The sequence below is a fragment of the Trichosurus vulpecula genome, chromosome 1 (assembly GCF_011100635.1).
Source record: "Trichosurus vulpecula isolate mTriVul1 chromosome 1, mTriVul1.pri, whole genome shotgun sequence".
In the NCBI taxonomy this organism is placed as follows: domain Eukaryota; kingdom Metazoa; phylum Chordata; class Mammalia; order Diprotodontia; family Phalangeridae; genus Trichosurus; species Trichosurus vulpecula.
The window spans coordinates 437,036,339-437,180,517 of record NC_050573.1 but is presented as its reverse complement, the minus strand read 5'-3'; the positions used below and the strand labels follow the sequence as shown (position 1 = coordinate 437,180,517).

Here is a 144,179-nt window from a genome sequence, read left to right as displayed (position 1 = left end):
TCGTGGGCTTTTCCTTCCTCAACAATGTAGATTCCAAACTCACTCAATAGCTTACCTAATAAGATCATTTGACCGCATGACTGCAACACTGTCGTCTCTGCCTCACTGAAGGGAGTATAGACTTTCCCTTTCACAAAGCCATGTTTATAAATAAAGTCCAATGTTTATAGAGCAAGACCTACTTTTAAAACACACACACACACACATACACACACACACACACACACACACACACACACACACACACACACACCCCTCTCTCTCTCTCTCTACCTGGCTAGCTGCCAGGCCCATCCCACAAGGACAAGCAGTCCAGATGTCAAGAACATGCCCATCATTGAGTTAGGACTTTTGCAAAGATTTTTTTTTTAAAAAGCTGTGGGATTTAAGTTGTTTCCGTCCCCCTACACTTGGCCTCCTTCCCCTGAAGAGAAGAAACTTCCTCAGCTGCTTTTTTTTTTTTTTTGCCTCAGCAGTGTCTGCCTGGATTCCAGGTAATAAGGCCAGGAGGGAAGGAAAAGGCTAGCCTGCCTCAAGAAAAGCTGCTAACAGAATCAAAGCTGGAGAACAGCTGAGGCTTGTTAACTGTTAAGCCTATTAAAAATATTTCAGACAGAACAGAGGATCATAGAGTTGGAAGGAAATTTAGAGATCTGATCCAACCCTCTTTGTTTTACAAATGAGGAAACTGAGTTGGGAGGGGGGCGGTGAAGTGACTTGCCCAAAGTCACACAGGTAGTAACAGTAGTGGCAGTCAGGATTCAAACCCAGGTTCCCTGACCCCAAATCCAGCGCTCTTTCCATTACATTAGAATTAGTGCCTTCTCTTTGAGACTGTCTCCAATTTTAAGCTGGGGCCATCTCCAGTCGTCCTGATCTGCATCTTGCAACCATACCCAGATGGCTTCGGAGGAGAAAGTGAGGCTGGTGACTTTGCACAGCCCTGCCTCACTTCAATTCACTTGCAAGTTATAGCATCACCTTCCTGATGCCAGGATCCTTTTCGAGAATGAAGGACCAACAACAACCACCACCTCCAATTTATACTGTACATAGCTTGTTTGTACATAATTGTTTGTGTGTTTTCTCCACATTAGAATGTGAGTTCTTTGAGAGCAGGGACTCTCTTTTCACTTTCTATCTACCCCCAGCAATTGAAAGGGGGATACAAAGGGATGAACACTTTTTTTAATGAACCTACTATGGAGCAGATAGGTGGTTCAGTGGGTAGAGTGCCAGCCCTGGAGTCAGACCTGGGTTCAAATCAGAGCTCAGACACTTACTAGCTGTCTGACCCTGGGCAAGTCACTTAACCTCAATTGCTTCCCCCCGCCAAAAAAAAAAAACGACAAACCAGAGCCTACTATGTGCCAGATATTATGTAAGTGCTTTACAAATATTACCTTACTCTATCTTCACAACAATCCTGGGAGGTAAATATTTAACAGAGTGACTGGCACATAGTAGTCACTTAGTAAATACTAGTTGACTGACTAATGTGGATCAGAAAATTTAGAAGTAGAGGAGCCTCAAAGGTCATATAGTGCAACCCTCTCATTTTGCAGATGAGCAAACTGAGATAACACAAGTAGTCATTGGTGGAACCAGGATTCAAATCTAGGTCACCCAAACTCAGATCTAATGCTCTTTCAACAGACCATGATGCCGGATGTTATTGTCTAGTACTGCCACATTATTTTCTAAAACCACACACAAATTTGTCAAATTTTTAAAAAAAAATCCCATCTGTCACTATACATTCTGGTCTGTGTACTTTGTACTCTAAGTTAAAGTTCAAAGGTATGAGTAAGTAAGAGAGTCTTGCTTATTTGCTTGGGAGAGCAGGTTTCTAAGGACCGTGCTTGTGTATTATGTGTATCTAGCATTTGTAAACAGACTTGGTGTCTGGTAAGTTTCCAAAAAAAAAATCTGCCTATATGTTATTTAAAACAAAAACCCTCTTTTAACTCAAATTGATGCGATATTACTAATTTTCTCTTTTAAAATGGTCACTGAAGGAGCATACCTACTCTGCTTCACCTTGAACATATTTGGCTTCAGTGAAATCATCTCAAATTACCTAAAAATATAAACGCATTTCTCTTCAAAATGCTATTTACATGCTAAAATAATAGATTTCTGCAACCCAGTACTGGGATCCAAGGTTCAGAAGTTCTGATTCAAATTTGACTGTGAATCATTCAATTCAACAAGCATTTATTCAGTTACTTTGCTGGGAGCTGTTGGGGGGGCGGTGAAGTGACTTGCCCAAAGTCACACAGGTAGTAACAGTAGTGGCAGTCAGGATTCAAACCCAAGTCCCCTGACCCCAAATCCAGCTCTCTTTCCATCACATTAGAATTAGTGCCTTCTCTTTGAGACTGTCTCCAATTTTACACAAAGATTAAAAACAAAAATTGATTCCTGCCTTCAAGGAGTTTCCTTACTGCTAGGAGGATATAACATGCATATGAAGGTTTTTTTTTAATTTATCCTTTTGTACTGATGCCTTTTGTTTTTATATCATCTTCATTTCCAAATGTATCTCCTCACTCCAACCCTAATCCAGAGAACCATTCCCTGTAACAAAGATTAAAAATAAAGAAGAAAAAAAAAGTTAAGCAAAATTAGTCAATCCTTCAGCAATGTTTATAGTCCTTCACTTTTTCAAGGAAGTGGAAGAGGTACATTTCTCAACTCTTTTCTAAGGTCAAGCTTCTTGGTCATTATAATTACACAGTAATTCATTTGGGTTTTATTGTTTTTTTCTGTTTACATTGTCATAGTCATCGTATATGTTGTTTCCAAGGTCCTGCTTACTTCATTCTTCATTAGTTTGCATAAGTGTCCCTATACTATTTAGAATTCTTCTTGGTCAATGTTTCTTATAGGGTTAATAGTATTCTATTATATTCATGTACCACCCTTTGTTCAGTCATTCTCTAATTGTTGAGCATCTACTTTGCTTCTAGTTCTTTGTTACCCCTCAGAAGTACTACATTGAATATTTTGACATAAAATTTTCTCTCTCTCTCTCTCTCTCTCTTTCTCTCTCTCTTTCTCTCTCCCTCCTTTCTCCCCCCTCTTGAATGATCTCTTTTGAATACAGCCCTAGAAGCAGTACTGCTGAGTCAAAGGGTATGCACATTTTTATAGTCCTTTGGGCATAGTTCCAAATTGCTCACCAGAATGGGTGGATCAGTTCACAACTCTGCCAACAATGTAGCAATGTTCCAATTTTCCCACATCCTCTCCAACATTTCTCATTTCTCTGTTTTGTCATGTTAGCCAATCTGACAGGAGAGATGTAGTACCTGAGAGCTATATTGATTTGCATTTCTCTACTCAATAGTGATTTAGAGCATTTTTTCATATGACTATAGGTATCTTTAATTTCTTCCATTGGAGCAATCTTTCACATGGTTGTTAATATATAATGGGACCACTTCCCCCCAAAACATGCTTAGTCACTAGTCCTTGGAACATGCATGTTCCCTACCTACATGACTTTGTGGGAGCTCTATTCACGTATGATTCATCACTGGTTTGAGCTCCCTTATTAGCTATGATTCAAAATTCTATAGGTATACTAGAGAGTTGACCAGTCCCTTAGCATCTCTCTAAATCTTTAAAAATAAAATAGAAGCTACCCTATGGAACCTATGATGTTTGAATGAAAGGCATACTGAGAAGTCAAGTTCATTTTAGGTCTTATGGATTATTTTTCTAATAAGAAAAGTTGCTTATTCAGTTAAGACACTGGCGATAGTTGCCAATAAAGGTTAAAAAACGTCACTTCAAATTTATTAACTTAAGGATATTTCAGAAGACAAGTATGTTCTTTTAGCTTACTATCAGTGATTGCCTTACATAACTTTAAAAGGTTGTATCCTAAAGGTTGTATCCTAATTTTTACTCCAAAAATCTTCTTTGTATTCCTAACGTCTTTATATCATAAGCTGATTGTCAGTTTGGACCCTGTTGATGATCAATGCCTCTTTCCTTTGGTGATACCGCCCTTTAGCTCCGTTCTAACAGAAGCAATTTCTTGTTGTTCAGTTGTTTCAGTCACATCCAATTCTCCATGACCCCATTTGGGGATTTCTTGACAAACATTCTGGAGCAGTTTGCCATTTCCTTCTCCAGCTCATTTTACAGATGAAGAAACTGAGGCAAACAGGGTTAAGTGACTTGCCCAGGGTCACACAGCTAGTAAGTGTCTGAGGTCAGATTTGAACTCAGGAAGATGAGTCTTCCTAACCCCAAGCCCAGAGCTCTGTGAACTATGACACCACCCTAGCTGCCCATATCACCTATTTTCCATAGTAAAACAAAACAACAACAACAAAACCTCACCAAACATTGATTCAGGAATGTATAAACAAAGAATATGAACATATAAATGAAAAGAACCTGTCAGACTTTAATGCAGTTTCCTATGCCCTTTAAATCATTCCAGTAAACCCTGAGATGAAACTAATGAACTGAGATATAAATTAATAAGAATTGCTCAAGATGTTGTGATAAAGCCAGTATAATTGCCTAGATGGAAAGCCAAAGGGTTTGCAAATCATGATGTCAGGTGGGGCTTTCTGTGACCTGAGCAGAGCTATTACTGCCATTAAGGGAGCAATTCCTTTCCCGGCATGGCAATGGACCAAACTCCTCTAAGTCATTTGTAAACTATGCTGCTTTAGACGGGATATACTACTCTTTCTAACAATCAGCGCTTGACATTTCCATCATTTTTAAGTCCAAATGAGTCATCCAAAGGTCTAAACCATGGCCATTGGCCTATGGAGTCTCTTAAGCAATACTAAATACTACAGACTCCAAAATGGTACTAGCCAAGATTATAATGTGGCTCTGCCCAAGATTTCTGATGAGCACATGACACTGTTTTGTGTGTTTATATGTTGATCTCCTCAGCACCTATTATTACAATGCGAAGGTACTACACCAAATCAAACATTACAACATAATGTACTGTCAAAGGATTACACAAACTGCGAAGACACTCTAGCTGTTGAATGATTCAGATAATAAAAACCAAAACACCAACAGGGAACAGAAACAAAAGTTTAACATCCAGGGAAGTAGTTTGGACTGTGCTCAAAAGACAAGAAATTCCGGTCTAAAATCGGATGACCATCTTAGGAGACAGGGAGCTTAGAAGTAAGACAGTCCAACCCCCCCCCCCCCTCTTCTGCACTCCCATCACTTCTATAGCATTATTTATTGGTGGTCAGCCTCCTTCTGCTTGAACACTTTGGGAACTCACTACCTATGAAGTCATCTCTGTCTCTCTCCTCTCTCTGTCTCTCTCTGTCTCTCTGTCTCTCTCTCTTTCTTTCTCTCCTCTCTCTCTCTCTCTCTCTCTCCTTTACTCTCTCTCTCTATCTCTCACTCTCTCAGTGAGCTGAAATATGCTTCCTTGTAACTTGCCTTCCTTGATTCTAATGCTACTCTCTGGAACTATGTAAATCACTGGAATTTTTCATTTTTCTTTCTTTTTTTTCAATTGGTTCACCACATATTTACTCAGGATTTATGATGCAATTCATTTTGCTAGGTGCGGGACATGCAAACACAAAAAGAAAAATAAGTTTTCTCTCAAATTCATGATCACTCAAGGAAGGACAATGCAGGAATAACTACGGATATCAGGAGAGGCTTCCAGGAGAAAATACCTGAGCAGAGCCTGGAGGAAGCTCAGGATTCAAAGAGGTGGAAGTAAAAAGGGAATATGTACTGGGGGAGCTGGGCAAGGAGGCATTAACTGTCCAAAAGCAGATATATGGCAGACAGAACGCTCACTTTGGGGAATAAGAAGTAGGCCAATTGTCTGGAACCTAGAGTGTGTGCAGTGAAGTGATATGCAATAAACCTTGAAAAGTAGGAGGGCACCAGATCATAATGCGCTTTAAATATCCAGTTGAGGAGCTAGTATTTATCCTAGAGACAAACAGGGAGCCTGAAGGTTTTTGAGTAGGAGAGTAACATGGTGAGATTTGTGCTTTAGAAAAATAATTTTAGGGCAGCTAGGTGGCACGGTGGATAGAGCACTGGCACTGGAGTTAGGAGGACTTGAGTTCAAACTCCAGCCTGAGACAATTTATTAGTTGTGTTACCCTGGGCAAGTCACTTAACCTCAATTAAATATAAAAGACAAAAAAGATAATTTTGGCACCTGACTGATGGTGGACTAGAGAGGGGAGAAACTGAAGTCAGGCATCCAATCAGAGGCTGTCACAATAACTTAGGCAGGGAGGTGCAGAGGGCTTGAACTTGAGTGGTCACCATTAAGTATGAATTTTCACATATCTTATTTCAGTGCCGAAAATGAACTACAATAGTTCACTATGTCAGCATTCGGTTTGGTGGCATGTTAAGGAATTCCTCTTCAGATGATATTCTTCAAGTATTGGTAGTCTGATGTATCATGTTTTCTTCTACGGCTGACTCCCCCCCAAGTTTTTTTTTAGAACAAAAGAACAGGATGTTCCCAGAACCCTAAATCGTCATTACGGCTGCCTTCCTCTATGCCCACCAATCAGATAGCATTCTGGTGTAGATACATCATCAAATTCTGGCTAAAATTCAATTTGAGTTTTCAATCACTTAAAACCTCTAAGACAGGGGTAGTGAACCTTCAGCTTTGAGGTCACATGTGACCTGCTAGGTCCTTGGGTGTGGCCTTTTGACTGAGTCCAGTTCTAGAGAGCAAATTCTTTTATTAAGGGGATTTGTTCTGTAAAGCTTGGATTCAGTCAAAGGGATGCACCTGAGGACCTAGAGGGCCACATATGGCCTCAAGACCACAGGTTCCCCACCCCTGCTCTAGGACTTTTATTGCTACTGCTAAATGATGAATAAATGAATTAGTATTAATTTTTTACTATATTCAGAATGCAGAGACAAAAATAAAAGAGTCTTTGCCTTCAAGGAACTCATATTCTAATAGGGGGAGAGAATATACACAGCAAATGATGAACAGCGAAAGGACTTTTGGTCTGGAGATAAGCCAATGTCTCCCACCCTCTATACAACTGGTTTTTTGAACCTGAACGCAGGTTCTTACATTTATCCCTATTAAATTTCATGTTGTCAGTTTGGCCCACTCTTCTAGTCTGCCGGGATCTTTTTGGGATCGTGATCCTATCACCTACCAAATTTGGTATCTCTCCCAGTTTTGTGTCATCCACGTAGTCAGTGCTTTCCAAGTGAAATGAGTTCCAAAGGATTGAGTAAGTCCTATCATCTGTTCTGAAGGTTGAAGCCCAGCTTCCTCAAGCAATAGGATCCTAGCTATTAAAGTCTAGCAGGAGCTGTAAAGCTCAAAGTTTTTTGTGAGACAACTGAATCCTAGAGGTTCAAAATCCATCATTAATTTCCTGAACTGCTGCTTAAATAAGAGACCACTGCAGAGGTAGACACCCAGATGTCTGTGGGCTCTATGCTGCCCACAATGATAAGCATGTGTATTATGCAAGACTGGAAACCCTTTCCAAATAGTGCAGGGAAAACAGCTCTGTTTAAATTGTTACGCCAGGAATAGAAAAAGACATTTTAATAATGTTGTTTTCCCTACTGAATGAATTTCAAAAGGGAAATTAATTTCCAGAAGTACATAGCAGCAAGAGTGTTTATTCCTTCAGTCTCTTTCTCCTCCAGAATTCTCTTTGACTGCAATAAAGTAGGAAAGGAAGATACTTTAAGTTGATCTTCTGCCACTAAAACAGGCTGGGCAATTTTTCACGATGTCAGTTCACCAGCAAAGTAGCAGAGTTACCTTCAGGAGCCCTCAGGTATGGAAAACTTTTCTTATGGGAAGAAACAGAACAGTAATATTAGCCCATTAGCCAGCAGGCAGAATGTCCAATTCTGCACGTGGAAAGTCTGCCTTGGAGATGAGACAGTGTTTTAGTGATTTGTAGAAGCCAGCCTGCTCAGCCTAGACTTCTTCCATAAGCTTAATTCTTCACTTAGTAAGAGGAGGCAGCTGAGGAGAGGGTGACAGCTACATTTCCATTTGCATCTCCATCCATGCAGCAGCTGTACCACTTCCTCACCAGCTCTATTTTTTCACTTCTCACTCTTTGCAGCTGGCTTTCTTCTGGTCTCCTATTCCTTTTCTAATCATCTAGAGGGTCTCCGGAGCCTAAAGCAGTGAAAATAAAACACAAGTGTTTGTCAAAAAATAGAGATAATCTATTCCAACCCAGACACTCCTCAAACACTTCCTAGTTGTGTGACCCTGGGCAAGTCACTTAACCCTGTTTGCTTCAGTTTCCTCATGTTCCAAACGAGGAAGGAAATGGCGCACCATTCCAGTATCTTTGCCAAGAAAACCCCAAATGGGATCACGGAAAAGTTGGACACGACTGAAAAAGTGCCTGAAAATCCCAACCCAGTTATTTTATTGTTGAGGAAACTGAAGGAAGATCACAGAGGTAAAGAGACAGCCCAGTATACTGGAAAGCAGTTATTGAGTAGATCTGAGCTCAAGTCCCAATAACTAGTCCTGTGATGTTGAGCAAACGACTTCACTTCTCTACACAACGGCTTCTTAATCTATAAAAGAACAAGATTGGACTAGACTGTCTCTACGATCTTTGTTCTCATGCTTACTCAATATTACACTACAACTTGTGGGAAATGACAAAACACTCTCCTTTTAAGAGATGAAAATGAAAGAGACATCTGATAAGGGGAAAAGGAAAAAGAATGAGATACAGACCCAAAACTCCTGCTTGAATTTCATTTCTGTACAAGTTTCACTTTTGCTAGTATACCAACTTTCTATCATGGAGAATTAAAGTTAATTAGGGCCAGGTTTAAAATTCTTTTTCCTTGACCTCCTTTATATGAATCTAGACACCACAGGCATGCATAGAGTATCAGCCAACAAAACCTTCTAATGATCTATGCATACCTATGTTAGACACACAACCCTAGCTCAGTTCTTAACATTTCTCACAGTGTCTTCATTACTATTCCTCCCTCCAGTCTTTGCTTCACACTCTGTCAAAGTGACACCTAAATCTGTGGTCTAACCTTGTTGCCCCCCTACTCAATGAGCTCCAGGGGCTCCCTGCTGCCTCTAGGATTAAATACAAACTCTTCTCTTTGGTTTTTGGAAGGCTCCACCATATTACCTCCGGCCTACCTTCCCAGACATTTTATACTGCTCACCTTCAGACACTGTGGTCTAACCAAAATGACCTATTTCCACTCCTCACAAACATTTATTCCATTCTCCATGTCTTTCCCCCTGCTTAGAATATAGATCCCCCTTCACATCCCCATGGTAGAATCTCTTTTTGCTGTTGTTGTTGTCCAGTTGTTTCAGTCATGTCTGACTCTTCGTAGCCCCATTTGGTTTTTCTTGGCAAAGATGCTGGGGTGGTTTGCCATTTCCTTCTCCAGCTCATTTTACAGATAAGGAAACTGAGGCAAACAGAGTTGGGTGACTTTCCCAGGGTCACATAGTTAGTAAGTGTTTGAGAGCAGATTTGAACTCAGGTCTTCCTGACACTAGGCCCAAAGCTCTGTACCACTTAGCTGCCCTAACCTCTTCAAAATTCAGAGTAAAGCACTACATTCTTTATGCAGTCTTTCCTGATCCTGATTGCTAGTGCCTTTCACTCCAAAGTATCTTGAATTTATTTTCTATACATTTTTAATATGTTTAAATATATACATGTTATATCTATTTGAGAATGTAAACTCCTTGAAGGCAGGCATTGCTTCCCCCCCCCCCGCCCTTGGTATCCTCAGTAACTACCACAGCTCCTGGAATATAGTCTGGCACTCATAAATGCTTGTTGATTGACAGACAAAGAGGAAAGATCTTGCATCACTTTATGATCCCCATGATCCATAAAGAGGAGGTTCTTAGATTGAATCCCAGTAGGAAAGTAGCATCTAGCATTACTTGGTCAGAAAGACAATGGTTCACTAGGAGACATGTTGTTCACAGCCATGTGTATAAACAAAAGCAGGCAGAAGTAAGGGTGGTTGGAGGAATACTGTAGCAGTCATTATGTGGGGCTGGCATACAATTAATTCTGTTTTGTTTTTCCCAAGCTAATCATCCAAGCCTCAGGAACAAAAGCTGAGTGATCAAGCCCTGTTCCAAGAACAGTTTTGATATTATTAATTATGTTGGTAAATAAACTCAGAATGAGTAAATGAAAACAAGTCAAGCCATATTTCAGCACCCTTGGAAAGGTGGTATTTGCCAAATGGAAAAATCCTAAGTGATAGAGAAATATGTGAGTGCGGTGCGCGCATGTGCGCGCGTGTGTGCGCACACACATCTAAAGAAAGCAAAGCATGGAAAATACAGAAGAAAAACCAAACATCTCTACATCTCTAAAAAGTTAAATGTTGTTTTAAGAACATTGGAGAGAGAGAGAGAGAGAGAGAGAGAGAGAGAGAATTCAACAGGAATTTGCATGTCATTCAATTAGTCACCTGCAGAGTCATCCAGAAAAGAATGCCAATACTTTATATAACTTTATGGCTTCAGATGCAAAGACTAGTTGACAAGTTTTCAGACAGGAATTAAAATTAGGCAAAAGCAGCACATGCTGACATTACCTAGCAGGGATAAGGTTCATTAATAAGAGAAGATGCATGATACATACAACAGAATTTTAAGCAATATCTTGCACATTCACAATTAGCAATTATATCTACTACATAGTTCTACAAGTCATATCATTCTGATTCATAACATAACAACATTCTTATCCTTAAGCACTTCCTTTCATGTTAGAATGTCACGCCTTTTAGAGACATTATCTCATCAACCTCATAACACGCATGGTTGGTGGGTCATAGAGCAAAGACTAGGATCATAAGAACTCTTGGTTCTCAATTGCTAGGTCGAACCACTAATTAGGTTGAAGCTGAGGCTCCATTCGTTGGAAGGCTTTTGATGAAAACAAGATGGAAAAGTGCCATTGGTGGAGTCCTGGAGAAGGTGTAGTCTCACTGGTTTTCTCCAGCAGCAATGGCTGGGATGCGGTGAAGGACAACCAAAGGAAGAAGCTGGAGGACACCATGCATCAGGGTCATTGCCACCCTTTCACCCATCACTGCTTAACTGGAATGGCAAAGAATCGGAAGGTGTTGATGTTGCTGGTATCTTTTCCAACCCCTCTTAATCCCAGTGCCTTCCTTGTTATAATGTCCTAGTTACCATATTTCACTGCATAATTGTTGCAAATTTTATGCCAAATTTCTGCAAGAAAAGTGGGGTGCTACCATTATGAGAAGCTTTTAAAAATTGTGCCAGTATTACTTAAAAATAATTTATTACTAAACTGTCTTTGGTGCAAGATTAGGATGCACAGAATACTCCTGAATATACATTAAAACTGGGAAGATGCAAGTCTTGCCATATCATGCGACTTATTCATAGAAGCTTGCTGGGTCACTCCTCTTGTGCCTATGGCACTTCATTGGTTGAGTGACAATACCATTAGTACAGCAGTCTCTAACAAACTTCGCAAGCTGGCTTTCAAAATATACTGACAATGCAAATTGCTGAGATTCTAGGCTTGTGGCTCGCATGCCCAAGAGATAAATGTGTATCCATATGGCACTGCTGAATAAATTGCTGCTCTGTTTACGTTTTAAGCAGCGTCATGAACAGAATTGTACCATGTGACAATTATGCCATGAAAGGGTATTAACCAGTTTTTTGGACTGGAAAAACAAAAGAGGGTGCAAGGATTACACAGTGAAAATCCAGTATCCTGTCTATATCTTGTTTGTACATATTTGCTTGCTTGCTATCTTTTCCACAATTAGATTGTGAGTTCCTTGAGGGTATCCCAAGCGCTTAGCACACTGACAAGCACTGAGTAGGAACTTAAATGCTTATTGGTTGACTGATTGAGTACTGAATTGGACAAATGGTGCAGGGGATAGACCAGCTTCTAGGTTAGGAAAAGCTTAAAAAAAACAAAACAGTTTAGAGCCTCTCAGGTCAATGAGAGGATGAAGAGTATAGATAAAAGAAATGCTTTTTAAAAAAACCATATCCAGGATATTTGGGTTAGGGGAACACTACCCAAATGAGGAAGTTTTGAGATAAATAAAAACTGTGGAAAAAGGCCTAGACTAGGATTTTAGCCCTGGCTCTACCATTAACTAGTCAAATGACCCTACACAAGTCATTTCACTCCTTCGGACATCAATTTCCTTATCCCCTTATAAATAAAGGGATTGCCCTAAATTATTTCTTTTTTCTTTTTAAAGTTGTATTCTTATTTTTGCTCTTAAATCACCTACATTTCTTCATATATGCCTCCACCTGGTCTTAACTATCCCATATAACAAAGTATGAAAAGAGAGAGGGGAAAAAAGAGCTCAGCAAAACTAACCAACACGTGAAACAAGTCTGACATTATCTGCAGACTGGATTATTTCTAGGGGCAATTATAGCTTTAAGATTTATGGTTGTCATTTTAAAAAATTTAATTAATTTTTTTAAACATTTCTTTTGAGTTCCAAATTCTGTCCCTCCAGCCCCTCCCCCACCCACTGAGAAGGGTAGCAATATGATAGCAATTATATAGGTGAAATCATGCAAAATATTTCTTCATTATGGGGCTATCATTTTTGTGGTAAGCAAATTACTGTCTCATCTCTTTCTCTCAGGGCCAATCAATTGTCATGTTCTGCTGATTTTACTTTCCCAACATCCCTCTTATATGTCTCTTCCCTATCCACACTGCCATCACCCTAGTTCATATTCTTATCTCCTCTTGCCTCTTAGAAGAGCCTACTAACTTGTTTCTCTGTTTCCAATCTTTCCTCCACTTCATTTATCCCATAATTTCCCAAATAAACTTTAGAATTCTCTAATCATGCCACTCTCTTGCTCAAAAACTTTCAGTAGTTCCCTATTTCCTTTAGGATAACTTACCAATTCCTTAGCCTACCATTTAAGATCCTCAATAATCTGACTCCAACCAAACTTTCCTGGCTTATTTCATATTTCTCTTCTTCATATACTTTGAATTCTGGGTAAACTAGATTCCCAGATCTCATTCTTCTCCCCTATCTCCATTCATTTTCATGAACCATTCTTCACTCCTAGATAGTATACTTTTCTTTATTCTGCCTTTTGAAATTTTCCGTCAAGTCCTGACTCCAATACTACCTCCTCCATGAAGTCATCCCTGATTCCTCCAGTTGAAATGCTATTTTCTTTCTCAAATTTGTCTAGAGCACTTGGTCAAAATGGAATCTTTACCTTATCCACATCACAATCCCTACCCAGTTAGTAGTCCCAAAAGTCTCTTATGGGCAGGGAGGGTGTCATTGACAATTTCTTATCTTCAGTACAGAGGACAGTACCTAGAATCAATCAATAAGCATTTGTTAAGCATTTACTCTGTTTTATACTCTGTACTGAGTGACTACAAAAATTAAGCAGGAGGTGGCATAGTAGATAGAGCACTATACCCTGGAGTCAGGGTGATTTGAGTTCAACATTGGCCTCAGACACGTACTAGCTGAATAACCCTGGGCAAGTCACTTAACCCTATTTGCCTCAGTTTTCTTTATCTGTAAAATGAGGTGGAGAAGGAAATGGCCAACCACTCCAGTATCTCTGCCAAGCTAAAACCCCAAATGGGATCACAGAGAGATCACAAAATCATTGACCTGTGATTTCATTGGTCAGTTAGTCAGTCAGTTCTTGGTATAGGGAAACTCCCAAATGAGAAGAAACCCTCTACCAACACAGATCAGCACCTTCTTTGGAATTTACATCCTTAGATAGATGCCTAGAGCACTAAGAGCTTAGTGACCTGTCTAGGGAGAGTCACACAGCCAAGTGCCAGAGGTAGGACTTGTACCCACATCTTCTTGTTTCCAAGGACAGCTCTCTATCACAGGCTCTCAGCACACCCAGAGGCCCTTGAGAAATGATTCACAACAAATTACATTCTCTTGATACTTTAGGGAAACATTCATTCCCCCTTCTAGAATATCCTCCTCTTCTCTTTTCAGTCTTTTGTTCTGTCCCTAGTCGAAGCCACAGAGACAGCAACTAAATGAATACTAAACAGACTTTTGAACTCCTAAAAGAATCGAATCTATAGATTTAGACTAATACTTCCACCAAAGTTCAAACACTCCACATATATGTAATTACATTACACGTACAGCTTTTATTATTCATACTAATGAAGGAATCACTATTATCAAAAATAATTTACCCTATCACTTTTGTCACTCACATGCACTGCCATTGGCCCTTCTATGCTTTTGCATCACTTACGCATTGCTTAGGGCACCCCACCTCCATCTGAACAATGGCAAGGGAAGCCAGGGCCAGAAGCATTGCTCATCAGAGGCAGGATCTCCTAGATCCCGACTAGAAGGCAGAAAAATCCACCTCAGGAGCGTAGTGGGGAGGTGGCCCTTATGACCTGTAGCCCATAAGAATGTTCACTGATTGGTGATCAGAAAGAGGTAACCCTAAAGCCCAGCTTGTAAGCAAAGAAGGAATAAAAAGTCCATGGAATATCTGAATGCGCCATAATATAAAATGCTCAACAATTTCCCAATTTGGGCCTTGAATAGGGAAATATTATTGTGTTTTGAAATATCATATTGTGGTATAATGCCTAAATATATTTAACTAGGTTACAATGGTATAGAAATAGAAGGAAAATGTCACTCACTCTCATGGAAAACAATGATGTTAAATTCTATTATGCCACTATTAAGAATGTCTTCAAGACAATTATAAAAGAAAAGGTAACAGAATTTTACCATATCTCTAGCACCAGAATGTCATTTATTGAATTTATCCAGTATATTGTCTGTCTGTGAATTTTCTTTCCAAAGGTGGCATCTAGAGGTACTAGTCTTTTGTTTAATTCTGGGTGTAGTCTCATTTTCTGTAGAACAAATGAACACAAGGCAGGATACATATGTTTGGTAGAAACATATGAATGCCAAGATTTCATGTGTTTCAGTGGTACTTCATAATAATTTCCTGTAGTTTGATGCTTTTTTCTTTTTAATTGCTCCATTTTGTAATCACCTGCCAACTAAAAATAGTCCTGGTCACATTTCAGAAATTACCATTATTATTGTTATCCTGGGGCCATCCTAAACTTAGCAAGCAATGTTTAGAAAATTAAGGGACCACAAGCATCATATTGAAAGGACAGTAGAGAGACGAAAAAGAAGTTGGAAAGACAACATTTTAAAAATAATTTATAACCGGGGGAACATATTACAACCACAGACATACTGATTCTGTGATAACTAAATTTGATAGACTTGCCTCTCCTCAGCAATACATGACTCAAAGACAGCTCCAAAGGATCATGACGATAAAAGCTAGCTACATCCAAAGAAAGAACTATGGAGTCTGAATGCAGATTGAGGCAACTATTTCTCTCCCTTTTTTTCCTCTTTTTTCTTTGTTTGTTTCCTCTCTCTCATGATTCATTCCATTGGTCCTAAATCTTTGCAAACTTGACTATTGTGTAAATCAAGTTTTAATGGAAAGGTTTATGTAGAATCTATATCGAACTGCATGCCTTCTTGGGGGGAGGGGGAGGGGAGGGAAAGGAAGAAAATTAGAAACTCAAGAACATATAAAACTAAGTGTTGTAAACTAAAAATAAAAAATCTAATTTAAAAAAGTAATGATTTATTATTTAAAGATGAATGACTTCATTGTTGCAACACTTGATGAGATTTATATTTTTTTTAGATTTTTTTTTTAAATTTATTTAACATATTTAGTTTTCAGCATTGATTTTCACAAGAGTTTGAATTACAAATTTTCTCCCCATTTCTACCCTCCCCCCCACTCCAAGATGGCGTATATTCTGGTTGCCCTGTTCCCCAGTCAGCCCTCCCTTCTGTCACCCCACTCCCCTCCCATCCCCTTTTCCCTTCCTTTCTTGTAGAGCAAGATAAATTTTTACGCCCCATTGCCTGTTTATCTTATTTTCTTGTTGCATGCAAAAACATTTTTGATTGTTTTTGAACATCTGTTTTTAAAACTTTGAGTTCCAAATTCTCTCCCCTCTTCCCTTCTCACCCACCCTCCCTAAGAAGTCAAGCAATTCAACATAGGCCACATGTGTATCATTATGTATAACCCTTCCACAATACTCATGTTGTGAAAGACTAACTATATTTTGCTCCTTCCCAACCCATCCCCCTTTATTGAATTTTCTCCCTTGACCCTGTCCCCTTTTGAAAGTGTTTGTTTTTGACTACCTCCACCCCATCTGCCCTCCCCTCCATCATCCCCCCCTATTTTTTTTTTATCTTCTTCCCTCTTCTTTTCTGTGGGGTAAAATTCCCAATTCGGTATGTATGGTATTCCCTCCTTAGGCCAAATCTGATGAGAGCAATGTTCACTCATTTCCCCCCTCATCTGCCCTCTCCCCTCCTCCCACAGAACTGCTTCCTCTTGCCACCTTTATGGGAGATAATCCATCCCATTCTATCTCTCCTTATCTCACTCTCTCAGTATGTTCCTCTCTCATCCCTTAATTTGATTTTATTTCTTTTAGATATCTTCCCTTCATCTTCAACTCACCCTGTGTCCGCTCTCTCCCTCTCTCTCTCTCTCTCTCTCTCTCTCTCTCTCTCTATATATATATATATATATGTATATATACATATATATGTATATATACATATATATACATATATATACACACACATATATATATACATACACACATAGATATATACATACATACACATTCACCCATATATATACATAAACATATATGTATGCATATCCCTTCAGCTTACCCTAATACTGCGGTCTCATGAATCATACACATCATCTTCCATGTAGGAATGTCAACAAAACAGTTCACCTTAGTAAGTCCCTTGCAATTTTCTTTTTCTTGATACCTTTTCATGCTTCTCTTGATTCTTGTGCTGAAAGTCAAATTTTCTATTCAGTTCTGGTCTTTTCACTGAGAAAGCTTGAAAGTCCTCTATTTTATTGAAAATCCATATTTTGCCTTGGAGCATGATACTCAGTTTTGCTGGGTAGGTGATTCTAGGTTTTAATCCTAGCTCCATTGACCTCCAGAATATCGTATTCCAAGCCCTTCGATCTCTTAATGTAGAGGCTGCCAGATCTTGGGTTATTCTGATTGGGTTTCCACAATACTCAAATTGTTTCTTTCTGGCTGCTTGCAGTATTTTCTCCTTGATCTGGGAGCTCTGGAATCTGGTGACAATATTCCTAGGAGATTTCTTTTGGGGATCTATTTGAGGAGGCGATCGATGGATTCTTTCAATTTCTATTTTGCCCTGTGGCTCTAGAATATCAGGGCAGTTCTCCTTGATAATTTCTTGAAAGATGATATCTAGGCTCTTTTTTGATCATGGCTTTCAGGTAGTCCAATAATTTTTAAATTATTCTCCTGGATCTATTTTCCAGGTCAGTGGGTTTTTCCAGTGAGATATTTCACATTGTCTTCCATTTTTTCATTCCTTTGGTTCTCTTTGATAATATCTTGATTTCTCATAAAATCACTAGCTTCCACTTGCTCCATTCTAATTTTTAAGGTAGTATTTTCTTCAGTGGTTCGTTGGACCTCCTTTTCCATTTGTCTAATTCTGCCTTTCAAGGCATTCTTCTCCTCATTGGCTTTTTGGAGCTCTTTTGCCATTTGAGTTAGTCTATTTTTTAAGGTGTTGTTTTCTTCAGTGTATTTTTCAGTATTTTTTTGGATCTCCTTTAGCAAGTCATTGACTTGTTTTTCATGGTTTTCTTGCATCCTTCTCATTTCTCTTCCCAATTTTTCCTCTAATTCTCTAACTTGCTTTTCCAAATCCTTTTTGAGCTCTTCCATGGCCTGGGACCAGTTCATGTTTTTCTTGGAGGCTGTTTGTTTAGGCTCTTGTATGTTTTGGTCTTCTTTGTCAGCAAAGAAAGAATGCAAAGTCTGAGACTGAATCTCGGTGCGTTTTCGCTGCCTGGCCATATTCCCAGCCAACTAACTTGACCTTTGAATTTTTCAGTGGGGTATGACTGCTTGTAGACTAGAGAGTTCTATGTTCCACGTTTGGGGGGGGAGGTGCCAGCTCTGCCACACCAGCACTGCTCCTTCCCCAACCCCCAACCCGGACTGGGCTTAGATCTTCAGCAGGCTGAGCACTCCTGCTCTGATCCCCCACTTAATTCCTCCCACCAGGTGGGCCTGGAGCTGGAAGTAACAACAGCCGTAGCTGCCCCACCTCCGCTGCCCCCGGGGCTGGAAGCTGAACCGCAAACTCCTACTCCCGCAGCTTTTCCCCGCTAACCTTCTCCTCTATCTTTGGTGTTTGTGGGTTAAGGAGTCTGGTAACTGCCGCAGCTCACTGATTCAGGGCGCTAGGGCCCCCTCCGCCCGGCTTCTGGTCTGGATGGTCCACGCCGTTCAGGCTGGGTTCTGCTCCACTCCGTTCCCAGCTCCCAGTTCCCAGCTCCATGTGGGATAGAACTCACCCAGAGACCATCCGGGCTGTCCTGGGCTGGAGCCCTGCTTCCCTCTGCTGTTTTGTGGGTTCTGCCATTCTAGAATTGGTTCAGAGCCATTTTTTATAGGTTTTTGAAGGGACTCGGTACGGAGCTCACACTAGTTCCTGCTTACCAGCCTCCATCTTGGCTCCGCCCCCTTGATGAGATTTATATTAACAAAAGGGATTATTTATTTTTTACTTTCTCATACATATCAATGAAAAATAAAGGGAAAACAGAGCACAGAATTTGGTCAAATAGAAGATAAAGTGTTGTTTTTACAAGAAATGTTTAGTTTTAACATTACAAAGCATTTTAACATTTTTTTTAATGTTTCTCTCTTTTTTTTGAGGGGGGAAGGCAGGGCAATTGGGGTTAAGTGACTTGCCCAAGATCACACAACTAGTTAGTGTGTCAAGTATCTGAGGCCAGATTTGAACTCAGGTCCTCCTGACTCCAGGGATGCTGCACTACTCAATGTGCTAGCTGCCCCAACAAAGCATTTTATATTCGCAAAAATACAATCTAGTGCACTCTGGCTCACTTTTTTCAAAGCCAGACCAGCTCCATTTGATCCTCAGGGTTCCAGAAATACCCTGAAGGGTTTGGGATCTTCACTGATCAGTCCTTCCCCCCACTGTCCCCCATTAGACAGCCAATACCAGGTTATCTTCCGAGGGATAGAAATGTGGGGAGGGCAGTATATTAGGAAGGCAGAATTTATGATTTCAAAGAGAATCTCATATGTGCCTAAAAGGTCCGGAACCGCAGGATATAAGGAATTCTCTAGGCAGAAGGCAGGAGAACTAAAGCATGTATTTACACTCCACAGTAACAAGCCCACAAACCAGCGTCCCCATTTTGATATTTTGATCAAAAGCTTCCAGGCCCAATAAGTCTGCCTCACAAGGGTAACCAGGAGGCCACAGAGAAGTGAGATAGTATAAGGCAAAATCGTATACATGCTTCCCCTCTACGGTAAGAAGATTACCCACTGGCCTCCAGTCCTTGCTCAGCACTCCAATCAGCTCTGCTACCGGCAGCTCAGCTTCGGCTGTAGGCATCTCTGGCTCCAACCAGAAAAGGAAGAGAGGATCTTCAAGCTGTCCTCTCCCCTCTTATAGAGTTTTTGACATCATCAAGCACCGCCTGAACGACCAGGGCTGATTGGTTCTTGACTTGGCCCCTCCCCCTAGCGTAGACCAGGTTAACACACCTCTCCTCAGCCAGCCCCATGACACAGGAAGTTGTCTGATTCCTGGCATGGTCACTGGGCTTCCTGCCCCGGAAGAGCAAGCCCCAGTGTCCAGGGAAGCTTAATGAGGTAAGCTGAGTCATTCAAAGAAAAAAAAGTCCATTCTGGTTACAGGCAGCAGATAAAATAACTCTCTTTTCTCCTACTTTGGCTCCATCCAGAACAAAGGATCTTAGAGGAGTGGTCCTCAGTTCAAAAGAAATGGCTTTCTGTTTGTTACTCTATCAGGACTCCCTTGATTCAAAAATAACTTGTTTATTGAATAGACAAGTACATTGGCCCTCAGAGCTTGGAATGGTGAAGGTACAAAGTTGTTATCAGATATTAGGGGACAGGAGCTAAAGATCAAGCGTAGAGACTAGTATAAGAAATGACTAAATTAGAAGGAGCAGGCAGAATTTCAAAACAGGTTCTTCTGAGGAATTTCATTCTGAGCATTAGTTCCCTCTTCCCTTCTTTTGTCCTGCAGAACAGTAAGTTTCAGCCTGGCTCTGGTGGCTGTATAGGAGGCCCTACAAAAAGGGGCTTTTGATGGTGGAGCCAAGATGGCAGCTGAAAAGCAGGAGCTTGCTTAAGCTCTCCCCCAAATCCCTCCAAACACCTGTAAAAAATGGCTCTGAACAAATTCTAGAGCTGAGGAACCCACAAAATAGAAGAGGGAAACAGGTCTCCAGCCCAGGAGAGCCCAGATGGTTCCCGGGAAGAGTCTATCCCACAGTGCTGGGAATGGAGCGCAGACCAGCACGTGGACCACCCCAGGACAGACCAAACCTGGAGTCAGCCAGCCGGAACAGGCCTTAGGACGATGAATCATTGAGCTGTCACAGCTACCAGACTTCTCAACCCACAAACCAAAGAGCAGATTAGTGGGAAACTGTGGAATTGAGTTCAGAGTGGTCCAACCAACAGCCCTGGGGGTGGCGGAGGAGGTGCAGGTGGTGACGGTAGCAGCAGCATGAAACTCCTGAGACTGCTTCCAGAGCTCCAGTATCAGCTTCTTCCCCAGTCCCTGGCTCACAAGGTAGGAGGAATCTAGCAGCAGATCAGAGCAGGAGTGCAAGGAGCACTTTGTGTGCACAGTGGCAGGTTCTCTTGCTGTGCCCTGCTTGGATCTGCATTGTGGTCCTGGTTGGTGGTTCTTGGGGGAGGAGGAACACTGCTGTGACAGAGCCTGGGGTGACAGTGGAGTAGAGGTAGCTCTGAGAACAGCAGTGCTTGGACCCTAAAGCTTGCAACAAAGTACTCTCTACTCTACAAGCAGTCATACACTGACAAAAAGCTCAAGGATCAAGTAGTTGGCTGAGAACATGAACAGGCAGCAAAAATGAACTCAGATGTAAATTCATACTCAAACCCAAACGCTAGATTCCTTTTTTGGTGACAAAGAAGATCAAATCATACAGCCAGAAGTCAACAAAGTCAAAGAGCCTACATCAAAAGCCTGCAAGAAAGATATGAATTGGGCTCAGGCCATGGAAGAGCTCAAAGAGGATTTGGAAAAGCAAATAAGAGAAGTAGGGGGAAAATTGGGAAGAGAAAGGAGCGTGATGCAAGAAAACCATGAAAAACAAGTCAATGACTTGCTAAAGGAGACCCAAAAAATACTAAAGAAAATAACATCTTAAAAATAGACTAACCCAAATGGCAAAAAAGCTCCAAAAAGCCAATGAGGAGAAGAATGCCTTGAAAGGCAGAATTAGACAAATGGAAAAGGAGGTCCAAAAGACCCCTGAAGAAAATACTACCTTAAAAATTAGATTGGAGCAAGTGGAAGCTAGTGACTTAATGAGAAATCAAGATATTATAAAACAGAACCAAAGGAATGAAAAAAATGGAAGACAATGTAAAATATCTCATTGGAAAAACCACTGACCTGGAAAATAGATCCAGGAGAGATAATTTAAAAATTTACCTGAAAGCCATGATCAGAAAAAGAGCCTAGACATCATCTTTCAAGAAATTATCAAGGAAAACTTCCCTGATATTCTAGAACCAGAGGGTAAAATAGAAATTGAAAGAATCCACTGATTGCTTCTTGAAAAAGATCCCAAAAAGAAAACTCTTAGAAATATTGTCCCCAAATTTGAGTTTCCAGGTCAAGGAGAAAATATTACAAGCAGCCAGAAAGAAACAATTTGAATACTGTGGAAACATAATCAGAATAATACAAGATCTAGCAGCCTCTACATTAAGGGATCAAAGGACTTGGAATATGATATTCTGGAGGTCAAAGGAGCTAGGATTAAAACCAAGAATCACCTACCCAGCAAAACTGAGTATAATGCTGCAAGGTAAAATATTGACTTTGAATAAAATAGAAGACTTTAAAGCTTTCTCAATGAAAAGGCCAGAGCTGAATAGAAAATTTGACTTTCAAATACAAGAATCAAGAGAAGCATGAAAAGGTAAACAAGAAAGAGAATTCATAAGGGACTTACAAAGTTGAACTGTTATGTTTACATTCCTACATGGAAAGATCATGTGTGTAATTCATGAGACCTTTCTCAGTGTTAGTTGAAGGGAATATACATACATACATACATATATATACATATATATACATATATATATATATATATATATATATATATATATATATATATAGACAGAGGGCACAGGGTGAGTTGAATATGAAGGGATGATATCTAAAAAATGAAATAAATTTAAGGGGTCAGAGAGGAATATATTGAGAGAGGGAGAAAGGGAGAGATAGAATGGGGTAAATTACCTCATGTAAAAGTGGCAAGAAAAAGCAGTTCTGTTGGAAGGGAAGAGGGGGCAGGTGAAGGGGAATGAGTCAATCTTGTTCTCATCAGATTTGACCTGAGGAGGGAATAACATACATACTCAATTGGGTATCTTACCTCACAGAAAAGAAGGAGGAAGGAGAAAAAAAAGGGGGAAATGATAGAAGGGAGGGCAGATAGGGGGAGGAGGTAATCAAAAGCAAACACCTTTGAAAAGGGACAGGGTCAAGGGAGAAAACTGAATAAAGGGGGACAGGATAGGATGGAAGGAAATGTAGCTAGTCTTTCACAACATGAGCATTGTGGAAGTGTTTTACATAATGATACAGGTGTGATCCATGTTGAATTGCTTGCCTTCCTAGGGAGGGTGGTTGGGAAGGGAAGAGGGGAGAGTATTTGGAACTCAAAGTCTCAAAAGCAGATGCTCACAAAAAAGTTGTTTTTTTGCATGCAGCTGGGACATAGAAATCTATCCTGCCCTACAAGAAAGTAAGGGGAAAGGGGATGGGGGTGGGAGTGTGGTGACAGAAGGGAGGGCTGACTGGAGAATGAGGCAATCAGAATATATGCCATCTTGGAATGGGGGGGGAGGGTAGAAAATTTGTAACTCAAATTCTTGTGGAAATCAATGTTAAAAACTAAAATATTAAATAAAAATGATAATATTCAAAAAAATAAAGAGGGGTTTTTGATGAGTATTGATTGGTCTTCCAGTTCTATCCTCTTTTTAGAAATGTTTACATGTCTTGTATCTTTAAGGATATGGTTAAGGATGAAATTGAAGAAATAATTTTGTTCTGAGCTGAGAATTTCCCTAATATTTCATATGCAGTTAAAAACTATCCTTTCTGTTTATTTAGTGTGATTGAACATCTGTTATCCTGTTGACCATTTCTAGAAAGAACCCTAAGTGAACAGAGACACTGGTTCTTAACCAGAGTATTACTGGACTTGGAGTGTGACAGAATTGGATTCAAATCCTGCCTCTGAAACTCATTCTCTATGTTTTGCATGATTTCATATGTATAATGAGTATCATATTTCTTGCCTTCTCAATGTGTGGGGGAGGGAATAGAAGGATAGAGAGAATTTGGAATTGAAAGTAAAATTTTAAAACTTAAAATTAAAAAAAAAATACCTCATTCTCTGAAGGTAAGCTTCCTCATCTGCAAAATGGGTGTTATAAAACTAGTAGTTCAAATAACACTTCATGAAGTTGTTATGAGGCCCAAATTAAATAATAATGTATGTAAAATACCTTGCAAACTTTAAAATGCTTATGTCATTTGTTATACAGCATGTCCCAAAATTCTCAGTGCAGATTTGTTATTAAAGCTTAATTTTTTTAATTTTTAAGTTTATATTTACGTTTTATTTTTCCAATTACAAATAAAAACAATTTTAACATTCATTTTAAAAAATTTTTCAATTCCATATTCTCTCCTTCCTTCCCTCCCTTCCCCCCCTTTTGAGAAGAAAAGCAATTTGAAATAGAAGAAGAAAAAGAAGAAGAAGAAGTAGTAGTACTCCAGTATCAGGTCAATGTTCATTGTTTTTTTTTTTTTTAGGGCTACTGGCTAACTGATATATCTATCCTTGTGGAAGAGGTATCTCTCATCTTTTTGACGAGGAAACTGAAGAGAACTTGGCAGCAAATTGAAATCTGATTCTTAGTTCAAAAATACAAAGGTGAATTTTTCTCAAAGGACTCAAGATAACCCCAGAGTTCCCATTTGTGCTTTTATTAGAAGCCTCCTCTTTGCACTAGTTATATCCACCCAGTGAGTGACTTCATCAAGTAGAAGTGGGCTTTATTGAATTATTTTATCTAGTCTGGACCATGGACTAGGAGCTGTGCAGTGCCTTACAGATCATCTTGCCCAAACCTTTCTTTTAATGGATGAGGAAACTGAGGCCCAAAGAAGTTACGTGATTTGCCCAAGGTCACAGAAGTTGTAAGTAACCATAACCACTCAGTTCCTCAACCTATTCACTTCCCAAGAGCTATTCCTTTACCCCACCTTAGCTATACCCAAAGATGATTATATCTTTGATCTTGTCATCACCCACAAATATGCCACATCCACATTCAAGAATCTGAAATCCCCTTATCCAACCATAATCTATTGGTTTTTCACCTCTGCCTCTGCCTTGTTTTACCAAACCCTATTCTTCATCCACATTGTGACCTCCAGTCCCTTGACCCTTCAATTCTATCCTAGGTCATCTCCCACGTACTAGCCACTCTCTCCTTTTCTCCCCATCTTGAACCCTTGGTGAACCAATTCATCTCTAACCTAACCAATTCATCACTGTTCTTTCTTAAATCCCTAGGCCCCTTATTATTATGCCAATTACACCCATCCAAGCCTCAGCCTTGGACCATTCCCACCATTTGCTGCCTTCATTCTTACAGATATGCTGCTGAACAAAGGTGGAAAAAATTATGTAACTGTTCTGATTGCGCTCACTACAAATTTATGTTACATAACATCAACTGGACCCTCACTACTGGTAGGTAATCCTACCATATTCCTTTTATCACCTCACTATCCCATTCTCCACAGCAGCTCTTCCAAACCTTTTCATCCCTCTTCAAAGTTCCCATGGCTCCCCCTCATCCCACTCTCTTACGTGAGAACCTTACTTCATATTTTACAGAAGTAATTGAGGCCATTCTCCATGAACTCCTTTTTCTCTCCTCTTTCTCATCTCCTCTGCTACTCTGCCCTCTGTCACTATCTCCTCCTTCAGCTCCATTTCATGTGATCAAGTGGACTTACTTCTTACCAAGGCTAACACCGCTGCTTGTTCAAGTGGTCGCATCCCATCCCATCCCGTCTCCTCCAACAGATTGCCCGCTCTGTCATCCACGCTCACTAATTTTCAATCTCTCCCTCTCTACTGGCTGATTCTCTTCTGCCTACAAACATGCCTAGGTCTATCCTGAAAAACCCCTCATCGATCCTTCTATCTCCACTATCTTCCTATGTCTCTTCTGCCCCTTGTGGCTAAGCTCCTTGAAAAGGCCACCAATAGGTACCTTCCCTTTCTCTCTTCCTACTCTCTTCTTAGCTCCTTAACATGCCTTCCAATCTCATCATTCCACTGACACTGCCCTCTCCAAAGTCACTAATGACCTCTTAGTTGCCAAATCCCATGGCCTTTTCTCGGTCTTTGTTCTCCTTGATCTCTCTGCAGCCTTTGATATTGTTGATCACCCCCTTCCCCTTGACAATCTCTTCTCTCTAGGTTTTCATGATACTACTCCTTCCTGGTTCCTACATATCTGATAGTTCCTTCTCTCTCTCCTTTACTAGATTCTCATCCATATCCCACTAACCATAGGTGTTCCTCAAGGTTCTTTCATGGACCATCTTCTCTTCTCCCTCTATACTATTTCACTTGATCTCATCAGCTCCCATGAATTTAATTACAATCTATCTCTGTTGATGATTCTCAAATCCACCTATCTTGCCTCAACCCTTCTTCTGACCTCCAATCTTACATCTTCCAGATATCTTGAGTTGAATGTCCAGTACACATCTTAAACTCAACATGTCCAAAACCTAATTCATTATCTTTCGCCCTAAACTCTCCTCAGCCCCATCCTCTTAACTTTCCTATTCCTTCAGAGGGCAATACTATCCTCCCAGTCTTTTAAGGTTGGAAACCCAAGAGTCGTCCTTGACTCTTCACTATCTCTAATCCTCCATTTCCAATCTGTTGCCAAGACCTGTCATTCCACCTCTGTAGCAACTTTCGAATATGTCCCCTTCTCTCCTCTGATACTGCCACCACCTTGGTGCACTTTATACCCTACTGAAATAGCTGCTGGTGGGTCTGCCTGCCTCAAGTCTCTCCCCACTCTAATCTATCCTCCACTCATCCACTGAAATGATTTTCCTGAAGCACAAGTCTCTATCATTTTTAGGATGAAAATATATGTAAAATCTGCTTGGTATACAAGTCCTTCATAACCTAGCCCCCTCCTACCTTTCCAGCCATTTTACACCTTACTCCCTAACACATACTCTAATCCAGTGACCCTGGCCTCCTGGCTGTTCCATGAATAAAACACTGCATCTCTCAGCTCCAGGCATTTTCTCTGGTTGTCCCCCATCCTGCAATACTCTCCCTCCTCATCTTCGCCTACTGTCTTCTCTGGTTTGCTTTAAGTTCCAACTAAAATCCCATCTTCTACAAGAAGCCTTTCCCAACTCTTAAGTCTAGTGCTTTCTCTGTCTTATTTTCTTTTTATCTTGTATATAGCCTGTTTGTACATGCTTGTTTGCTTATTGTCTCCTCTGAAAGCTCTTGGGGGCTGGGACGGTCTTTTGCCACTTTTTGTTATCTCTAGAACTTAGCAGAGTGTCTAGTACATACTAGGCATTTAACAAATGTTAATTGATTGACTGAAGTAGCATAGGCAGGATTTGAACTAGGGTCCTCTAATTTCATTCCTAATGTTTATTTTTTATTTTGTTTTTCCGCTGCAGGTCTAGTAATATCCAGACTTGGACCACTTCCCACTTCTTTAATAAGTACAAATCTCCCAAGATTTGCTTCATCCAGCTAATTCTTGTAGTTAACAGAAAGTAACCACAAATTTTCTCATAGACTGCCTAGCTCCCCAATTTAGTAACCCCCTGATCTGACAAGTATACCTATTCTAATACTATCACCTTCACCTAGGATCAGAATCTGACTGCCTTCGATGTCTGTCTGAAGACACCCTTGGCAGGCACAGGAGACAACAGCCAGAGAGAATTTTGCTCTAGACGAGGAGACTTCTCTCTTGGGGAAGTGGGAGGGAGAAGAGTCCCTTTAATTCTACCCAACCTAGACTCCAGCACTAGCCCCTACTGGGATTTAGTACATTCCATATATGTTTCTCTACTCAGATAGACTTAGAATATTTCCCTGCTTCCCTGATCATTTTTTCTGGGAAGGATAAACATAAACATAACATAAATTTCTAGTACTTCAGCTCTATCTTCTTGATTCTGTGGAAAGAAAAAAAAAAGAATCCAAACAGCTGTTAGTCCTGTACAGTGGTATTCTTTGACACATTACATATACATTCACATATTATCAGTTTATCTATAGATAACCTTTAGAAGACTGTAGGAAGCTAAATGAGGAATTACAATATTCCATTTTGCTGTGGCTACTTAGTTTAGAAATGCTGTCTTTCTGTGGTTTTGTGGTTTCCCCTTTTTTACTAATATGAGCCCTCTATTAACTGTTCATGTTAAAGATAGGTAGGAGTTGAAAGCTATAGTTTCCTCATTTTGAATAATACATCATTAGATTTCATTCAAAGCTTAGACCCGAGATATTTGATAAGAGTTTTAAGGTGGAGAAAATACTTTCTTTTCAAATCTGTTTGGGGAAGTTCCTACTTTTTGAAACTACTGCCTACAGATTGCTCCTATGTTTTGACTTCTGTGTACAAAAATATCACAGGAAAAAAGTCATTTTTACAAGAATTATAATGTAGAATTTGAATATTTTACATGCAAGGTGCTCACACTGAGATTTCCTGAACTTCTAAATCTCCGTACAATAAAGAAGCCCTCTTAGCATGAAGTTCTACTGCACTACCAGCTTTCAGTGTGGTCAAGTAATTGTTGCTACCAGAATAGAAACTTCAGCCCCTTCACTTGCACACACTTAAAAATGAAAACTAACATATAATCAGTTCCCATCATTGCTCCCTAGTGAATAAAATTGTGGTGAGTGCTCCCCTAGCCAATTATCCCTCCCCAGATCCTCTCACCATATTTTACTTTCACCACATTTAATTTTGACATCTGCCTGTGATTCAGGTAGAAGAGGAAGGATCATAGGAAAGGTAATCTGAATACAATTCCAAAATTAGGTAGCCTGGGAAAGCAGTGAGCAGCAAGACAGGGCAAAGAGGATTAGTCTAAAATCCACACAAAGCATTGCCTTCTTCATGGGGATTGACTACTCTGTCACCATAGCACCAAAAGAGATTGAACTGCTATCCCTAAGCTACAGAAGCACTGATTATTACTAGGCTGGACCTAGTAGCCATTTAACAGGTTTGAAAATGAAATACCATTTCTTCCATTCTCACAGTGTCTCAGATACTACTACCACACTGATCTTCATCTGAGATTTGGGATTACACTATCAAAGAATTAGAAATTTCTCTTTAATCTGTTAAGCCACCAGATAATGAAAAGATAAAAGAACAACTTAAATTAACACAGGGTAAAATATTATAGAATGCCATCTTCCATATACAGAGCATTTTTTTATACCCGAAAGAGGCTACTTAATATTTTTATTTTATCATAATGGCAGAACTTCATTTGGATTCCATACAACACTTCTGAGTGCTAAGTTGTGGGAAAAGGTGACTTAAATGTTAAGGGGACTGGAGACTAACCAGTATGAGAATCAGCTGATGGAAGCGAGAATATTTAACTTGGGAAAAGGGAGGCTTTGGGGGTTGAGGGAAAACAGAGGGAGATAAGATAGCGGCATTTAACTATTTGATATGGATGAGGCATGTTCTGTTTGACCCAAAGAGAACAGAATAAGGACCAGTAGGTAGAAACTGCCAGAGTTACAACTAACAATTTTTGTATTTGGGGAAGGCAAATGCCTAGACCCAACATTAACGTATACAAATTTAAGAACAACATTTTAATAGCTATCACTATACCAAATACTCAAAATCTCTAAGCTACATGGAGAAATTGTTTAAAAATATAGAGACCACCAGAAAAAATCAAAGCCACGTATAAACAATATGAAGCACATATCATTCCTCTCATCCTTTTACCGGCTTTGTCCTGAAGATCCTTTCGGGGAGTCTACGGAAGATGAGATTACATCCCAATACCTTCATTCAATTCCAAAAAAGAAACCACTCATTTTATCTACCTGTTCAATAATCCGCCGAATATTAAACACAAAATAATAATAAGACAGCAATTAGCAGCCTGTCCCAGGATTGTTTCTACACAAACCTCATCAAAAAGAAATTATGAGTGATATGACAATGTTAATAATAACAGCTAATATTTATATAACTAAATTTGCTAAGTGCTAGGCACTGTGCTAAGCATTTTATAATTATTATCTCATTGGATCCTCACAACAGCCCTGGGAAGTAGGTGCCATTAGTAGCATCCTCATTTTACAGATGAGCAAACTGAGACAAGGGTGAAGGTGACTTGCCCAGACTCACACAGCTAGTAAGTGCCTGAGGCCTCATTTGAACTCAGGTCTTGCTGATTGCAGGCCTGGTACTCTATCTGCTGCACCAAGATTGGAGGAAAAAAAAACCTAAGTGATTAATAATTGGTGAATAGCTATATAAATGATAATATACTATGTCACAATTAAAAATTACAATTATATGGAATATATTCATTAATTTATTCACCAAATATTAAGCATTATGTGCAAGGCATTATGGTAGGTGCTTTGGGGAATTAAAAAAAAAAAGACAGAGTCCTTGACCTCATGGAGTTTACAGCCCTCTAATAGATAGAGGCAGCAAGGTGGTGCACTGGGCTTGTAATCGGGAAGATTCATCTTCTAAGTTTAAATCAGGCTTCGGAAACTTACTAGTTGTGGGACCCTGGGCAAGTCACTTAATCCTGTTTGCCTTAGTTCACCTGTAAACTGAGCTGAGAAGAAAATGGCAAACTAATGCAGCATCTTTGCCGAGAAAACTCCCAAATGGGGTCATGAAGAGTCAGATGTGACTGAAATGACTAAACAACAACAAACAGCAACAGATACGTGGGCATGTTACTCTGAGATTGTGTTGAGTAGAAAAAGCTGGACATGGTCACAGGGGTGGGGAACCTTTGTCCTCGAGGCCACATGTGGCCTTCTAGGTCCTTAGGTGAGGCCTTTGTACTGAGCCCAAGTTTTACAAAACAAATCCTTTTATTAAGGGGATTTGTTCTGTGAAGTTTGGATTCAGACTTTAGGTCTGGGACAAGATGATTACAATTAAGTAAATATTCTACATAAATATATATCCATTTACAAACTAGAAACAATTTACAATTTAAATGAGAAACATTAGAACAATTTATAAAGATTAGAAAATGATTTTTAGAAACACAATTTAGTTTAGCGCTCATAAGATGATTTTTTTCTGTAAAATTGCTTGAATTCATAATAAAATATATTGGGAGGTAAGATGGGGAGGAATTAATTTAGTAGTTACCTGGAGAGGGATCAGTTATTCCTGTTAGAGTTTATATAGCTTTATATTGCAATTTTCTTTCCACAGTAATGTTGTATCTTGTTTAGTGCCACCAGAGGTAAGAATCTAGGTCACAGTTTTCAGTTTTTGACTAGTTCTATAATAGCCCATTAGTATTTTTAAAAGTATGCATGTAGCATGAGGTATAGCATAGCCAAATTAGCAAAGACACATCTTATCTTTTTGTTTTTATAGATTTGACATGCATATGGAACATCCAACTGGAGACGTCCAACAGGCATTTGGTGACATGGAATTGGAACTTAGGAGAGGACTACATATGTACATTTGGGAGTCATCTGCATAGAGATAATCATCACACTCATGGAAGTTGTTAAGATCCCCAAGAGAGAAAATGTAGAAAGACAAGGGCAGTTGTCCCAGGACAGAGCCCTAGCATACAGCTATCCTTAAGGAATGGGAAATGAATGATAATCTTGCAGAAGAGACTAAGAAGGAACTATCACATAGGAAGGAAGAGAATCAGGAAGAAGAAATGTCAAGAAAACCCAGAAAGAAAAGATTATTTTGGAGGAGGATATAGTCAATAGAATTAAATCATTGAAGTGTCAAGAAGGATGAAAACTAAGAAAAGGTCATTCCATTCATCAATTAAAAATGGTAAATTTTTCTACATCAAAAGAATAGTTTGGGTGCCCTCCTATTGTTACATATTGGCCATTACCTTGAAGGGAAGACATTGTTCTTTTTCTACAAGGTGACAGTGAATCCCTTTCAACCTGGCTAACTTTAAATGAGATCTTTCATCTTCATGGTTGTATAGTTCAAAAATCACAGCCCATTCAGGGAAAAAGAGTGGTGCAGTTGAAATCCAGATGTTAGGAGTAAGGTAGAAGAGTATAGATGGTTTTTCCTAGGATCATAGATCCATAGCAGGAAAAAAGCTTAGAGACCATCTATTTGAACTGGTTTGCACATACTGTATTTATTGTCAGTATCAATATCCATTTTGCCCACTTTAAATTTTAAATTTATTCTCATTAAAAAAGTGGACTTATGTATGAGGAAGCTATATTAAAAAATATCTAATAATCTTGGCTACTGAATTTTATCCCTGTGGGACTTTGTGCCCCTCCATGTGGAAAACTGCCTGCTAAGAATTCCCCTTTTCCTCACTGATGTGTATTTTCATCTCAAGAGTTAAAAATCTTTTCTTAAACTAAAAGAACTGAGGGGAAAAAGTTAAAAACCAATGTTTTCTAAATTCACAATGAACACCAAATAGAACCATTTTGTAAAAGCAGAGATCTGGTCAAAGCTTCCAGATCTTTGTATAAAGGTCTGCCAATGCTGACTTGTTACTGGCAACCTAAAGATGTACATACACATTGAACATTAGGGAATTTGTATTTTATAGATGAGGATAAGAATGATTTCCAACACATTGTGTTGCAGCTGTGTATGTAGAAGACTGGAAACATAGGTTGGATATTAACAAGATAGGGATGCTAATAAAAAAGGATAAATATTTTCCCCTCTAAAAAAAAAGCCACTCATTATACTTACTGCCCAGTTACTTTGCATTTACATTTTTTTTACTCTAGAAGCCCTGAAAATTTAATAATTTATCAAGACCTTTAGGAGTTTAATGACTTCAAAATCAGGTTCCCAGAACAGTACACAATGATGAAACCTTAAGGCAATAGACTGCACTCTGCACCAGACGCCTGGAAATGGCTGAAGCATTCTTGCAGCTGTTCCGTTTGCATTTTATTGGATGTCTTCTGACATCCTTTGATCTACTTTTGAGGACAAGACAGAGACTGGTTTTACTGTTGTCTTTGTATCTCTAAACTTAGCACAGTGCCTGGCATTGCACACTGAATGGAATCCTCAAACTCACTTCCTCTCCTTTGAAATGTGTAAAAAAAAATTTAGGAGAATATTTCCCTTGGTCTGGGAAGTCTTAATCTAAGGTTGGTGAACTCAAGTTTAAAAATATATATTTTGAAAATACATTTCAACTTAATTTCCTTCGTAATCTGATGTATTTTATTTTATGCATTTAAAAACGTTGTTCTCAGAAGAGATCCATAGGCTTCAGAAAACTGCCACGACAAAAAAAAAAATTGAGAACTCTTGCCCAAATACGACTGATTTCATTGATACTTTGTATTTCTGAGTCTTCAGTGACAAGGATTCTACTGGACACTACAATTGCACCCAATACTTCTTCTAAATCACCACTCCAGCTCTCAAATGGGCACCATAGAAAGAATGACTTGATGAGTCCCGGGGAGAGTTCACATCTTAGCTTCTCCCAGATACAATCTGAACCTCGGTTTCTGGGTGGAAATCATAGCATCGCATTCCCTTATTTTGTTCCAGGTCGCCTTAGAGTTCAGGAGTCACCTGCCCCATACGTCAATATCTACCCCCCCCCCCCCGCCCCTTAACTCCACCCCGCCCCCGTCCCAGGTGAGGACAGAACTGCCACCCCTACTCCCCACTCCCTGTCCCTGCAGTCCGCATCTCTGCACGGAGTAGAAAGAAGGGAGCACCGGGATGAGGATATGGGAGCCCAGGGATGGGGGCGGGGAGGAAGGTAGGCGGGTGCAGAACTGCGCGCGCCGCCGCCGCCGCCGCCGCGTCACCAGCGTGCCGCACGTGTCCGTGTTTACGTCCCTCGTGGAGCCGGACGACGTCAGCAGCAGAATGGTAACATTGTTGCGGTGATGAGGCGGAGAGTTTAGAGAGACGCGTCCGGCTCTGACTGGGGTGGGAGGGGGCTGGCCTTGGCGGTCCGGACTGACCGAACAATCCGACCCTACCGATCCTCGGACTGCATCCGCTTCCAGCCTTTCCCCCCATTTGCTGAGGCGTCCGGACGTACGTGGGGGGCCTCGGTCCCTCTGACGGGAAAGGAGCGGCGAGAAGCGGAGCGGGGGGCGGCGGCGGCGGCCGGAGGAGAGCGAGTTGCCGCAGCGCTGGCGCTTGTAAACAGATCCCATCACACGTGACCATGTGAACTACCTGCTCGGGCGACGCGTATTGTCTTTCTCGGCAGCCCGAGCCGAGCAACCGTCGCCGCCGCCTCGCACGCCACAAAGAGCGCGGCCGAGCCCCGGGCCGCGAGCGCTTGTGCGCGAGACCGAGCGCAAGCGCGACCCGGACTCTCTCCCCGCCGTCCTCCTCCCGCTCTAAGATGGCTGATGGTGGACGGTGAGAGGGGCGGCCGGGGCCGGTGAGTTTTTCGGAGCAGGGCGGGGGAGGGGGCGAAGGGAGCAGCGGGGGGCCCCGGCCCCGCCGCGCCGAGGGGGAGACCCGGCCATGTCGTTCGCGCTGGAGGAGACGCTGGAGTCGGACTGGGTGGCCGTTCGGCCGCACGTCTTCGAGGAGCGGGAGAAGCACAAGTTCGTCTTCATCGTGGCCTGGAACGAGATCGAGGGCAAGTTTGCCATAACCTGTCACAACCGCACGGCCCAGAGGCAGAGGAGCGGCTCCCGGGAGCCGGCGGCCGCCCGAGGCGCAGCCGAGGCCGGGCCCCCGCCGGACAGCCCGGGCCCTCGGAGCACCGGCAGCAGTCCGGGCTCGCGAGGCCGTGGGGAGCCGGCCGGCGGCCGGAGGAGCCCCAGCCTGCGGCGGAGCCCGGCCTGGGCGGAGGGCGGCGCGGCGCGGAGCGCGCACCCGCGGGGGGACGCCTCGCTCCGGAGCCCTGCGGCCAAAGCAGGGGACCCGGCACGGGCCCAGGCTAGCCCGGGCAGGAGAGCTCCGGGGAAGCGGGACCCGGCCGGGGCGGAGGCGCCCGGCCCGTCGTCGGTGCGGGTGGTGAACTCGTCCGGCGCGGCCGCCGAGGAGATCGAGGTGCTGGAGCTGGTGAAGGAGGACGAGGCGGCACCGACGTTGCTGGAGCTGCCCGAACCCGAGGCGCCCGAGCCGCCCGCCGAGCTGGACTCGCCCCCTGAGGAGTGCAGCTGGGCTGGGCTCTTCTCCTTCCAGGACTTGCGCGCCGTGCACCAGCAGCTGTGCTCCGTGAACTCGCAGCTGGAGCCCTGCCTGCCCCTCTTCCCCGAAGAGCCCTCGGGCATGTGGACTGTGCTGTTCGGGGGGGCCCCGGAGATGTCCGAGCAGGAGGTGGACAGCCTCTGCTACCAGCTCCAGGTCTACCTGGGCCACGCTTTGGACACCTGCGGCTGGAAAATCCTTTCCCAGGTTCTTTTCACCGAGACGGACGACCCAGAGGAGTACTACGAGAGCCTGAGCGAGCTGCGGCAGAAGGGCTACGAGGAGGTGCTGCAGCGGGCCCGGAGGCGCATCCAGGAGGTGAGACCGAGCACACAGGGCTCTGTAGGGAAGGCGGAGGAAAGAACGTCTAAGAAGTTCCTGACTTAATACCTATAAATGAGAGCTGACATTTACATGGGAGTTTGCAAAATGCTTCTTATGAATGATTTCATTTTCTTCTCACAGTGACCCCTTATAGGTGGGTGCTGTTCATAACTCCCCATTTTAGGGATGAGGAAACTGAGGCTTCCAGAGATTCGGTGACTTGCTCAGGGTCAGACACTCAGTGTTTGGGGAGTGGAAGGTGGAGATTAGAGCCCAGCGCTCTCTCCACCGAGCCATGATACCTTACAGAAGAGAGTCCTAATAGAAAGAGTGCTGACTTTGGAGGTAGAGGGGCTGAGTTCTTGACTTCTGGCAAGTCACTTCTTTGGGCCACAGTTTCCTCATTGGTAAAATGATATTGAAGGTGCTTTCCAGCTCTCAACTCTATCATCCTGAAAGGTTGTCAATTTATAAAGCCTGGTTTCTCCTGGCTTTTTGAAGCATCTTCCATAAGTCTTTGGTCTAGTGACAATTCCTGTGTAATAGGGATCCCTTAATAAGGTGTGTAAAAGCACTGATATGGAAGTCAGGGGGCTTAAGTTCTAGTCCCACTTCTGACACTGTGTAGCTGTGTTACCTAGTTCAACTCATTTAATAATCATTTGTTAAGCATCTATGATTGAGGAACATCCTTAGCAATACAAATACAAAAAATGAGACACTCTTTTAGGAGCATATGTCTCTTGAGGACGGCACAACATGTTCACGTGCCAGTTAATAGTATATAAATACATACACATAAAATAAATATGCAGTGGTAAGGAGAGGTTTGTTAACTGGAAGAATGGGGTCCCTTAAAGAATCTGGTACTAGAGCTGAGGCAAGCCAGGAAGGGAGCTCTGGGAGATTGTAGAGGTAGTGCATTTGAGGCCTGGGAGGCAGACTCTTTAAAGGCATAGAGGTGGGTGATGGAATGGCATTAACTGTCCTGGGCCAAAACAATCTCCAAAGAGTTTGGACAGGATATTCCTTGAATAAGGTTTCCCCCACCTATACCATTCTCCATAGACTTCTAAATTTTACCAGAGGTGATGGTAACCGAGGGGCTGGCCTTGGTGGTTAGAGCTGACAGATCTGTCAGACCCTGTAGAATACAAGCTGTATTCCTCACTTTATCCATTAGTAACTTCCTGATATCAGGACTTCTTTTCACAAGTCATAAGGGTGTTCTACAAGGTTGGCCACACCACATATCCATTTTCATTTTTTAACTATCCTGTATTTAGGTAAATGTACGTATCATACCAGATAGTTTGACCATATGTGAAAGAAGCAATGGATGATATTTAATACATATATGCTTCAAAAGGTTTTACAAACCTCAGGAACTTAAAATCTTTTTGAAAGGTTGGTCAGGACTCAGGTTTCAACTGTTCTCTTTTAGGTTGTTGAGCTCTTCAGTTTTAAGGAGATAATAAGTCAATAAGAAAGGACGTTGTATTCAAATTTAGTGTAAACATTTTTCAAGTTTGGGAATTTTAGTGTAGATTTTTGAAACATTTTGTATCATACCAATAGTATATGTTAGAAATAAACAGGAAGAAGTCTTAATGAACATATATGTTCTAGACTGTAGTGCATGAAAATAATTCAACATCCAGCCCTTTTGTGAGATTACATCAAATGGAACTTTGAATTAAATTATTTTAAGTTATGAATTCATTTTTTCTTCTAATGGGAAGCTAAGGTAAATTCTCAAAAGAATTTGTACTCTTTAAATCTTTGCAGTTTACATTCATTTTAGTATTAGTATCATACAGCTTGAATAAAAAATAAGCATCTTCAAATTTTATTGAGCCTTGCTATTCCTGAAGGTTACTTTATTTGATTGTTATTGATACACTACCTAATCTTGATATTACGTCAGGGAAGACTCACCTTCTCTGCATAGTGTGCTTTTAGAGCTAAAACATCTTCAGAAAATTTTCTCATTCATCTCTGTGTTTACAACATTGCTTGGGTCTGAGTGGAACAGTTCCACGGAACTGCTTGCATCAACCTCTATTATTATAGGTGAGTCAGAATTATAAGGCACTCTTTTTGGTAGCTGGATCCCTTTGGATTGGGTCTAAAACAGACATGGCATTACGCTAAATTTTGTGCAGAATCACAGGCAGGCCCAGTTTGTTTATGATGGTACTCAATGTCTTTTCACTTTTTTGTTATTCTCTTGTTACTCTATTTGGTCTTCTTCCCTATGACTTTTTTTTGGTGGTGGTGTTGATGTGGTAGTTGTAACTACAGGTTTTGGTTGTTTTGTGTTTTTTTTTTTTTTAAATACCACAGGACTGACATAATTGTTTTTTTCTTTAATTCACATCAATATTTTACTGACTGCTTTTCTTCTAATATTTGTATTAATAATATTTAATTTATATTTAAAAGATGTAGCTTAGCTACATAAGCTATTAATGTTCCTTAAGACCAAGGAGAATGTTAAATTTTTATAGGAAGTAAATTTGGGTCAAAAATGAAGGTTGTCCTACATAGATAGGGGCAGTTGAAAGATTTAAGTGTGGGTTTTCTTTAGTTCTTTGAAGGAAAGGTGAGATCCAAAAAAGTCAATACATTTTCAAAATGAGATTTATATGCTGACTCAATTTTTATTTACTTTTCTTTATGGGGATATCTAGTTTTTTACATTTTGAGGTCCTTTCAGGGTTTTTGGTGCTGTGTAAAACAAAGTCTAAAATAAGTAATAGGTATATCAATTCATAAATTTACTGGACATTGACTTTATAAATAATACTTTAAAAGCAGTTCTTTAATATTAAAGTCAAAACATGTAATTAGCTGTTTCATCATAAGTTTTAACTGAAAAGCTTCAGCTCTCAGAGAAATCATACACAGTCTCTCAATTCTTTGAGCCCATATTTGCTTGTTTCAGTGGAACCTTTTATTCTCAATCTTCTATTCGATTCACTTTTGTTCAATTTACTCTTGGTTTTAAAACCAAGTATGGTAAATCAAATACTGTCCTTGGATATTCACTAGGTAAACAAAGGTACAAATGTAGTTATTAGCTTAGGTTTTCTTTCCTTCCTTCCTTTCCTGTTAGGTCATAGGATCATAGATCTAGAACTGGAAGGGACCTCAGAGGCCAGCTTAACCCAACCCCTTCATTTTATAGATTAGGAAACTAAAGTCCAGGAAGGTAAGTTTGGCCTATGGCCACACCAGATAGTAATTATCACTAGGAATTTGGAACCAGGGTCTTGGGACTCTAGAGCCAGTGCTCTTCCCACTGTACCATTGTAATTTTAATGAAGTTTAATTATCCTTGAGGCAGCGTGAGAGCTGCTAGAGAGCTGGCTTGGAAGCCAGGAATGACTACCTGGGTTCAAGTTCCACCTCTGCCTTATTGGCTGGCTGTGTGACACCTGAGGAAATAACAACCTAGTTCATGCTCTTGGAAATTCTGACACTAAACTGCAGAGATAAAGTGCCAGCCTGGATTGGTAGAGTAAGGTTCCTCATTCCTATACCATTAAAATCACAGATCCATTATTCCCTATCTCTAATTATTAGTAAGAATTCACAATTTTATAGCACTTTAAGATTTACAAAGTGCTCTTCTCACACCTCTGAGATGTATAAGTAGTATATAAATGTTCTTATCTCAATTTCTACAGATAAGGAAACCCCAGTTCCTGGAGAGGTGCTATCATTTGTAAAAGATTACTCAATTACTATTACTGTCAGACTATTACTTGAACCCAAGTCTGACTCACAAGTTCAGTGCTATTTCCACTTCAAAAAGTTGCCCCTCATTTAGATAGTTTCTATTCTTTGTCCTTGCAATGTTCAATTTTCCCATCTATTTAAGGATTATTTGGAGACCACACCTATTATTGTTTAAAATGTTCAGTAAAATAGTTGAAGTTTTTAAAAATAGAATAGCCTGTACAACTAAATTGTAAACTCAAGACCAGTGGTCTTTCCATTGTTTTGTAATCCTTTTCTCCCCCATAAGTTTTCTGAACAGGACCAGTTAATCCTGTGAGTATTTTAATATTAGTAAATTTAGTAGCTATTAAGTTATAAATACTTTAAAATATTTTTAGCACAGTTCTAGAATTTGAATTTGGTACAAGCATTTTCTCTTTATGCAAAACTTGTGTAATAAGAGCAAACTATTCAGTAGAAACTTGTGAATCTTTTTTTTTTAATATGGATAATCACTTCAAAATAATGTTTAATGAGTTTGGATTTTTTTTATATCTAGTGTTCTTAAGACATACCAATCAATATAATAGTCATGATTTGGGAGTTAGGAGACTAAGACTTCTAGGATTGGTTGTATCAGTAACTAATTTTGTGACCATAATCTCCTCATGTCTTCATTGTAAGAATCTTAGTTCAGAACCTCAGCAGGCAGCTGCTGCAGTCCACAGAACATGGTGCCTAGAGCCAGGAAGACCTGAGTTCTAATCCAACCTCAGAGACTTCCTAGCTGTGTGAGCCTGCAGAAGTCACTTAATCCCTGTTGGCCTCACTTTCCTCAAATATAAATAACAACAACATTACCTTCCAGAGTGGGTCTCAAAGATGAAATGAGAGAATTTTTGTATGCATTTAGTGCAGTGTCTGGCACACATAGTAGGTGCTTCATAAAATGCTTGTTCCTCTTTCCTTCCCCTCTCCCCCCTCCCCCTACTGCCAGTACATTGTTAGCTCCTATGGGGGTAGGAGGGAGTGTAGTCTTTTTGTATCCTCACTGCCTCAAACATACTTAGTAGGTTTGCTCAATTTATGTATTTGAGATAATTGAAAAATTGTTACATTCTGTTTTGAATTTATAAAATGCAGATAGAAAGAAACCTTAGCTTTTCTGCTCAAAAGAATGATGTTGTAGAGTGGAAGGACCACCAAAATCTAGAATCAATGTACCTGGCACTGCTTCTAACTAGCTACCCTTGGTGAACTTGAGCAAGTCACTAAACTCCTCTGGGCCTCATTTCTTCAGTCTTTAAAACAAAAGGGTTGGACTAGATGACCCGATAAACATCTCTTCCAAATCTGTGATCCTGTGTCTTGGTAGCAATTAGCAAGGTATAACCAATTTTGTATTAGTTGATTAATTCATAGTACCTACTAGTAAGGTAAATTGCATTTAAACTAGGAAGGGCATTATAAGGAAAGCCTTGAATACTGTCGGAGGGTTTTTTCAAATGGAAATGCTTATGTACTATGCTAGATGTTGAATAAATATTTGAAAAAAATGGTACCACTAAAATAAATTATTAAAACACTTATCTGAAACTGATGTTTTGGGCATGGACTATGCTTCCCAAAGTCACACGTGTTAGTGACAGAACCTGAATTTGGAAACCCAGGCCTTTTGACTCTAAAAACCAGGGCTCTTAGTACTGTACAGCAGTGTTTCCTTCCACTCTGTAACTAATTAAAATAGTATTTGTGTACAAAACAACTTCTCCAGTCTTACATATCTAGTCAAACACATTTCAGATTGTTACTTGAATAACTGAAAAGAAGAGGAATAAGTGCTATGCTAGCTTCTTGGTAAAACTCAAAAATCAAAATGCCTCATTAGAGCAAAAAAGGAAGCAAAGAGGCAAGACTTGTTCTCTGGTCCCAGGTACTACACAAGGATGGGGTAATGAGGAAGAAGGAAACAAGCTTCTTGTGTACCAGATACTGCTTACTCTGTTCCAAGGCACATGCTAAACGCTTCACCAGTATTATTTTATTTTTTTAGGGCATGTTTCTTTATTGTTAGAACAAAGATCCTAAATTTCATTTTTTATTTATTAGTTTTTGTTCAGTGACTGTATTCAGAGTTGATTTAGCCTTTTCCAAAAAAAACTGCAAGTGGAACTTTCAGGCTAAAATTAGGTACTCTATAATTTTTCCAGCTTTTCCTTTGTATGGTATCTTATTGATCATTTATGAAATGTTTTAGAGGAAAGGCATTCATTTTGTATCATCTGTGTGTTATTTCATAGTTTTAAACCAGTTTCCCTAGGCACATTTTTGATTACAAAGACAGGTTATTTTTTCCTTCCTCAACTGATTTCTCTATTGTTAGCAAGAAGAGGAATTGGACATAATGCAAAGATGAGAGAAGGTGCACCTTGAGTATTGCTGCTTTGTTCTGATGCTCCCAAACTTTTGGCATTGATGATATTTATTAAAATTTTCCAGTGTGGTTAGGGGAATATTGGCAATGAATAATGAAAATAAAGAATTGCAGATAGTTACCACAGACCTGAGCAGGGACAGAGAAGGAAACTCCTTCACCAAGAAGTCAGAAGGATTTTATGGTCCATTTGTATTGGGGTGGGGGGGTGTTCTTCTGTTTCTATTTAAATTGTCTCTAAATAATAGTTTTCATTTCTATGGCGCTTTAAGGATTACACTGTACTTTTGTAAATATATTGGTTCTTCCCAACAGCTTACTGAAAAGGAAAGTCTCAAGAGTCATAAGTGGCAGAACTAGGATCGAGACCCAGGTCCTCTAGCTCCAAATCTGTTGTTCTTTCCATGCTGCTATGTCTCTCGCAAGTGTGTATCAGAATGTTTATGACAATTTTGTAAATCAAACTAAAAAAGATGCAAAAACAGGTGTTACTTTATAGAGAAGTACAAAGTACAATATGCAAAGTTTCTTCTGACTTGGAGATTTCATGATTGTATTATAACCTAGAAGTTTGATCTTGAAGAGCTGAGTTTAAATACGTTTGGTTGCCAGTTCAGTGCTATTTGGTTTGAATTGGGGCAAGATGCTGTTTTGAGTACCCATTCCCAATTCACAGAATAAGAGCAGATTGAGGCGTAAAATTGGAGTTATTTTGTTTTCTACATTTTGTACAGAGGTCTAAACTTCTAGACAGTAGTAGTAGAGTGTACAAATCTCTCCAGTCATCATACTGCTGGCATTTGAGGGAATCTGAGCTTGAAGTACCCCTTTACTACTTTATTTCCTGAATGCAGAGGACATCAGAAGAGCATGATACTTAACCTTAGTTTTTCATTTGGTTAACTGCACCCTAGATGCTTGCATTTCTTTATCAATTTCCATACTTAGTAGTATGGCTCACTTGATTTTTGGCCAGTTATTTAGGATTATTTTTTTTAATTAGATTATTATTTTAAATTAAGCATTTTCTTCTCCTTCCTTTACCCCCCCCCCAAAAAAAAACAAACAAACCACAAAACCAAAAGGAAAACTTGTGTAGTGACTGTGTAGTCAAACGAAACAAATTCACATATTGGGCATGTCTAAAAATGTGTGTCATTCTGTAAATTTAGTCCATTACTTCACTGATAAGAAGTTGGTAACATTCTTTATCGTTGGTCTTTTGAAATCATGGTTGATCATTCTATTGATGAGATTTCTTCAGACTTCCAAAGTTATTTATTTTTATGGTATTGTTACAGTATAAGTTATTCTTTTGGTTCTTCTTATTTTATTCTGTATCAATTCATAATGTTTTCCCAGATTTCTTTGAATATCTCCCCTGAATCTCACAACACAATAGTATCATATTCCATAATTTGTTCAGCCGTTCATTGTCCAATTGATGGACACGCGCCCTTAACAGTTCTTGGCCACCACAAAAAGAGCTGCTATAAATAGTTTTTGTACATATATAGGACCTTTTTCTCATTCTTGGTCTCTTTGGGACATAGTGGTATTGCTGAGTCGGAGGTATGCACAATATAGTAACTTTAGGGGCGTAGTTACTCAGGATTATTTTTGAAAAATTGGTATTTGACTACTAAAGTTCTTCAAATACCTTTTTTTTTTTTTCCCTTTTTCATCCTTCTCTCCAGGTCATTCTCTGGTCTTTTTATTGTCTTCCTTACAAACCTAGATTCTAGTAACATTTGCTCTTTGTTGTTTTTAGAATGAGAATCAATACACCTTTGTCCAGTATATCCATTGACATCTTGAAAAGTGTTAACAAGAGTCTTTTTCCTGGGCAATATAGATCACAAATGATTCATTGTGTCTTTTTTTTAAACTTCAAATAACTGTTGCCTCATATCAGAGGCCGTTATAATTACAGGAAGTCTAATTTGAATGCCTGTCTATCTAATTGGGACAAAAAGCTTTAAGTCAGAATTCATATTCCTTTCTTATAGGAATTTTTGAAATGAAAACAACTGTTTCTCAGTGAGAAAAACAAACTTCATACCTACTTTTAAGTATTTTACAGTATTTAGCGTTTCTGTGAATGAACTTGTCATTGCATGAAACATTTTGTTTCTTAGGGCACATGATTGGCAAAGCTGAGTGGGTTGATCTGAAAGTTATAATAATGACTGTATTAAAAATTGTCATTTTAAAAGATTCCAACTCATTTTAGAGAAGTAATCAATTAGCCGATTCTGTGTTCTGAACATCTGGAAGTCTGACATTTTTGTTCTGCCTTGTTTATTTCATCATTCTCATGCTCCCCTCTCTCCCTTACCAGCTACTAATACTGAATTCTCTTTTTCTGCTCACCCATATCCCTATTTCAGATACTTTGCTAAAAGCTTATTTATTCCATTATCACTGGCTACTCTTTCCTTTCCCTGGCTTGAGAGGGAAAAAATAAGAGGTTATTTATCTCCCTGTCTCCTAACTTGGGAATTCTCACCTACCTTTTCCCCTTCCTTCGTTTATATACAGAGGTACTGTAAACTGTGGGGCATCTGTAGTTGCTTTGTTAAGAAAAAAAAGTTTGAGAAGTAACTAGTATAGGAAATAAGAAAGAAAAGGACATTGAAAAGGAGGGGAAGGCCTGCTTTTAAAGTAGCAATATTATTTAAATTTGAAAACTGCTTGAGAACAGATAGCCTTTGTATAAGCAAGCAATTATATGACAATTATAAAGAAATCTTTTTAGAAGAACTCTCATTTTTAAAGAGTTTTTAATAAACTCCAGTAGTAGTATCATATGTATTTCTTAACCATATTCTACCGCATATTTTGAGCTCACTGGTTGTAGCCAAAATTTAAACTAAGGTCCTTTAATTTCTTTTTGTGGAAATTAGGTTCCATGGTCACATTTCTCAGTTATTTGTTTTCCAATTTTCCTGAATCTGGGAGACTATAATTCAGTCCGTGGTTCTTCTGCTGTTTTTGTTTAGTGGCAAATAAGCATTTAAGACAAAATATGGCTGGAGCATGTGTACCAGTTGTCTCAGTCCCATGGATTTAGGAACCTGAAAAGAAAAGGAAATTTTAGAGCTTGAAAGGAGGCACTTTTAGTATCATTCATCCAACTCTCATCCTGTAGATAAGGAAACTACAAACCAGGGAAGTAAAAATTAGACTAGCTCAAGGTCATACAATGAAGTAGTAGCAAAGCCAATACTTAGAACCTGGATTTTCTTATTTCTAGTCGTTGTTATATAATTTACTCCTCAGAGCCTAGCTATATTACCTGTTTCAAGCCAGGACTGGAAGACAGGGTCAGCTCCGTATTTGTGTGTTTGGCGAATTTCGGGATAAGAATTGGAGACAGTCTATTACCTATACTGGCTTGAAATTAATTCTATCAATCACTGTTTGGGGGATATGATTACATGTACAATTATGGCTTTCTTCTTTAAAATCTGGATGAAACCATTAGGGAGAGTTCTTTGTGTTGGGTTTTTTGGTGACTCTTGTTTAAAATTGGGTAGCCTATTCTCACTTAAGCCAGAATGGCAGAGAGCAGTTGTTGTGTAAATTAATTTTAAAAAATAATTTATAACTTTGGCATCTATACTTGGGATGGGGGGCTGGGGGTGGAGGGTGGAGATAAAATAAGGTATTAGAATAACTTGCCATTAAGTTGTTGTTTGTTTAGGGTCATATTAAAATTAGTTTATATTAAGTAGTTTTATAGAGTAGAAAGAAACATTAACAATAAGATACTGTCTTCCTTTATATTCCAGCTTTGCTACTTGCTGTCTGTATGAATGACCTTGGGTCTTCTCAGGGCTCTAGTTTCCTCAGGTCCTTCCTTGCTCTAAATCATATGATTCTAGTTATTGTAATTCCTAAATGATGTGATCTATGACTATTCCCCTAGCATACATTAATATTATAATAGAGATTTTTTGAATGTGATATTAAAAGTAGTCTGTGACACAAAACTGTTAGTTATTCCTGATCAGCCTCTCTAGTACTGTTTGGAGCTTCTTTCATATCCCTGCCACTCTGGTCCAGGAAAAGTTAGATGCCCCTTAATTCCCACAGCTGCTTTCAAACACATCTATTACTGCTATCACCCTTGCTACACCCAATCCTTCAATCTTCTCACCTTTGAGTTTCACTCTATTTCTTTAAATGAAGTTGCTTATTGGATCCCTTGCCTTCCTTTTTTCTTTTTAGTTGTTGAGTACCTGACTTTATCATCTTCCCCTCAGCCCATGCCCTTACTCTTTATTTTCATTATAACTTGACATCCCCTCTAACAAACAAGCTCAACATTCCTTAAACAGGGCCCATTATTTATATATCTTCACTATACCCCATCATCTGTAACTGTGTTGGCTCCATGATCTCCTCAGAAGGCAGGTAGGTGGCACAGTGGATAGCATGCTGGACAGTCAGGAAGAACCCAAGTTCAAATTCAACCTCAGACACTTAATATCTCTGTGATCCATAGTAAGTCATTTACCCCCATCTGCCTCAGTTTTCTTGTCTGTAAAATGGAGATGATAGTCTCTACCTCCCAGGGTTGTTGTAAGGATACAATGAGATATATCTGTCAAACGCTTGCAAGCCTCAAAGTGTGGTATAAATGCTAGATGTTTGATGATGAACTCTGCAACTCCCTTTATTAATCATTAGAGGCTCTATACCTTAGTGGATATGGTTGTTGTCCTTTGTTCTTGAAGAGGACCAAAATGACATCTCTGTGTCGGGTTCAAGGTACATTGTGTCCATCTGTGACTGATCAGATCAGTATGAGTTCGGAAAGCTGTGAGATGGCTCTAAATTTGCACATCTCATGTTTCTTTTGATCTACTATAATTCTGCTTTGCTCATAGAGCACAGCACATTCTTTGATATAGGCACACCCTGCTGGGCAGTCCTGTGCCAATGTCTCCTATGTCTCACAGTTGATCCAAAGTTCTTCAGAGAGATCTTGAGAGTGGTCTCCATCTGAACACTTGCCTTGTGTGAGTTCTCCATAAAGTAGTCTTTTTGGTAAATGTATGTTTGGCCTTCTAACAACGTGGCTAGCCAATTGGAGTTGTGCAAAGAATTTGAATGCTTGGCAGTTCAGCTTGAAAAAGGACCTTAGTGTCTGGTAACTAACTTTAGTGGATATGAGCCTAGACGTGGAGTTAGAAAGTGTAAGATTAAAATTCCACCTCTGATACTTAGTAGGTTTGTTACCATCACTTAACCTTTCTGAGCCTCAGTTTCCTCATCTGTAAAATAAAGACAACAATAATACATAGGGTTATTACGAGACTCAGTTGAGGTAGTGCATGCAAAGTGTCTTGCAAACTTTTAAAGTGTTATGTAATCCATCCATTTGTGTCTCTGCCTCATTTCTTTTAAACTTTTAAATTGATGTTAGCAGATATGGAGCTGGACTCTGCAAAAAGAATTCAGAAAACTGCATAGTTAATGTCAAAAAAAAATTGAAATCATGAGTTGCCATAGAATAATTTTACCTTTGGATAACTACAGTTGGTATTTTGTGTATATTCTAATTCTTGTTTTACATTCTTCCTGATGTGACATTTAAAACATTTGAGATGTAGTTTCTGGCTAATTAATCATTTTATTAATAAAAAGGATCAGTGACACTCTTAAATGCCTCATGGCAGCAGGCCCACAGTTTATATGCCCTTGGTAGAGTGGCTGTTCCTGAGGGTATCATTCAATGTCATGAGTTAACATAGTAATGAGAGAGAATGAATATTACACCAAGGGGCAGGGGGATATAACTTTGATTATGTCATTTACTTCTAAATTGCCTGGCTCTAGGCAGTCCAGTTGTAGAATTTATCCCCACCCAAACCCACATAGAACACTGGGCTTCCCCACCTTAGATTAAATTCCTTGTAAGGTTGGCAGGGTCTGAACAAGATTGAGGAGAAAGTTCAACCTTCAGAGATTGAACTTCAAAGATTGAAATGAGGACTTTAGAAAAATAAAAAAAGGAGGGAACTCTGGATCTCCCCAAATCATTGGTTATTAATAATAATTTCTTTCACTGATGATGAGAAAGTATAGAAACTTGGTACTGTGATTTGTCACTCTTACTAACAGGATCAAACTAGGGATATGTGGTTGGAGGTATCAGAAGGATAGAATCAGTGTGTTAGGTACTTACCTGGAGGACCAAATATCAAAATGTAATTGTTTAGATTATAATTTTTTTAAAAAAATTATTTGATGAGTGCATAGGCTTCTCCAGACTGTGGCAATGTTCTATGACACAAAAAAAGTTTAAGCACCCCTACTCTAGACTAACATACTGAGTCATTAATTTGACTTTGGAATCATCTGGAACTATATTTACAATGATCATTAATACCCAAAGGGCTACTTAATCATTCTGTACCTATTATAACATCTTAAAACAAAAATGAAAGGTTTTTTTAAAAAAATCCCAGGTTGCACACAAAAGCCACCTAGCTACTGTTGTTTCCATGCGTGTGTGTATGCATATATGTGCATATATATATGTATACACACACACATATATACACATACATACACACATATTATATATCACTGACATAACTTGAAGAATGTTACAATTGGAAGGGACCTTAGAGCTCATCTGGTTCATAAGATTATAGATCTAGAGCTGGAAGGGACCTTAGAAACATTTAGTTCGTACCCCTCATTTTACAGTTGATGAAACTTAAGACCCAAGGGAAGTTAAATGATTTGCCCACAGTCACATAGGTCCACAGTGGCAAAGTTGAACCCCTTACATTTTACAGATACAAAATAAAGGTGCAGTGATTTGTCCAGGTTAATAAGTAACAGCTAGAACTTAAACCGAGATCTTCACTAGATAACATTATTATAGCATTTTGAGGTTCTTTCCTAAAATGATTGAGTCAAAGATGTTTGGTAATTTTCGTCTTTTTTCCCTTATATTCTTCTATCGCTCACTTTCTTGCTTCTTCCCCTAGATGGCAGTTTACCCAAGGTTGGATTCAAAGCTCTCTCTGCCCGCAAGTGACTTCTGGAGGGACACAACTGGGCCCAGCAGGATCCAGTCCCTTTCTGTAGGCATTATGGATCACACACATGCTGGTGTCCTGCCTCAGTTCTTTTGGTTCCTCAGTTCTCTGGCTGTCTTTGCACAGCCCTGCCTCACTTAAATCTAATTCACTTATAAGTCATGACATCACCTTCCTGATGTCATTGATCCTCTTCAAGAATGGACAAGCAACTGTCTGTGAGTAGTAGTAGCTGCTCCACTGGGGACCCAACATGCTAATGTCCTCTCTTCCTTCCTTTCTTCCCTTGGTCCATTCCCTCTGTTCCCTCCTCTCCCTTTGTCTACATAGGGAATCATACCCTTACATGCAGGAGCTCTTCCCAAAGGAATATAAATTTTGATCACTGAAACTTTGCAAGCTATCTTGGGGTTTACAGGCTAGATTTCTTTCTTAATTTTTTTTTTAGGACAGCAGTGCCTTAAACCCAGATCACTCTGGCTCTCAATGGTTGGCCAACAGTAATCCCAGTCCCAGTCTCCCTTGATTATTGTTTGGGTTTTGATGGCTCACAGTGAGTGTAAATACCAACTGTTTCTGTTGTGGCCAGAAACCCTAAGGGTCTTCCCCTTCCAGATTGATTTTTTTTTTTATTTTTGGCTAGGTAAAAGAGGCCATTCTTTGCCTTCTTGCCTAGCCTTAATCACTGAATGGGCATTGCTTCAGACAAACTGAGACCTGGGAAAGACCTTAGCTTAAAAAGGCCAAGGCATTCCACTGCATCTGGGGCCATCTCCAGTCATCCTGATCTGTATCATGCCATTGGATCTAGATGGCTCTAGAGAAGAGTGAGTCTGGTGACTTTGCACACTTTGCACAGCCCTCCCTCTCTCAAATCCAGTTCGCTTTCAAGTCATAATATCACCTCCCTGGCATCATGAGTCCTCTTCTAGAATAGACAAAACAACAACAATCTCTGGCTCAGTACCTTTGCAGCACATAGCAGTGCCATGCTACAGTCCTGCCAGAGCAAACTCTTGGCTTTTGATTTTCCATGTAAAGGGGAGAAAGGTTGGGGAGGGCAGAGTGAGCTTTGTTTAAAGCTAGCGAGTGGATTAGCTTATATAGTTCTGCCAGAGCTTGTGCCTTATGTGGGAGAGGGTGCTAAGTAAGGTTACTAGGGATTAAACTAATCTGCAGCTATTTTGTTGGGTGTTACCTTGTTATTAGACCAGTTGTGAAAAACTCAAATAGAAACAAGCTGCATCTTTGTTTAAAACCCTCAAATTAACATTAGCTATGTTGTATTACATAAACACTTCTCAGTTACATTTTAATTGGTTGGGGCAGCACTTTGGGAGTTTTGTAGGCCACATGAGCCAGCCAGCCCCAGGTTCCTTACCTCTTAGCCCATAGAGACAGCTGAAGTGGTTTTATCTCTTGTGCAGCATTCCTACTATGGAGGGGTTTGAGAGGTGGTGAGGTTTAGAGAAAGTGTCTAGTCCTCCCTCTTGTTGATCATGCTGCTCTTCTTGCTCAGTGAGCAGTGACTCCTTGTTACTTCTAGGATCAAAAATAAATAAAGTCCTCTAATATTTAAGGCTCTTCATAAACTAACCCCTTTCCACCTTTCTAGTCTTCTTTTACTCCCCAGCCATGTGCTCTATGATCTAGCCACAATAGTCTACTGTTAGTTCCTCAAATACTTCTTTTGCACTGCCTTTCTCCCAGGCCTGGAATGCTTTGACCCTTCATCCCTACCTCTTAGTTTTCTTGGCTTCCTTCAAGACTTAATTCAAATCTCAGCTTCTATAAACTTTTGCCAGATGCTAATACTTTCCCCTTTCAAATTACTTTGATCTACCCTGTATAAATATCTAGTTACATGTCATCTTCCCCATTAGAATATATGCTTCCTCAAGGCAGCGATTGTTGTTGGGTTTTTGTTTTACTTTTCCTTTCTTTGTATCCCCAGTGCTTAATACTGTTTCTAGCACATAGTAAGCACTTAAATAAATGCTTATTTTCTTACTGCTTTAAAATGTCGATCTGTTTAAAGAAAACTTCCATTTGTGTCCAGTAAAGAGGAAAATGAGTACTTTTATATTTTGAAATCTATGTTTTTCCGCATTCAACGAATATTATTAAGCCCTCCCTACCATGTGCAGGGCACTTGTTTTAAGCATTGTAGGAGGTATACAGGTGATACAAGTTTATGGATGATAAAGTGTGTGCATCTACATAAAATTCACCTTTTAAAATAAGTGCATAAAAAGACTATAGGGTATAGTGAGGTCTGATATGAGACAGATTTTCTTTCTGGGGAAAGTTGAGAAAAAAAGTTTCATTGAATAAGTGGTATTTTGTGCTAATTTGGGAGGGATGAGTAAGTTGTCAGCAGTCTTACATGTCAGAGGAAAACATTGAGCAAAAGTATTAAGTGAGGAAAGCAAAAGACTTTGTTCCAGGAATGAGTATTTCCTGTTGCCGACAGTATAGCATACATGTATTGAGATGTGGTGGTGTAATACAAGGAAAATTAGGAACCCCTGAGAAACCCCTAGCTCTGTACCACAGCCTCGTCAGGGTTTATTGTGATAACAGAGACCCAATGGCTAGCCCCAAACCAGAAAAACCTTACCTCTAGAGGTCTGAAAACCAGAATTCTCCATAGGCCGAAAAGGGACAGGTCAGCAAAGAGCCCATTTTCCGAGACCATCACTCCACATCAGAGTCCTAGAAAAAGAAATCCCCAGGAGCTGGCCCTCTGAAGTGACAGAAGGTGGATCGGGGGGCAGAGACTCCCTGTTGAGGTCCGAAATTCTGTGTGTGTCTCCAGGGCGGTAACACGTAAATACCGCTTCATCTCGCTGGGGCCTCCAAAATGTTGTACCAGAAGCGAGCAAGACACACCACAGAGTATAAGTTTTAAGTGGAGAATTTATTAGCCGGCGGCCATTGGGGTACTGCAACCACAAATCAATGGCCCTGTGTTGGGGTGATGGCTTGACTTATATAGGACATGTGGGGGTACAGTGATTAATTATCTCCTGGAACCTACAGGCCAGGTCATTGGGTGGGGGAACAGGAACAAAGGTCCTGGCTGATCAAAAGATTCTGTCAGATTATCGTACTAGTGGGATAATCTCATTTACATTCCTTGGTGGAGTCACGGAGCCCCAGGGATATCTGCTAGAAAGGGTCTGTCAGGTTATCCTTCAGTGGGATGGTCCTATCTATTGACATTCCTTGGTGGAGTCATGGAGTCCCAGGGGGTTTGCTAAATGCCAAAGATATCTGAGTCCATTCTTTCTGGGGGTGCTTGTCAGTAGCTAGGGGTTTCTCAGGGGTTCCTAATTTTCCTTGTATTACATTGGGAAATGGTACTTGAGATATAAGGTGGGATGGGGCCAGGTTTTGGAAATCTTTGAATCCCATGCTGTGAAGGTTGGTAGGCAGTGAGAGTCAATGAAAGTTTTTGAGCAGTTAAGTAATATGGGTAAATATATACATTACTGAAGATTGACCTGGCCCTGCTCTCTGTGTGGGTTGGATTTAGAAGAGATGTGAAGTCAGGTGAGAAAAACCAATTAGACTATTACAGTAATTTTCAGAGATTACTCTGAGATTATGAACCATCATGGGTTTAGTGATAATGTCTTTGACTGAGATAAGGTAATGGAGGTAAGATGAATGATTTTAGTCCGGACATGAATGAAGTACTAGTGCTACTGATAGGAAGGATCAAATATTTAAAGGTGGAAGGAACCTTTGAGATAGTGGGATAAATGGGTAGAAATGCTCAGAAGGGAGTTTGAAAAGTGAGCCTGGATCCTGGAGCTAGAAATCAGGGCCAGAGATGGAGTATTGTGGGGTTCAACTCAAGCTATCAAGATGATTATTTGAAGCCCATGGATAGGGGCCAGAGGTGTTAAAAGAGAGGGAGTAGGGAGGTGCAAAATGAACCCTAAGGTGCCGTTAGAGTGATAGGAAGAACCTAGGGAGTATATGGTCCTGGAATCCAAAAGGAGTCAAGTATTAACATTAAGGAGGGGGATTGTAGGGCATTGTCAGTAGATACAGAAAAATTTAAAAAGGTGAGAACTGAGTAAAATTTAGTTTGATTTGGCAATTAGGACATTGTTGTTAACCTTTAAGAGGGAGAGGGAGTAGGAGTGGAATCCAGTTTGCAAGAATTTGGGGGGTTAAGGCAGTGAACTTCTTAAATTATTTTTACTAATATTTTCATAAATAGATAAAATATGATACTTGTAGTAATGCTCTTTTTAGGTAAGCCAGACATCATGGGACTGTGGTGTGGGTATGCTTTCACCATAGCTCAGTTTTTGAAGTTTGATTACCAGCTTTTTGTTGAGTTGTTTCAGTTGTATCTAATTCTTCATGACCCCATTTGGAGTTTCCTTGGCAGAGATACTGGAGTAGTTTGCTATTTTTTCCTCCAGCTTATTTTATAGAGAGGAAGCTGTCAGTGATTTGCCCAGGGTCACATAACCGTCTGAGGCCGTATATGAACTCAGGCCCTCTAAGTCCAGCACTCTATCCAACTTGCCACCTAGCTGCCCTAGATTGCCAGATAACAACTAAAATCACAAGATCTTAGAGCTTAGAAATGTCAAAGGTGAAGATTTATAGCTTTTCCTATATATCTTTGATAACATTTTATCTATCTTCTTAAGACCACTAATACCAATATTGCTTTCCCTTGGAGGTACCCCAGGTTACTTAAATTGAGAATGCACAACTGTGCTGGTTCTGTATTTAGTAACTTATTGAGTGATATGATCAGTTTAGAAAGGGTGAGCTAGTTAATGTAGAGAAAGGACTGTAGCAGTTTCATCTTTTTTGGAGGTGGAATATTTAGTTGTTTTAATTAGTGCCAGTAAATTTACCGGTTGTTTTACATTTAACATATAGGTGATTGTGTCAGGTTTGAAATTGTTAAATACAGTGACATCATTTTGATACTAAAAAAAATTTTGAATTGGTTTGGTATGAATGTCAGTGACAGAGCTTTGTAAAAACGAGATCATTGTGGACCTTTCTGTTCCAAGGTTTTGCTCAGTTGTTTTGCCTTTCCAGAAATGTCCTTTCTGTCCTCTACCCTTGTCTCAGATCACACCCCTTCCTTCATGATGACCCACCTTAAATATCACCTCTTGTTCATGTCCCACTTTTAGCCCTTGGCAAATCTGTCACCCTCACTAAAGTCCTTTAAGTTGACCGTTTATATCCATATACTATCATATATGCTATCGCTTTTTAAAAATCTCTTAGCATATATGCTGTCTTACTGTTCTTTTAATGTATATATCTTGTATTCCTAGATTGTTCTGAGAACTTTGAAGGCAGGGACTATCTTTTATGCCTTTTTGAATCCTCATTAGAGGGAAGGTTGTTGATTAAATTCTAAATAGTCCTCAGCCTTATCTAAAGATAGTTATTTATCTATACCTGTCTGTGTGTGTATTTATATATATGTATACATATATACATATATATATATATATACACACATACACACTTGTATAGAACCACACACACACACACACACACACACACACATATATATATATATATATATATATATATATATATATATATATATAAATGATTCTTTTATTAATGAATGATCTGATTCAGAGGAAGTAAAATGCAGTCACATTTACTATTTGTAATTTGTAAAGAAATCAGTTCTTTGATTATTATTTTACAGTGTAAGTTTTAGAGTAGCTTATTCTATTGCTACTGTGTTTACTAAAAATTGCTGTATTAGCTTAGGCTATCACTTTAACAGTTGCTGAAAGTAACTAGATTAATCACTGATTGACACATAACCAGTTTTCATTATGTTCTTTTTTAAAAAAGTTCTCGACTGGGTTTTTTATTGATTGTTTCTTGCAAGTAGAAGAATAGCTATTTTCAATGATCTTGTGTCTGTTGAAGGTGGATACTGTATACCCTGTTGAGGCTTTTATGAACTTCTGGGGTCCTGGGTTTGGACTTGGCGCAACGGGGCACTCCCCCAGCTCCAGCCAGCCTTCTACTCAAATTGTTTCTCTCCAAGCAGGAGAATAGTTTTACCATTCGAGCACTTGTTGAAACTCCCTACAAAGGGGTGGATGGGGGAGAGACTTGGACATGGAAGGTTAGAGGAGAGTCAGTTTTCTGTTTATTGCAGAAAAGTTGGGGGGGGGGCTTGGCAGTTGAAGAGTTTGTATAATCTATGAGATTACCTTGTTATTTTACTTGGAACTAATTTTCTAATATATGAGGAAAAACAAGGCAAGGAAAAAGTCACAGTTGATTCATCTGACTAAAAATCTAGCTTAGGGAAAGAAGAGATCTTTAAAATTGTATATATAGAGAAATTGATTTTTCATTTATGGTGAAATTCTAATTCCTGTTAAGGAAAGTACCCTGTTACCCTAAGGCCTTTACAGACTTAAGTTTTGGAATTGATGATTATAGAAAAAGTCAGCCTCTGTTGCTGTGTGAATTATAGTAAGGAGTCTCTCAAGGGATTAGAAGAGGGGGAAGGGAGATGATTAAAAAAAAGGCAAAAGAAAATTTATGACTCAAAGAAGAGAGATCTAAGGAGAGGACTTAGAAAATTCTGCTTTGTTTCTGTTACATGGATATAGAAAGCAAAATTCTAAAGTTTTAAGTGGACATTTGTTTTTAAAAGAAAACAATTTTACTTAAATCTTTCCTCCTCAGGTCCATCTTTCCCGTGTCTATAACTTCATTATTACTAAAAGTGCTACAGTGGTGTCATTTATGTGGTGAACCTCACAAAGAAAGGCATTCTTGTGTGTAAACCCTAAGGCTGCTCTGATATCCTTCTCAACAGTCTCAGAGGTCAATTAGTTACATTAATTATTACTTTTAAAACATCCCCAACAAGAGCTAGCATGGTATAATGGCAACAACACTAAATTTAGAGTCAGAAGACCTTGTTTTGAATCCCAGCTGTGCTCTTTCACTGCGTGGTCTTGGGTCTCAAGTTTCCTAATAATGTAACATGAGGAGGACTGAATGATTTCCAAAATCCCTTTTTTCAAATTTATTATTTATTTTTGACATTCTTTATTTTTTTTTAAATTTTGAGCTCCAAATTCTCTCTCTCTCCGTCCTCCCCTTCCCCACCTACTGGAAAAACAAGCAAAAAGTTCTTAGGAGTTTAGGAGCATCATCTTCCCATGCAGGAATGTAAACAGTTTAAGTTTATTGAGTCCCTTATCATTATACTTTCATGTTTCTCTTCTTATTCTTCTCTTGAGTCTTGTGTTTGAATATCACATTTTCTGTTCAGCTCTGGCCTTTTCATCAGGAATATATGAAAGTCTTTTATTTCATTTAATGTCCATTTTCCCTCTGAAGGATAATACTCATTTTTGCTGGGTATTTATTCTTGGTTGTAATCCTAGTTCCTTTGCTTTCTGAAATATCATATACCAAGGCTTTCACCTTCTTAATGTGGAAACTGCTAGATCTTGAGTGGTCCCGACTGTGGTTCCACGGTATTTGAAGAGTTTATTTCTGGCTGCTGGCAATATTTTCTCCTTGACCTGGGTGCTGTGGAATTTGGCTGTAATATTCCTGGGAGTTTTCCTTTTGGAATCTCTTTCGGGAGCTGATTAATGGATTCTTTTATTTTTCATTTTACCCTATGGATCTAAGACATTGGGGTGGTTTTACTTAATAATTCCTTGAAATATGATGTTGCTCATTTTTTGATAATGGCTTTCAGGTAGTACAGTAATTTTCAGATTGTCTTTCCTGGATCTATTTTCCAGGTCATTTGTTTTTCCAATGAGATATTTCACATTGTCTTCTGTTTTTTCATTCTTTTGACTTTTCTTGATGTCTCATCAGGTCATTAGCTTCCACTTGCCCAATTCTAATTTTTAAGGAATTCTTTTCTTCAGTGAGCTTTTGTACCTCTTTTTCCATTTGGCCAATTTTGCTTTTTAAGGAGTTCTTTTCTTCAGTGAATTTTTGTACCTCCTTTTCTACTTGGCCTGTTTTGCTTTTTAAAGAGTCATTTTCCAAAGTGAATTTTTGTGCTTCTTTGACAGTTAGGCCAATTCTGTTTTTTAAGGTGTTATTTTCATTTTTTTGGTGCCTCTTTACCAAGCCATTAAGTCTCTCTTCATAATTTTCTCACATCACTCTCATTTCTTTTCCCAATTTTCCCTCTACAATTCATCTTTCTTTAAGTCTTCCAGGAATTCTTGTTGAGGTCCGATCCAGTTAGCATTTTTCTTTGAGGCTTTGTAGCTGTTTTCATATTGTTGTCTTCTTCTGAGATTGTATCTTGGTTTTCACTGCCGCCATTGTAGCTTTTCATGGTCAAATTCTTTTTTTTGTTTGTTTACTCATTTTTTTTTTCAGTCTATTACTTGACTTTGAACTTTATGTTAAAATTGAGTCACTGTCCCAGAGGTCAGGCTTTTTTTGCTGCTATTTTCAGAGTAGATCTGGGAGGTCTGCCAGTTTTTGGTTCTTCTAAGGTGGAGTGATCTGGGAATAGGTGTGGTCACTGCCCTCTTGGTCTGCATTTTGGTCTTTAACCCAGGAAGGGCCACTGCTGCCCTGCAGCAGCAAGTGCAAACACTCCTGTCTGACATGAAACTGTGACCAGGTTCCCTGCTCTCCCCTTGTGACCAACCACAAGCACTTTTTGCCTTGGAACTGCAACCCAGAACTCCTTATGGTCAATAGAATTGCAAACCAGCCCCAGCTGTACCCAGTGCCAGCAAAGGGTCCTCTTTAGTCACTTTCTGACCAGTTGTCTGGCCCCTTTACTGTCTCTAGGCTGAGAGGTCTTGAAGCTGCTGCTGCTAGCTCCCACCCTGGTGTCATAGACTTCTCCTGACAACCTCTTAAGTTGTCTTAATCTGGAAAAATGTCTCTCTCTGGCCTTTTGTTGGCTCTGCCACTCCAAAATTTGGTTTGAATAAAGTTGTTTGGAGGGGTATGTTGGGAGAGTTTGGCCAAGTTGCTGCCTCCAATCTGCCATCTTGGCCCTGCTCCCTGATTTCCAGATTCTAAGATCCTAAATGGCTACCTAGCCTCTTCTCCAAGAACTACACAGTTCTAGAACCCAGAACCTGTGGAGGTAGCCCATTCTACTTTTAGGTAGCTCCAGTTATTAGGAAGTTTCCCTTTATACATTTATCCAAAATCTCTCTGTAGCTTTTACTCTTTGTTTGTACTTCTTCCTCTTTGGGCCAAGCACAATGAATATAATTATTCTCCCATATGACAATTCTTCAAATTTTTTAAGACTATTAACATGCTACTGTTAAGTCTTCCCATTTGGGCTAAACATCCACTTTTTCTTTAACTGATTCTCATGGGGACATCTAGCCCCTTCTCATTATATCCTATTTAGCCTCCCCTGGGCTTCAGTTCATTTTGCTTCCTTTACATACTAACCCCTCTCACCCTCACCCCTAGTTATCCTTCCACAACTTTAATTCAGGACCCTGCTCTGTCCACCAGTTTAATCCTGTTAACGCTAGTTTACCCATTTTCCCTTTCTTATTTATCTTCTCTTTCAGTATAACCTTTTCAATAACCATAAAATCTTTGTTATCAATATATTCTTAGAATTGGAAGGAATCTAATAGTTACTGAAGCTCAAAATCATCCAGTTATTATTCATAGACCAACTTATTCCTTGACCCTTATTGGTTTTCCAGTGGATTATCACTTTCAGTGACGTAGTCTTCCATTGGCTATATTCTTCCCTTATTTACTGGATTTAGTCAGTTGTTTCACTGTTAATCATCACTAGCGGAATACAAAATATTATGTTAGCTAAAAGAGACTAACCAGTTGAAAACCGTAATTGTGTTTAAGATAACATAATGTGGAAAAGCATGAAACTTAATAGCAGGGAAGACAGATTAATAAATTAACAGTGTTAACTGAGATGCTATGAGCCTCGGTTTGCAAGGGTATTAAGTTCAGTTTCTGCATAACAGCCCTGTAAAATGCTGTTCAGCTTGGGGAATGTGCTGTGTGGGGGCATATATTGTGTGACTATGTTAAGATATTTTTTGTAAATTCATTATGCTTTATATACACCAGTGCTCTAAGTTTTTTACACAGTTTAATAATTCCTCATCAGTTTTTTGTATAAGGTGGTAAATATATAATGGTTTACTTTAAGAATACACAAAATTTTGTGTATAAATGTTACCAGCCCCTAGTTTCCAAATACTTTGCTATAAAAATTTGCTTTTAATGACTTAAAAAAGAGGAATCAAAGCAAAGTATTCAAGAACTAATTTGTGTTGTCCTGGGAAGAACATCATGCATTAACTCAGCAATGACCTAGCTAAAATCTTACTGTTACTATGCCTGCTGCTATTTATTCCTCTTCAACCTTCAGTATGTTTATTATTATTCCTGAAGCCTTTGAGTAAATGAAGTGTTTCCTTTGAGGTAGAGGTTAGGATTATATGATAAATCATAGGTTTTAGAGCTGAAAAAAACCATAGATCTGTTTCAACTCGTGATTTCATTTTATAAAGGAAAGAGTTGGTTCACTATGTAGCTGGTAATGATAAATGATATTTATGCAGTGATTTACAGTTTACAGAGTGATTTACATGTATGATCTCTTTGATCTTGGCGGGGAGGAGCACGAAGTACAAGTATTACTAGTTTTTCTTTTGCTCAGTTTCTCCATCTATAAAGTGAGAATTAATGACTTAATCCAAAACATGGTGAGTATGTAGTGAATCTGGGATTTGAACCCAAGTCTTCTCACTCCAGGTCTGTTATACTTTCCACTAAACCAGGCTGCCTCCTGAAAGAGAAGAGAATTATTTCCAAAATGCTAATGGTTTATATCCAAAGTTAGCTTACTAATCATTGTAACAGCTCCATCATTAATTTTTTATTGTTGTACATTGAGACAGTTCCAACTTCATTTGCATGTCCCAGGACTATGGTATACTATTGAAACTTAAGACATTTTAAATAGAAACTATGCTATAGGACCCCTGAAACCACTATGTAAATAATACATTTTAACATAATCGAAGGATAGCAATCTTAAACTTCTTTGGAAGCTTAGAGGAAAAGTAAGAAAATAAAAGATCGCAACCTGATAAAGTTGATATACATTTTTCAATTGATTAACCTGTCTTTGTGGTCTCATCCTTTGGAAATGCTTTTTGGCTTCAGTTATGTTGTCTCAAATCATCTGTAGTAGCTTCAAAGACATTACCATAACTTCCCCAGTGAGTAACAAATGCCTGAGCATCTCACCATTCCTACCAGACAGAAATGGTCATTCAGACCTAAATAGAGGCACACTCCTTTTCTGAACTTTGACTATCCCATATCAGCAGTTATCAGTTTCATATGGCTTCTCCTTCAGTCTAGACTAGATTGATTTGAAATGGATAGTCCAGGAACCTTCAAGCAACTGAAGAGCTTCTATAGTCAGGCTCCCCAAACAAAGACCCTTTGGGGAAGAGGAGCATATTGGGAAAGTTGTAAATAGGGGAGAGGGAGACATGATGTTTTAATGCATCAGCTTCACTATAACAGTAATTGAATCACTTTATGCCCATACAATGCTGATGATGCTTTGTGGCAGCCTTAAAAAGTAGAATTATGAACCCGAAATTTTGGTTTGAAGTTAATGTGATTTGTTTCTTTGTATAATAACTCTAATTAAAGGAGAAGTAGAGCATGAGAGGAAAAATAAGTGATCCTAGAGAAAAGAACTTGTTACCATTTTATCTTTATGATAATAATTATGTAACATGATTCTATCATGTTATACTTCAGTAAGAAATTTTTTGTTGGGTACCTATATCGAAGCATTGTGGTAAATAATTGCCCTAGAACCACAAACTTTAAAAATTATTTTCATGCTTTCTTGTGATGAGATACTGCCAGTTAGCAATATTTTACTCATATACAGTTAAAAACATGAGAATAATTCTCTGGATATTTAAAAAATCATGCGTAATATTTTTATACAACTGGGAAAAGATAAAAAAAATTAGTATTACCTCTGATTTCTACCATGTTGATTTTACAATATAATTGATTTACACTGTATTTATTTTAATAATTGATTTAGTATCTACCTGAACTCATCTTGCTCAGAAATGCAGTTTTTCCTAGTCCAAATTAGGTTAAAAGTGTGGTTGAAAAGTCAATGTTACTTAGGCCATTAGCCCCCAGGACATCTGCTTGTTGTCTGTAAGCCCCAATCAGTTTAATCTGGTGCCATACCCCTAAAGACATCTAGTCTGTCCTCGACTATCTGTATACAATTAGGAAAGACTTGATCTCCCCAAAGGGGACAACAAACCTGGTGGTTCTAGTCACCTAACAAAGATTACAAGAAGCAGATGAGTCCCATGCAACAATTAACCTGTCTTAATTGTCAGAGAGGGTTGTGATTAATCACACCTAAGTGCCAAACCACTTTTCCTGGTATAGCCAGTTGTCATGCTTCAAAAGTACCTAGACCTCCCTCTATACCTGTGTGTCTATAAAGAGGGTCTTCCCCTTCTTATTGGGATTGCTGGCCTTACTGAGGTGGCCGATCTGACCTGCTTTATTAACAATTATGTGTGGGATGGATTTTACGAATCCAAAAATTAACAACAGAGGCATCTCAAGGTGAAAGTAGAAAGGAAAATTTATTACGATCCTGCAGGAAAGGGCAACCCGGACATCGAGAGGACTGGGGGTCCTCTCAGTGTCAGAGCGCGCTGGACACAGAAAATTGGGGTGTTTATATAGGTCCCTAACCGCAATTCCCCCTCCCAACCTCCTTCCTCTCAGCTTGCAGACGTAAGCTTTGAGGGTACAATCTAGACGCGATAAATCTACCCAGGGACAATGGCAAGGAACAAACAGTATGGTTATTTTTACAAGCAGGTGACAGTCATAAACTTCCCATCATTCTTGTTTCATTCTACTATCAATCTCAAGGTAGTAAATCTGTCTTAATAACAATGACAATGACGATTAAACAAACAGTTCGGTTATCGGTGACAGGCAGGAATTAGTTGTTAGTTACCTCATCTTCACATCTGTGGCTATGGCGGATATCCCCAGTATCCTTACACCTTGCCTCCCATCATTCTTATACCTAACTTATCTTGCACATCTATATTGCACCTGGCTTTTCGGCTTTTCATCCATTCTTCCCCAAACGGAGGTTCTCTTATCTTGGGGTCAATGTACAGGGGGTGAGTATCCTGTGTCTTATCCTTATCCTCAGAGAATTTTATGGTTGCTGACTTATTCACCTCAACCCTTCTTTCTTTCAGGCCTCTCGCCATTAGGTAAATACACAGGACCTGTTCTTAACCTCGGGGGCCTTATGGTCACTAGCTAGGCTTGTGGAAAGGAAAATATCTAAGTAGAGAAATGGGACTCACTATCCTACTTATTTCTATTTATCTAATTTGTTCCCTTTTATGAGAGGTCTTCACTCGTCCCACACAATTATACGTGTCTTAAACTGATTTTGCTCAGAGTATGTACCTCAGTTTACCTTATTGCATTTACTCGTCACACAACAAAGTTAAAACTTAGAATGTGCCCTAATGAAATATGTAAACTGATCATTTTAAAAAGCAGAACTAATAGTTTGGTTTCTTCATAAAGTAGAAGTTTGAACAGTTCTTTTTAATAGTCTTGATTATCATCATGTTAGAAGTAGTGCAAAATGTGGCACATACAGGGTCATTTAAAGAAGGTTTTTGTAACACATTTTATTTTATCTGCAAAAAAATGATTTATAGGCAATTTTTCAAGAACATATATCCTTTATAGAGTGAGAAGTATACATAATATTATATAATATGTAGCTCGAGAGATAGTAAATTCAGCTAAGAATTCAGAAAACAAAATGCTGAAGTGTTGCGGGCCGCGTTAGAGCTGAGCCCTGTCCTACTTGGACCTCCAGGCCCAGGGGCCTGCTGAGATAAACTCAGGCCTCTGAGATATGGGTGGAGCCAGGAGGAGGGGTCTCGCCTTTGTTGCCTCCCTAGCAATTCCAGGTCTTTGCCCGGGCCTGCCTGACCACATGGAACTTTCGGCTCTCTGTCTGGGCTTGCCAGAGCACATGCAGCTTCCGGTTCTTTGCCTGGACTGCCTGACCGCAGGGAGCGTTGGGTTAGGGCGGGAAGAGAAGGGGAGGAGAGTAGGCGGAGTTGGGGCGGTCCTAGTATTTTTACCTGTCCTTCACCCACGTAACCAAAGAATGTACCTACCTCACTAAAGGTATAAAATGCTGCTTGCTGAAATAATAAACGGAGTCACTCACCATTGTTTCGGCTCCCGCCCCATTCATTGTCCGCGAGATCAGGTCCTTGGCTTAGGCAAAGGCCTGGAACTTGAGGGGAACCCCCGAGCATAGTTGCGAGGCTTTGGGAGCCCGTAAGGCTGAAGTAGGATCTTTTTGATGTTTTCCATTATGTCATTTCTTATTAGATTAAAAATAATTGGATCAAACTTCAAAAAGAGAAGCGTCTTATTTTTGTGAAGGGAGGGTTTCATTAGATTTTTAAAAAATATCTTCTTAAAATTTTATTAATCTTTCTAATAGACTCTCGTTCACCCAGTAACAACAGCATTTTTCTTATGTGTTGAAGAGTAAGTTGTATGATATTCAAAATGCAATGACCGGTTGACTTACGATTAAAAATGATTGATAGTTCCTCAAACGAATTTCCTTTATTGTCAAGAAACCTAACAGATGGAGAAAGTTCTCCTACATGCTAGTTCGTCCATTTGTGACACATTCTGTGTTAATCAGAGATATAATCTCTGACTCAACTTGACACTGACATAGAGAACGTTTTTAAAGAATTAATGCTTGTCCTCTCACCACTTCTTTTCAGCTCTGCCTATCTAAAAGCCCTAGGCAGCTTCTCTGTCTCCTGTCCCTGCTCTTTTTCACTTTTCTGCTTACCTCCACTTTTCATTTCACCCAAGACTCTTCCGCTTGGCCCAGGACATCTGATCTTTAACCCTTTGGGGGTCCTGGACCCATTTAATTCCCCCTTCCCCCTACCCTCCCCTTTCTAAAAAAGGCACAAAGTAGCCACAAACTGGAACAGGTAGAGAGCCTTTAAAGCAGGCCTGCACAACGTAGAGCCTGCAGGCTGCTTGTGGCCTGCCAAAAGATTTCAGAGAAACCCAGCAAAAAGTGTGGAATCGCCACTGTGCATACTCCTGTTTGTCATGTGACCCATGGCAACCAACCATCAGTCTGTTTCTAGTCTAACGTATCTGCACCTAAAGAAGTTAACCCTATTTTAATTTTGGCCGTTACCTACTGCCAAATTGTACGGGTCTGCTTTAAAGTGATATTTTGCTTTAGCAAATCAAATGTTATTTTTAATAATCAACAAAACAATAAGCACACTGGCATTTTATTTTCTGCTATAGAATATCAATTATAGAAGCTTGCTTGTTTTCTCATACTTTTCCTGGCTGCCCTTAATATGTGTGTAGAGTATTCTCAGAGATTTTGTAGAGATGCCAAAGTAATTACAGGAATGATGTTACTAATCTTCTCTTGATCTTTGTTCATGATAATAATATGTATCAACTGTCTTTCTTCCTGCCCTCTACTCCCCCCTCCCCACCACCCTAATAGTTATGTTGCTTTCAGCACAGATCTTCTCTATTTATACTTGGTCTGGCCCAACCACTTTTTCTATGTGTTTTCCTTACTGTCATTTCTGCTTTTCTGAAGTATAGTGTAGTAGAAACTGTGGTGTTAAAATCTAAACATGGTTGCATTGTCATTGACAGAGAAAAACAATTTGTAATAATAACCTTGACAGACCTTTTGCATTTTTCAACTTTTTGTGACCCAAGTTTCATCCTTGAATTACTCTCAAGATTTTCTAGCTTAATTGGGTTTCTTGCCAACCTTTCTCTAAGCTTGTTTTACCCTCTACTGCTTATTGCAGTCCTGTTGAAGCAGTACTGTTTACAATCTTCTACCATCCTTTTCTGCATGAGTTATAAATATATTTTATAAGTCTATAACAGATATTATAAATCATTAGTCTTCTGGGCAGCCATCTTTCTGCTTTACAAAAGAGATCGTTTGCTGACTGAGGTGGTTTCTAGGTTCCTTTTCTTTTTTCTTGTTGAGGTGACGAATTTTTATTGGCTAAACTTACAAAGAAAATAATATTAGCCTTTCAGTGTCTTGTTTTATTCAGGAAGCATGTACAGTGGATAGAATACCAGAAGACCTACATTAGATAGAAGGTCAGCATTCAAATTCTGACTTTGAGGCTTATTTGTTATTTGATCATGGTCAAGTCACTGAACCTCTCCAAGTTTTAGTTTTTACTTATATGAAATAGGAATATTAATAACTGTAGTCCCTACTTCATAGGATTGTTTTAAGATCAAATGAGATAATGTGTATAAAGCACTTTGCCAGCCTAAAAACTACTTAATGTCTTATGCATTTACCAATTTTCAACCTTTAGCTTATTTTAAAAAGCCAAGTTGGAGTTGTCTTAATTGCATATCATATCCTCTTACAGTGTCTAGCACTTCCCAACTCTCTGCTTTTCTTTTCCTCTTAAAGAATGAATTTACATATTGTCACAAATAAGCTGAAAGAAATAAATAGTGTTTTTAAAGTAGTTTAAATGCCCTAGACTTAGCAATTTGAATACTGAGTTTTTCTATGACTAGCCTTTTACATTGTCCTAAAAATCTGATGTGAAAGGACCCACCTAGATTGACTTCTCTTGTGTCTATAGCGGATTCTTTTGTCAATTCCAGATTCTTATCCTTGAGGACCATTCAGATCCACCCTGGTAATTATTAGCTATGATTGAACGAGTTGACTTTAGTGTGGCAGAATTGGGGAAACATTAAGCACCTGCTTTGTGCAAGGGTCCTGTGCTAGATGGGGGTATTACAAAATTGAAAAGTATCTGTCTTCTGTCACAGAGATTGGAATCTGGAGGGGGATGACAAAGAATTTTAATAGGTGGATATTTGGAGGGGGCTTGGGTGTTACAAGGACACTGAAGAAGGGGAAAGAATGATATCCAGGAAAGCAGGTACCCTGGTTCAGAGGTTTTTCCCCTATTTTTGTGTCACGAACCCTTTGGTAGTCTATGAAGCCTGTGAACCACTTCTCAGAATAATGCTTTTAAATTAAATTAAATACATTGTATTTCAGAGGAAGCTAATTATATTAAAATACAGTTATCAAAAATTTCATTAAAAGTTCATTGACAGATTAAGAACACTTGGTGTAATTTGCCTAGAGTGTAGAGCGGGGGTTGGGGAACCTGCGACCTTGAGGCCACATGTGGCCTTCTAGGTCCTTGGGTGCAGCCTTTTGACTGAGTCCCAGTTTTACAGAAGAAATCCTTTTATTAAGGGGATTTGTTCTGTGAAGTTTGGATTCAGTCACAAGACTGAATTTGAGGACCTAGAGGGCCACATGTGGTCTCAAGGCTGCAGGTTCCCCACCCCTCTTGTAAAGTATGTGAGGAACAGTAATATTTCTAGAAAGGTCCAAATTATGGAGGGCTTTGTTGAAGGTCAGGTTCTGGAGTGTTTAGATTTTTATTGGCAGTGAGGACTACTGCTAACCTGGGACCAGATGTGAATCAGAATTCTTCTGTCAAGCATTTGAATGACAATCGTCTTGCTTTCAATACTAGTACCAATCAAACTATCACAGGAATGCTTTACAGAATTCATGGGGAGGAGGGATCTAGAATATGAAGGTAAATTTTTTTAAAGTCAGGATGAAGGGGAAATAGCATTTCCACTAAGAAAACTCTAAATAGGGTCATGAAGAGTGGGACATGACTGAAACAACTCAACCACAGATCTCAAACTATCATAAAGCAGCAGACGTCAAAACCGTTTGGTATTGTTGAAAAAATAGAGAAGTAGATAAATGGAACAAATAGACAAAGGCAAATCAGAAACAGTGTAATTGAGTAATTCAGTTCAATAAACCTGAAAATCTAAATTATTTAGGATTAAACTCCCTCTTTGATAAAAACCATGGGGAAACCTGGGAGGCAGTTTGGCAGAAGAAATTAAGCTTACCAACACTTTTCACAATAAATTCAAAAGAGAGATGTTACTTTAATATTAGAGAACATGGGAATTGTATTCTTAACTAAAGAAGGGGTAGAGCAATTACAAAAGGTAAAATAAATAACTTTGATTACATACAACTGAAAAGATTCTGCACAAACAAAATTAATGTATCTAGGATAAGAAGAGTGGTAGACTGAGGAAAAATCTTAGTATCAAATTTCTCAGATGAGGGTTTGGTATCCAAGATATAGAAAACATACATACACATATACATACGTGTGTATGTTATTACATATGTACACACCTAAAGTCCAGAAACCTTTCCCCAATACACAAATGATCTAAGGGTATAAACAGTTGTTGTTTTTTGTTTGTTTTTTTGGAGGGGGGCAAGGGAAGGCCGGGCAACTGGGGTTAAGTGACTTGCCCAAAGTCACACAGCTAGGAAGTATGTCAAGTGTCTGAGGCCGAATTTGAACCCAGGTTCTCCTGACTCCGAGGCTAGTGCTCTACTCACTGTGCTACCTAGCTGCCCCTTATAAACAGTTCTTAAAGGAAGAATTGCAAGCTGTTAATAATCACATGAAAGAATGCTCCATTTCACTAATAACGAGAAATGCACATCAAAACAATCCTGAGGTTTTTACCTCACTCAGAAAATTGGCAAAGTTGACAAAAGATAGGAATAGTCAAATGTTGTAGGCCTTATGCAAAGCCGAATGGCTATCTGATGAGGCTTTAGAAATAACTGAGGAAAGAAGCTAAGCGAAAAGAAGATACGCCCAACTGAATGCAGAATTCTAGAGAATAGCAAGGAGAAATGAGGTTTTCTTAAATGAGCAATGCAAAGAAATAGAAAAAAACAATAGAATGGGAAAGAAGCGATCTCTTCAAGAAAATTAGAAATATCAAGGGAACATTTCATGCAAAAATGGGCATTATAAGAGAGAAAAGTAGGGATTTAGCAGAAGCAGATGAGATTAAGAAGATCTGGCAAGAATATACAGGAGAGATCTTAACATTGCTGATAACCAAGATGGTGTGATTAATAATGATCTAGAGCCAGACATCCTGGAGAATGAAGTCAAGCAGGCCTTCGGAAGCATTGCTAACAGTAAGGCTAGTGGAGGTGATGATATTCCAGCTCAGCTATTTGAAACCCTAAAAGATGATGGTGTTAATATGCACTCAATATGCCAGTAAATTTGGAAGACTCAGCAGTGGCCTCTGGGTTGGAAAAGATCAGTTTATGTCCCAATGCTTGGGGATATAAGAATGGCAATGCTAAAAAAAAATGTTCAAATTACTGAACAGTTACACTCATTTTACATGCTGGAAAGGTAATGCTTAAGATTCTGCAAGCCAGGATTCAACAATATGTGAACTGAGAACTACCAAAAGAGCAGCTGGTTTTTGAAGTGACAGAGAAACTAGAGACTAAATTGCCAACATTCTCTGGATTTGGAGAAAGCAAGGGAGTTCCAGAGAAGCATCTATTTCTGCTTCATTAATTACACTAAAGCTTTTGACTGTGCGGATCACAATAAAATGTGGCACGTCCTCAATGAGGTGGGAGTGCCAGATCATCTTCCTTGTTTCCCAAGGAACCTGTATGAGGATCAAAAAGCAACAGTTAGAACTGAACATGGAACAACTGATTGGTTTAAGGTTGGGAAAGGAGTATGACAAAGCTGTATAGTGTCACCTTATTTATTAACTTACTTGCAGAGCACCTGGTATGAAATGGTAGGCTGGATAAATCAAAAGATGGAATTAAGGTTGCTAGGAGAAATAAGAAAGTCCCTTGGGAGCAAGGAGAGCAAATCAGTCAATACTTAATTAAATTAATTCAGATTATTCATTGGAAGGTTAAATGCTGAAGCTGAAGCTTAAATACTTTGGCCATATAATGAGAAGACAGGACTCATTGGAAAAGACTCTGATATTGGAAAAGATTGAAGGTAGAAGAAGGGGACAGTAGGGGATGAGATGGAAAGATAGTGTCATGGAAACAACAAACAGACTTTGGGAGATAATGGAGGATAGAAGGGCCTGGCATGCAATGGTCCCTAAGGTGACGCAGAGTTGGACATGACTGAAACAACAACAGAGGGGCTGTGGTGAATCTGTATGACTGTTTTGGAAAGTTACTTGGAGTTACACAAGTCAAGTCACTAAAATGCCTGTGCCCTTTGACCCAGAGTTCCACTCCTAATCTTATACCCCAAGGAGGTCACTGATAAAAAGATACCCACCACCACCTATCCCCTTCCCCTCCTTACATCTAGATATTTATAGTAGCACTTTTTGTGGTGGCAAAGATCTGAATAAAGTAGACACCCACTGACTGGGAAAAGGATAAACAAATTTTGATACCCTGATGTTATGGAATATTACCATACTGGAAGAAATTATTAATATGATGAATAACAAAGAAACCTGGAAAGACTTAAATGAACTGATAAACAGAATGAAGTAAGCAGATCCAAGAAAACAACATGTATATAACAACAGTGTAAACAGAAAGAACAACTACAAAACCATCAAGAGTGAAGGTTACAACATTACAAAAAATGAGCAGACATAAAAAGACATCTCCCTCCACTCCTTTTCAGGGGCATGGAATACTGCATGTGTTTCCAGATTTTTTTTTTTTTGATGTATTGATTGACCTGCTGAAACACCTACCCCCTCCCATTTTCCTCTTTTTTTTTTCTCCTCCTCTTTAAAAACATTCTTTTTAATATTAGATCCTCCTGGGGGGGGTATAGAGAGAATAAATACAAGAAGAAATTTAGGATATTTAAAAATATATCCCCTTTTTTTTTAAGGAAACAAAAGCTTTGAAAAAAGATGGTCCTCCATATCAGAGAGTTCATTAAGAGAACTTTTCAGTTTCTCAAAAGTAGTTCAGCTCATCCTCCTCTTCCTATTTAATTCTGGATCTACATCATTATCAATTTGCAGTATATCTTCAAGAGATAAATTGATAGGCTCTAAGGGATGTCAATTCACCTATATATCACAATATAAATTGTAAGTCACCCTTCAATTATTTTTTACTATGTGGATAGTTAGGCCATATTCTTAGGAAGTGTGAATCTCTGCAATGTTTGTGACTGTGATGTGATTATTATATCATTTGCAAACAGTTGCATCTGAAAGTCTTCACTGTCTACAGTGAATTTCTCTTTGACTTAGACTCTGTGCTAGACAGTCTCCATTATAGCTAGAAAGATAGAGCTTTTACTTAGCACTTATTAGGCAGTGTGCTCAGTGCTAGAGACGCAAGTACTAGTAAGGAAAATAGTCCTTGCCCTCAGTGAGATTTCTGTGTTCTAATAGGGGAAGACAGCACATAAAGAGGACAATGACAGTGGCAGTCACTTTTGTTTTATATCTTGCTTGATGTTAACGATTAGAAGGCTGTTGAACTCTAATATCTTTCAAGAAACTTTTGGGCCAGTTAGGTGGCTTATTGTATACAGCACCAGCCCTGGAGTTAGGAGCACCTGAGTTTGAATCTGGCCTCAGACACTTACTAGCTGTGTGACCCTGGGCAAGTCACTTTTAACCCTGATTGCCTCTCTCCGCCCCCCAAAAAAGAAGAAATCTTGTGTAATTTTGACATGTGAGGGAGACCACTATCTGATCAAGAAGTCTTTAAGCCATTTTGTTCTACTGAATCAAATGTATTTGATAATCAAGATGAGCACTGCAGTCTAATAGAGCTTTCAGTCAGTTGCATGATGGAGAAGATATGGGAGTTACTTTCAGTAACTTCCATGTCCCTGTGAGGGATACCCCTATGCCTGAATAAATGATTCTCATAAAAATTTGATGTAGCTCAGAATTTAGGTTTATGAGTCAGTAATTACTGATGTTTTCTTGGTTGCCTTTTTGGGTAATGATAAAGTCATAGGCTTCTTTTTTTACACACCAAAAAAGTCTTATATTTTATTTTTTTCTCAATTTCATGTAAAAGCAATTTTAACATTCAATTTTTAAAAATTTTGATTTCCAAATTTCCTCTTTCCTTCCATTATCTCTCCCCTTCCTAAGATGGTAAGCAGTTTGATAAAGGTTATATATGTGCAAACATATAAAACATATTTCCGTATTAGTCATGTGGTGAAAGAAGAAACAGACCAAAAGAGAAAAAGTGAAAAAAAATAAGTTTCAGTCTGCATTCAGACTCCCATCAGTTCATCCTTTAGATGTGGATAGCATTTTTTATCATGGGTTCTTTATGATTGTCTTGGATCATTGTATTGCTGAGAATAGCTAACATTCACAGTTGATCATCATATAATATTGTGGTTATTGTGTACAATGGTTCTCCTGTTTCTGCTCATTTTGCATCTGTTCATGTAAGTCTTAGCAGATTTTTCTGCTTGTCATTTCTTATAGCACAATAATATTACATTTCTATCATATACCACAACTTGTTTAGCCATTCCCCAGTTGATGGGCATCCCCTCGATTTCCAATTCTTTGCTACCACAAAAAAGGAGCTGCTATAAACATTTTTGTACAGATAGGTCTTTCCCCCTGTAAGTCAGAGACTTTTTTCCATGCTTTGGCATCTTTCCTTCAGATACCTTTTTAGAACTTGAGGCCATCAAACCATGTCACATTCAGCATGGACCTGTATGTATTCTTGTTAAGCTGCTTTTCATATCTTTGTCCTCTCTTTTTCTGTACACGTATATGGGCCAAAAAGAGTCCAAATGTGGTGTCTCCACCATCCTTACTGGTGAGAACAGTATGTTATAAGAATTCCTGCAGAATGTTTCCACATTCTTCTGCTACTTATTATCCTCTTTCCATTTATATCTGTAAAACAGCTTTGCTTTGTTGAGTCTCTTTAAGCTTCCTTTCCTTTTTTTATGAGGTATGCTGCTCATAATCTTTCATCATCCTTTAAAACCCCAAGTTATTTCCTTGCTGTGATGAAGCATCAACATAGGATTTTCCATGACAAAAATAGAAGGATAGTGATAGAGACTAGATAGAGACTGAAGCTGTGATTTCGCTAGTATAGGTGAATACCTTGGTAAGGAAATTCCCTTTGCCCTAATGATTATGTTGCCTTTATCTTATATCCTCTCCTTGGGGTCCAACTGTTCTTTATAATTTCACAACATTCAGTTTTATTTATGGTGGTTTCTCTTTCCATTTATACTTTTGTAGATATTATTAATAATTGTTTTCTTGCTTCTGCTTACTTTGCATTAGTTCATGTCTTTCTATACCTCTGTATTCATTATATTTTATCATTTCTTACAGTACAGTAATATTTCATTACATTCATTCACCATAACTTGTATAGCCATTCTTGTATAATAAGTATCCACTTTGTTTCGAGTCCTTTGCTATAAATATTTTGGTATATGTGAAGGCCTTTGGGCCAGGGGATGGTGAGGTGAGTGACCTCCTTGAGGTATATTCCTAATAGTAGAATCTGAGTCAAAGGATATAATAAAATCTTTTGTAACTTGTGAACCTTGAGATGCTGAAGATGGCTTAAAATAAAATGCACATTGTGTGTGTGTATGTATGTCTGTATATTATATATAATGCCAAGTTTATAACTTGTAGGTCAGTGCTTTACAAAAGAACATAAGGTTATATGCTAAAATGATTCAGGATCACAAGTCTTCATCTCAAAATGTTCATTTTTAATGCAAACACAACCCAAATATCACAAAAAATTTTTATACATGTTATAGATTTTCTTTCAATTGTACTTTAGTTTAAAATTTCCTTAATTAGAATTGAAGCTGGGTTAAGTTAGATAACGTATGGGAAATAACCTAATATTAACTTATTGGCCAGTGCTAAATTTCAGAGGAGAGCTTGACAAAGCAACTTTATATTCTGTATGTGTGTAGGCAGGCATTACAGTCAAATTGTCAAACCTAGCTTGTTGAACTTTACACTTAAAAATGACAATTTAAAGAAATTTCAAGTTGAGGAGAATGAAAAATAGTCAGCTGGCATGTTGGGGGGGGGGGCGGTGTCCATTTTGTGTTTTGCACTAGCTGCTATAGAATAAAGATGGGGAAAAATATAGCCTTGAGCTTGTAGTCTGGGATTGAGATAGTCATATTTTAAATGACTAAAGGTCACAAGGATACATGCATGATAATGTAGTTACAGCCATATGAATAAAGACAGGGAATTATAAGGGAGTAATCTGCTTCTATTAGAGTTAGTCATTCTTGGGAAGTATCTGCTTTGGTTGGAGAAGTCAAATCATACTTACCTTCCTGAAAGAAGTGAATCTTGAGCCTAGGTCCTAATTCCAAAAGCAGAGATGGGTTCAGCTATATGAACAAATGCAGGAAACATTCCTAATAATGGTGGAGGGGCTTCTTTGTGGGATAGTAAGAGATTAAGTTTGATATGGACAAGGAAGACTAAGTGTTGCAGTATCATTTATGCTACTATGAATTTAAAAAGTTGAAGGTAGTCACAAAAATGTTTAAATAGAATGGTATCATTGTAGAAATAATTTGAAAACAGATTATTCTGGTATGATGTGGTATGGAAGCATGGACCGAGATGGGGGAAAATTAGAGAAATAGAGACCAAGTTGAAAGCTGTCAAAATTATTTAGCAACTTTCTTCCCTGTTGCTTTTATTATATTAACATAATATGCTATAAAAAGAATTTATTAGAATTTTGGGTGTTATTTTAAGGAGCTTAATTTTGAAAGAAAGCATTTAAAGCATATGTAATCAGCTTCATTACTATTGGGATTTCAGCATTACCCTCTAAATCTTCCAATTCTCTTTTTAGTTATTAGAAAAACATAAGAACACAGAGAGTATGGTGGAGCTTCTTGACCTATATCAGATGGAGGATGAAGCTTATAGCAGTCTTGCAGAAGCCACGACTGAATTATACCAGTACTTATTACAGCCATTTCGAGATATGCGGGAACTTGCAATGCTAAGAAGACAACAGATAAAGGTACACATTTTTCTGTCTAGTAACTGTAGCCTACAAATGAATTGTTTGTAGTGTCCTCATATTTTGGTTCGACACTAATGAAAATGCACTGGGAAGGCTTGTAGGTTCCCTTTCCTTCTCACCCTCCCATCTGCTTCATCTTGATTGGCATAGGTTGGGAGGGGGGAGACTGTTGTTTTGAAATTCCTTGTACCTAGAGGGTCCCCAGTCATGAGGATGATTTGGTGAGGTCACAGAATTTCAACCCCATGGCATTCATTTTTCATGTTTAGATAATGTGGCTCAGATATATTGAAATGCAAGTATTAACAATTGAATTTACCTGTCTTCTCCACCACTCATTAGATGGTGTCGAACTAATAGATGAATTTCTTTTTTGATAAATTACCAGTCATTCCATCTAAATACATTTTCTTGGAAATATTACTGTAAGAATTTTTATTTGTTTGAATAATGATAAGAAAGGAAACATGCTAGTTTATCTTTTTTTGATAATGTATAGAAACTTAGTAAATAATTATACAAGAAACTCAAGCTTTTTTAAAAAATTTGCATTTATGTTCTCTGAAACTTTTAAATTGCCAATCACTTAAACCTCTTAAAACTAGCATTTCTTTTGAAATAATATTGTTTCGTAGTGGACAGAGTTCTAGACTTGGAGTTATGAAGACCTAGGTTCAAATATTGCTTCTGACCCTAATTTTGAGACTGAGGGGCAAGTCACCTTACTTTGAGCCACATGCTCCTGGAATGTAAAATGGGCATAATACTTGTAGTGATGTAGCTGGAGACAGTGGAAAGAACATTGGCTCTGGAATCAGAGGGCCCCAAATCTTGTCTTTCTTTGTGCTTTGGAACTAGTCTCTTAACCTCTTTGGGGTTTACTTTATCTGTAAAATGGAAGAGGAGGGGTAACAGGGTAGGACTAGATGGCAACTGAGGTCCTTTTTAGCTCTAGATCTGTTCTGTCCTTCCCATCAGTTTGTTGGGGGGCTCAAATGAGGCCATATGTGTAAAGTGCTTCATAAATTTTAATGTACTTTATAAATGTCAGTTATATTAAACACCCCCAAATTTTCTATTAGCAGATCTTTCTTTCCTCTATATATATTTATTTAGATTTAAGCTAGAAGTTGAAACCTTTTTTTCACTTTGAGAAGCTCATTTTCAAAACTGGAAGAGGACATCAATTAATTTTGAGTCCAGTTGGATGCATTACTCAGTGCCAAATTTTTTTAAATTGATGAATTGTAGCCCCTTCTGTATCTTATAGAAAATGTTGCTTTTAAAATGAAGATATTTGAGTAAGAATAATGTAATTAAAATGTATCTTTTTTCAGAAGATACACATGTGTATCTTAAATATATGTATGTATTTTTATATGTACATTCATATATATGTATGTGTTTGTGTTTGAGTTCTAAAGAAAATGTGATATAGCCAAATAAATGATCATTATAGAAATTTCATCAAAGCTCATTATACCCCCATTTTTTTCATAATGTGTTTATTCTTTGTAGAATGTGTTTTTTGTTAGGGTAGACCTACTAAAGCAGCAGAAACCACTTCATCACATAGACTTGCAATTTGGTGTTTCTGAGCACAGTTTAGATTTGCTGCAATTTTATTTATTTGCATTATGTAGAGAATATTGGTACTCAGAATACTAGAGTATATTTCTGTCCATTTAGTAGATACACATTTGTACTGATGATGTGTCTGATATACTATGCTAATAAATTATCAGTGATGAAAGTAAGAGCATTTGAAAAATTTCGTTAGTTGAAAGTGGTATAATTTACTTTAGTATACCTTATAACTATTCGGTGTGTTGTTGAAAGAGCCAACATGTAGAAAAAACTATCTTAGAATATTACCACAGTGGTCCAGATACATGGTACATTTGTACCTCCCCCCCAAATCTATTATTTACAAAACCTTAAGTATAGTCTATTAGCGTTATTATTTTTCACTGTTCTTTACACTATTTAAATTATATTCTATAGATTGTTATGCTAATGAATGTTTGTAAATACATTTTGGAAAGTAACCTGGAAAAATTTTCATTTTTCCTAATCTCCCCTACCTACAATTCCAGGGCAACTTTCTGCTCTGTGCCTCAGAAATAACCACCCTAGGAATTCTGCTTCATGAGACTCAGATAGTTACTAAATTATCCCTGGTTCCCAAAGATTCTGGAGATCATGGTTTAACTTTGTTATTTCTGGCTGATAGAGCTCTATTTATTTTTATTCTGAATTTAAGCATTTTTTAAAAACAAGTATTTCTATCTACACAGTAGATGGAATAAAAAGGGAATATATGTATGAAACTGTGAGTTGTCAAGTCAACAAGAGCCTTCTATATGCCAAGGCACTGTGTCAAGTACAGGGGATACAAAGAAAGGCAAAAAAAAAAAAGTTTCTGCTCTCAAGGAGCTCACAGTCTAATAGGAAGATGGCAATAGGAAAACAACTATGTACAAACAACATAAATTGGAGATAATATCAAAGGGAAGATACTACTATTAAGGTGGGACTTTGGCTGAGATATGAAGGAATCCAGGAGGTGGAGTTGAAGAGGGAGAATGTTCCAGGTATGGAGAAATATTTATTTCCAGCTAGTGAAGATGCTTGAAGTTGGGAGATACTGTTAGCAAGGAAGGAGACCAAGGTCATTGGTCATTCTCTTGACTACTATCTAGTCAATAATCATTGTCACTCTACACTTGAAACCATAAAACAATTAATTTATTACAATAAAGTAAAAAGATAAAGTAATTGTAATAAAGTAATTCTTTTTCACATATCATTTTTTGTATATTGAACATTAATTAATGTTGAGCAGGAGGGCAGGGACTGTGTTATTTGACTTACTGGCTTCTTAGAACCATGAACCAAGACTCAAAAAAAAAAAGTATGTGTCTGCGTCCTCGGGTGCATGAGCTTGCGGGCGGTGCTTGTGTTTAATTTCATCATTTAGAGGTGGGGGAGGGAGAGAGAGATGTGACATGTACAAGTAGTCAGATAAATTTGTGCAGGACTTCATTGCAGAAAGGACCATGACTGCCAGGGAAATACCTCTTAGTAAGGTGTGAAGGATGAATTGAGATTGGGATAGGGGAATAGTAGAGTTAGTCATCTAGCATTTCTCAGTAGCCTACTATGTGCTAGACACTGTTAAGTTCTGGGGATACAAGTCTCCGTTGTCAAGGAGCTCAGACTCTTAACTGAGGGAGTGAATATGTAAACAACTCTATAAACTACACACACACACATACATACAGTAAAATATGATAAATTGGGAGTAATCTCAGAAAGAAGGCACTAAGAGGACTGGGAAAGGTTTCTTGAAAAAGGTGGAACTTTACCTGAGACTTGAAGAAAACCTGGGAAGCTAGAACGAGAGATGAAGGAGAGAATTTTAGAGGTGGGGGACAGCCAGTGATGAAAATGCCTAGAGTCAAGAGAATGGAGTATTGTGTTGGAGGAACAAGGAGGCTAGTATCACTGGATTGCAGAGTATGGAGTGGGGAGTAAGGTGTAAGAAGACTGGAAAGGTAAGAAGGGGTTGGATTATGAAGGCCTTTAAAAGCCAAATAGAAGATATTCTGTTTGATCCTGGTGTTTATTGAATAGGGAAATTATATGGTCAGACCTATGTTTTTTGGAAGACCAGTTTTTACAGTGGAGTGAAGTGGGAAGAACTTTGAAGCAGGGAGACCAACCAGCAAGTTGTTGCTGTAGCGCAGGTGTGAGGTAATGTGCCAGAGTGGTAGCAGTATCGCATGAGAAGACAGAAGTGTTATGAAGGTATTAACAAGATTTGACTATTTATTGGATATGAGGGGATGAGAGAAGGTGAAGAGTAAAGGTGATACCTACATTACCAGCTCTGGATAACTGAGAGGTTGATGGTACCCACTAATATGAAAGTTCAGAGAAGGAGGAATTGGTAGGGGGGATGATGATTTAACTTGGGTGACTCCACTTTTTGTGAATGCTAAGTTTAAGATGTCAGCGGGTCATCCAGTTCATGATTTCTAAAAGTTGAATACTGTTTAATAGTTCAGGGCTGATAATATGGTAGTGGCAATGGGAATATGGAAGAGGGCTTATAAAGCATTTTTAGTGATATTAGAGTTCAAATCAATACGACTTGACAACTTACCAGATATGGGGAATGGAGAATAGTCATTCTGAAGATGGGAATCTCATGTTTGGTAGAACGGGCAAGGCTAGAGTTACGGATTTAAAAGTCATCTGTGTGGAGATGATAGTTGAAACCATGAAGAAAAAAAAAAAAACAAAAATGAGATTGCTAAGTGGCAGTTGGAGAATTAGAGGGAGGGCCCAAGACAAAACTCAAGGGAACATAAACTTTTTAAGGGATCTGGGAAAAGGGAGACAATAAAGAATTCACAAAAGGAGTAGTTAGTCTGAGTAGAAGCAGAAGTATCTAGAAGACAGAAGAGTAGTCAGTAGTGTCAGAAGCTAGAGTAGAAAGGTCAAAGAGGATGAGGACCGAAGCTTTTGATTTGATGACGTTCTGAAAATGCTTCAGTGGAGTGATGGGAATGGAGAACCAGATTGCACATGAGAAAGTGAAGACATTGTAGGGCAAACTACATTGTCAATTAGTTTGGTAGTTTAAAAAAATAAGAGGTAGATATAAGAGAGATGAGTAGAAGGGTTTAGCCAAGGCCTTTTTTAGGATTGGAGAAACTTGGCATATTTTTAAGTAGATGAGAAATAGACTGTGGAAAAGGAAAGTCTAAAATATGCATATACACGAGGAAAAAGGAGGTGACTGTTGGACTAAAGGCCTAGGAACAGATCAGACCTAGGACACAAGTAACAGAATTAACCTTGGGAAGGAAAAGAGAAATTGGGCAAATTTATTGAGAATCACAGAAATCTCAGAAGGGACCTTAGAGACCATCCAAGATGAGAATCCTTTATAACTTAGCTTATAAATAAGCATCCAGCTTCTGCTTAAAAACCTACAGTGAGGGAGACCATACCATCGCCTGAAGCAGCTTGTTCCATTTGTGAATAGTTGATTAGAACTATTTAAGAAGGTCTCCTTATATAAAGCCTAAAATTGCTTCTTGCAACTTCTACCTGTTACTTGTTTTTAATCTAACCTTTCAACCAATTTCAAATCCAACCAACTTTATTGTCTAACCCACATATCTTTATCTTGTCCACAAATATAGCTTAAGAGATTTTTGTCAAATCCAGGCAAAAATCTAGTCTTTTCTAAAAATCTAAAGCATCTATATCTTCATCGTTCCCTTAAACTGCCAGTTTTTATTAACTGCCAAAAAAAAATGTGATTAGTATGGCATGATTTCTTCTTTGCAATCACTGCTTCTGTTTCTGTGTGTTTACCAGCAATCCCTTTAAACAGCACTGTTGTCCAGGAAGAAAAAAAAAACAGCAACTTTGTTTTAATGATCTAGTTTTTCTCCAACAAGCTAGATCCTAACCTTCAGCTCCTACCTCTTTGCTGGACCCTCCCATATCTATACTTAAAGCGTCCACATCAAAAACTTCTGATTTCTGGTTGATTGATACCCAAATGCCTATAATGTTGGAGGGAGAAAACAAATCAGACCTGTCCAAGGGTGTGTGCATCCTTTCCTAGCATGACTTGAAGATGTCAGTCCTGCCTAAGTGTAGGAGATCAGCCTGTACCCTTGTTTGGAAGTGCCAGACTCAGTGTAGAGTTACTGTTGCCCTGCCTTTCCACTCTGTGCTCCCCTCACATCTCTCCCTTTTAGCCTCTGACCTGATAAAGGGGCTAATTATTTTTTAGCATTGACTAGTTCCTCTTACTTTTCTACGTAGCTCTCTTAATACTCTCAGCAAAATCCAGCAAATTTGTATTTGAATTTTCCAGAAGTTGTAGGCTGGCCTATAGTTTATAGGCTTCTTTATTCCCTTTTGGAAAAGGATAACAAATAACATTTTCCATTTTTCAGTCTGAGATCTCTCACATTCTCCATAGTTTTTCAGAAATCTTTGGTAGTAACTTAATTAACAGTCATATCTGCCAGTTTTTGTTTTGTCATTGTTTTAGTGCCCCAGGGAATCTAGTTTAGTTAGTCATGGTATCAAGGGCAGCAGGGTACTCCATTACTTTCTTCTTTCTTGGGAGTTCCACTCAAAGTTAACTAATTTTGTTCTGTCTTTTCTAATGCAATGATTGAAGATGTTGCCAGAGAAACCTAAAGTAAAATAAAAGTTTACAAGTTCCGTTTTTTTTTTAATATAGTTTTCAGCATTGATTTTCACAAGAGTTTGAATTACAAATTTTCTCCCCATATCTACCCTCCCCCCCACTCCAAGATGGCATATATTCTGGTTGCCCTGTTCCCCAGTCAGCCCTCCCTTCTGTCACCCCACTCCCCTCCCATCCCCTTTTCCCTTTCTTTCTTGTAGGTCAAGATAAATTTGTATGCCCCATTGCCTGTGTATCTTATTTTCTAGTTGCATGCAAAAACTTTTTTTTTGTTGTTTTTGAACATCTGTTTTTAAAACTTTGAGTTCCAAATTCTCTCCCCTCTTCCCTTCCCACCCACCCTTCTTAAGAAGTCAAGCAGTTCAACATAGGCCACATGTGTATCATTATGTATAACCCTTCCACAACACTCATGTTGTGAAAGACTAATTATATTTTGCTCCTTCCTAACCTATCCCCCTTTACTGAATTTTCTCCCTTGACCCTATCCCCTTTCAAAAGTGTTTGTTTTTGATTACCTCCACCCCCATCTGCCCTCCCTTCTATCATCCCCCCTTTTTTTTTTGTCTTCTTCCTTCTCCTTTCCTGTGGGGTAAGATACCCAATTGAGTATATATGGTATTCCCTCCTCAGGTCAAATCTGATGAGGGCAAGATTGACTTGTTCCCCCCTCACCTGCCTTCTCTTCTCTTCCTACAGAACTGCTTTTTCTTGCCACTTTTATGCGAGATAATTTACCCCATTCTATCTCTCCCTATCTCCCTCTCTCAACATATTCCTCTCTCATCCCTTAATTTTATTTTATTTCAACTCACCCGGTGCCTGCTCGCTCTCTCTCTCTCTCTCTCTCTCTCTCTCTCTCTCTCTATATATATATATATATATATATATATATATACACACACACACACACCACACACACATACATATATACAACATATATACATACATACACATTCACTTATACATATATATATATATGCATATTCCCTTCATACCCTAATACTGAGGTCTCATGAATCATATACATCATCTTTCCATGTAGGAATGTCAACAAAACAGTTCAACTTTAGTAAGTTCCTAGCAATTTCTTTTTCTTGTTCTTTTTCTTGATTACCTTTTCATGCTTCTCTTGATTCTTGTGTTTGAAAGTCAGATTTTCTATTCAGCTCTTTTCTATTCAGGTCTTTTCACTGAGAAAGCTTGAAAGTCCTCTATTTTATTGAAAGTCTATATTTTGCCTTGGAGCATGATACTCAGTTTTGCTGGGTAGGTGATTCTTGGTTTTAATCCTAGCTCCATTGACCTCCGGAATATCGTATTCCAAGCCCTTTGATCTCTTAATGTAGAAGCTGCCAGATCTTGGGTTATTCTGATTGGGTTTCCACAGTACTCAAATTGTTTCTTTCTGGTTGCTTGCAGTATTTTCTCCTTGATCTGGGAGCTCTGGAATTTGGCAACAATATTCCTAGGAGATTTCTTTTTGGGATCTATTTGAGGAGGCGATCTGTGGATTCTTTCAATTTCTATTTTGCCCTGTGGCTCTAGAATATCAGGGCAGTTCTCCTTGATAATTTCTTGAAAGATGATATCTAGGCTCTTTTTTTGATCATGGCTTTCAGGTAGTCCAATAATTTTTAAATTATCTCTCCTGGATCTATTTTCCAGGTCAGTGGTTTTTCCAGTAAGATATTTCACATTGTCTTCCATTTTTTCATTCCTTTGGTTCTGTTTTATAATATCTTGATTTCTCATAAAGTCACTAGCTTCCACTTGCTCCAATCTAATTTTTAAAGTAGTATTTTCTTCAGTGGTCTTTTGGACCTCCTTTTCCATTTGGCTAATTCTGCCTTTCAGGGCATTCTTCTCCTCATTGACTTTTTGGAGCTCTTTTGCCATTTGATTTAGTCTATTTTTTAAGGTGTTGTTTTCTTCAGTGTATTTTTTAGTATTTTTTTAGGTCTCCTTTAGCAAGTCATTAACTTGTTTTTCATGGTTTTCTCGCATCACTCTCATTTTTCTTACCAATTTTTCCTCTACTTCTCTAACTTGCTTTTCCAAATCCTTTTTGAGTTCTTCTATGACCTGAGGCCAGTTCATGTTTTTCTTGGAGGCTTTTGTTGTAGGCTCTTTGACTTTGTTAACTTCTTCTGTCTGTATGTTTTGGTCTTCTTTGTCACCAAAGAAAGAATCCAAAGTCTGAGACTGAATCTGGGTATGTTTTCGCTGCCTGGCCATATTCCCAGCCAACTAACTTGACCCTTGAGTTTTTCAGCAGGGTATGACTGCTTGTAGACTAAAGAGTTCTGTGTTCCACGCTTGGGGGGATGTGCCAGCTTTGCCACACCAGCACTCCTCCTTCCCCAAGAACCCCCAACCCGGACTGGACTTAGATCTTCAGCAGGCTCTTCACTCCTGCTCTGATCTGCCACTTAATTCCTCCCACCAGGTGGGCCTGGGGTCGGAAGCAACTGCAGCTGTACTTCTGTAGGTGCCCCACCTCTGCTGCCCCCCGGGGCTGGAAGCCAAACCACGAACTCCTTCCACTCCCGCAGCTTTTCCCACTAACCTTCTCTGTTGTCTTTGGTGTTTGTGGGTTGAGAAGTCTGGTAACTGCTGCAGCTCACTGACTCAGGGCGCTAGGGCACACTCCGCCCGGCTCCTGGTCTGGCTGGTTTGCGCCTGGATAGACCCCACCCAGAGACCATCCAGGCTATCCTGGGCTGGAGCCCTGCTTCCCTCTGCTGTTTTGTGTGTTCCGAAGTTCTAGAATTGGTTCAGAGCCATTTTTTATAGGTTTTTGGAGGGACTCAGCAGGGAGCTCATGCTAGTCCCTGCTTTCCAGCCGCCATCTTGGCTCTGCCCCCAAGTTCCTTTTTTTTTGTTGGTGTTGTCTATTGTTGTCCCATCCATCCTATAGTTGATCCTTCTTTCCCCCAGTTGTAGATTGGGTTTTTTTTTTAATCCCTTTTGTGTTTTTTTTTAGCTTTCTTTGCCGGTTTTATCTTATTCCACAGTTTAGCTCGCCTGATAGTATTCTTACTGAATATACCATGTTTTTGTATTCTTCTTGTTACCGGCCCTTGCTTCCATCTTTTACAGTGTCTTTAAAACTCCAAGTTAGTTGGTGAGTTCCCTGTGCATTTTCACATTGATCTTTTCAAACAGCTCCCCTTTTTCTTCCTCACCAGAATTATTTCTTTATGCCTTCAGAATTTCTTTCTTAAAAGTTTCCTATCCCTGCTGACTATAGAATTTTATTCCATAGAATCCCCCTTAACTCTTTTTTTCTTGAACTCTTTGAAATCTACTCTCTTAAAATCGAGAGTACATGTCAGACTCTTTCTAGAAGTTTTCCTCTGTTATTCTATTGCACGTTCTCAGTTGGGGACTGATTTCCCCATCATTTCTGTTTAAGTAACCATTTCATCCTCTTGGTGAGAATCAGGGACAGAATTAGAGTTTGCTTTGTTGGGTTTTCCATCTTTTGAAGGATGATGTTATCACTAATGCAAGCCAACATATTGTTAGTTAACTAGTCAGTCTTATTAATATTAATATATTATGCATCTGGAAAAGAGAAAGGGAGCTTCAGTAGATTTTTCAGTAGTTGAAGTTTCCCGGAACTACCATAGCTTCTGTGATCTGTTTGTTGCTGAACTACTCTTCTTTTGAGTTGTTCTGTTACACTGTTACTGCAACATAATTTGTATTACCATGTCTGTTATCTTTGTCAAAGTCAAAGTATATTATAAGTCAAATTAACCTCCTCTTCAGTTTGATTTCTTTACGTGATACATCTTCTTAATATACAGTGGTATTCAGTGTACCTTAAATCATTGACCTGCTCTGTTCTTTTTCAGTAAGGTAAATCCTCTCAGGGTCATATTTTTCTAGTTATGGGTCCCATCTGCCAAGTCCCAGTGACATGTATGAAGTTAAAATTCAATTCTACACTGTCCTCTTCCCTTGAGTCCCTCGCCCTGTTATCATTTCACCAGCTGAGCTAGGCCAAGCCTTGACCTTACATCACTCCAACATCTGCTGCCTTTGTTCCTATTCATGCATTGCCATGTGAAAATGGAAAAAATCAAGCAACTGTTCATATTGGATCCACTGCAGATTTATGTTATATAAGTCCAACTGGGCTCTCACTGCTGCTAGGAAATCCTACTATATTTCCCTTATCAACTCACTATCCTACTTTCCACAGCAGCTCTTCCAAACTTTTTCATCCGTCTTCAAGCCTCTCATGGCTCCCCCAACCCCCACCCTCTTATTTGAGAACCTTGCCTCATATTTTACAGAAAAAATTGGGATCATTCATTATGACCTCTTGTCTCCCCTCTTACTCATCTAATGTCTCTCACATATGTCATCTGCCCCATCTTCTCCTTCATCCTGTCTCAGATGATTAGTTGGCCCTTTAGCAAGTGTAACCCCTCCTCCACCTGCTCAAGCAATACCATTCATTCCATCTCCTTCAGTCTTTCTCTGTATACTGGCTCTTTCCCTATTGCCTACAAACATGCCAGTGTCTCCTTCATTCTGAAAAAACCTTTCCTTGAGCCTTCTACATCCCTACTAACTGTCATTCTATATCTCATCTGCCCTTTGTGGCTAAATTACTTGAAAAGGTTATCTACAACATCTCTTCTCATCATCTTCTTAACTATTTACAATCCAGCTTCTAACCTCATCCTTCCATCGAAATTGCTCTCTCCAAATTTAGCAGTGATTTCTTAATTGCCAAATCCAGTGTACTTTTCTCAGTCCTCAACCTTCTTGACCTTTCTACAGCCTTTAACACTGTTAATCACTCTCTTCTCCTTGGTACTCTCTTCTCTCTATGTATTTGGGATACCTCTCTCCCCTGGAGAACCTCCTACCTATTTAACTACTCCTTCTCAGTCTTCTTTTCCAGAGCGCCATCTAGATCACACCCTCTAACCACAGGTGTCCAAGAACATTCTTTCCTGGATCCTCTTTTCCTTCTATACTGCTTTCCTTGTGATCTCATCAGCTCCCATGGATTTAGTTAACATCTCTAGGCTGATGATTCTTTAAATCTACCTATCCTTCCCCGGCCTATCTCCTGACCCTCTTTCATATCCAACTACCTTCAGACACCAGAACTGGATGTCCATTAGATATTTTTTTTTTCCATTAGATATTTTTTAAGCAAAACTTGGATTAATTTTTAAAATTTTATTTTATTAAATGTTTTCCAATAAAATTTAGAGTTATAGCGTTCATTTTAAAAATTTTTGAGTTCCAAATTCTGTTCTTCTCTTCCACCCCTCCCCCACACATTGAGAAGGCAAGCAGTATATTATCAGTTATACATGTGAAGTTATTCAGAACATATTTCATATTAGTTATGTTGCCAAAGAAAACATAGAAATAAAGCCCAATAAAAAATAAAGTGAAAAAAACTATGCTTCAGTCTGTACTCAGAGTTTATCAGTTGTTTCTTTGGAAGTGGATAGCATTTTTCATCATGAGTCCTTCGGAATTGTCTTCATCAGAGTAGCTGAGTCTTTCACAGTGACAGTTAATCACCATTACGGTATTGCTCTGTATGCACTATTCTGGTTGTGCTCACTTCACATTACATCAGTTCATATAAGTCTTCCCAGGTTTTTCTGAAACCATGCTGTTCCTCATTTCTTACAGCACATAGCAGTCATATATACTATCACATATACTATCGCTTTCTACGTATACCACAGCCCTCCCTCACTTAAATCCAGTTCACTTGCATATCATGGCATCGCCTCACTGATATCATGATCCTCTTGGAAAATGAAGGACAAACAGCAACCTCTGTGAGTATCGAAGGAATTGCCCACTAGAGACAAAACTTCCAGGTGGGCAACATGCCTCCCTCCCCTCCCCTCCCTTCCCTTCCCTTCCCTTCCCTCCCCTCCCCTCCCCTCCCTTCCCTTCCCTTCCCCTCCCTCCCCTCTTTCTTTCCCTTCCTCCCCTTCCTTCTTCCTTCCTTCTTTCCTTTATTTCCTCATAAGGTATCACACCCTTACCTGCCAGTGCTCTGGCCAAAGGGAATGTAAACTTTTAATTTCTGGAACTTTTTTTGGTTTTGATTTTTTTTCTCTTAAAGACCAGCCTTAACCCCAAATCACTCTGGGCCCAGACCAAGCCCTACTTGATCACTGTTTGGGCCCTGATTGGCCCAGAATGAATGTAAATAACAATTGTTTGTGTTCGGTCAGAAACTCTGAGAGTCTTCACCTCCCAGATCTATTTTTTTTTTTAACGAGGCCATTCTTTGCCTCACTTTTTATTAAACCTTAATCACTGAATGGGCATTGCATCAGTCAAACTGAGACCTTTCAAAGACCTTAGCTTAAAAAGCCCAAAGTCCCCTGCTGCATCCTGGGCCATCGCCAGTTGTCCTGATCCATATCTGGCCACTGGATCCACATTGCAAAGTGAGGCTGGTGTATTTGCACAGCCCTCCCTCACTTAAACCCAATTCACTTGCATGTCATGGCATCACCTCCCTGATGTCATGGCCCTCTTCTGGAGTAAAGGACAAACAATAACAGCATATACCATCACAATCATATACCACAACTTGTTCAGCCATTCCCCAGTTGATGGAATCCCTCAATTTCCAATTCTTTGCCACCACAAAAAGGGCTGCTGTTAATATTTTTACACAAATTTATACACATACAAGTCCTTTTCCCTTTTTTTTTTTATCTCTTTGGGATACCAACCAAGCAGTGGTATTGCTGGGTCAAAGGGTTTGTGCAATGTTAAAGCCCTTTGGGCACAGTTCCAAATTATTCTCCAGAAATGATTAGATCAGTTCACAATTCCAACAACAGTGCATCAGTCTTCTTATTTTTCCCTCCAGCATTTGTTATTTTCCTTTTATATCCTGTTATTCAGTCTGATAGGTGTGAGGTGGTACTTCAGAGTGGTTTTCATTTTCATTTCTTCCTTTTCCTGCCGGGCCAGTAGACATTGTAGTCTCAATTTATTCAAAACCAAGCTCATTGTTTTTTCCCCTGCTCCTCCTCCCTATTACTGTACTGCACACACCGCAGGCTCACTACCTAGATGTTATCCTGGACTCTTCATTCTCTCTCACACCTCCCTCCTCCCAGTATCAATCTCTTGCCAAAATAGGTTGATTCCATCTTTGCAAAATGTCTCAGCTGTGCCCCTTTCTTCTCTGACACTGCCACCGTCCTGGTACAGACTCTTAACACCTCATACCTGGAGGCTATCATAGTAACTTGGCCTGCCTCCCTAAAGTCTTTCTCCATTCTAATCCATCCTCCATCCATGAAAGTGACTTTCCAGAAGCATAGGTCCGACCATATGAGGCTTTTATGTTCGTATTTCTTGTTACCTATATTTTGGTCATCGTGATATATCTTATAATAGATATCCATTTGCCTTTCACTAAGGGGCAAATTTCAGCTTGTCAGTCAACAAATATTTGTTAAGTGTGTACTATATGCCAAGCGCTTGATAAGCATGGGGATACAAAAAGAGGCAAAAGACAGTGTGTATGTGAATAGGTATGTGCTGATGTATTTGTGCCTACTTTGTTGTCCGTACTTGTGTGCTGTGAATTTTGAGGTGAAGAGGAAAGGAAGAATGTGATTCAGTTCAGTTAAGCACTCATTGTAGCCAAGACACTGCACTTGCTGTACTAGAAATAAAAAGATAAAATTAAGGAATTCTTTTCCCTTAAGAGCTTACATTTGGGGGAAGGAGGAGTTTGGGAGGAATATAATACCTAAGCTTATAAATAAATGCAAATTTTATGGAAAGTATGTACAAAATTATTTCAAAAGGGAAGCATATTAATGAATGGTGGAGAAATTGGGAAAAAGCCTTGTGTAGAGAGAAGCCAGTCAGCAAGCATTTATTAAGCACTTACAATGTCCAGGCATTCTGTTAAAAAGGCAAAAATAATTTCAGCTTTCAAGGCATTTTTCATTCAGATCAAGGACATTGATAACAGAGAATGTGTCCAGAGGAGGAGTCTGTAAGTTGAAATGTGGGGAGCAGAGGCTGTTCGAATTCTCCTACTACAACTTTAAAGTGTCTGATGTATGAGAGAAAGTGTTGCCGGCAAGGGAAGTATCATCCTGTCATCGGGAGTGAGCCAGGTTTCACTGATTGTCAGGAGATGGAAGAAGTAAGAAAGGAACAGATTTAAGATGAAAGGAGATTTGTTAGAGACCAGGGCATTATGGAATAGGTGGGCAGGTCTAGAAGGAGACATGGGGGTAGGGGGCAATTGAGGGAAATAAGAGTAAGGAAGCAGATAGTTAGGGATGGGGAATGGGATTCCAAGTCATTGGCATGGAGGGAGTACAAGGGAAGGGAGTTAGGCTAACCATTACAGGATGAGTCCAGGCAGAGTATTAATGGTTGGAGAGAGAGACCTGTAGAGGAGAGGAGATGATTAGACTTTTCAGGGTTCTCCCTCATGGCAGATAGCACTGTGTCTTGGGGCCTACTCAGGAAGTAGCATGGAGATGTGGGCATGGTACTGGGTACTGGGCAGGGGCCAATAAAAGCTGGAATGTGGTTGTGTCTTATCTCTCAAGCTTAGGGTGTGTTCAGTCCTGGAGAAGGGCTCATTGACAGTGGAGAGGTAGACCCTCCTAGAGGGCAGGAGTTTTAGAAGGTCCTAGGGACAACAGAAGAGAAAGTTGGTATCTTGTTGAGAATCAGAATTCCATCTTTGCCTTCTACCTTCTCAGAAACTAGGTCTTCACTTGGAATGTGTTTCCTTGCACCTAGGGCACATAGCAAGTGCTAAATAAATGTCTTTTTAATAGAACTAACCATCAAGCTTATCAACTAGTTATCTATTTGAACCTTCCTTGAGACAGCCATGTACTTACTCTTACCCCAAAATACACACACACACACACACACACACACACACACACACACCCTTTTTTTTTTTGCCATTGTACCTTTGTTCATATTTTAACTCTTGCATAGAATATGTTCCCTCCTTTATACCTGTTTGAATCCTATGCCCTATCTTAATTTCTACTTTCTTTGTAGCGCTTCATCTGATTACTCTAGCCCAGTTCTCTTTCTCTGATTTTTTTTAATACTTGTCTGTATCTAACCATTTGACAATCCATCTCATCTTGTTTTTGTGAATAAGAACTCTTAATGCATTTTGTGTTTTATTTAAATATTTTCTCCAAAGCTAGAATTAAATTATATCTGATAATGATATTAAGTAGGACTCTCCATCATGTACTTTTAGGGGAAAAGTCAATATGCTTTTTTCTTTAACTCATATTACAGCTAACATTTTGAAGAATATTTTGTAAGCTTTCACTTGGACAAGTTCTTCTCAGCTATTTTTGCAGGTGGTCAGGTCAATATGTAGGACAGTTTTTATACATAAAAGCCCTCTGTTCCATTTTTATTAAATAATCATTGTGTTTTATATTAAACACTAAGGAGTTATCAAAGTGGGGAAATGTGAATATAAGATTCTCAACTGCTGTTTGTTTTTCTCCAAAGATTTCTATGGAGAATGATTATCTGGGGCCCCGTAGAATTGAAAGTCTCCAAAAAGAAGATGCTGATTGGCAACGCAAAGCCCACATGGCTGTGTTATCCATTCAAGATCTCACTGTCAAGTATTTTGAAATAACAGCTAAGGCTCAAAAAGGTAAGTTGCAGAATAAAATTGTGCTTAAATTATTTTTAAAAAGATTTTTCTGTTTCATAGTTCTGCATATAAAGTTCTATAAATCTACAGTATGTTTTCTCTCCAAGGCTATAAGATATTCAATTCAGTTTTCTCTGTTTTGAGGCTTATTTCTCATATGATAACCTTGTTACCTAGAATTCAAACACCTAGCCTTGAATAGAATTCTATAGAATTTGAGGTTGTTTGAAGTAAAGGAATTATTGTTAGTACTTTTTAAAAATGTCAGATATCTTTTTCTTTGTACCACCAGTGCTTGCATTTTGTTTCAGGTCAGCAGTAATTTATTAACAACTATTAATTTACTATACTAGGGACTGGTGATTTAAAGACAAAATTAAATTGTCCCTGTCCTGAGGAAATACTACATTCTTTGGGAGAAGGATGTACCATGTATACAGATGTGTCAAAGCAAGGTAGGGACAGGCAAGGAGGTAAATAGGAGAGAAGACAATACTAAAGCAAGAGGGTCATAGCCTTTTTCATATTATGGACCCTTTTGGTAGTCAGGGTATGGGGGGAAACCTCTGGACCGCTTTTCAGAGTAATTTTTAAACACACGAAATACATAACACTATAAAGGAAATGGTTTATTGAAACAGTGATCAAATTAATCAGACAAGTTCACGGACCCCAGGTTAAGAACATTGTTTTAGGAATGCTTGGGTTAGAAAAAAAAAAACATTAATTTTGTGTAGGGAGATGTAGATGTAGAGGAGAGCTGTGCAGAGAAGGTTTTATGGAACAAAAGTGGCACCTAAGCTGAGCCTTTAAGGGAGATTAGGTATTTGAGAGCTTGAGATGAGGAGGGAATGCACTCATTGTATGGAGGTATTATCTGTTTATTCAAATATACGAAGTGGGAGATGGTGTATTGAGATCAAGAACCAGCTTTTAGTCCAATGGTCTGGAATCACTAAGTCAATCAAGCATTTATTAAGTGCCTACTCTGTTCCAGGCATTGGGAGTACAAAGACAAAAAATGCAACCATTCCTGTTCTCAAATAGCTCACATTCTATTGGGGGACTGTATGGAGTGGAAGAATTGGAAAGACAGCCTGAAAGATCGGATTAATCCAGATAGATGGTGGAGTGCTTTATGATTTAGGCTAAAGAATTTGTGTTTCACTGTTGAGATAACAGTCACTGAGGATTTTCAGTCAGTGGAGTGACACAGTCAAGACCCATGCTTCAGGAAATCTTTCATAGAATTTATTCAGTCTATTTACTTAAATTTTTCATTACTATAGAAGTGAATTTCAGTGCTAGTAATTTATTTAAAAAGTTCTTTGGGATAAAGTATGCAGTCTAGAGAAAATAGTGTCTTTTTTACTGTTTTACTATTCACTTTATTAATAAACATTTCTAAAGCACCAACCATATATGAGACACTGAGTTAGGCACTGAGAATTGGAAGTTTTTTACCCTTTACTTGGCAATACTTTCTTTACTCTTTAATTTTATCTAGGGCACATTTTCTAGAGCAAACTTTTATTTTAACTAGCAGAAGCTCCTATATATGTGAGAAAAAGTATATTATAATGTATATTGTTATTTCATGACTTAAGTTTTATAACTTCAGCTATTAAGAGGATGTTTTTCCCTCTTAGATTCTGTTCCTGAAGTGTATGTATGATATCAACAGATAGCAATATTTTCTCATCTTGTGGTTGAACTAGTAGTTTTTGTTACCTGAAATGGAGACCTGCAACTATTAATTTTCCATATTTCTCATAAATTAACTTTAAAAATTGAACTTATTTCATACAGGGAGCTCCTAGTGAGGAGCTTTTCTGCTAATGCAAATTGGCACCTTCTCTGCAAATTATATGGTACTAAGCATTGTCTGGAATGCTGAGAATTTAAGTCAATTGCTCCAAGTCCCACAAGCCAGTATGTGTCAGAATCAGGACATGAATCTAGGTCTTCATGACCCAGAGACCATTGCTGTCTGCCGTGCCGTGATGCCTCTCCTTATTAAAATGTAAACTCTAATGAAATACCTAGATATTCAATAGGAAACTTCTTTTAAAACCCACTATCTTTAAAAAAATTTTCACATGATTAAAATTTTTGTTGTTGCTGAGCATGTGAATTAAAGTATTCTGGATATCAGTTTGGAATTAGGCAAGACAAATGACTAAACTTGTTATACTCCCTGACCAAGTGATACTATCACATTGAGCATATTTCTCAGAAAGGTGAAAAACAGAAAGATCTAGTTTGTACAAAAATATTGGTAGATAATCGGGTGATGGAAAAGAACCGAAAACTACTAGGTCCTCATCACTTGGGAATATGTGGACTGAACTTGGCTGTCTGAATGTAGTGGATAAATTATCATATGGCAAAAAAATAAGAATTAAGAAAGACAGGGAAGATGTAGGAATTGGTGCAAAGTTTACAAAGTGCTTTCTTCTCAGCAACCCCTGAGAACAGGTAGTCCATCCTGTTTTACAGATGAGGAAATGGAGGCACAAAAAGCTTAAGTAACTTGCCCAGAGTCATATAATTAGCAAAAGTTGTATCCAGTACTTGAACATAGAGCTTCTAAATTTATTATATAGCTGTCCTACTGTACTACACTGTTACCCTAGACATATACTTTAGGTAGAGTTGCTCCTAAATATTGTATGTATTTGTTTTCCTCATCCCACCCAGAGAGTTGTCTTATATATCAAGGATTCTTTTTTTTAAAGAAGAAGAAAAATTGAAAAAAAATCTGACAGTATATGCAATGTTTCCACACTTACGGAGCCTCCATCTTTAAAAAGGAATGAAGGAATGAGAGATGTGTCCTTTTATCTTTGTTGGGGCAATGCTTGTTTTGCTTTGTTTTTGAAAAATTCACAAAATTCAATTTTGATTGTTTTGTTATTGTTCTTTCCATGTACATTGCTGCAGTCTTGTGCGTTTTTTTCTATCTTGCTTGCTTCACTTTGCATCACTTTATGTAAATCTGTGCTTCCTCTGTATTTGTTTCTTATAGCACAATAATATTTCAAAACATGTTTTATGTTATGTTCATTAAAATGACCAATAGTACCAGAAACACATGTTGTGTCATAGTTTTAGTCTATAGTGGGAGGCATGTGAGAGATTTCAAGGAAGGAATTGTAAGGAGCCATATGACCATTTGAATAAATAAAAGGAAAACCATATATTAATGGGCAACTACTTTGTTTCTAAATCTTTGCTGATACAAAGAACGTTGTTAAAAAATATTTCGGTATACATGGGGCCTTTATATCAGTGACCTCTTTGGTCAGAGGGCATGGTCATTTTAATCACTTTATTTGCATAATTCCAAATTGCTTTCCGGAATGATTGTACTGCTTCTATAGCTCCACCAACAATGCATTAGTGTGCTTGTCTTTCCCATACCTCTCTGACATTAACTTTCCATCTTTTGTCATCTTTGTCAACATGTAAAATATGAGGTGAAACCATGGAGTTGTTTTGATTTTTTAAATTTGTCTTATTAGTGATTTGGAGCATTCTTTCCTGGTGGTTAAATGTTTCTTTTGAAAACTGATTATTACCTTTAACCATTTGTGTATTGGGAATGGCTTTTGGTCTTATGCTTGTGTTGTTTGTCCACGTCTTGGGTACCATACCCTTATTGGTGATATTTGATAGAGATTTTTTTCTCATTTAACCACTTTTCTTATTATTCTTGATGCATTAATTTTGCTGATACACAAGCTCTTCAGTTTCACATACCTTATGTAGTTGCCTCTATTTCTTGTTTAAGAACGCTTTTCTTACAAAAAAGAAAATGGTAAATGTTGGGGGGAGTTTGGTAAAATAGGCACATTAATGCACTGTTGGTGAAGCTATATGTTTGCTTTGAATAGAGTTGTGCCTCAGGAAGAATAATCTGCTGTTATCTTTATTTTTGACTGAAATCTTGAGAAAAAAAATCCTGTTGTGACCTTTAAGGAGTTTTTTTAATCACTCTAATAACTATTGAAACATATTATATTTATAGCTATATCTCACATAAGCCTCAATCTTAAATAGCCTTTCGCATATTCATATTTTTACTTTGAAATAGGTTGTCAGTTGTATCTAGAAGATATTGTTAGAATTCTTTAATAGTAGGATACATATTTGATCTTTGTTATAATTTGTCTTTCTACAGCTGTGTATGATAGGATGCGAGCAGATCAGAAAAAATTTGGTAAAGCATCATGGGCAGCAGCAGCTGAAAGGATGGAAAAACTTCAATATGCTGTTTCAAAGGAAACTCTACAGATGATGAGAGCTAAAGAAATCTGTTTGGAACAGAAGAAACATGCATTAAAAGAAGAGGTAACATTGTATTAAAATGATGAAACAGTTCCAGTTGGAAGAGTGGGAAAAGATTAAACTTAATTTCTTTGATATTATTCTGTGTCTATTTCCTTGCATAGAGAACTGGCCTTTTTTGATCATATAAAACATATATAATTATAAAAGCCTAGAGCTGAAAAGTACCTTAAGAAGCCACCTAGTCCAAACCTGTTGCTTGAATGAATTTCCTTCCTGCAGAGACATTTTATTCCGCCCTTGGATAGCTCTAATTAATAAGATTCTCTTCCTCCCCCCACCACCACTGCCCTTATATTAAGCTTCAATCAGCTTCTCTGCATTTTCCACATTGTTGCCCTTTTCTGCACTCTAGCTAAACAGAACCATTCTAATCCCTTTTCCACACTGAAGCCTTTCAAATACTTGAAGAAAATTTACCATTCCCATATTGGCTCTTCCCCTGAGTCTTCTTATCCAAGCTGAATAAACCCTGGTTCTTTAACTGATTATTTTTCAAATTAAATTTTGTTAGTGTTTTCTGTGTTTGTATCACCTGTATTTCTCAATTTAATCCTTGCTTTCCTCCCAGATGGCTATCCCTTATAGCAATGAATTGAAGAAAAGGAAAAAAGCCATAGCCCCCCACCTATAGAAACAGAGTAGAGGTACCTTCTCATATTGCTTCATTTGGGCCAAGATAGATACCATTTAGTTTGATTTGTTTAGTTGTTGTTTTTTCTATCTACATTGTTGTAGTCATTGTATGTAGTATTTTCCTGGGTCCTGCTTACTGTTTGTTTTTCAGAGACTAGGATTCAGAGACTTTTTAGAGACTAGTTGGCTATAATCATTATCATATCACTTCAAGAATAGTAATCTTAAAAAGATGGCCTTTGTTTCAGGGAGAAGCTTGAATATTTTAAAAAATCTTTATGCAATCTCCCAAAGGCAGTCCAGTCCACTCTCTTTTTGTTTTATTCTAGACCTAATGCATTGCCTGTTTGAGATGTCTGTCTTAAGAAACCTGTACTGAGGACCAACTCTGTGGGTTGTCCATTTAACTGTATGTCATAGTCTGTACAAAAGTGTTTTTTTAATCTACTAAGTTTTCCTTCCATGGATAACGAGGCCTTACTCTTGAATAACCATGGATACATTTAGTAGGCTTAGCAGTGATCCAGAGCTTGGGAACATTTGGAACAATGTCATTTATGAACAGGAGCACCTGGAAGACCTCAACATTTATTGCAGATTCCTCTTCAGTTTTTTACTATATTCTGAACATCCTCCATGAAAGTGGTAAACAACTTTGGTAAACATACTTTGTAAACATACTTTTCTCTATTTTATATATTTCACTTGATCTTGAAATAGTTGGCATTGACCCTTTAGTGACTACTCTTTTTAGGTCTTGTCTATCTGCTGTGAGTTATGGATATTAAGGTGATTTTACTCAGGGGAGAAGAAAAATGAATTATTGAGCCCATCCCATATGAATGTTGTGCCAATAAAGACTTTGATAGTACCCCGTAATTTAATTTTTGGAAGACTACATAAATGTTAGGGAATATATTAATTTAAAGGTACTGTCTTGTTTAGTAAAAATATTTAGCTCCTCTGACATGACAGAATTGAAAATTTAAAAACAAAACAAAGACCTCGAATATTTATAATAAATGCAGTGCTAGGCTTGAGGCAATTTTTTAAAATTTAAAAACTGAGCCCACCAAGATTCTGTTTCACTGTCTAAATTTCTATTATCCACATTTACCAGTGCTACATCTTTTTCTTCCTGTTCCCTTTCATGTATATTGAATTCCCCCACAGGTTCCAGAGACCTAAATTTAAGAGAGCAGAAACAGCAGCAGGACATAGTAAATACCTTCCAGGACCAATGTTTTGGAAAGGAATCAGGATGAATCTGAACTTTGGGAGTGGCTGCTTAATTCCATTTTTTCAGTAGCATACTACAATCTAATCCAACAACCATTTATTAAGTGGATACTATGAATAAGCCACTGTGCCAGCCACTGGCAATATGACAACAACAAGAAAAAGAAATCTTTATCCTCAAGGAGGTTTGAATCTACATTCTTCATATATGTACAGCATGTTTGTGTTCATATATGTGTGAAAGTATGTACATGTATGCTGTAATTACCTATTATAGAAGTAAATTCATCATCTTAGGTCTCTTTTATTACTCTACGTCATAGACTTTTCAGGTGGGATAAAATAATAGAAGATTGACTTGATTTTTTTTTTTGTAAACCACTTAACACCATTGAAATTTTAGAAATTATAAGAACATACACAGAATATGTTCGAAATATATTTCTATTACTGAAGTAATGGAGGTTCTCTTTGCCATTATCAAAAAGTTGCAGCAAATTTAGGACAAGTAAAAGGAAAGACATTTTGCTGGAGGACATCTTTTAAGGCAATGGTTTATGTTACACCTAGTTAAATGCTTTTTTGGGGTGGAATAGTATTTGTTGCTAACAAATAATAAGTGCAGTGGGATTTTACATTCTCTACACCTCTCCCATAGGTCGTTTCCATTGTGCTGTGTAACGTTGTGAAACCTGACAGTTCCTTTTGAATTCTCATTCAAACATTCAAGCTTGTGCATAGATCATTCTTATAAAGATTATATAAAAATAGAAAAGTAGACATATGGGTGAATAGTTGTTATCTTCTCAGTTAGCCTAGCCTGGGAGGCAGGTATAGGGCCAGATAGTTGAGAAGGGGGTGCAGGGGAAGGTTGATGAGTTCAGTTTTGGCCATGTTGAGTTTAAGATATCTATGGAACCTCCAGCTGGAGAGGTGAGACTGGAGGTCAGCAGAAAAGTTAGAGCTAGTTAAGTAGATGACTACCCTTTTACTGTTGAGGGTATCCAATTCCCCCAGGCTTGCCGTCTAGGTGTCATACTTGACTTCTCATTCTCTCTTAAGCCCACCCTCCCCCCATTCCCCTTCCAATCTGTTGCTACGACCTGTCAGTTTTATCTTTGTAATATCTCTTACACATGTCCCCTTTTCTCTTCTGCTATTGCCCCCACTCTGGTACAGGTCCTCATCATCTCACCCCTGGACTATTGCAATAGCTTGCTGGTTAGTACACTGCTTCAAGGTTCTTCTGACTCCAGTTCATCCCCCCCACTCAGTTCTTAAAGTGATCTTCCTAAAGTCCAGGCCTGACCATTTCACCCCCCTACTTAGTAAAAGCCAGTGGTTCCCTATCACCCCAGGGGTCAAATATAAAATACATTTAAAGCCATTCATAACCTGAAACATCCCCCCCTTTCCAGTCTCCTTACCCCTTACAACCCATCCCTCTTCTGCTCCCCTTACCCCAACCTTCCTTTGTTCTCTGAAGTCTAGTGACAGTGGCCTCTATACTCCCAGCTTTTTCACTGACTGTCCCCCATGCCTGGAATGCTCACTTTCCTCATCTCTGCCTTCTAGATTCCTTCCAGTCCCATTAAAACTCCACCTTCTACAGGAAGCCTCTGTTGATTACTTCCAATTTATCCTGCATATAGCTCGTTTTGTACATCATTATTTGCATGTTATCTCTTTCTCATTGGACTTGTCAGTTCCTTGAAAGCAGAGATGGTCTTTTGCCTTCCTTTGTGTCTCTAGCACCTGGTTCTATAAACGTTTACTGATTGGCTAACCTTCATTGGATTTTCCATTACTCAAAAGTTCAGCCTCCTTGTAGTGATCTTTTCATTTACATTGATGTAGTGATTGTGCAGACTACTTTTCCTGGTTCTGCTGATCCCACTCTGCATCTTTTCATGCAGATGTTGCCAAATTCTTCATACTTATTACTTAATACTACAAAATACATTTATATATATATTCATTTTTCATATGTTCCCCAGTTTATGGGCCCCCACTTTGCTTCTGGTGCTTTGCCACCACAAAGAGTATTGCTCTTAATACTTTGCTTCTTGTCTTTGATTTGCTGGGTACATGCCTAGTTGCAGAATTCCTGGGTCAAAGAGTATGAACAGTTTAGTCACTTTTCCCCCATGACTAAATAATTTCTTTCATTTCTACTCCTTTCCCCATTGAAAAGGAAGAAAAACAGAATCCTTTCAACAAATAAGCAGAATACATGCCCATATTTGTCATATCCAAAAATGTGTATTTCATTTTGCCTCTTGAATCCATCATCTCTTTCAGGGAATGGGCAGTATCTATGCCTCATCAGCCATCCTGTAATTATGTTTGCTTGTTGTGTTGATCACAGTTCTTAAGTCTTTACAGTGTTGCGATTGGATAAATTGTTCTTGTTCTCCTCACTTTACTCTATATCAATTCATACAAATCTTCCCAGGTTTATCTGAACCTTTTCTATTTTTTTTTGGTCACTGATGAAATTTTTGAGCATTGTCCCCCTAAACCCATTTTCCCCATAAGCTCTGTGTTTTTTATTGTTCACTTTTGCGTTGTGTGACACTTTTGGGGAACACATATGCTGCATCATAGCAGAACTGACTGTGCTATACTTTGTTCTACTATTCCCAAATTGATGAACACCCCCATAGTTTACAGTTCCTTGCCACTACAACAAGAGCAGCTATACACTTTGGTACATATGCTCCCTTTCCTCTCACTTTGATCTCTTTGGGGTACAAGTCCAGTCTTGGAATTGCTAAGTCAAAGTAGTATAGTGACTTGGGTGTGTAGTTCCAATTTCCTTTCCAGAGAAGTTGGACCAATTCACTGTTCTATTAATAATGCATTAATGGGTCTGTTTCCCCACAATCTCTCCGACGTTTGTCATTTTCCTTTTTTGCAACTTTGCCAATCTGGTGAGTGTGAAGTGGAACTTGTACTTTAATTTGCATTTCTCTGTGATTTGGAACATTTTTCATATGGCTATTAATGTCTTGGGTTTCTTTATTTTAAAATTGTCTCTTTGTATTGTATCCTTTGACCATTTATCGATTAGAGAGTGCCTCTCATTCTAATAAACATCAATGAGCTCCTCATGTATCTTGGAAATCAGATCTCTGTCAAAGAAACTTGCTGCAAAGATTTCCCCCCAGTTAACTATTTCCCTTCTAATTTTAGCTGTATTTGTTTTGTTTGTGCAAAAACTTTGTATAATCAGTCTGAATTGATATTGAGGATAGTTAGATCACTTGACTGCTCCACCAGCAGTATCTCAGCGTGCCTGTCTTTCCATAGCCCCTTCAGTACTCACTGCTCCCACCTTTGCTCTTCATCTTTTTCAGTTTGCTTGGTGTGATGAGAAAGGCCAGATTTGTTTTAAATTTGTTTCTTTTACTCGTGATTGGAGTATGTTTTTGTGTGGTCATTTATAGTTTGCAGTTTTGTTTTGTTTTTGTTTTTTTTGAAAACTGTTCAGATCCTTCAGCCATTTATCTCTTGGTGTCAAGGCACTATCATTCTCCCAGTCACAGAGGGTTAAGGTTATCTTCAACTCCTCACTCTCACCCCACACATCTGGTCTGTTGCCAAATCTTTTCATTTATTCCTTCACAGCACCTCTCATGTACATCCTCTTCACTACACTCAGTAGCCACCACCCTTGTACAGGCCCTGATCATCACGCACTTGAACTATTGCAGTAGTTTTCCATCTGGTCTTCCTGTCTCAAATCTCTACCCACTCTAGTCTCTCTTCTACTCATCTGCTAAAGTGATATTCTTAAAGTGCAGACCTGACTAGGTCACTCTTCTATTTAATAAATTCTAAAATCCTCTCTTCCCTTTTAAAGCCTTTCACAACCTGGCCCCTTCCAGTCCTCTTAACCCTAGCTTAACACTTTATCCTTCTTGACACTTCACTCTCCTCCACATATCTAAGACCAGCACTAGTGGCCTTCTTGCTATTGCTCACATTCTGTCTCTTGAGGCTATACCTTTTCACTGGCTGCCCCCCATGCCTGGAATCCTCTCTTTTTGTATCTGACTCTTGACTTCCTGACATCTTTCAAGATTCAACTCAAATCCTACTCTCTGCAACAGACTTCCCGATCCCTCCAGATCTAAGTTCTTCCCTTTAAGATTACCTCCCATTTACCCTGTACGTACGTACTATGCACATTGTCTCCCCCATTCAAATGTGAACGCCTTGTATCAGGGACCCAATTTTTCCCTTTCTTTGTATTCCTGGTGCTTAGCCCAGTTCTTGGCACATAGTTAAGCATTTAACAAATGAGTGACTGAAACATTTTTTAAAATTTGATTTTAGAAGAGTCTTGGTTTATATAAAAAACTCTAAGGATGTCACAGTGTTAGAACTGAGGATAAATATTTAAAGTCTACTAGAACAACTGACTTTTTTGTCCTTTACTTTTTTTTTTGCCAAACATCTTATTTGTTTTAACTTAAAGGTAATCTTGTTCCTTTTCTATATGTCATTATCACTACTGGAGCTAGATAACCTAAGCCATTTCACAAAGGAGCAATAAGTATTTTTACTCCGTTCATCTTATCCTTGCTAGAAATCACTTAATTCCATTTTTCCCTTTCATAAAACTTTTATTCCACTTACATCAACTTAATCCACATGTTCTGCACAGTTATACTTGGATTATTCATGAAAATTTCATAAAACATTAAACAAAACTAGCCATCGTCTCGAGTTATTTCCCTGTTAACTATTTTCTTGTCACATGCATATTTGGCAAGTAGAAAAAAATATTACAGAAAGCAAAAAAACCTAAGGTAAATTAAATACCTGAGGTTTTTTGTTTTACTGCCATGCTTTCTTATACAGTTTTATGAATATCAAGCAGTTCATTTTTGCTATATCTTTATTTGTACGTTTGTTCTTTGGTTAGCTAACCCATTTAAATACAAATAAAATGAGTAGTAAAATATGCAAAAATAATGAAAGCAAACAGCAGGTAACTTTAACAAATTGGAATGGAAACTGTTTCTGCCCATCTCCAATGTAAATTTACTGGTTTAAGACTTTGTCTTAAGAAACACTTTTCTAACTGCAATCATAAAGGTGAACATGTTGAGATTGTATATTCCACAGATACACATGGTATGACATAATATGGGACATTTATTCCTACCACAGCTATGAGTGCTCCAACCCTTAAAGTACCCACAGTAACTAAACCTGTGGCTGGAACTAAGTATCCCTCCCTTCCCCCACCCCTTTTCCAATTGCAGGCCAATTTGTAGGCAGTTTTCTTTCTTTAGACATGGAAGCTGTTTTAACACTGGCCTTGTGAAATCACAACATACCAGAAGTACTATGCCAAACATGTAAACCATGTATAAAAATTCCATATCTCCATATTGGCCACCTCAGATGAAAGAGTTACATTAACGTAACAGAATGTTAACCGGCTCTGCTCCCCTAATATTAAACATAAAAACCACATAGGAAATATATATCAAAATAGAAGTAACACAATCATACATCATAAACAAAAACTATTTGTGGGATGGCAAGGATGACCAATATAGTATGCTGTATAAATTTAGAATGAGACTGACAAAAATTGGAAGGCTGGTGAATTCTCCCTCTTCTCCATGCTTCATGATCATCTTCTCGGGTATCTGCTGTCTGCAGTGTCAAGTTGTCTCTCAGTACTTGCATTATTAGTGTGCTGATTTTTTATGAATCTTCACTTAAATGGATCAAGTTTAGCGATGGCTTCATCAGAAGCTGTCTTTACAAGGGAACAAGTTTTCTCCAGAGAGTTTAGTATCTCATAATGGAACACAGAGAAGTTCAGGGCTCTCTCCTTTTTGCTGATTTCAGACGCTTCTTGATATGCTTGTTATGATTGATCCATGTGTCCTTTCTTGTGATCACCAGTAGCAACCTAAGTAGAAAATCTTGCTTTTTTCTTGTGAAGGACTAGGAAACAAGAACTTTTCCAGGAGAGACAGGACTTCACTGAAGATATCTCTTAATTCGATTTTCTCTCTGTTCTTGGGCAGTCTGCTGTTTTTCTCTCTGTACCTTCCATCTTTTTGCTCATACTTGAAACAATCCTCCAAAATGAATGTAGGCAACAAAGAGATTATTCCCTTCTTCATTGGATCATTCAGTTCCTTGCTCACAGACTTCATGCAAGCTGCCATGTCACAATATTGCTCAGCCAGTTTGACCTTATCTGTTACTGAGTATTCTGTGCCCGGAGTAAGGGGTTCACCAGTCTCTGGGCAGAGACAGTAGCAGCAGTAGAGCTCACTCTCTGTCTTCCCTATCTCTCAGTTCACAGCTCCAGCCACCAAAAACCATTTAATGCTCTTTAACATCTTTTGAGAGCCTTCTTGAGCTATCAGTTCTCATATAGATGCCTTCTTTACTTTGCCTTGTTAGGATGAATATCTGATTAAAAATTTACACATCAACATGCCACAGCAGTTATTATTTTTGTTTTTCTATCCAGATGCAGAGCTTACAAGGTGGCACAGAAGCCATTGCCCTTTTGGATCAGTTAGAAGCAGATTATTATGATCTGCAACTTCAGTTGTATGAAGTACAGTTTGAGATCTTGAAGTGCGAGGAGTTACTGCTAACAGCTCAACTTGAAAGCATCAAGAGACTTGTATCAGGTATATATAGTAGATATTTTCTCCTACAAGTGTACATAGGCCTGTTAAACTGTAAGTATTGGTGGGAAACTTAAATGGAAGCAACAGCTGCATTTCTGTTAAAGGATAAGAAAATTCTAACAAAAAGTACTCTTTTAAAAAGGACTTCTCCCAAAGGTGTGATGAGTGGTTTGTTAGGCTTTTAGTATCTTTGGGTGTTTTTGGGAAGTTTCATTTGGGTCATCAAAAATAAAATGAAGAAAAGTTTTAAAAAACATTTGACCACATTAATGTGGATTCTTTAGAAAGTATGTCCTTGATAAAATCTTTTTATTTGTAATTAAGGTTAATTTTCCCTTCGTGGTTCAAAGCAGGTATTCTCTAAGTAATGCGCAGCACTATTAAGCATACAAGAATAGAAAATAGAAACATTTATTTATTGAATGTGTATGTAGTCTCTTGTTTGTACTGCATTTGTTTTAATTGCATCACGTTTTATCACTTGAAAATTTTGAATATTTGAAACATTTTTTAAATGCACAAAAGAGACCCGAAGGAGGATCAATAGGAAATACAGGTAAGCAGAACAGCTTTTAAATTATCACATACATGAAATAAGACATGCATGAGAAGAAAAACAAGTTGTCCATAGTAGAGATTCGTAGCTTCCTTTATAATTCCTGTTTTTTTAATCTGTATATGGAAATACTCAACTTATTTGGTGTTTCTTAAGTTCAGATTTTTTTAAAAAAGATCTTTAATATAAAAGATTTGTACTGATCAACTTTGGAGAAATGGAAAAAGAAAACACTGAAGGTATACGCATATGCCCAAAATACCTTATTACAATTCCTTACAGTTGGAATCTGGCAACTCTTAGTAGGAGTAGCAACCGCACTGGTTGCTTATTTTGTAAGAACCCATAGGAAAAGGCGTGAGGTTCATAATCATAATGTACTGTTGTTTGTTTATGAGGATGACACTACTGACCCACCATATTGATTTCTCCAGTACCTTGTTCCCTTTGGGGCCATTAGCATACACTTACAAAATGATTCACAAGAATTAGTATTACATAAATGTGGCCATGCAGAGGTAATTGACCTAGTTGGGGATCAAAACCGGTAACTGACTGTTGGCAAAATGTTTAAACCCAAGTCACATAAAAGTTCATAGATTTTGGGTATTTTTCTCTTATTCTTCTTGCTTCTATCACAGACTTCTGTTCTTCCAGTTCTTTTTCCACTGTCACCTTCCTCATTTGAACAATTCAGAGAAAGGTGCTTTTACGCCTTAATTACTGCTATACCAAGCCCTTTCTCTTCCTATCTAATTTAACTGAATAGGTTTCCTGGGTCCAATCTAGATGATGTGGCTAAAGCCACCTCAGACCTCTCAACTGAAAAAATAATTGTTTCTGCACTCAAATTCAGTAGTTTAAGGTTCCCCTTAGAAGCCAAGAGTTAGTTGTTTTTATAGTTTTTGTTTTTGTTCCTTCACTAGCTTTAGCTTAAAAGATAAATGGTATAGTGCTCATTAAGAGAAAAGCAATTTGTGCTTTTTATAACCTCTAACTTTTATACTACTACATGTGGTCCAGGTGGGCTGTTGTTGAAAGCTACAGTTTCAGCATATACAGATTGGGATAAAGTAGTGAGCACATACCAATAATAATGAGAAGCAGGTTTTCATTTTGGTTATCAGAAAATATTTATTGAACACCTTCTGCAGTATAGTATACTAATCATGAGGGGTTTAACACTATGTCTCTCCCCTCAAAGGGCTTGCTATAGTGGGGAGACAAGATATATGTGGGAAAAGTTTAATAATTTGAGGTGTATGTCCTAGGTATTAAATGACATCATTAGATTGAGATAGGTTTCTAGGATTTGTATCAGTGAAGGAGGTTTAGTCCCAAGTCCACCATTTTTTATTTTCAACATTGAATGAATGATTGAAAAAACATTAGTCACTATATGCCATGTACTGTGGAGATACAAATACAAAGGCAAAGAAAGTTTCTACTCTCGTGGAATTTATATTCTAATGGGGGCAATCACACAGATAAGAGAATGTTACCTAAAAGGGTAGCTTTGGTACTGGGAGAGAAGGATGTGGTACTGGGGAGTAAACTGACACACCCCTTTCAGGAGTAATTGCCGAAGCTGATTAGATTAGATAGGTTGGTAAGGCTGTGTGTCTAGGGCCACCTGGAATAGTGAACTAAATAAAACAATCATCAATATGGAGAACAAGCCCCAAGGACATGGTTTCTGGTGTAGGAATTTTGTACAGGAATTAAATGATGGGATATAGAATAAACAATCATTAAGCGTTCAAATGAAACAAGCTGAAGGAAGATGAAAAGGATGGACCCCTGAAAGATGAGTACAAATTCAAAAGTCAAGTTGGACTAATCAAAACTTTGTTGGGGAATGAGAAATGCAGAATGACAGTGCAGCTAGGCAGAGAAAATAACACACATAAATAATCAAAGAAGAGACTATCAATTTAAAATACGCTAACAAGAAATCATCTACATGGTATATGACAGAAAGCAAGCTCTGTGTTATTTGTTGACTAAATAGAAATACAGCATAAAGAAACAAAAACAGTCTTGAGTATACTCAGCACTTGTCAGACATTAGACTATTGTGTAATGATCTGAAGATCTTGGAGTAGATTCTTCAAAGAATGTTAACTTCGAATAGAAAATACCTATGCAGAACAGAGGTTCTTGTTCTGTGAACTTTGAAAAAAAAATTGATAACTTCTTTCAGTATGCATTTAAAAGCATTATTTTGAAAAGGGATCCTATAGTCTTCATCCTGTTGTCATAGGATACACTACACAAAAAAGGTTAAGAACCTCTGAGTTAGAAAGTTGTGAGAACTTAGATCATTCAGCTTGAGATTTTCAGAGTTTGCAACATATTTATGTAAATAAGCAAAAGAAATTAACTTAAATTAAACTTCAACACTGGAATGTGGGATTATGAATTATGTAATTAGATAAAATTGTGAGTTGTGTAACTAGATAAATAAAAAATCTTAAGGAAATTCAAGCATACTGATTTTCTCTTAACTGTTTTAACTTAAGTTTAGGCCTGTTAAAACTAGAAAGATGAGCTAGATGATTTGGGAGGTGTTTTGCACTGATTAAGAATAAAGAACAATAAGGGAAACTCTGGTTGAATTAATGAAGAGTCTGAACTATGGATTCTTACAGTTTTTATTAATTCTAAGTAAAGCCCACAAAGTAATGAGGACTAACCATTGATAAAATTACCTAGAGGCCTCACTATAATGGCTAATAACAGCTGTGTTGTAATTAGGACATTATATATGTGGGATGAGGGAGTGTTTTAAAAGTTCGATAATCTTTACTCTTCAGAATCTTAACTTGGGTTAATTAGTTAATTACTTAACCACATCTCACTTTTTCTCCCCTAGGCAGAGTAAATGTAAACCTTGATCTAACTCATATCAAAGTTTACACAGATGGAAAATTGATGAGGACCCAAATTAATGTGTTTTTTCCCCATTTTATTGACGTTTCATAACAGAAAAGAGAGACGAAGTAGTATATTATGACACTTACGAAAGTATGGAAGCAATGCTTGAAAAGGAAGAGATGGCAGCATCTCTACATCTACAGAGGGAAGAGCTACAGAAACTTCAACAGAAAGCTCGGCAATTGGAAGCAAGGCGTGGGCGTGTTTCAGCCAAGAAAGCCTACCTCAGAAACAAAAAGGTTTTATATTTAAAATTTTCCTCAAATATATAACAACAATTTTAAATTCCCCTTTTAGGCATTATTTTTTCCATAGCCACGCACTAAAAATTCTAATTGATTTGTAAAAAATTCTAAAAGATTGAATTCCTGAAGCTAAGTTATCTCTTTTTATTACTTAGCTTCAAAGAATTAACAAATTTAGTTCTCCTTTATAGACTTCCCACCCCCAAAGGGAAAAAAGAAAAGTGACAATGATTTCGTGCTTACCAACAGGCTTTGCTTAAATTTGAATCAGTTAAGTGGCATGTACCTATTAGTCTGTCACAGACTAGCTTAAATATTCTTAAGAATATTCTTCTGAACTGTTTTTCTTCTACCCAGCTTGGTTCTCTCTCTCTTTCTCTTTCTCTCTCTCTCCTCTCTCCCCTCTCTCCCCCCCTTCCCACTCTCTCTCCCCTCTCTCTCTTCTCCTCTCTCCCCCTCTTTCTCTCCCTCCTTCTCTCCCTCCCTTCCTCCCTCCTTAATGCCGTGGTCTGATTTGTGAATTCACTTAACTTTATAAAAGGAAATGAATTTTAATTTTATTTTGACTTTCATTGACAATTATAAATATTAAAATTTTAACATTTTCATTAGAAAAATGCTTATAAATGACAATCTATTTCTATGAGTTGTTATTTACCTATTCTTAACCCTACTCCAAGAGATAACACCATAGCTTTCTTTAAGGTGTTTATAATACATATGTTGTTGTTATTGTTTTTCTCTTTGTAGCTTTTGTGATCTTTAAGTTCTACTGTTTCTTACATCACTTCATGAAAGCTTTTTCACATTGGAAAATGAATTTTTATACATTTTTCATTTCTCTTCTTTTTATCTTATGTTGTGATGAAAGTACTTGAATTGAAATACTTGTGTTGAAAATTGAACAATTTTTTTTATTTTGCTAAGTAAAGATGTAGTTTTTTTTATGCTATGTGACATTAACAAACATTTTTATGAAATTTGAAACAGCCACAGGGAAAATGACTAAATATGAATGAAAACCAATACTGACACAAAATAGTATTTGCTTGTTCTTTACAAATTAGATAAGGCCTGTACCTTCATGACCTTTGATAAGTCATCTAACCTTCCATATATAAAAGGAAAGGGTTTGATTAGATGACCCCTGGGGTCCTTTCCAGCTCTTAAATACCATGATCCTATATAAGAAACAGATTTATAAGAACTCCTGGATATAGAAAAATACTTTTTTCTTGACTCTGATCCTTTCCTCATTTCTGAGTTGTCTTGCTGGCTTCTATAAATGCAATACAATATTAGCAGTCATTTTTAACGTGTTATGGCTCTCTGGAGCCAAAAACAGACTAGAGGATATGATCTGTTTGTCATATATTCTGGAAATTATTGATTTGGCTTCATCCAGCAGTTATTTAGCACCTCCTTTGTGTTTGATAGGCACTAGGGATAAATAGACAGAACTGACAGTACCTGCTCTTAAGGACCTTACATATCAGATCTCTTTCTGAGCTCCCTGTGACTGCCTCCTGGCTGTATTGGTAGTATTCTTTTCACAGCACACATCATTATACTTTGGTTCTTGCCCTCTCTCCCTCCTCACCCCGTTAAGAAAATGGAGAATCCCAAGCATTCTTTTCAGTGCTTCATGAACCTGGGATCAAGTTTAGTGAGTTCTCAGCAACTTATTATTCTCTTTTTAGCAAGCCTTGTTCACAAAAAACCTCTGCCCAGTCGCACTGTTAACTGACTTTCTTTAAAAAGTAAGTGCCCCAGCATTTTTCGTTCCATACTATTTCAAAGACCCATGGGATTTCCACTTTTTTTGGCTTCAGAAAAAAAATTCCATTATTGTGTCCACTGTAGGTAGGTATGAGTGCTATTTAGCTTATAAATGTGCAAGTAAATACTGTTAGAATTTGGAAATGGCTTTCATATTAAACATGGAAAAAGTGATTTGGTAAGGAAATATTTTAAATACTTTTGGTGGGAAAGATGTTTAAGCCACCTAAGACTAATTCCAAGTACTGTAAAAGCATCAATTTACATATAATCACAAATCACAGTCCTTTGCATTTGTGTAGTCCTGCTTGAATGTTTTTCCTCTTATAAATTATTTGATCTGCTCAACCATCTTATTAGGTAGGTAGAATAGATATTTTAAAAACCTATTTTCCAATGAAGACTGGGCTACACAACATCATCTGGGCCTTCACTAGGCTCCCTACTATACTATACTTCTCTTATCCATTCACTATCTCATTGTCTACAATGGCTCTTCCAAATCTCTTTATCCCTCCTCAGTCTCCCATAGATCCCTCTACCCTACTCTTTCAGCTGAGAATTTTGCCTCTTAATTTTACAGAAAAAAATTTGAGACCGTTTGCCATGAGCTCTTTCTTCATCTCTTATCACTCATATGCCTTCTGCCACTATCTCCTCAATTTTCACCTTTGCAACATCTTTCAAATATTCCCCTTCAATCCTCTGATACAACCACAACCCTGATGCAGGCCCTCATCACCTCACACTAGGGCTGCTACAGTAGTCTGCTGGTATGTCTGCTTGCCTCAAGTCTCTCCACTCCAATTTATCCTCTATTCATCCATTCTAATGATTTTCTTAAAACACAGGTGTGACCATGTCACCCACCTACTCAATAAATTCCAGTGGCTCTCTCCAGCCTCCAGTATCAAATACAAAATGCATTCTGTGGCATTTAAACCCCTCCATAATCTAGCTTCCTCTTACCTTTCTAGTATTCTTACACTTCATTTCCTCCCTTGTAGTCTTTGATCCAGTGATAGTGACTTTCTGGCTGTTTCACAAACAAGACACTCCATCTTTCTGGCTATCCCCCATTCCTGGAACAGTCTCCCTTCTCTGCTCTTAACTATTGACCTCCCTGGCTTCCTTTAAGTCCCAGCTAAAATCCCATCTTCTGGAAGCCTTCTCTAACCCCTCTGTATTCTAGTACCTTACCTCTGTTAAGTGTTACCACTTTATGCCATGTATAGGTTATTTTGTATACATTTGTTGGCATATTGTCTCCCCCATTAAATCATGGGGCAAAAACTGTCTTGCCTCCTTTTGTATCCCCAGTGATTACTACAATGTCTGGCACATAATAGGTGCTTAATAGTTATGAGCAATTAACAGTCAGTTTGATTGATTGGATAGCATATAGATTGAGAATCTAAATGAGCCTTTCCTCATAAGAAAAAAAAAATCCATTAAAATCAACCAACAAAGCAGACAAAGAAAAGTAGCATATGAAACAGTGTACTTAGTACAAGGGAAGGAAGTTGTTTCCTTATCTTTTCTCCAGACTGTTACAGTTACGCAATATTTGATTTTGTTTTAGTGTTCTTTTCATTTACATTATTATATTCACAAATATTATCTTAGTTTATCCTTACTTTATTCTGTATCGGAATATGTACGCCTCCCCATGTTTCTCTGAATTTCTCATAGTCTTTTTCTTACATCACAGTAAGAAATGTTGCAATAATATTTCATTACCTTCATAGAATGTAGCTTTTTTATCCCATGACCCAATCCATCAATGCCCACTTTGTTTCCATTTCTTTGCTACCACATATTTTGGTATATGTGGGTTCTTTCTTTTTGTCTTTGATTTCTTTGAGGTATATGCCTAATACTGGCATCTCTACATCAAAACATATAAACAGTTTAGTTACTTTTTTAAAAGCGTAATTCTGTAGTTTACATGAAGTCCTGCCTATAGCAGGTGACTTCCAATGGGCCAGTTTCAGGCTTCTCAGTCAAGTTCAACAGTCTACCTTGCTGCATAATAAATAACAAAATCCTGGCTCTTAAAAGAAAAAGAGGCTGTGTGAAAAACACAGCAGGATTGACAGGCTATGGAAGACCCTCAAGAAGCAATACATACTCTTACTAGAGCTATCTCTGGTCAAGAAAGAACCAGAAGGATTTTATTTTCTATAACTATAAGATTTACCATTCCGCATTAAATTAAATTCTTAAAAAAAAAACAGGTTGGTAGGTAGTGCAGTGGATCGAGTGTTGGATTGAAATCAGTAAGACCTGAGTTTGAATCCTGCCTTTAGTAATTATCAGCTGTGTGAACCTGGGCAAGTCACTTAATCTCTCAGCTCAGTTTCCTCACAGGGTTGTTGTGGGTTTCAGTAAGAGAAATTTCGTCAAGTGCTTTGTGAACCTTAAAGCACTCTAAAAATGCTAGCTATTATTATCACTTAAAATGTCAAGTGGATTGTTTTCCTTTTTCATAACATTAGAAGAGAAAACAAAAGTAGCAAGAGCTCCAAATAAGTTTTTTCCCGCTATGGCAGAATATTAACAGGTAAAGAATAAACACAAAAAAAATTGCCAAAACTCTAATCTGTATAACAAAAAGATTACAAATGATGGTCCGTTTACTAAAGAATTATATGATAGCCCATGCACCCAAGACATGAGGATGGTCCTTTGAAATCATTTTAGTAGATTTAGATCCAAATCAAGACTTGGGGACATAGATTAAGGAAAACAGGATGCTCTTTGCATTTTTCCAAATTCAATATACTTTTCAAGATAAATAACATATCCCCAAAGTTCCTACTAACATACCCCCGAGTAAGAAATGAAATGAATACGTTTGTATTTATCTATTTATTATATTATCTACATAAATATTTCTATTTATCCATCTCTCAAAAAAATCATATTTCTAAATTGTTTTCCAGAGCAGATGATCCCTTCACAACTCTACCAATAGTGTGTTATTGCTGCCTGACTTCCCACAGCCCCTCCAGCATTGACTATTTCCATCTTTTATCATCTTGCCTAGTTTGCTGGGTGTGAGGTGAATCCTCAGATTAATTTTAATTTGCATTCTTTTATAGTGATTTGGAGCAACTTGGTTTTTAAGCGTGGTTATCACTTATTTGTGGTCCTTCTTTAGTGAACTGTGTAGGTGTAGTGCATTGGTGTCATATTCATCTAGACACAGATCCCCGTGGGCCACATATTTAGAATACCACAAGTTAACATTATCTATGTTGTATTATATTCTTACTTATATCATTTCCCAATTGCATCTTAATCTTATTCGGCTGCACTCAGGAATTTTGTGGGCCCCAAATTTGTCACCTCTGGTATAGTGGATGGAGTGCTGTACTTGGATTTTGGAAGGCCTGGGTTCAGATTCTGCCTCAAGGTTACTAGCTGTGTGACCCTGGGCACATCATTTAAGCTCTCTTTGGGCTAATAATAGCACTTGCCTCACTAAGTTGTTGTGAGGATTGAATAAGATGATATATGTAAAATGCTGTATAAATTGTATTATTACTATCATCATCATCATCATCATCATCATTATTCCCCCGTGCACTACTTATGTATTGGGGAGTGGTGCCTACCTAGAAGCGACACAATTTTGAAAGCATTGAGGTATCAATTTTTAAGATAAGTAAAATAGAAGACTGGAAAAATAATGCAAAGTTTTACCAAAATAAAATAGGCAAAAAGACATTAGCAACAAGCACACTACACACCTACTCTTTCACATAAAATCTTTGAGAATGATCTACACATATGTCAAGGGCATCCTTGATGAACATAGGAAAAAGGGAACATAGGAACTTTTACAAACTGTATTCTATAGTAGACCACATCTTTATGGCCACACAATTGTCTGAAAGGTGCTGTAAACAAATATTTCATTGTGTTTATTGTTTGTATAGCAAAATTATCCTCAAACAAGGTATCTCCTTTGTATATGTCACCCTCATCTCAAGATAATCTGATACAGTTAACAGTATAAACAATATGTGATCCTCTGATTATCTCTGTCAAGCCAGGCATGAACAAAAGATGTATGTACACCCATATCTATTGTAGATTACAAAAAGGAGAGGTAGTCTAAATATATAGCATGATCCTGCACATGCTTCCCATTGTGAATTACGTTGTGCTGATTGCATCAAGTACTAGAATATTGCAGAACCTCTTAAATGAGATGCAGTCCATCAGTACATGTGTCTTGAACAAACAGTACAGGTTGATAGTAAAGCTAACCCAGACTTGAATAGGTAGAAGCAAGCCAGCTGGCTTGCCCTTCTGAAATTATGCAGCCTTCTCAACAAATTCATGCTTCTCTATAAAATTAAAAAACCCTTGCTTTAATGGCAATATACTTCTGGCAGTGCCATATGGCTACAGATCAGGAAATGCCCCATTCTACAGAAAGTCAAAACTGAGAGGCCCCAAAAGAGCATCAGAGGAATTGGTCTGAGATATATATTAGCAGGATATTACATGTTACCAGTGATGATGTACATGAAAAAAATGGCCAAAATGGCATAGTCAAAGTAATGGCCTCCAAGGTCCTTCCAGCTCTAACTCTGTAATCCCATGTATGATCTAAAAAGGAAGTGGGCTGGTGAAAAGAGCTGCCTCTGGTGCTCATGAAGTGTTAAAATATCTGTCATATCTATTAGAGTCTCTTCTAGAGGATTTATGAAAAGAAATGGAAAATAATCAGGGTATGTGAGCCGAGATGGGCTATAGGTTGCAGGGATTAAGGGAATGCCCACATCAGTGAGATCCACTGAATTATTCAAGAAGTTTGTGACATTGTATCACATACCCACCCTCCCCCAGTCCTCAGGGTGAGTGTAAATAATTGCATGGTATATCATCCTTCAATTTTTCTTCTGTTTATTTCCAAATTAAATAAAGCATTATTACTTGTAGTAACAGTCACATTTATATGTACCTCTGTAGAGTATAGGAATGTATTTTCCTCTTAGATAACCCTGTCTGAGATAAACAATGACGCTACTGTGATATCCTCATTTTACAAATTAGGAAACAGACTTAAGAAGGTGTGTAACTTGTCCATGTCCATGTGGTTAGTAAGTGGCATGACCAGGCCTCAAACCTGGAGCGTCTAGTTTCAAACCCAGTGTTTTTCCTACTATTCCCCACTAATTTTGTATATTGAAAAAGTATCCTAGTGATGATAAAACACAGTTCCTTAATTTTGGTTTTTAACTGAGTAGAGAAGTCTTATATATGCTGATCTAGAAAGTGACCTGATAGGAATTTTACATTCTCTTATCTGCCTAGACTGTGGTAAATGAATGGAATGGGAAGATTTCATGGTTAAAGTTAACTGCTATAATACGTATCAGTTGTTAAATTTGTTTGGCTTGTATTTATGCACATTTGTTTTCTTGTAGGAAATCTGTATTGCAAAGCACAGTGAAAAATTCCAGCAACGCCTTCGGAGCGAAGATGAATACAGGACACATCATTCAGTACAACTAGTGAGTTGGGGTACTTTGGTGATTGGATTTGACCTGTTTAATGGTTAAAGCTGCATCTTTGAATTAATTCAATTTCTTGAAGACTGATTTTGGTAAAACATTTGACTTCTCCCCTACTTCCCCAACACACTTCCAATATTTTTCACACTTAAGAGTATGAATGTGTATGTTTTGATAATTCTCTTTTGGGGGCAGACCTGTGGTTTAATTAGTACAGTTTTAATTAGTACTCATTTTACAGATGAAATGCAGATATACAATTGCTCTGCACCTAAGCTGTGTTAGTGGATTGCCTGGGACACTGAAAAGTTAAGGGACCTGACCCCAGGTCTTGCTGACTAAGGCCAGCTCTATGCACTATTTTATTGTCTCTGCCCTTAAAAAATAGCAGCCTTCATAAATACAGAGCTTTTAATTAATTCCATACTACTGACTTAACATATAAAGGGGAGAAATACTATAGTTGAAAGGATGAATGATAACCTTCTCTGTTAAATTCATTCCAAAATAGCAACCACCCACAAAACTTTTTATGGTTTCATCTTCTACCTAGAGGCTGTGAGAGAACAAAATGAAATGAATTTAGCATTCTGTTCATCATATCCAATTAAAACTACCGTTTGGGATTTTTTGTAAGGTTTCTATCGGAGCCAGTATTTCAGGAGTTCAAGTAGTTTGGAGTGTTATTTTAGGGGTAACCAAAAGGTTCTCCCCTTTATTTTCTCTTTTCTTATATTATCTCACTTGCCCCCAACCACCCACCCCCAAAATCAGGTCCTTTATGATTAAAATTCTATAACTAATTTCAGGCTTTTGATTTAAGGTTCTGCCCCTTATTACAGTGAGTCTTATCAATCTTTTATGCATCCCTGTAGCTAAGTAATGTATGTGCTAGTCAGTTAGTCAGGAAGCATGTATTAAACTTAAGTATCAGGCACTGAATTAAGTACGGGGGATACAAAGAAGGGGAAAAGTCCCTGCTCTCAAGAACTGACAGTCTGATAGGGGACACAGTAAATGTGTACAAATGAGCTGTTTACTAGATACATAAATAGTAAGCAATTAACAGAGAAAAGACACTAGAGTTAAGAGGAATTGGGAAAAGCTTTCTGTGAAAGAAGGGATTTTAGCTGAGATTTGAAGGAAGCCAAGAGAGGCAGTAGGCAGAGTTAAAGAGAGAGAGGCATGGGGAACAGCCAGAGAAAGTGCTAGGAGCTGAGAGATGGAGGCTCTTGCACACAGAAGAGCAAGAAGGTCAATGTCACATGATCAGAGTACTTGGGGTGAGGGTGGGGGTTGTTACAAGGTGTAAAAAGACTGGAAAGGTGGTGAGTGGGAGTGGCTAGGACATGAAGGGTGTTGAATACTAGAGGGTTTATTGAGTAGGGGTTGTCATGGTTAGACTTAATGCTTTAGGAAAATCATTTTAGTGACTGGAGAATGGACCGGCGTAGAGAGAGACTTTTGGCAGACAGACCAGCCAGCAAGTTACTGCATTAGTCTAGGTGTGAGGTGATGAGGGCTTGCACCGGGGTGATGAAAACATCAGACAAGTGAAGGGAGCACGTTCAAGAGATACTGCAAAGGTGAAATCAACATGACTGGGCAGCAGATTGAATATGGGGGCGGTGAGAAGATAGAGGAGTACAGAATCTAACCTGTGTGGCAAGCCTGGGATCTGGGGGGATGGCATTGGCCTCCACAGTAACAGGGAAGTTGGGAAGAGAGGGGAAGGCTTGTGGGAGTTTAGTTTTGGACATGTTGAGTTTAAGGTGTCTGCTGTACATTCGGTTCAAGGTGTCTGAAAGGCAGTTGGAGATAGGAGATTGAAGGTAAATAGAAAGGTTAGAGCAGGATAGGTAGGTCTGAGAATCGTCAGCATAGAAATGGTGATCAAATCCATAGGAGATAAGGGGATCATCGACTGAAGTTACAAAGAGAGAGACTAGGTCACAGGACAGAGCCCTGGGCAACACCCTTCATGGGTCTTCGTGACTTGGATGAATATCTAGCAAAAGAGACTAAGGAAGACGAGTCACATAGGTAAGAGAAGAACCAGGAGACAGTGGTGTCTGGAAAATCTGAGATAAGAGAGTTTCGAGGAGAGAGTGATCAATATTGTGAAAGGCTGCAGAGAGGTCAACAAGGATGAGATTGAGAAAAGACCATTGGATTTGGCAACTAAGAGGTGATTAGTAACTTTGGAGAGAGCAGCTTTGGTGGAGAGGAAGTGGAGGTATCTATTGTAGATGACCTTCTCAAGGTGTTTAGCCACAAAGGGCAGAAGAGATAGAGCACAGTAGTTACTGGGGATAGAAGGATCAAGTGAGGGTTTTTTGAGGATGGGGAGACATGGGTATGTTTGTGGGCAGAGGGGAATCAGCCAGGAGACAGGGAAAGATTGAAGAGAAGTGAGAGAGTAGGGGTGACAAAAGTGGGGTGGGGGAGCAGCTGTGCAGATTGAGGGGTTACCCTTGGCAAGGAGTAGGACCACCTCTTTGTGGGAGACTAGTGAAGAAGATCGTGGCAGAAGACATGAGCGATATATGAGATGGAGAAGAGGGAGCTCTTGGCCAGTGGCTTCAATTTTTTCTTTAAAAAAGGAGGCAAAGTTGTCCACTGAGAGAGTGAAGGGAGGGGAAGCCATAAGAGGTTTGAGGAAGGATGAAAAGGTTTTGGAAGAGCTGCTATGGAAAGTGGGATAACAAATTGATAAAGGTAGATGGAGGGAAGAGGGAGTTCTCAGCAACTGGCCTTCACTCTGGTCTCTACTAAAGAGAGATCTCTTTTCCTTGCCAAGGCAAATCCCTACACCCCTATACATGCCCTCCTGATTTCTCCAACACACTGCCCCCACTATTATCCCCACTATCACTTCTATCAGCCCTTACCTCAATCTCCCTATCTACTGATTCCTTCCCTTCTGACTGCAGTTCTCTTGTTTCCCTTATACATTAAAAAAACTCCACTTGATCTGACCATTCTTGCTAGTTAGCTGTCATCTCCCCTTCGTGGTTAAATTCCTTGAGAAACCACTCTATAATCTGTGCCTGTACTTCTCTTTCATTCCGTTCTAAACCATCTACAATCTGGCTTTAGACTTTTTCATTCAACTAAAATCAGCCTCTGCAGTTGTTAGTGATCTCTTAATTGCCAATAACCTCTTCCGTGGTAGACATCATCTCCTCGTACTCTCTCCATTGTAGGTTTTTACAACACTGTATTGGCCCGGGTGTTCCTGGTTATATCCAGCATCAGATATAAAGTTCTCTGTAACCTGGCCCATTCCTGTTTTGCCAGCTTTCTTATACTTTACTTTTTGATCAAGTGACACTGACTTATTTGCCGTTTCTCCTCACCTTGAGACCTTTCTCAAAGTCAGATCACCCTCAATCTGTTCTGTGTATTCTGTATACCTAGTTATTTAGATATTGTTCCTTCCATTAGAATGTACATTCCTTGAGGACAGGGACAGTTTTTTATTTGTAATCCCTTTATTTGAGTGTTTCCGACATTGTGAAAGAAGGATTTGATTCAAGGAGACTGTAGAGGAAGCCTGAGATCAATGGTGCATCAATGAGATAGCAAAGACAAACTTTGCTTCACACTTTTGCCTTCGGCCCACACCTGCACAAATAATCTGAGTTGGGAATATGAATTCTTAAACGAAATAAAAAATTTGGAGTAGCCTTAGGAAACTCATAAATGTATATGAATGGTACATGTTTTTCCTTCAAATTTTTGACAGATTATGTTTTACTTTAAAAAGATCTCATTTGATGCCTTTTATTTCATTGATTTCTGAATATACATCTCTCTTCTCATCAATGAGCCTTCCCTTGTAGCAAAGATTTGACCTTGACCTATCAACTATGTCTGATAATATATGAAACATTTCGTAACTAATCTTTTCCCCAGAAAAAAGGGAGAGGAACATTTTCTCAGTTCTTCTCTGGGCCAACATCAGTTTTATTTTATTGTTCTTCCTATCTACATTGTTTATATTTTCCTAGTTCTGTATACTTTATATCAGTTCATATACACCTTCTTATTCTCTAAATTCTTCATATTCATTGTTTCTTATGGTAATATTCCATTACATCCACGTACCAAAATTTTTATAGCTATTTTGTTTAATGGGCATATTAATTGTCACAATTATGGTTAATAATTTATAATTTTTCAGAAGCACTATAATACAAGATATCCAAGTATTATATGAAACAATGCCTTTGGGTATACGATTAAAAAAAAAACAGCTTCATTATTTGCCTTTCCAAAAAGGACCTGTGAAGCATCCTTGCATTTAGTTGTAATTTCCTTTCCTCTTACAGTTTAATTTGTGGTGAGCATGCCGTGATCAATATGCTACAGTTCCTTCAGCAGTGCATCTGCTTGTTGATCACAGAACAAGGATCTCACACTTAGAACAGCTGCAATTAAATTCATGTTTATATCTGGTATAATAACTATGCTAGTCTTAGTTGTCTCTGCTCCCTTTTTGGCTCTTGAAATAGGATGAGACCACACGGGACTCCTGGCCAGTGTGTATTGGTTTGTTTCATGAGTCACCATGGCCAAGATTCTTGTGGGTTGCTACTGCTGAAAAATTAAATTATCAGCAAGGGTCAAGGACTACACTTATTTTCAGTAGCTTTAACATATATTCTTTATCTTTAGGAGGTACTTGAAGACTTGTAACCCCAAAACGCACATTTAAAGTCCTTCACAAGTTGCCTTTAACCAGTTTTTCAGCCTTATTTCACAGTGTTCCTCTTCATTCATTGTATATTCCAGGCAAAATAAGTATTCTTTGTTTTCCAGTAATTATCTGTCCTCTCCTTCTTCCTTGTATTTCTTTTTGTCATTTCCTCATACCTGGTGTAGACAAATACTACATACCCAATCGCTGCATATTGAAACTCTTTTCATTCTTTTCAGTCAAGTTTTGGTGCTGCCTTCTCCATGTATCCTTACCTGATTATCCCTGTTCTCTCATGCCCGAAGTAGTTAATGATCCCTTTCCTCCTTGAATCTTTTATGCTATTTTTTAAACTTCTCACATATATTTATCATATTCCATTGTAGAATAGATATAGATATGTATGAACATTTTCCCTCTGTTCCCTCTCCCCCCAAATACTAGATCATAAACTCCAAGAAGATAAGGACTTGGTCATATTTCATTTTTGTATCTTTAGCACCTAGCGTAGTGGTTTACAAAGTATGGAACTGAGGGAATGTTTATTGAATTGGATCTCCAACCAAGTCCAGCAGCTCTCTTCAACTTAACTTTTTTCTTTATCTGGTGGTTTGACTACAGAATCACCTACTTAACAGCTACCAAGGACAAATTATCCTACCTCTCAAGAAAGTGTCTGTGGTAACTGTTACTTCTCATTCGTGATTTCTAGACTATGTTTATGTATTTACTTTTCTAATATTTTCCACTGGGTCCTCAAGTAGGAACTAGAGAAACCCTATATCCACATTTGGTGGTGTCCTCTCTTGGAATCAGGTCCTACCCTCTCCTACATCAGCTAACATGTTGGGAATCTCACATGGGACACAATAACTTTTCTGACAACTCTTTGACAGCACGAGAGTGCCATATGCTTCTAACAGCTTCCAAGAATAACATGTTGAGAAATTTTTCTAAGGTAAATACAGAATTCTTGGTCACTTTACTTCTTTTTATTTGCAAAAGAGGCTGGATTAGATTATCCCTAAGGTACATTCCAGTTTTAAATTCTATAACATGTAAATGATTTATGAGTTCAGCCCATAATTGTGATGTAAACATACTTCAGCAGTGTCCAGATTTCAGTTTTTCACATGATGTAAATAATTTAATTACCATATCCCTTATTGGTATCCCTTTAAAAGCAGTTTTGACATTCCAGTTAGGTTCAGTGGCACATGAAAACATATGTATTTGTTAGCCTTAGGATATTTTTTTGCTGCCATGGTATCTCATCAACTGAATAATTACAAATTACTGCTCTAGATCTGACTGAAATATGTAATGATGTTTTCTTTGCTTCCACTCTCTGACTGCAAAAAGTTCTTTGTTGATTTTACCCATTCTGATTTAATCTAGTCCTTTAATCTAAAATACTGGTCCTTCTCCCTGAATTTTAGGTATATTTTTTATTATAATTCATTAGCCATCTACATGCATCTTAGGTATAAAGCAGGTAGTTTTTTAATATGTGCTTAATAAATTTACCATTTGTTTCAGTCCCTGTTTTTAAAATCTCCCAGTTAAAATCAGTCTTTAAATGATTTTTAAAAATTAATAACTTGCAAAAAATGTACCCCAAATCTTACCATTCTTTTCAGTTTCAATTAAATTATTCATTTATTGGCAGTGGAGCATTATAGTATGGGTGCTCTAATAATAATTTTGATGCTTATTAATAACTCAGCTTTTATTTTAGGTTCATTCTACTGGCATACATTAATATCATTAATTTCACAAAAAACACAACAGAAGAAGTGTAAAGTGATAGACACAGTGCCATGTTATATAAATGGATAACCTGCCAAGTAGGATTCCAGCAGTAGTTTAGTTTTAATATATGGTTTTCATTTGTCCTCCTTTACTCTTGTCCTAGGCCTATTATATCTAGAATTTAGATTAAAAAGTCCATTTCAACATCTTAGGTTTCTCTTAGACTTGATGTAATTATTAAAGGCAAATGTAGTTTTATTATCCATGACTAGTAGATGTGAAACTGGCAAAATGCACCCCAGAATTTTAAACTTTGCAAAAAAAAAAACCATAGTGGCAGGAAGCTGATTTTTTTTCCTATGATTATTGCTTAGATAAAGCCATTAAATAAGACTATATTTGGGAGGGCATAGAGGAGGATAGAATCCTAGAATTCAAGAGAGAGATGGTACCTGAAAAGGGGTAGCACAAAGAAGGAGAAGAAAAGAATGTGTTGAAGCACTGGGAGACTAATGTTGACCTTACCTTTGTCTCTGTGTGAACTTCTATTTGCTCAATGAGATCATATAAATTTACTTCTAGCAAACAGGAGGGGAAAAAGAAAGAAGAGTTGAGGTGTGAAGTATAAAGTTTTTTTTAACGTATCATATGTCCAACTTTCTGTAGTTTTGTGTATTGGACAGTGGGGAAATTGAATGTGCTCTACTGCCACATAAATATATGTTCATATCAAGGGTCTACTTTTTTATTTAATATTTTACCTTTTCCTCCAATTACATGTAAAAAAAATTTAACATTTGGTTTTTAAAATTTTGGAGTTCCAAATTCTCTCCTTCCTGCTCTGCTCCCGCCGCTTTCCCCTATTGAGAAGGCAAGCAATTTGATATCGGTTATACATGTGTAGTTATGCTGTAAAAGAAAACAGGAATAAAAAAAATAACAAAAGTAAAGAAAGAGTATGCTTCAGTCTGCATTCAGATTCCATCAGTTCTTTCTCTGGAGGTGCATAGCATTTTTCATCATAAGTCCTTTAGAATTGTCTTGGATCTTTGTATTGCTTAGAAGAGCTAAGTCATTCACAGTTGATCATCATACAATATTGCTGTTTCTGTATACAGTGTTCCTCCTAGCTCTGCTCATTTCACTTTGCATCAGTTCATCTAAGTCTTAGTACAGTAGCATTCCATCACAATCATACACCACTTGTTTAGCCATTCCCCATTTGATGGACATCTCAGTTTTCAATTCTTTGCCACCACTAAGAGAGCTGCTATAAATATTTTTGTACATACGGGTCCTTTTCCTTTTTTTTTTTTTAATCTCTTTAGGATACAGACGTAGTAATGGTATTGCTTAGTCAAAGGGTATGCATGGTTTTATAGTCCTTTGGGCAGTAGTTTGAAATAATAATTGAATTAGTATACAATTTCAACAGCAGTGCATTAGTGTCTCAATTTTCCTACGTCGCCTTCAACATCTGTCATTATCCTTTTCTGTCATATTGGTCAATAGGTGTGGGGTGGTAGCTCAGAGTTGTTCTAATTTGCATTTCTTTAATCAGTAGAGATTTAGAGCATTTTTTCATATGCCTATAGATAGCTTTTATTACTTCATCTGAAATCTGCCTGTTCCTTTCCTTTGACCATTTATCAATTGAAGAATGACTTATTTCTACAAATTTGGCTCAGTTCTCTGTATATTTGAGAAAGGGAGCAAAGTGTGTACTTTCTGAAAACAAAATGGGGTTGGACTCAGATAATCAGGAAACTCTCAATATATCGTATTCCAGGGCTCTCCAAAATGCGACCTGCCTACAAGCATAGATATTTACATAAATGCTTTAGTAAAAGAAGCCTAGCTCCCGGAGAGTTCTCACTAAAATGGCAAATCAAAATATATCGTCTATCGTTTCAATAAAAACCTAAGGTTGGACAGCCCTGTCATGTGCCATGGATTGCCTTTTAATTTTCACTCGTTCTTTCAGTGAGTTATTCAAGAGTATGGGCAGATACTTGGCTATAAAATGTGCGCCCACAATTCTGACAAGCTCGCAGTCTCATTGGGAAGGAGAGACGTGGATGAAACACAAAATAAAAGCACAAACCATTATCATTAGTACTCAGCCAACATTAAGGGCTTCCTTGTGCAGAGGCTAAGACTACAAAGGAAAAACAGGAAAGAAGCATAGTCACTTGCTCTTTTCTGATCTACCTTCCCCCCTTGTACATCAATTATTATAATTCAAGATGGACTACCATAAATACATGTGAAAGAGCCAGACAAAATACTATGAGAAATTTTAAGAGATGAGGCTATGGGGACAAGAAGGATTAGGGAAAGCTGTGTACTGGATGGCCCTCTGATTGGGTTATCAGGGAGTGGAATGATTTCACGAGAGATCCAGGATAAGTGCATGCTTAGAGGGTCAGCAGGTGGGCAGCATGAGAAAGGCTGGCAGCAGGTTTAGAGCATGGGTCATGTGAAAGGGAGTAGAATGAGCTAGGGTGGGAAGGTTACTTGGAACCAAAATTTACATGAGACTGAATATCAGGGAAAAGTTTACACTTGATTCAGTAGGGAGTCACTGAAAATTTTTGAGCAAAGCAGAGAAGCAGTACGATCAAAGCTGCATATTGGGAAGCTTACGCCTGCCTTGTTAGGAAAGGTGAATTGGAGAGGGAGAGCCCAGTCATGAGCTTATGAGAGTGTCTCAGGTAAGAGTCAGTTGCATTGTCAGGAGAAAGAAGGGAGCAGATGCGAGAGATACTCTATCAGTAGAATATATAGAACTTGGCAACTCAGCTGAAAAGGACCAGAGGGATCAAACACAACCCTCACAGTGCTCCCATGTGCAGCCAGAACCAGATTAAAATGTAAGTGGGAAATAACTAATCTAACAGAAATACAAATCACATAGGTAATGTTAATGTGTAGGCCACAAGCATATCTTTATGTACAGTTTAATGACTCCCATTTCTGTTGGAGTTTGACACCACTAATCTTGTCCTATCCCCTTCTTAAGCCAAAAAGACTCAGAAGTGGGAAATGACCTACAGAAGTCTCAGAGTCATAGCACAACCCTAAGCTTTCTGATTTCATATCTACTGTGCTTTCCATTGCACTCTGCTTGTGACCAAGGTACAGGGAGAGGGACAGAAAGAAGGATGAGTCCAACTCTTACAGACTAGTGAGAAGAAAGCAATGCCATCAGTAGAAAGAGAATTGTCTCAAAGAGAGATGAAGTTGGGAGAGAAAAAATAATGAAGCTCTATTTTATGTATGTCCTCCAGTTTGAAATGCCCTGTAAGGCAGATGGTATTCCAGGACTGGGTATCAAAAGGGCAACCATTCTATCCTAATTTCAGATTCAGTCAGCATGAAATTTTAAATGCTTAGGGGAAGAAATTCTCGAAAAATCACCCTTTAAAAAAATTTAATCTGGCACCACCCATGCATCTCTTGGCTTATTATCAACATCTAGTTGGCAGTAGTATTTGCAGATATACTGTTTTGCTGAACATTGTTGTACCACCTGTGACAGTTAATCTGATGAAAACCTCATATGGCAAGCTATTTTATTTTTTAAAAGGTATTTGAGATGACTTCCACTTGTATTGACCAATTAAATTGGTAACTTATCAAAACTATATGCTTTTAGAAGCTAAATTATTGACCAAATTTTTTTTCTGTATTTAAAAAGGGCACTTGGGTTAGTAAGATATATTAGCTGAAAGCACTTAGTAATCACTTTGTGTACCGTCCCTATCTGATTGGTAGAATTTTACCTCTGGTTTTGCTATTAATGATAAACATGAATAAGGATGTGTTGTAATTGATGTTTTATGGTTCTTTATTAGAAGAGAGAAAAGTTACAAGATGAAGAAGAAAGAAAAAGTACCTGGGTTAGCCAAGAAAGACAGAAGACATTAGACAGACTTCGCACATTTAAGCAGGTAATATAAAAACACATTTACAGTTTCTTATAAGAGTGCAAAGAAAATTGTATACACACTCCTAGGGTCTCTGTATACTTGGTTCTTTAAGTGTTGTTTAGAAAATTACAAGTGAAATTAAATTACCTAAGTAATTTTTTCAGCATTTTGATGATAAATGTATAATCTTACTCCTGCTTGTTTTTAGAGTTAACATTTATCTATTTCAACCAGGCCTTTAATCCTTTTGTTCCCAGTTTTCCATTGTTCGACTTCTGCCCTATCCAACAGGGCAAGGAAATGTCCTGGTGTAACAACAATGTTACTTGCAGCTACTGTGGAGGTGTAAGGCCAATAACACCAGCACACAGGAGGGCTGCTAGCACAGGTTCTTTGATCTGCTTTTCTAAAGGAAAGCAACTTTAAGAGGTTAACAGTCTTACTTTAAGTAAACATACATATATCATTTACTTAGTTCAGGGGAAAAAGTCAGCACCCTGAACTTCAGAGAAAATACAAACAGAAATTATATTAAACAGAGAGAATAACACAAACCAACAGACAGGCTGTCTGACCACAGCAATACATACATAGTTACCAAAGAGAGAGAGAAACACCAACATCTGGGTTTTCAAAGCCAGGGCTACTCAGAGTCTCGTCTGGCCAAATCACACAAGTGCTCTTCCAGTGAGTGAGCCCCAAAGCAAAATGCTCTGAGTATGTATACACACTTCTTTGGGGTCAGAGGGCATCACATGTGACTCAAACTCATGGGACTTAGGCTTTCTTGTAACTTAAGCAGGTCATCAAAGACTCTTGATTGAAACAAAGGCAAGACTCAAAGGCGTTTGACTGCCTTATTGCTGAGAAGCTCTCCAAAAGAAAAAGCAGCAAAAAGTCCCACCCTGCTTGCCATTACACCTGGCTGTTCTTGATAGGCCTTACTTCCTTGCAGCCCTATTATAAATGGAAGTTACTGTACATCCAAGTGCCAGGTTTTGCTAGTTGATTTCTGTATGTACCAATGGGTAGGGCCCCAGAGATAGTAATTTTATGCATCTTTTTTAGTTACACTAATACATAGAGGAATGGCTTTGTCAGTGTTTGAAACACCTGTATGAAAATAACTAAAAGCCTAATGAATTAGTTGTCAATTTTAAATGTTCTTCAGCCTTAGTGAAGTCTGTGTTATAGGACCACACTATAAGTGAAATTGTCTTCTAATATTTTTTTTAGTAGTTGAGTGACTAGGACCTCTTAATGATTTCCTAGAGTCCAGGGCCTTGAGGCCACAGGTTCCCCACCCCTGTGACCTAGACTATCACCTTATAGTGGTTTGTACAATAACAAATAAGGTCACATAAAAAGATTCCAATGTAGTTAGTCCTGTGAAAATATAAAATAGTAACTTATTTGCATAGCAAGGATCCAGGAAACTGTAATGTAATCTAAGCTCTTTAACTCCAAACATTCTTTTCTTAAAAAAAAAAACACACAGAAAAAACAAATACTCCTCCATTTTGAAGTTATTGTTATATGAAGAATATGTTAATGAGACTAAGAATAATTGTGTTCTCTATTGGTTAATATAAGTGAACACATTTTGCTTCTGTTTTTTACTCTTTATATTTTCATGTTTGTTCAGTTTTAAATGTAGAATTATTTAAAATGGGAATTTGAGTAACCAGACTCAAGTAATCAAAATTTTACTGTGATTCTTGGTAGGGTAAGGCCTTAGTAAAGAAGTTAATAGTGGCACACCTTGGTAAGATGTATCAGATTCTGGTTACTTGGGTTTAATGTGATAAAGTCTGCTATGTGTCATACAACTTTTGTTCTCGTTGTCTCAGGAGCAACAAAGAACTCCATTTTGCAGGAAAATCATAATGTCAGAATTAAAAATTAGATGACAAAAGTTATCTGCAAACATTTTTTCCTTTACTTAATTTAACTGTTTAACTGTTTCCCTTTTAGCGGTACCCTGGACAAGTCATACTTAAGTCAACGCGACTTCGACTAGCTCATGCAAGGAGAAGAAGTGTTGCAAGCCCAGTGTCCAGTGTAGACCAGCCTCAGTCCTTACCAGTAACCCTAAGGACAGAAGAGAAAACTGAAGAGGGGGAACAAGGAAAAGAGGTGCTTCAGCCTTTACAAACCAAGGAACCCCAGAGACTGGCACAGCTTGAAGAGCCTTCATTAGCACAACTTGAAACCACTTCATTACCTCCTAGTGGTGTTACCTCTGAACTGCTGCCTCACATTGCACCTCTTCCACTTCTTACTGATAATGACCTGACACCAGGTACTGTTACTGTTGTCCCACTCCCACCACCTCTTCCTCCAACTCCTCCTCCACCACCCCCACCGCCCCCACCGCCGCCACCACCTCCTCTACCTACTACTAAGGACGGTCCCACAGAATCCCTGGAGAAAGGCCTTTCTAAAGTGGAGGGTGAAGAAAAGAGAATCCCAAAGTCTGCCAGTGCCCCTTCAGCACATTTCTTTGACAGCAATCAGCTGGTCAGTGCCAGGAAGAAGCTTAAAAAAACTGCTGAAGGTTTGCAACGGAGAAGAGGTAATTTTCAATAAAAGTGTAGTTAAACTTCTAATTAAAGTGAAGTATACCTATTGCTTTTTTATTTCGTAGTTCCTCATAAAGCTTTAAAAAAAAACTTATGTCAGATTTCGTGAAATTTAGAAATTGCTTACTGCTATTAACAGCTCTCCATTTTTCTCCTTTTATTAAAGGGTTAGTGATTCTTGAGTAATTTGGAAAGTAGTTATTTTAGTAAAAGGAATATATAAAAAAGTCAGCATGATTATCAGAGGAAGAAATGTTACTTAGGATAAATTTGGTAAGAACTGATAGTAGGAATAGTAACTAGAGAAATAATTGATTTTTACAAATGAGAGTTGAAAAATCTCATATCAACCAATAGCAAATATTTTTGAAACATTTACAATGTAAGTCCCATGGGACAGATACAAAAATATAAGAAGCTTACACTATTTGAGAAGATGCAATAAGAAATCTAGATTAGAACTGAGCTTGTAGATTATCTAAGTTAAAGAATATCAGTTTGTAACCAAATCAGATCTAAATACGGGGGTATTTTAGACTTAGAAAACGGCTTGACACTTTTCCTTTATTCATCTCACTTTCCCTTTCTGCAAAATAAAGAAGTTTTATTAGAACACATATAGACTTTGATACCTGGCTTACATGAGGCCATTGTTCCCAGCATTTACCATTTTTAGTGCCCAGTCATTTTCCCCTTAGATGTCCCTCACCCATAGTTGCAAAGTATGGCTAGAATGCCAACTGCACTCACGGGAAAAATGGAGAGAGACATTTTTAAAAGAGCTTTAATCAGATTAACTTTTAGCTGCAGTAAATCTGTACTTTAATTTTAAAGGGTGATCTTTTCTCTGAGTAGTCAGCCCTTTGGTTAAAAGGAGAGAGAATTTGGTTCTTTATAGCTGAAGAACTCAGGTTATAGGTAGCAATTGCATTTTACATGTTAGGGACAAAAATAACCTGAAAAAAGGAATTTTGAGGCAATTACAAAAAAGTTATTATCGGTGATACAGTGTAAAGGACACTCCTCTTAAAATCACAAGACCTGAATTAGAGTCCTAGGTCTCACATAGACTCTTACTTGGGCAAGTCATTAAACTTCTCTTGACCTTAGTTTTCTTATTGGTAAAAGGAATGTAATACTATTTATGCTATCCATCTTAGCTTAGAGCTTTCTTGAGAAAAAGATTTTTGTATACTTCAGAGAACCTCTTAAGAAGGTGAACTTTTGTCTCAGAAATGTGTTGGATACAATTAGGGCACAATCACACTTTATGTCACTAAAAACAACTGTTCCCTAACCATTAATTGTATTTACTTACCAGATAGAAGAATATCAATGCACAGACTAACCAAAGTAGAATTAGTATTTTTCCTATGCAAGTTATTAGGAGCAGCTCTTCAGTAGAAATTGTGCAAATAGACCAAATGGTCATACTTAACACTGTTTTCACTATCTCATTAACGATTCTAGCAATTACACAATTTGACTATGGAAATTCTAATTATCTATTTTGTTTTTGTTTACCAAAGTGAGTTCACCAATGGATGAGGTACTGGCTTCCTTGAAACGTGGTAGTTTTCATCTAAAAAAGGTTGAACAACGAACTCTGCCTCCTTTTCCTGATGAAGATGATAGTAATAATATCTTGGCACAGATAAGGAAAGGGGTAAAACTGAAGAAGGTACAGAAAGAAGTTTTGAGAGAGTCCTTCACGCTTTTGCCTGATACAGACCCACTAACACGTAGCATTCATGAAGCACTTCGAAGAATTAAAGAAGCATCACCAGAATCTGAGGATGAAGAAGAGAGTTTGCCTTGCACAGATTGGGAAAACTAACATGTAAATGGTCCTGTCTTTGTCAAAAGCATTTTCAATTATCTTTCTATTTGAGGGCAGGGGTAAGGGTGATTAAAGTTGGGTTATCATTTGGTTTAATCATACTGTTTACCATATGCTCACTACATTGTGTTATGAATAATAAACTTTTTACGTTTATGCATTCCTTAAATCAGTGGATCAGAGAAATAAGTTTTTGAGATATTTAAACGCCTCTTTTTAACAGAGGTTGAATGATCCCTACAGTACAGCTATCTCCTTAGCAATATCCTTTATAAAAGTGAAACAAACTTTGACAAACTAAGTCACCAACATATTCCAGTGTGTACATTGTTGTTTTTGTTTTTATTTTTTTTCATTTTTCAGTGTTTCTGACTTGAAGAAATTGACAGTCACTCAGGCTAAATAATTTCAAATCAGAAAAAAATAGCACTTCTTATTTGCACTGAAATATTAATATTACCTTCCCAAGAAGTCACTTTTCTAGTAGTATATCTTTGTTAGATCATAGAAACAACAAGGCAGTAATAGCTGCTTCTGCATTTTCCACACAGATTGTAGGTGGTATAGTAAATTGCTTAATAATTTTACCAGTGGAAAACATGTTAAGAAATTCACCTAAGGATTTCCTTTTGTGTAGTGGTGGTTGTGAAAATTAAACCGTACTTTATTGTGAGTTGAACTACAAATTATACTAATAATGCCTAAAATTAAGAAAGGGAGTTATCTCATGTTTAAAATAGTAATATAGACTTGGTCTTATTAACATGTTTATAACATATCCATTAAAATCAATAAGGATACCTTTTTTTCCCCTTCCTTTTTTTCCAGCCTCTTGTTATTCACAAATTTAGCATATGATGTGCCTTTGTCTTTATCCAGGACTTTGATTAAAAATCTTGACCAAAACTGGGCCAAGCACAGAGCCTTCTAGCCCACCGTTAGAGGCACTCCTTTCCCCCAGTGGATGTTGATCCATAATAATGATAAAGGTGGTAGCACATTTAGATTAGTCCTCTAAATGTTTTGATAAGAAAAGCTAAATGCATCTCTCCCATTATCCATGATCACCACCAGTTCTTTAAATATTCCTAGCTATAATTGGTTGGGACTGTACCAAGTGATTTGAACTCATTTAGAAGAACAAGATATTCTTAATACTTAGGGTTTCAATTCTATATTATCTTGGGCTCACAGTATCACAGAGCGAGAGCTAGAAAGGGTTTTGGAGTTCCAGTTCAAATCCCTCATTTTATAGATGAGGACATTGAAACTTTGAGAGGTTAAGCTTTCATGGGTAATAATTGAAAGACTTGAGATATAAATCTCAGTACTCTTAGAAGTCCAGTGCCTTTTCGCTATACCTCCCTGCTCTCTGAAAGATTTTTGTTCTATCTTCTTCAATCTTAAATTTGTTCTTGATTGAAAAAACAAAAATATAAGTTAAGTATCTTCATTTTTTTCTGCTGTGCATTATCATTATTCTGTTCATACCTGAGACTATCCTTTCCCCCTCATCATTTTCTGGGCTTTAGTCTTCCTAAGGCTATTCTCATAGGACCTTGCTACTTTTTCATTTATCTTTGCTTTTTATGAAGACCTCTTCAGGTAGTGAAGTTAATGTCTTTAGAGATCTCCTTTTCTTTGTCGTTTAAAAGTATTTGTGATTTTGCCTTTAGAATTTAGTCTTTAAGAGCTTTTCTATCCCTCTATAATGAACTTGCCTTTTTAGTCTCAGGCATCTGTCTTTTCATCAACATTCTGTATTCATATCGTTCTTCTCTCTGTCTGTGATGAACAGAAAGGACCTTGTTTTTGGAAACCCTTGGTGTCTTCCAAATATTTGGTTGATAACTTCCCCTTCACCAACTGTCTCCAAAATAGTTTTACTAGTTATGTCCTCTACTTCCCTAAAAGTGAAATTTTCGGCAACTAAAGTCAGGGAATTGGTTTTGTGTTTAGTAGAAAGAGATCTCCAATAGTTTCCAGACAGTTGTGTTAACCTATCATTACTATAGCCTGCCTCTTTGCCAGTTTTGCCATTTTTAGGTAATTTTTGTTCCCTGGGCCCTCAATTATTGGCTGACTGTATATAGATTGTTATTTGAGCCTCACAGCAAACATATCAAGAGCTGCCATTAGTGTCCCTATTTTACAAAGGAGTAAGTTAAGGCTGAGAAGTTCAGTTACATGCTCATGGGTCTGCAGGACTTGAACCTAGGTCTTCTGACTTCATGTTGTTTACCACTAACCACATTGCTTCTCAGACAGATGGGTGATTGAGGTTTTTTTTGGTAATTTGGATTTGAATATTTAGAAGTTTAGCACTGAAAAGGACCTTAAAGATTTTCTAATACAATTCCATTATTTTATGGATGAGGAAAACAATATCACTGGGACAGGAAACTAGGTCAATGCCTAAAATGATTTATGTAATTCCTACTTGTTGAGTAGGAAGGACTGATGAAGCCATATAGAGTTTTGTCTTTGCTTTGTTTTTAGAGACTGAATTTCAAAGTAATTCATAATTTTTAGATAATTCTGTATGTGCAAATGTGTACATGTCATGTATGTAGTATTTAGAAATTTTATAAGAGGTGCTTTAACTTGGCTTCTTTTCATTTCTTTCATTAATTTCTCCAAAAAAAATCTGTTCTGTGCTAGGTGTGTACAAGGCATTGTCCTAGGCCCTTTAACAGAAACAGATTACTGAGATATTCCATTTCTTCAAAGACTTTATAGTCTAAGGTAGTGCTGAGGCATACAAAAATAATTAAGTTACACTATATGATAAGCACCTTAAGAGAAATATAACTTGCTGGAGCATTGGGAGTCTTGGCTTGTTAGAAGATTTGGACCTTAAAACATTATTACATAGAATATTGGACCTATTACTTAAAGCCAGTAAGACAGTGTAAATATTTTTGCATTTAGACCATTTATAATTGCTTATTTTAGTCATACCTCTGTCATACAGAATGCTGACTATCTGTGGAAAAAACTAAACTTCAGACATGTCGATAAGGCTTTAAAAATATCCTGTTTTCAGATTTATTTTTATTTTTTAAAAATGTATCTTTCAGTACCTGTCCACAAGGAGGCAGGATGGTACAGTGGAAAGAACACTGGATTTGGAATCAGAGGACCTGGGTTTAAATCTTGTTATTATGCATACAACCTTAGTTAAGTCATTTAACCTCCATGCTTCAGTTTCCTCATCTGTAAGATCAGAATTTGGCTTAGATGACCCTTTAAAAAGGTCTGATCCTGTTCTAAATCCGTGATCTTTGTAGTCTCCAATTACACCATACAGATAAATGATTATCTGTAAGGCTGGAGTAAGACACAACAAAAAGCACTATCCCATACTTCAAAAGACATTTTTAATTTGATCACAGTAGTATCTGGAAATAATTTCTTTCCCAAATGAGGTCAGTCCTCCTTTATAACAGAATAACAGTTAAGTAGAAATACCCATTACAATGACCACATCTAATAATAAATGTAACATTCTACAGTTAAACATTACCGTTAAGAGGTTATCTTTTTTTAACGTGATTTTGTTTTTGTGTTTTTGAAAACAGGTGACTTAACAGCCACTGAGAGGAAAAATAAGGCCCACAGTTGAAGATTATCTTCCTACTCCTTTGGGGAAAGTTTGTAAGCAGTTTGATTCTACAGTCTAAACTGCGTTAGTTCAGTGTGTGAAAAGGGAAGTCATTTTGTAGGTCATCTTCATGATTCTATCCATTCCACTACATAGAGGTTAAACAGAGTGAAATTTAGATGTGCAATGTATGTAATCATAATAAAGAGAATGTCTCTAGGATACCCTCCCAGTTCTTTTAAAAGCACTTTTTTCATTTACACCAATAGAGTGGCCAGTTAAAGTTAGAAGAATGCTGTTGCATTGACAAACATCTACTGTGAGTTATATCAGGACTGCTATGAAATCTGCCCTTCAGTGCACTGAGAAATCATCTGCTTGAAAAACAGCTTCTTCTTCCACATCAGTTTATTCCACAGTTGAAGATCTTCTTTAAAAAAAAAGTCCTAGTTTACCCTAGTAGTTTATATGACAAGATTTTAAGAGTTGGAAAATAACTCCAAACTTCCATAAGTGTTCATCTCCAAAAGAATTTATATAGCAAGGTTAAGTGACATCTGAATAGAAATGTAATCATGGAGATACATATATTAATATTTATTTACAATGACATGATACACTTAACACGGCACATTTTTAGAAAGCTACAGTCTTATACTTTGTATGTTTTTTGAAGTAAAACTTTCCATGCGCTTTTAAATAGCTCTTCATAATTCTGAGTGTATAGTAGTTTGAACTTTATGTGCAACTTTGTTATGAGAAGCAATACTTTGTAATTTGATAGTACTTAAATTTTTTGTTTTTCTGTTTGAACTGTTGATTAATGTAACTCATGAAATTTCTATTTGGAATCACATATGAAGATTACGTAACGGGGATCCAGTGCTTTAATCTGTGTACTATATAAATTTGGTTTTGTGCTCCACAGTTTAAAAACAAAGTGTGCTCTACAGTGATTTCTATCAAAAAATAGACATTATAGCCTCTTCAATTGACAATTCACTACTTTTGAGCTCTCTAAATAAAACTTCGCTGAGTACTCTTCTGCACTGCGAAAAGCAATTCACAACTGAAGACTAGTAGTTTATAGGCAATTTTTTTAAACCGTACCAGGATGCTAAAAGATTCATCTATTCACAGTTGTGAATAATTAAGCATCTCAATTAGACTAAACAAGAATTTACCTAGTCTACTGAAACTAGGTACACTTGAGTAGGTTTTTCCTCTATAAGAGGGATCTGTCTTGGACCCTGTACAAAAAGAATTAAGGACTGCAGTAACAAGGAACCTCACAATACCCAGTCTTGTAAGACCTTTAGAACAGTGTTATAATGAAGTCCCAGTATATGTGGACTGCTACTTGTGTTAATGAATGAAAAAAAATAGTAATTCCATACTAACTTTCGAGTCCATTTCTTTTAAAAGGGGTTGGGGGGTGGGGAGAACCAGCAAGATACCCCAGCCAAAGGCCGTAAGTCTTAGGCTGTTCAGATGTCTTGGCTTTTTAAGAAAAACAATGATAACTTGTCCATTCACATGTCGATATTGCCAAGTATTGTTTATTGAAGAGTTTAAAGAAATATTTAGAAAGTGCTTGTGAGCGGCCTTTTTTTCCAAAGTGGTGTTCTTTTTATTCAGGCAATATTTTACAGATTCATATCTTACCTAGGCAGATAACATATGAAATTTAGTTATCCTAGAATCGTTAAACAAGAAAAGTATTGTACAACAGTGAAACAATTAAAACTTGCTTTTTAATTTTAAAAATAAGTTTGGGTTTAGTGATACTGTTTTTGTTTTTAGCAGCTTTGTAAGCAATTAAATACATGAAAAAACAACTCCTATTTCCGCCCTACCTTTGGATACAAGTTTTCCCACCCTAGGACTTCCTATCCTGTTTATTAATACAGAGAACCAATAAGAGACACCTGTTTTAAAATTAATAATATGTACTTGGAACCTCATTGTGGGGTTATTTCACATAAAGCAGAATTTGGCCTAAGGAAGATGTCTTGCACCACTTTCAGGTACCAAAAGCACTTCGTTATAAGGCAATCTTAATTAAAAGAGTCTCCATTGCCATTACCTATTGCTTACTACATTGCTTCTATCAAGTTGATTTCCAATGGCAAGATGACTCACTCCACCAACTACCATAATTTATAGGGTTTTTTTTAACATGAGATTTCAGATCCCAAGAAAGTTAAGTAAGATTATATTCTTTCCTTACTCATCCCCCCATTAAAATATAGGCTGATTGTACTAGCCTTCTACATATATTGTAGCTGTATTTATATATGTGTGTGTGTGAATATGTGTGTATATATGTACATATATACACACACACGCACATATATATATAAGAACTACTTGTCTTATTGAAAAGTTGTCTGATTTACTTTGCTCCAGTTAAACCTGTGATTCAAACAGTTTTATTACTGTTAATTTATCATGGTTCCATAATGAGAATTAGAAGTTAATATACAATTCCAGTCCAAGCTGCCATGTATTTAAGTAGGAAAGCAAGTGTGTGTTGTATTGACTTTGGGGTGTTAAAAGATTAACCTTACAGATTCCTGCATCAATTTCAAATATTTCTCCTATTAATAGAACTGAACTTGTATATATAGCCATGTACAGTGTATAGAAAAAGTATTCCTAATGCTGCAAAATCTTGGTGGTGCTGTCACAGTATGGGGAAATGCCTGGCTTAGGAGGCTTTACAAAGATTGTTATCTTGCTTGTTTGACATATCTTTGTAGACTTAATGAGCATGTGAGTAGTATAAAAATAGTAATTCCAAGTTCCATCCCTTAAACCTTGGGAGCAAAAATGCTTTTTATAAAGTGCATTTTGAAAAGAGACTCGGTCCAGATATAATAGACTGCATAATATATTCTTTTATAACTTTACATTACATGAAATTATAACCATTTATTCTACTTTTATGTAACAGAAAGTCTCTGCTTGTTTATTACAAGCTGAGTGAGAAATGTGTAATGATGGTAGATAATCTAGGAGGTAGGCTATATGAGGTCATTTACTGTAAAACTCGGTTTTAAGACATGAGGAGCATACTGCTGCCATCACAGATGCTAAGTTTTCATAGTCATAAGTGAAAGAAAAGCCAAAATGGAAGGACAACATCTGTGATTTGGAATTGGAAATCAACAAAAGATTTTATACATATCCATAAAAATGTATTTTAAAATCATTTTATTCATCTGTTGTGTTTGCATAAGATGAAGGTAGCTTTTTTAGCATAGGGGAAAAGTTTTCTGGTTTTGATTTTGTTTTTTATAAAACAAAACCCTGTTTTAAAGTTTTACAATCTTAACACACATGCTTAACATCAAGTATTCGCTTGTAAAGAACTCTTGTGTCCTTAGAGGCAATATCAGGGATTTGGGGTTTCATATACTTTACATGGCTCTTTATGAAGAGCCATTTTGCCTTTAACATGTTTTTCATTTAGTAAAATATTTCAGAACTCTGGCAGGTGCATTATTGAAATGCAGCCGGTTGATAAAGGAACCATAAGCTTAATTGTTGTTAACCTTTGTTCTCTTTGTTGCACTGAATTCAGATTATAATTTATAAGGCTCTATATTCATTTTAAGTAGATTTTATTTTCTTTTTAATAATTATATTATTCTGTTAAATTCCCAAAAGCATGAAAGAAAAATCTGTATGCATAGCATTAGAAAATTGATATGTTACAAAGTAGTGAGGGTTATTTCAGGAAGAAGAGGTAAAAGTGGAAGCACCTTACTGTTGGAGCACGTTGCGTTTATTTAGAACTACTGACAGACGGTAGTTACATTTTGAACTTTATTGCAAAGTGCTCTCTAACTAAAGCACACTGACCAATGTTACTGCTAATTAGTTGCTCTGTAAAAGGAAGCAGTGGATATTTTCTAGCCTACAAATATAGTATAATTTAAGATGTTTTCCTACAAAGTGAGTTTATATTGCTGCCTAAACTGTCATGTATGTAAACATTTAGAGGTTTTTAAAGGTGGGAGGGAGATGCCAGTATCCTTTCTGGATTGATTTTTATACATTTGTGTATGTGTGTTGTGTGTGTGTGTGTATGCACGTTTGTGTGCATGCATGCATATATATATATATATAAATGTTTATCTTGTCTATTGCGTTATTTTTAAAGGTCTGTTTATTCCACATTCCTAAATTTGGCCCATAATGTTTACACCTTGGCACTTGTAGAACTTAATTTGATTCCAGTCTAACCAAACAAATCCTTTATCACTGGCCTTGGAATTCCGAATTCACGGAAAGAATTTCTTCTTCTGCCCCTCCCCGCCCAGCTCCTTTGCAGCGCTGCTGCCGTGTGGACGTACAGAAATACCTCTGTGGTTCCACGGTGTGTACAGTAGATTTTTTGTGGGGAGGGGAAAAGTGAGGCAGTAGTGGTTCCAGTTAACAGTGGAGAAAGCTCTGAGTAACAGAAAAAAAATGTCATGTATACATACACAATAATTTGTTCAGAAGGCATGATCCTAACACATGAAACAAAGAGTTTACATTACTTTTTTAAAGACCTGCATGTTATTGTTAAAGGGTACAACTGCTATTCTAACTTCTCACAAGATCTTCTCACTTTAAGAAGTCACTTTAATCAGAAAGTGATGAAATCCCCATCTATGAAGCAAGGGGGATAGACGATTTGACCCATGCAATGACTTCTTTACCTTTGACAGTATCTCCACAGCCTCATCGTACTGTATGTCTTGCCAAGTGTGAAACCACAATATTCAGTTTATGAAGAATAGAAAGCTACAGATCATTTTGCATGAGTGCAGCTCATTAGGGTTAATCAAACTGACATTTTTTAGCCTGTCTGGATAAATGAAAATTCAAATGGCAAACTGATTCACCCTTCACTAGCTTTGTGCAATATTATAAAAGTAGAAAAAAAACACTAGCACGTTGTGCTTGGCTTTAAGAAGTTCTTTAACAGTTGCATTTGAGTGGACATTTTAAGTGCACATTGTATTGTAAATGCCAACTCTTGCAAATTTACAATACTAATTAATATTCAATGTTCTAAAGTATTAAGTAACAAAATGTAAAGAAAAAACTAAGCAAGCATTTAGAGCAATACTTATGAAATCTCCAATAATTGTTTTGACTGTTGCCTTTTTCTTTTTCTTTAGTGCAACTTTTCTGCAATGTAATTATTGTATTGCTTTTTATTTCATGTTTTTTACACTCAAGACGTCAGAGTTAAAATATTCTACACCAAGTACTGCAATCACTTTTCTTGTACATGCAATGTAACAACATACAGTTTTGGTGCTTAACAATATTCCTTTTTTTTCTTTAATAAAGGATATTTATTTGAATTATTTGATTTTGCTTACTCAAAAGATTTCTGTATTTGTGATTCTCATTTTAGGTGGAATGGGTCATTCATGTAAATCTTACTTTTCAAGCATGCTCTAAGAACATAATTTTCTTATTTAGTTTCTTCCAAAGTTTGGAGTAAAATATTTTCATTAATTGAAAATCAGAGGCACTGATTTTAATTGTAGATTCCTGAGGGGGTAGAGAGAGGATAATCCTCTCATTTCTCCCAATAATCAAGAAATTTTAGCAGTGATACAACTGGAAGTTATGTTGAATTTCATTTAATGTAGTAGTAATTGCTCAGTCACATAATACAAAACAAAAAGGAAGCCTTCTTGTGTAAGAGGTAGCAGTAGTATTTTGTGAAAATATCTTGAACTTTTTTCAAATGATATGGATGTCTTATAATTTTTTCAAATGACAAATCTACCTTAATGACTAGTACCATTTTGTAAATGGTAATGAGAGGAATTCAAGTTTCCTATTTTTTGATGTAAAATATTTCCCATGGAAAACCTAAAAATTGAAGTAACAAAAACAGGACGGAAAAACTTCCAACTAGGTTTCCACAAGTGGAAGTCCGCTTGGGTGGATTGCCCACTTTATTCAATTCACTGAGGTTTCTAATCTTTTGCTCCCCGTCCTCTTCGTAGAGCCCATATACCCTTTGGTTATCTCTTCAGCACTATGGGTGTCCCTCCCCTCTAAACTATTGTCTGCTGCTTACAGCTATTTCTACCCCAGAGCAATAGTCCCTGGGATGGTGCATACTTAGATTTTCCACCTTTAAGGAAACAGAAAAAAAAAATAGCAAAATGAGGAAACTGGGCAGTTCTAGCTCCTCCTAAGTTGAATTCTAGGTGTAGTTTGATTTTTACTAAACAGGCATACATATTTAGATATTACTACAAAGTTGCATTGTGAATGTGAATGTAAGATTTTAGGTTGTATTAGCTATTGTCAGATAAACAGTTTTTCTTTATGCCACTGTCCAAAATGCGACCAGTGATCTTAGGGTTTGACCCATTGGAGATTAATAGAAAAAGTTTACCTAATCCACCACTGAGTATGGGTTAATTACCTTAGTTCACTGAATGCTATGTAATGTCATCCTAGCGAGCTTAAATTAGTTTCCATTTCAGTTAATGTAATTCATGTGGCCCAGTAGAGAACACCTGACCCTTGCTATCCCAGTCCACAGTTCAAATTTGTAGGAGGAAGACAAAAAGATTCAGGCTTCATATGGCTATGTACTAACAGGAATCCACTTAGGGAATTAAATATACATTGTTCAGCATCCCACAGTGCCTTTAAAAAGATAAGGGACTGTTTTATCAAATGCAAAAGTTAGATAAAATCATTTACAGACCATAATGCAATAAAAGTAGTAATGAGTAAAGGAAATTTGAGCCAAAAATACAGACGTAAATAGAGACTAATGACACTGAATAACAATTAGGCAAAAGAAACCAAAAATTATAAACAATAATGTTAAATATAACAGTGAAACAGTATGGCAAAACATTTGGAATGCAGCTAAGTAGTCCTCTGAGGAAAATTTATACTTCTGAAAAAAATTATCAAACTGATCATGAAAAATTTTTAAGTGTGGAGAAAAAATCAATTATATACTGTGAGAAATAGAAAAACCTTGAAAATTGGAGGATGGGAATGGGATAAAACCAAAATCTGCTTTTTTTAAGCCAACATAAAATGGAAATTCACAATGGAAAAAGTCAAATTTCTCTGATAATGGTTTGATATGTATAACTTGTATCTGTATGTGTGTGCATGCATATGTATATGTATATAGATAAGTCATTCTCCAATAGATAATTGTGAAATACTCATAACCACAATGTTTAAAATCAGCATAAGAGAAATGCAAATGAAAACCTGAGATTTCATCTCATCTTGCATACTGCCAAAGATTACAAAAAATGGCAGTAGTCAATGTTGGAAGGGTTGTGAGATGGTAGGCATCTTAAGGTGTAATTAGTGGAACTGTGAAATAGTTACGCATTTTGGAAAGCAATTTGGAATTACACAGATAGGACAAAAATGCCCATACCCTTTGGACCATAGTTTCCATTACTGGGCTTATATTTCAAGAAAGGCATTGATTTTTTTTAAGTCCTTGTATAAAACAAAATATTTCTAGCAGTACTGTTGTGATAGCCAGAAATTAGAAATAAAGTAGACGGCTCATCAATTGGAGAATGGCTAAACAAATTCTGGTACCTGAATGGATGGAATATTGCTGTGCTGTAAGAAAAGATGTGTGTGAAAATACAGAGAAGCATGAAAAGGTCTACGTGAACTGATGGAGAGTCAGCGGAGCCAAGAAAACATATCTAAGAACTACAGCAATGTAGATGGAAAGAACAGCTACACGCCAGAATCAGAAGTGAATGGAACTTGAAGGTCCAGCAGGACTTGATATGAGACACAGGAGGTGGGTGGTCCACAAGTGTTAGATACATGTTTTTCAGTGTGTCAATCAGTTGTGCTGATTTTTTTTTCCTCTTCGACAAATACAATTATATAAGATGACTCTTTGGAAAGTGGGGGGAGGAAGGGATACTGAGGCTAAGTATGATTAGAGAAACATTTTTTTTTCAAAAACCATTTATATGCCAACAGAACAGCATTAAAATTGATGAGTATCTACAAAAATGTAAAATGACCAAACAATGCAAAAAAGATCTTAACCCAATAATAGAAAAAAATCAAGCAATTCATAATTTGCCAAAGAGAAAAATCCTTGCATCAAACATTTTCCATTGAATTCTATCATTTGAGGAGCAATCCGTATGCTGCTACTATTTTCAGAAATAGAGACAAGCCCACCAAATACTTTTAATTAGGCAAAGGTGGTCCGTACTCAGAAAAGAACCATAGAAAAATCAGTAATGAATAGTGTTGCAAAATTGGGAAGAATGATGAGTGGATGGCAGCTGGTGTTGGAGTAAAGTGCTGGGCCAGGAGACAATCAAATCTTGCCTCAGTGACTTAGCAGCTGCTAGGCAAGTCACTTTGCCTCAGTTTCCTCAACTAAAATGGAGATCATAATAGCACCTACCTACCAGAGGTGGTGTAAGGCTCCAATGAAATATTTGTAAAAATCTTTTTGTACATGGTAGGTATTGTGCTTATTCCTTTCCCTTCCCTTTTGTAAATCAACGACAGAAATGCATCCACTAAAGCACAGACCTGACACATTGCTTACCTACACAATAACTGCAATGGCTACCTATTCTACAATCAAACACAAACTCCTTGGTATGTAGGGTCTTTCACAATCTGGCTCCAACCTGTCTCACTAGTCTTCTGCATTTCTCCCCTTCACACATTCTGCCATCCAGCCAAACTATCCTTTCTAGCCTTTCCTTACACGTAATGCTCCATTTCTTATCTTCATGACTTTTGCTTCTTGGCTTGTCATTCATGGCTGGAGCACACTTCCTCATCAACCCTTATCTTGGAATCTAATAGTTCCTTCATTGTTCGTCTCAGGTGTCACCTTCTACATGAGGCCTTTCCTGATCTCTCCAGTTCCTATTGTCTCTCCCCACCCTCTGCCAAATTACCTTGTACTATATGCATGTGTATACACATGTAGCCTTTTCTGATATCTGTAAGCTTCTTAAGAGTAGGATGCAGTTCTTTTGAGAGTAGTCTGTTCGTATCCTTTGGCCACATCCATGGGGACATAGCTCTTGATGTTTTATAGCTGTTTTAATTCCTTATATTCTTTGGATGTCATGCCCTTTTCAGAAATATTTGACTCAAAAAATATTTTTTCCACCCAACTTATCCTAAAAGCATTGATTTTGTTTAAGCGAAAGCTTTTCAATTTCATGTAATTGAAATTAGCTACTTTATCTTTTGTGACTATGTCCCTTGTTTAAGAATTCTCTTCACCATATCTGTGAAAGGCTATTGATCTTGTTTTCTAATTTTTGACAGTGTAATTTCTCATGTTTAGGTTGTGTATCAATTTTGAATTTATTATTATGTAAAATGTAAAGCTGTTAGTCCAAATCCAATTATTGCCGAAGTGCTTTCTGATGACATACACAATTTTCAGAAAAAGTAAACGTATTGCTAATAATCATTTGAAAAAATGTTCAGCCTTACTGGTAGTAAGTTTGGGGTACAACTTTACACCTAGAAAATTAGCAAAAATAATTTTTAAAATTTAAACTTGATCTTGGTAGATTATAGGGAAAGAGTACATCCATTCCCTACTGGTAGACTGGCATATTTTTGGAGTATGCAGTGAGCTTCAAAAAAACTAATCTTAGACTTTAACCTTTATTGTTGGGAATGTGCCTGGTATTATAAAGGAAAAAAAAAAAGCTATTCAAAAACTTCAAAGATTTTCATAGGAAAATTCTATGTAATACAAAATAAAGTGGAAGCAATTTAAATGCCCAACAGTAGGGGAAAGTTAAATAAGCCCTATGGTATAGTAATATAATGGAATAATACACAGAATGAAATTAACATGGAAAAGCACAAAAGAATACTCAATCTGTAAAAATACTTGATTAAAAGTCAATATGTTGATTGTGATGACATGAAGAAAACAGTATCAACAAGGATTTATAAAGTGTTTACTATATATGCCATATATTTTGTTCAGTGTTTCAGAGAGAAAGAAAGAGAAAAACACTATCTCAGCCCTCAAGTAGCCCACACTAATTGGGGAAGACAAGATGTGGAAAACTATGTTCATAAAATATATATAAATTTGTAGGAGTTGGTGATTTCATATCTCATGAATCCTACAAAGCCCACCTCAAAACACGGACAATGGATGGCCCACTTCACTTAGAAAGTATATCACACAGAAATACCCAAACCCAACAAGGCAACCAAATCCTTGGTGGGGTGAATCAATGGTTGCTGAGGCAGAAATGGAAAGGGTGATAAAGTGAACACAAATTTTGTTTTTTATTGAATCTGTGTTCACAGGGAATGAAAAATCAATGGGTAAGAGAAGAAGTATATACTTGTATAGAGGGAAAGTGATCTCAAAGGGAAGGCAGTAGCAGTAGAAGGGATGGGACAGCTGCAGAAGGTAGAGTTGAAGGTCTTAAAGGAGGCTAGGGAAGCTGAGAGATGGAGATGAGGAAGAGCATTCTAAGCTTGGAGAATGGTCAATATAAAGGCACAGAGCCAGGAGGTGGGATGTCAAGTTCAAGGAGGAAGAAGTAGGTCAGAACAAGTCAGAGAATTCATGGAGGGGAATAAAGTCTAAGAAGACTGTGAAAGCAGCCAGGCTGGGAAGGGCTTTGAATGCCACACACAGTAGGAAAATCACTTTGGCAGCTTCATGGAGGATGAGTTGCAGTGGAGAGAGACTGAAGGAGACCAATTGGCTACAGTTTAGGCCAGAGGTGATGAGGCACTGAAACAGGGTGATGGCCATGGGAGTGGAGGGAGTGGGACATGTGAGAAATGCTATGAAGGTAGAAATAACAATGACAATATGACCAATAAAAGGACAATAGATCAGATAGGTGAAGTGTGAGTGAAAAGATGACGACGATGATGCTGAGGTTGAGAGCCCTGGATGTCTAGGATAGTAGTCTCCTTGATGGGAATAAGAAAGTTGGGCAGAAAGGAGGGTTTAGGAGTAAAGATAAACTGTAATGCTGACTTTGAAATACCTGCAGGGCATCCATTTCAAGATGTCCAAAAAGCAGTTGGTGGAATGGGACTGGATATCGATCAGGTAATCATCTATAAAGAAATGATCATTTGTAAAAAGAAAAATGTTTGATTTGGTAGAGTCAATCTCTTAAAGGCTCTTTTCCAACATTTTACTCCAATGTATATCAAAATCAGATGAGACCCCTGAAAATTGTAACAATAGAGCTCATTTTCTTTGATGACCCTCTGATGATTTATATCATGTGCCACATAAAATAGGGAGAAGTATGCTCCCCAAAATCTTTAGGACAATCGTAGAGGATGCTATCTAGCTTAGAATTGAAGTAGAGGAGCAATTTTCAATAGTTGGGGAAGTCCTCTGTGTGCTCTTATTGGCTATTTTGCTGATTGCAGCAAGCTCAGGAACACTGAAAGATCTCCTAAGCAAGCTAAGTAATTGATCAAGAGTTCAGCCTTACTATCTACATGGTAAAAACAAACACAAGTGGACAAAGAGGAAGGTGATGTAGTACTGTGGAAGGAAAGTACTTACGGTTTGATGCCAGGACCCAGACTGGAATTCAGCTCTGCCACTTACTGCCAGTGTGATTTTGGACCTCGTTTACCTCATAAAATTAATGGGTGGCCCAGACAGAGGATCTTGAAGTTCCCTCTCTCTCTCGTCGTATGATCCTGTGCAGAATACTTACTGGTGAGATGATGTTGGGCAGACAATGTGAAGCGATGGCACACTGGTACATATAACTTGAAAAGACAGCTTAAATTAGCAAGAACTGAGCCCAGAGCTAAAGAAGCAGGCCAGACTGGATTGTTTTGGAGGAAATTGTGTTTTTAAAGATGCCAAGCTTCTCCCTAAGACAAAGGCATTTTAAATTATGTATGTATGTGTGTGTGTGTGTATGTGATTATTCTTCCAGTGATGCTATATGACTGATTCATGGAATACCACAGTCTGAGACGCATTCAAGTTGTAGGTTACCCAAAGGGCAATGGAAAAGCACCTAGTAGGGTCGAGCAGGCTGCAATACATCACCAACAAGGAGTGATATATGAGAAGTGGCATCAAGAATGTCATCAGAGATATGTAGGACCAGAAGAGGAGGATCTTTCAATCTTGTGGGAAGAGCTAGAGAAAATTTATTGTCAGCTTGTGAGTTCTGCTATGATTCAAGTGTTAGGAGATTTAGAGGAAGGCCCACAACATGTTGTATGGACTCCCTATGGAGGCTTGATGGGAGAACATGGACAAGAAACACAGGATGAAAAATCATGGCTAGGATACCTGTCCCACTGGAGGGAGGATACACATTGATGGGATCACAGATTCATTTAAATACAAGTCCATGTTAAGACTTGGTTTGGGCTTCCATGTCATTTTCACCAAAACTCAAATCGATCTCATCATCTTGGGAGTTCCCTCCAATATGCCAATCACAAATTACTGCCTACTCAT

The 144,179-nt window shown here is 38.0% G+C and overlaps 1 protein-coding gene across 3 annotated transcripts; it reads left to right on the top strand.

The window, feature by feature from the left end:
* Window positions 1-34,079: 34,079 nt before the first annotated feature.
* Window positions 34,080-133,986, top strand: JMY (junction mediating and regulatory protein, p53 cofactor). Of its 3 annotated transcripts, none has more exons than XM_036762705.1 (11): window positions 34,080-35,072; window positions 73,201-73,374; window positions 89,162-89,312; window positions 93,496-93,665; window positions 102,049-102,214; window positions 105,759-105,946; window positions 113,176-113,262; window positions 123,574-123,669; window positions 125,623-126,223; window positions 127,760-128,070; window positions 131,652-133,986. In XM_036762705.1, exons 1-10 carry the CDS (start codon window positions 34,080-34,082, stop codon window positions 128,065-128,067), a joined length of 2,934 nt encoding a protein of 977 aa, XP_036618600.1. In that variant the 3' UTR covers window positions 128,068-128,070; window positions 131,652-133,986. The 3 variants fall into 3 exon arrangements, with proteins under 3 accessions (XP_036618600.1, XP_036618604.1, XP_036618594.1); XM_036762709.1 differs by having other exon boundaries at window positions 127,760-128,077; XM_036762699.1 differs by lacking the exon at window positions 131,652-133,986 and having other exon boundaries at window positions 127,760-128,239.
* Window positions 133,987-144,179: the final 10,193 nt, after the last annotated feature.

Excerpts from the sequence above, each read along its gene's own strand:
- JMY (XM_036762705.1), top strand. The coding sequence starts at position 34,080 with ATGTCGTTCGCGCTGGAGGAGACGCTGGAGTCGGACTGGGTGGCCGTT. Across the intron at positions 35,073-73,200 it reads CCCGGAGGCGCATCCAGGAG|TTATTAGAAAAACATAAGAA; the intron begins GTGAGACCGAGC and ends TTCTCTTTTTAG. Across the intron at positions 89,313-93,495 it reads AACAGCTAAGGCTCAAAAAG|CTGTGTATGATAGGATGCGA; the intron begins GTAAGTTGCAGA and ends GTCTTTCTACAG.